The following is a 144,179-nucleotide window of genomic DNA, read 5'->3' on the forward strand; positions in this document are numbered from 1 at the left end:
AGGGGAAAAAACAAAAGTTTTTACTGAGATTGTGAGATTGCAAGAAACACACACAAAAGAATCTGTTTTTCTCCCCTGCCATAATTAATACATTTAGAGTTTGGGGTTACGTGTTCATGATGTCTTTTAGGATTTGCCCTGTTTTTTCTCCATCACTGCTTTTTTCTCCCTTATATTTTACTTGGTTTTTTGGGGGTTTGTGCAGGAAAAGAAGGTTAATAATAATAATACAGGTTATAATATAGTAACAATAATATTGTAACAGTAATGATATGGTAGTAAGAATATGGTTGGGCTCCATTAATGATTTTAAAGTGACCGAGAAATTTCAAACTGCTGAGGTAGTGCTGTCAACTTGAAACTTGAAGAAAATGTAGTTAAAGTTAAAATCTGAAAATATTTTTACAGTCACACCGAATGAAAGATTTAAAGGATACTACAGCACCACCACCAGGAAAGAGTTCCAACAGATTGGTGTGGATTGAAGGAGTTGGGATTGCCATTTCATTTTAATTTTATTTAATTTTATTTATTTATTTATTTATTTATTTATTTATTTATTGTCAAAAAAACAACAACAACAAAACAGATCCAAAAAGCCAAAATTACAAAATCGGCTTTGACTGTATATTTTTATACAGTTTGAACTGTGTAAATGTCAAAATTCAAGGCTCTTTCTTCTTTTGTCAATTAAAAACATTTCCAGAAAATACCTGAATTTAACATTTTTAGGAGTTAACATCTGTGCTGTTGAATGGGAAATGTTCAGCAATTTTGTTCCATATGAGTATTTAATAAAAGAGAATATTTGTCATGCTGTATGTAAATAAGTGCAAATAAGTATAAAATAAGTGTAAAAGTAGATGTGAAAGACCATGTGACACTAAATAATTTATTTTCTAAATCTAAAGCTCCAAACTAAAAATGTGGAAAGTTTTCATTTGTTTTAAATAATGTGACAGAATCAGAAGGGTGAACTTAAGATGCTCAATACACTATAGTGTTTAAAAGCATTCAACTGTATTTTATTCTTCTTGTTGTTTTAAGCCATATATAAGTGATAAATTGGGGGAAAAGAAAAAAAACAAAGGAAAGTTTAGAAAATTGTCTTATACTGACACAATGTTAAGGATAGATCCTTGAATTTTTAAGCTTTTGTCTCTTGTATTCGTAATAGTTTATATCTATTGTAATTTTCTTCCACATTTTATTTACCTCTTACCTGCTGCTGACCTTCTACCGCTCGTCCATTGAGAGCCTGCTAACCTACTGCATCACGGTATGGTATGGCAGCTGCACCAAGGTGGATAGAGTGAGGCTCCAGAGTGTGGTCAAGACAGCACAAAAGATCATCGGCTGCCCTCTCCCCTCCCTGATGGACATTTATTCCTCCCGCTGCCTCAGCAGAGCAGCAAACATTATCAAGGACAGCTCCCATCCTGGTTTCAACATGTTCAGCCTGCTTCCCTCAGGGAAGTGCTACAGGTGCATCAGCACAAAAACCCACAGACTCAAAAACAGTTTCTTCCCCAAAGCCATAACCACCCTGAACTCACACATGCACCGATAACACAGCCCCCCCCCCCCCCAATTTTTTACATATTACTTTTTTTTAAAAACCGTACATATTTGTACAAAATGTACAAATATATATATATATATATATATATATATATATATATATATATATATATATATATATATATATATATCTTTTTCCCTATGTTAATACTGTCTATATGTATATAGCGCTGCAGAACTGTACCCCCCGAGCATGTTTACACTGAGTACGAGATGCTCTGTATCTCATTGTACAACTGTATAGTGACAATAAAGGCATTCTATTCTATTCTTTTCTATTCTATTCTAAAAGTATTGGTGGCGTTGTAAACTGCTGGTTTGCTTTGACTAGAAAAATATTTGACATTACCAAATGATAACAGGTGCTGGAGATGGTCACTATTGTAAAAAGACATCAGTCCTGTACAAAATAAGCTTCAAATTAAGCACTTACGTATCAAAAACTACAAGATCAAGCGTGGTATCCTCACACCCAATCGGTGTTTAGTTTGTTCCATTGCTATCGTCCAATCCGCGGGACAAAAACCAATGACGTCGAGCCTTAGGGACTGAAACGAAAATCTTGTTAGTGTGGAATGGAAGGAGCTAAACTAGCTACAAGCTAATGGTCGGAACTAACGGACGTCTATATCTAGCGTCTTATATCTTCAGCGACTAAAGAGTTATTTGAAAGGTGTGTATAAATATCATAAGTCTTCCCCCTTTTAACGGTATTGTGGGTTAGCATTATATTTGGTGTAGCGATTTAACTCGTTAGCGGAGGTTAGCAGTTAGTCAGTCAGCAGGTAAGCTAACGACTGCAGTTAGTTGGAGAGTAAAGGGCTAACATGTTGATAAAACAAACAAAGGTTTGCGACAGTAAATGGTAGTCTTCACTCAACTCTATTCCCATGCAGACAGCGTTTAACATAAGTTATATGCAGATATTTACCGTACAGACAACTGGCTGGGCAGTTTGTGTTAGCATAGGCCTCTTAGCACATCTTTCGAAGTGATGGTCTCAAACAAACACTGAATTTGTTTGGAGTTATGGCAAGAAAACTATTTAGACACGGCTAACGTCTCTGCAATTAAAAAGCTATGCCGTCTTTTTGCGGCAAACATCCTGCTCCTTGTCTACCTGTGCCCCCGATAGTGAAGGGAGAGAGACACCTTTTCACTTCTGTTATATTTAGGCACATAGCCTAAATGAATGTGTTTATGTTCAACTACTGCGAACTGTAAACACTTTTTTTTTTTTAATTAAGATACTAAATTGCAAAACCTAATGTATGTTGCTTTCCTTTTTATATATATTGACACGGATTCTTGTGCTTTCAGGTCGGTATCATGGGTGAACCACAGCAGGTCAGCGCCCTGCCTCCTCCACCGATGCAGTACATCAAAGAGTACACAGATGAAAACATCCGCAAGGGTCTGGCCCCTAAGCCACCTCCACCCATCAGAGATAATTACATGATGTTTGGCAACCATTTCCAGTGTGATGACCTCATCATCCGGCCTCTGGAAAGCCAAGGCATTGAGAGGCTTCACCCTATGCAGTTTGACCACAAACGGGAGCTCAAGAAACTGAACATGTCCATTCTTGTGAACTTTTTAGACCTTCTGGACATCCTTATCAAGAGCCCTGGTAGTATAAAGCGTGAAGAGAAGCTAGAAGACATAAAGCTTCTGTTTGTCCATATGCACCATCTGATAAATGAGTACAGACCGCATCAAGCCAGGGAGACGCTACGGGTGATGATGGAGGTCCAGAAAAGACAGAGGCTAGAGACAGCAGAGAGGTTCCAGAAACATCTGGAGAGGGTGGTGGAGATGATCCAGGGGTGCCTTGCCTCCCTGCCTGATGACTTGCCTCAAGTGGAAGGTCAGGATGGTGCTTGTGATGGGACAAAGAGTGCGCCTCCTGCAGTTAGTGTTGGCTGTTCATCTGGGCAGGCCACCAGGCTGAAAACAGAACCTATGGATATAGAGGAAGCAGCTGCCAGCTGCATGGCAACGAATCAGCAGGAGAAGAGCATCCCTACTTCGAGAAGTGACAAATGGGACAAGGACGCTGCCATGTGCAGCATTATTGATGAACTAGCATAGTTTAATATTATGTTCTTTCTTTTTTGTCGTTTCTTTGCTGAACTCTGTGTAAATATGGCACTTTCGTACATGGTATACACAGAATATTTTTGTTCTTTTTATTTTATAACTGGTTATGTCACTGGTCTTTGCTCCACAAGTCTTTAACATGACTGCATTCTGCTATTGAGTTATACGTATATGGTTGTAATACATCTCTGTTCTCATGGTTTCATGCACAAGAGTGATTTAGAGAGTGAACATGTTATACCTGTGGTTTTTGCCATACACATAAAAATGTGTGCCTGGGGCCTCAAGAATTATCAGCATTAAATCAAGTGTAACCACACTGTACAACAGTGATGCTCGGTAACCTCTCTTCTGACTTGGGAACTTTCAAAACACATCATCGACGAATGTTTCTTACTGCTAGCTTGAAACAGCTGGTGAGATAAAATGTTGGGCGCAACATTTTATCTCATTTTATCTCATTTCATCTTTGCTGTTTATGGCTTTCTCAACTGCATCGGTTCTCAAAGTTTTTCTAGTACGTTTAATTTAAATCCCCAAACTCCACAGTTTTTATCCAACCACTAAGAAAAAAAGTTTTACTTAAAGGTCACATTAAGAAAAAATCCACTCAAGTTTCACTTCACCTTGTTGATTATACTGCACCAGTGTTTCCCGCCATGCAGGTAGTGTGAGAACTGCTGCTCTAATAAGATGAGCACTCCAGCAAGAGAAATGCACAGTCATGCTTTTGTCCATGTGTGTCAGTTAATGTGACTTTATCATTCACATTTGTGTTGTTTTACTAGGTACCACACAGTAAGGCTGATGCCTAAACCTTTATTTAGAAGTGACCAGTGTACTCGTTCACCCACGAAACTTTGAAACTATGACAATAAATGCTGTCACATTAACGGGAAACTGTGAATGTCAGAAATGGACATTTGAGGGTGCTAGCTGTGTTTTCAAGGGCCCCATTGAATGTTGTTTTTATTTAAAATGTAGAAATTCTGACTAATTCCGGAAAACATATTCCCAGAATAGAAATTTTTAACATAGATCAGGTGGGGGTGCTAAGTTTGCATAATTGTAATAAACCCAATAAACAAATTTGCAGTCAGAGTGCAGTCATCTCACAGAAACATAGAGGGCTTTATTAGACCCGTCAGAGCAGAGTCGCATGAAAACTCATGTAAATGCTGGACTGCCTTTATGTTTGCAATGCATGATTCTTGTCACTGATTTGCAGATTGTGTAATCCATGGAGAGTCGTCACACAAAAGTCGTCATGTATATTATGTAAAATGTCAAATAATTCTGACCCCCTTCCCTCTTTTATAGGTTTTCATAAGCATACCTAACAGTATAACCAATTTTGTGCTGCCTTGCAGCAGATTGCTCTTACACAACTGTTCAGGGAAAGAAATGTGAGCCTTTCAACTGGTTGCTTGTAAAGCAATTCAAGTGCACATGTTTGGTTGTTGAAACTGAAAATACACCTCAGGCTGGTGATTGCAGCGCAGATTTCACTACTTGCGTTTCTGTGATGTTAGCTAAGGCGTCTATGTAACTTGCATAAGTTCAATAAATCAGTGCGTGACACACAAGATGTGTTTTGGCCCAATTTTTCTTTTATTTGAAAAGACAACCCAAAGTTGTTTCTCTGAGAATTCATCAAGGATTTCTGTTCTAACGTCTGTGCAAAAAGTGTGCTGTTTTTGAAGCAGGCAGGAGTCATGATGTGTGTCGCTCTGAGACATAAAGAGTATGTGTATTTGGCCAGTTGCAAATTCCAGCTTTATTTCATTGACCTAGAGTAAATGCTCTGCAGCACACTGCATTTTATGTAATGATGTAATGGCACAAACTGTATGCACATTTTTAGCTGTGCATAGACGTTAAGCTGTGTTTGTGTTGACCTTTTGTTTTAAACGACAAACAGGATGGACAGAACCAGGTAATATGCACTGATCCTTTCACCGCACCCCCTCGGAAGTTATTACCCTTAGCTGGAATTCCCTGCTTTGAGGCAAGGTAGTTTCCATAATTTTCTCCACCCTTGGATTTATCATATCCACCATTTCCCCCCTACTCACACTATACCATCAACTCGTGCCCCGGGGTAGTTTAAATGTACAGATGAAAATAATAGGAAGCGTAGTCGAAGGAATTATGTTATGAAACTCGGCATCGTTGGGTTTCACAACAGGGTGGAAAGCCATTCACTTCACCCAATCGGATTGCTCGCTGCTGCGTCACGTGATCTTTATTTATGTAATGCAATGGTGTTACACAGTCACCTAGCTTCGTGGCCGCGGAGAAGTAGGCTACAGGGGTTAATAGCGGACTCGGATTACTAAAGAGAAATAACATTAATGTGCGGATTTACCGACCTCGGTCGTGCGGCGTGTTTGGACTTTTGGAGCGTCGAGGAAACCGGCGCATTGGACTGGGAGCCGAGAGTCTTTTTTTGAAAAGGGAACATGGCATTTGTCCCAATACAAAGACTAAGTTAGGGCTGAAAACGAACAATGTCACTGAATGTTTTGAACACGAAAAGAAAATTTGCCAGGTGAGCGTATGAGGACTCAGTTTTGCAGCCGGACGGAAAGCGGTGTGCTTTAGGCAGATGTGTGACACTATTATTAGTGCATCGCCAGCTGCCAGCATGTAATTTAAAGGGTCCTTGCAGTAACAATACCGCCAAACCGTCTATCTGCAGTGCTGAACAAAGCGACAGTTCTTCCCGTGGGACACTGTACTAGTGACATAACCAGTTAAAAAAAAATACAATGGAAATGCTGGAGTGCCCCCTTTGCCTCTGTCTGATGTGCGAGCCGGTGACCGTGTCGTGCGGCCACACGTTCTGCCGGAGGTGCGTCGGGGGCTACCTGCCTTCCAAATGTCCGCTGTGCAAAGAGAGGCTAAAACAAAAGGAGGTGAAAAACACGAAGAACAACGTCTTGCTCATCGGCGTCGTGGAAAAGTGCTGGCCCGAAGAGAAGGGGATGAAGTGCCAAATTCAGGAGAAACTCAAAGCCACCGAGTTCGCGGAAGCGTTACGCTTAGCGAACGAGGGGCTGAACTTAGGTAAGTGACACACGTGAGAGGTCTTGACAAGTGCAGGCACACATAAGTGTGCGTGTGTGTTTTCTTTCTTTCTTTTTAAGTGTTTGTTTGATTTATAAATACTATCATTATTTTCCGTGGAATCAAATTACTCTTTTTCCTCCTTTTCTTCCACTTTTACGCACTGCACATACTCTTTGCTGGTGTCCAGTGATGGTGCAGCCCCCCTAAAAGCCAAGTTCCCGGGTTATTAAGAAGGTTAATAGAGAATGAAAAATGATCAAACATATTAAACCATTTGATTGAAACAACAAAGTAATTTGTGATTTGTGCTGAATAAGCAAGATGCAGTGGAAGAAACATCTGTCTCATTCAGCTGTATTACGCAGTTAAGCATTATGACATAAGGTGAGATGTCGATTGGATAAACTTATCTGGCACAGACTCGGTCGGTGTGTGTTGCTTCTTTTATGCACCTCTGCAGGAGGAGGGAAATTTAAAGATGTTTTGTAATATTTTAAAAACTAAACAACTGCAGCCTTGCAAGCTGTTATCTGTGCAACTGCTTACCTTCGGCGTCTTTCGCATGTGCGGTTGTTTTTTTTTTTTTTTTTTTAATTTTCTTTTTTGGTTCATGCAGCCACAAGGAAGTAAAAGGGTCTGCTCCTGCCTTAGATGTGTCAATCAAGTCAGCAGGCGCCCAGGGGATCATGAGAGTGTTTGTGCTATGGGGAATCAGTTGAATTAACCTTCATGTTCGCCTCCTCTGCCAATCCAGTTAAATACTTCTACCTACCTTGCTCCAGCATTGCGGGCTCTTGTGTAACGAGCTCCCTGCAGATTTGTGAACTAGTTTTTTCCCCTTCTTCTTCTTTGTCTTTTCTTTTGATGATTTCTCATGGCACCTGTTCACTTTCACTTGTTGTTTCAGAGGATCATTACCAAGAACTGACTTTGTGTTTGCAAATGCTTATGTGCATAACCTTGCAGGTTCTTTTGTAATGACTAGTCAAGCAGCTTTAGGTAACAATGTCACCAGGAACCTAGAATGCACACTAGTGTGTCAGCTGAAGCTAGAAAGTCTTGAGTGGACTTGAATAGGAGATGACTGTGCACATATGTGAAGCAGAAGGTGCAGATGCTGTCGGCGCCAGGGGGGTGGAGGGGCTCGATCAAATATTAATTATCTTTATATAGCGTGCCCATGTGTGTGTTATGTCAGTGATTGAGGAGTGGCATTTAATTGCATTGTTTGTTTTATATGGTCAGTAGTGGTGCCAAAAGCAATTATTTCCTTAAGGCGGCGCATCATAAGTTCTTGGATCGATTTCCTCCATGCTCCAGAAAGCAGAATTACTTGTTATGTGGGCCTGTTACTACCTGATGCGTGTTTCCTCATTTGAATGTTAGGATTGTTTTAATTTTGGCCACTTCTCCTCAAAAGCTCCACACACCATCATCCCTCACGTATCTCACCTTTTCTCACTTCCTCTAGTCCCAGACGACCAGAGTTTGAAGGTGTTCAGGGCCGAAGCGAACTTGGGCCTGAGGCGTTTCTCCGACGCTCTGACGGACCTCGACTACCTCTGCTGCCTTCGCCCCAGCTGGACAGAGGTGAGAACGGAGCGGAGCCAGCCAGACACAGTGTGCCTTTGCTGTCTGTGTGGTTCTTTTGTCCGGACAACAAAAGCTGATCTGTTGTAGGGAACATTAACAGTGCCACATTTCTAGCATTTCACTGCACTCTGGTGTGGGAAAGCCGAATTTGAACCTGCACACCCTCCCACTGTCGGCTTGGTTTTGTAACATGCATGCTATGGCACAACCGTAACTGCAGGAAGAAGGTGTTACCTCATTTCATAATTTGTCTTACCATGTCGACCTGATACATTTGAAGCAATTCCCCTGCTTTTATTGATGTTATGTCATTCACAATGTTATGCAAACAGCTACTTATGTCATAATGTCATTTAATCACTCCATGCCAGTGGGTGACTCACTGCTAATGCAGAAAAACATACTGTACAGAGTCCATTATTGCATTGTTTCTGTTTTTATATCTAAATTTAGACAAAGCGGAGGTTATTGTACTCGGCCCTAGAAATCCTAGGAACATGGTTTCTAACAAGATGCTTACTCTGGGTGGCATTACCTTTGGCCTTTAGTAGCACCATGAGGAACCTTGGAATTGTTTATGACCAGGATATGTCCTTCAGCACACATACTAAACAAGGACTGTCTTCATTCATTTGCACGATATCTCTAAAATTAGAAACATCCTATCTCACCTCTGCTGAAAAACTAGTTCATGCATTTATTACTTCTAGGCTGCACTATTCATTATTAGTATCAGGTTGTTCTAAAAATTCCCTGAAAAGTTTTCAGTTGATTCAAAATTCTGAGTACTGACGGGGACTAGAAAGAGAGCATATTTCTCCCATATTAGGTTCTTTTCATTGCATCAATGTTAATTCATAATTAAATATAATTAATTAAATCCTTCTCCTCACTTACAAAACGTTGAATAATTAGGTCCCATCTTATCTTAACGACCTCATAGTACCATATCAACCCATTAGAGCTTTTTGCTCTCAGACTGCTGGCTTTCTTGTACTTCCTAGGATTACTGGGAGGCAGAGCCTTCAGCTTTTAGACCCATCTTCTGTAGAACCAGCTCCCAGTTTGGATTTGAGAGACATACATGGTCTCTGCTTTTCACATTAGGCATAGAACTTTCCTTTTTGATAAAGCATATAGTTAGGGCTGGATCAGCTGACCCTGAACGCTCCCTTAGTTAAACTGTAATAGGCCTAAGCTGGTGCTTGTCTTATTGCTGGCGTTTCTTTCTAATATTAGGGTCGTTACCTTACAATAGAAAGCACCTTGTCATTGTGATAGTTATATTTATATAGTTAAAACTGAATTGAACTGAATATCCAGAGATGTTATTTTACAGGAAATGTTCCGTAACACCATCATTTTACAGTTTGACTGACTCCGCCTCTAGTGCAGAAAAAAAAATCTGTAATTCTGCAACATACTTCATGTAGAGTTTTTGTTTAAATGCTCTGGAGGTGTTTGCTTAAACAGACACCAATGTGCTGATTGCATCATTCTGTTTGTGCAGGGCTCCTTTCATAAAGGGAATGTACTGTTGGAAATGGGTCAACAGAAAGAAGCCCTCATCCACTTCCACCGTTGCCTAAAACTTCAAGCTGATTTTGTTCCGGCAAAGAGCCAGATTAAGAAGGTCTGTTAAACCTCCCAAGAACTCATCAGTGAGAAATGTAATGTAATTCAAGTTGAAGAGCACATGTGATTCCTTATGTATAACAGGATGTAGCACAGACATAGACACTGCTAAATGAAAGGCTGGAGTCATAGAAGGTTAAAGCAGCACCTGCAATAGCATTCTGCGCAGAGTTGCGCAAATCATTTAAAGAACAGGTGATCTTAAGAGATGTTTTAGGATCTGACCTGAATTTTTGATATGTGTGAATGTATGATTTTTTTTTTTAATTATAGGTCACACCATGGGTCATATGTTCAGAAGGCAAACATACCTCTAATAACAGTTGCAATCAGTTATTAGAGAGCTAATTTTAAAGTTTGAACTTCTCTCTCTCTCTCTCTCTCTCTCTCTCTCCTCTCTCTCTCTCTCTCCCCCCCCCTCTCTCTCTGTGTGTGTGTTTAAATCAAACAACTGAAGAATGAATGAATAGATAAATAAATAAATATAAATATACATGATAGCACTGTATAATATAACCCATGATTACAGGCATAATTCCCTTGTAATTAAATGGAACTCTAATATTTTTTTATTTGAAATTACAATATGGTTGTATTTACCTACAAATACTTAAAGTTATGCACGATAGAATACATTTGTAGTCATTTTTTTACAAGAAAAAAAGAAATAATTATATTGTAAATACATGTTAAGCTGGGCATCATTTCATAGAAACTTTGTGAAATGTAAGGAATATGGCACTTGTACAGGCTGTATTATGGTGCAGGTGAAGTACTTAAATTTACTTAAAGAGTTATTATTTCTTTGAAAAAAAGCCTTTTTACCCCTTTATTCTAGTGTACCTACCATAAAATATTAAAATTAATACTTAAAATTAATGTTCACACCCTCATTTTAGCTTTATTTGCATTTCTTCACTTAGTTCAGTTTTACTGCAAGAAGTAAGAACTAACTTCACTGTGATGACAGTGAGGTATCATGGCACATTTTCTTTTTATATTGATTTTATTCTTACAATGGCAGATCCTGGAGGCAGAGGGAGTGGAAGTGCCAGAGGAGATGCCCTGCATTTTGCAGGCAGTGTCCGAGTACCTAAAAGAGCCCTGTCCCATCACAACCCTCGGCAGCTCGCAGGGGCCGGTTCATGCTGAAGGCTTCAAACATCCTCATGGAGATAAGGGAGAAGGAAAAGGGAGGAGAGATACACATCAGGTAAATATTTCATATGTAGTTAGAAAATTCATTTTAAAGATTAAGAAAAACAGAAAAAAAAAAAAAAACATGAGGAGTGTCAGAATTTGCAAATAGATGGCCGTAGTCCTGGAATTTCCTCTGTTTTAAGGTCCTCCCATGAGGTGAGTGTGGGGAAGCTTATGCACTTAAAAATAAATCCTAACAGATAAAACCTAATATCTGCTTTCTCCAAGGTGAAGCATGACACGGGTACTGAATGCTGCCTCAGCCTCTGCCAAGCGGTTTCCTTCCTCCCCGCTGCTGACGAGGATGAAGAGATGATGACGAGGAAAGAAGACTTGCACAGCAAGTGTAAGTCAATATATCGGTGCTCGCATTCATTATGATTTGACTCTCATCTTTAACATCGGCGTGCCCAGTAGGAGTCATTTTTGTCTTTTGCAACTGCAAACAGCTTTCTCCACCCCCGCCACCCAGCAGATGGTTTGAAACTACACGATGATCGGGACTTGTTTTCCGAAAGGTCAAACTCACTGCAAACGTTTCAAGGGAATCTGTTTTTGTGTCTTTTCTCTTTCAGTCTTAGGTGAAAGTTATCACGAGAGAGAGAACGGCATGGTTATTCTCACCGTGTCAGACTTTGAGTGCCCTCTCTGCATTAGGTGAGTGTGTTGGACTGCTCGCTGCAATCAATAATGCACCGCTGTTTGTAACGGGGTCATATATCTGGCTGGTCTCGCTTTCCTTGCTTTGTCTGGTTAGTGTTTAGCACACATGCCAGCACTCACCAGATTTAACAGCTAAATCATACATAGCATAAACAGCCTAATGTGTTATGTCTGTCCTCTAAAGGTTATTTTTTGAGCCAGTCACAACTCCTTGTGGGCACACATTCTGCAAAAACTGCATCGAGAGGAGCCTAGACCACAACCTCCGCTGTCCACTCTGCAAACAGCCGCTGCAAGAGGTAACTAGACTGAGTGCATTTAAACCCAATGGGCGAAGGCCAAACAGCTCCACTTTAAATAAAAAAGTACTTTTATTATTATAAAAGCTTTGTTAATGCTACCACATTGCGGTCTTCAGGCGCCAGATTTAGCTCAGGCACTCTGACATGAATCTTTTCAATGCTCTACTTTTGTGACAATGTGTGCAAAGATACTGGGCCTCATTTTCTAATAGAAATGTTACTAAGCACACTCAAAATCAATGTTGGATTTATGTTGGCCAATTTAATTCTTAATACTGTGTGTGTGTGTGTCAGTCAATCTGAATCATTTTAAACCAGTGGGCTCTGGCTTGCTACTTGCAATCTGCAACATACAACATGCTATCACACTCTTTTATCCCCATTTCACTGTTTATAAGGAAACACATTTAAATCTGTACCATTCAAACAAAGGAAAGAGAAGGTCTGGCTGAAGACACTGAAACAATAGTATCTGAAGAGGAAGGAAGAAAAGGCACACTTTCCAAAGTTTTTCCACAGGGGTGATCATGCTTTAAAAGTGGGCTGAAATAAATAGCAGCTTTGCTGAATATATTTTAACCTAATAAAGCTAACTGTGGCTGAAGAAAAAAAGGAAAGTTTTAGCATAAAAAATACTAACAGACCATAAGAAAAAGACACTTAGAGGATATGGCGCAGCTGGTCTGTTAGCCCAAGATGAAAAACTTCAGGGAATTTTTGAACAACACTCATATCAGTCGCTATATGCGGGACTACGGAGGAATAACACTGAAACTGAAGACATCCAGCACGGATTCAAGTTGATTTTAGTAAATGGGATGATGGGATGATACCTATAGGACATGTAAAATAGCCAAAATGAAGTAATCACACAGTTATATCAGCACAGTTATATTTTTCGACAGTAGCTGTATATACAGCCGAGACAAGACTTTAAAAATGTACTATATTTAAAAAAAAAAATCAATATTTTAAGGGTGGCTTCAGTAGAAATTACTTGTGCTGCTAATTTGCGTATTTGCATATTATATGCATACTTGCACCACTGCATTTCATGCTTCCATTGCTGGACTACTGCCACTGGAGTATCCTTAATCAAACACAGACAAATCAGTCACAGACAAATATATATCTATGAGCACCCTGACACTCACATTAATGATGGAGCACAACAGTGCAAAGTATAATTTTTTTTAATGGTTGCAGGGGGGGTTTTTTTGTTTATTTTTTGCAGTACTGTAGTATCTTTTCTTTCTTCTCATTTCCAGTACTTCAGAAACAGGAAGTACAACCCCACAGTTCTGCTCCAGGACATCATGACCCGACTTTTTGCCCCCCAGTTGGCTGAGAGGAAACAGGTCCACGATGCTGAGATGGCTGAACTGTCAAAGTAGGCGCTTCACCGACACAGTCTACACCTAATTATTGTCGCGACTTTAATAGATTGTTTTGTCACAAAATAGCCTGTTGTCCTTACAGTTGTGGTCTTTTCTCTTTCTTCTAGTCTCACTAAGGACATCCCTATATTTGTCTGCACCGTGGCCTACCCTGGAGTGCCCTGTCCACTGCATGTGTTTGAGCCTCGCTATCGGCTGATGATGCGCCGCTGCATGGAAACCGGCACCAAGAAGTTTGGCATGTGCAGCTACGAGCATGGCAGAGGGTATGCAACAGAATCTTCTACCTATTTCCACACGTAGCATACTGTACATCAAATTATGATGATGATGATGTTGGGATGAGAACAGTGGCCTATATGATTGCATGTGTATAGAAATTTAAAATTATTTTCTCTAGGCTGTCTGTGTGTGTAGAGAGATTTTGGGTTTGACATTTTCCCGACTGTGAAGCTCACAACAGGCTAGGTGGAACCTGATGGGAATGTCAGCAGGGCACCGCAAGTAGACAGCGCAGGGGCAAAGTTTAAATCACTGATCTGTGACCCTGAGGGGATGGGAAAATAACAACATGGTCACAGGTTTGCCATGAGATCTGCTGTGCATTTTCATCTGCTTCTGAATAGCGTGCCTTTAAAGATCACACTACAACCTCCGGGGCTGAAAAATAAAGCCAGCACAGACTGGAAAAAAAAATCTGTAGTTCCTTGAGTGGCCACTGGACTCTTGGCCCCAAAAAGCAAGTCAGTATCCAGAGACCATAGACACTAATGTTGACGCTCTAAAATGTGGTCCAGAAACTAATCTAATCTAACTAATCTCATCCATCCGATATGTGTATATATACAGTCTGTGCTGGGTATACCATGTTCTTGTAGGGAGACAGCAGTCATGGTGGGACTTTGATGACCTTAATCATTTTTAAGTTATCCTCATCTTTGTGTCACAGGTTGATATGGTTTCCAGTTACGTTCTTGTGTTCCTTCAAGCTAATAATGCCTTGAAAACGCACAGAACAAAACTAGTTTATGTACATTACTATCTCAAAATAAGCTTTACTGCAACCCCCTCATATTCTTCCTGCATAATTTTCTAATTATTGCATTAAGATGTATTTTAATATGTCGAACCTAAAGACTGCTTTTTATCTCTTGTGCGTCAGATTCGCAGACTATGGCTGTATGCTGGAGATTCTCGATCTGGAGCTCTTGCCTGATGGACGTTCTTATGTGGAAACAATTGGTGGGAGCAGATTCAAGGTACTGAAAAGAGGCCAAAGGGATGGTTACCACACCGCTGATATAGAGTACCTAGAGGACATCAAGGTGAGGGTTTCTGAGATTACAAACAGCAGCATTTCTCTCTCTGTCTCTCTCTTTGTGATTGTTAATATCGTTGCGTCCTCTTTCTCTTAGGTTGATGGCAGTGAGTTGGAGCTTCTGCAGCGTCTGCACGACAGCGTGTACCAGCAGGCCCAGGACTGGTACCAGCGACTCGGCAGCCGCATCCGCGAACAGATCAACAGACAGTATGGTGCCATGCCGGATAAGGAGGACAACATTCAGGTTTGTGCTTTAAGTGTGATGTTTGCTCTGTTAACCTTTGTAAAACTCATTTCCCTCACTCTGCTCAGAAGCCACTGCTTTTACCCTTTTAAATGTCAAATAGTGACCAGTGTTATCATGAGTGCAAAAAAAATCTAAAAGATTCATTTTTTTTCTTAAGTATTCTGATCGATGTTTTCATGCGCCGTATTAGTATGTAATAGTAATGTTTAAGTTATAATAGCAATAGCAAAAACACTGAGGTTTTGCCTCAGCACGTCATTGACCAGTGAGATTATGTAATTGCAGCTACGTCCAAATTTTATATTCAGATGTTGGTTTTGAGTAGTGTTTCTTTAAAGAATGGCTTTTCTTTTATCTTTCAGTCTCTTTAAATGATTTTATGGTAGTGGAACAGAGAATTATCCAGAGTATTATTCAGTTACACTTAGGTTTGGGCGATTGGACGAATATATCGCCGATCGCCGATAGGCTGAGCCCATCGGCGATCGTTTTTACAAGGGCGATTTATTCATTTATTTGCCAGTGGGTACGTTTGCTAATAATGATGCAGCTAATAGAAAAGTCAACAGAAAAAAAAGTAATAGCGTTGTTTTAACAGCACCTTGTTTCATCTGCGAGCAAATGCACCCTCCTCAGAGTGCGCCCAAATGCTTGTTGATGGAGCTGCAGAAGCTGGTGATAGCCTAGCCTAGCATACTCAGCCGGATGGCGAACACGTACAAGTCGTGTTTGAGTACTTTGCTCGTACTATACGTCTGCACAAGTCACACACCGCTTTGGTTACATCCTTAGGTTTACCCTTTTTCGTCCCAAATGGGCTGTCAGCGTTAACGCGCCGTCATCACGACTAACATGATTAACAATTAACCCATCTGGAGCACAGACTGACTCAAAATCCCTGAAATGTCTGGATTTCGGGCAGTTTGTCCAAAGTTTGTTCATTCTGCGCTCCAAATGAGTTAATTGTGATGACCGCATTAACGCCGACAGCCCTAATTTTTTGGGGAAATTAGTTCGTTCATGTTTGGACTTCTGAGTTGTAAACGCGCAAATCCGTCTGTGCCTGATTACATTGCTGCGCCTGTCAAAAAGTCTGCACAGGCGCGAATGTATCGCCCATCGTCAGTTATTGGATTGACGATTGTCGGTTGGTTGAGAGAATTTAAGTTTTCATTAGCATCACAGGGTTATTGGACTGGTTTGGCACTTAATGTATTTTCATGATTACAGAGGCTAAACTTTCTCTTTTAGGCTTCGCCTAATGGTCCAGGATGGTGCTGGTGGCTGCTGTCTGTCCTCCAGCTGGACCCCGCCTATCAGACCACCGTCCTGTCCCTGAACTCTCTCAAAGATCGCCTGGGACACCTCCGCCTTGTCCTTGAGTACTTCTCTCAGAGCTAAACCCTCCAGGACAGTGGTACTGAGACCACGGCTAACTGACACCAATATTATGCACAACACATTTAAAAAAGAAGTGAAATCAAACAAATGCGCACACAACACATTTTGAGTTTCAGGGTTGGGTTTGTAACTATCCTGTATCGTTTCTATGGACTGTGCTTGAGTCACAACTGAAAGCCAGATCACCTGGCTGCTAGCTAAAAGCTTGTGATTTTTATCACACAATCCAGTTGGTCAGAGTCAGGTTTTTGCTGTTTTGAGTGTTTTATATATTTCTTACACCAGAATATTCTTCTGCGCACACACACTGTACATGCTGTACCAGTGAGAACTACAGGGTTGACCAAAGATTGATCATGAATTGTGGGGAAATCGATAACATTGCAGAAAACTAACACTGGGTGTCACTGTTTTACTCCAGTTGTTACATTTAGAAAATCATGCAATAGCATCAGCCCAACTGTTAAACGTGCATATATGATCTACTTCAGCTGCACTTGTTGCATTCAGAAGGAAGAGAGCTGAAATAAGCATAAACAGCAATCCGCACTTAATTTGTAGAGATATTTTTGCAAGACTATGAACCTCCAGAGGGTGAAAGTTCATGTGCCAAAATATTTTTTGGGGAAAATTCACAGTGATTGTCTTGTGCTGCACAACACTATTTGTAATGCCTGCATGTTAACTGCATCTACGCTATTGACTATGACTAAGTTTGTACTATTAAAGAATATTCTAAGATCCCTATTTAGCACTGGCAAATAATCCAGTAATTTATACTATCACATGGCAGCAACTTGAGTATCACTTTTTAAAGAGTAAAAGCTGCTGATTTTTTTTCTTTTTCAGTGAAATGATGGCATTGAGATGGCAGCAGGTTTGCATTATGCTACAAACCTGCGATTATGCATGCTGATGGTCAAGTAGCAGCACAGCACTGCATGTACGTGTGTCAGGTGTAAAATAACAAGTCACTCTTGACACAAGCCATTTTTTTCCACTTCTTTCTTTTTTTTTTTCAAAAGTAGATATGGTGTGTTGTCTGCACTGATAACAGTTACTGTAAAGTTTGAGTCTGTGTAGGTGGTGACACCTAACTCTGGCCCATCTACCACCAAAGTCGTGGTGCCTTTGAGTGCCTGGGCTGACCCACCAGGAGACCTGCAAGTCTTAGTTTTTACATGGCGTTGATGATGAACTGGGTGATCTTTTGTGGATATAGTGCTACATTCCGTGGAATGTTGAAGCTGTAAAGTAACATAGAACTAATTTACTAAACACTATAGGCTTAACTGGGTGATTTTAAAAAAGAAAAATTGATACATGTGCCATTGATATTTCTATATTAATTGCTTTATATAAATAGCTGGCCAACTTGTCACTGTGTTTATGTCTGTCTATATCATGGATGCTGAAGCTAGCCTTGATTCCTTTTATGCCTTTTGTATGGTGGGCAGCAAACTTTTTTTTTTTTTTTTAACATTTCTTGGCCAACATATCACTTTAAATAATAAGAATTAGACCAGCAACACACTTAACAGATACAGTTTGTATGACAGCGAGTCAAAACCCCGCTACACAGACCGTTTAGATATAGCTTAGGCTCAAAAGAAAAAGGCTGTTCTTCAATTTCACATGCACGGTTGAGAGATTTGAGGTAATCTGAAGACGAGGGTAGAATCAGAGATGACAATGAATGTGCTACAAAAATAAAACACGAAAGTCAGTTGCCTGCTTCCAGACAATAAAGCTAACTCAAATCAGAAAAGGGATTTAATTCCATGTCCACAGAGGCGATTTTTTTTCACCTCTCTGACTCAATTTCTAAGACAAATACTTTTGCACAGTAAAATCATTTTGGTGGGGCTTTGTTTTCTCATGCTCACCTACAGTCCCTCACACCTCTTGCATGTTTCTGTTTGTCAGTGTTATTGTTTGAAGAGATTTCCATAAATAGAATAATGATCTGTGTCGATCATAGTCAGCTATGTCACGTTAGTTTACCCTGCGCCGCTGTGAGATTACAATTCACAATGCTTTTGTTTTTTTTACAGAACAACTCATCCCAGTCTAACGCTTTGTCATCTTAGTGTTTAGCTGGTGTCCATTCATTGTGTAGGTTCAAACGTCTGCTAATGCATGCCCCCCCCCCTTTACACCCTGGCAGCTGTTCATTGACATCGGTACTACCGGACTGTCAGAAAATGCCCACGAGCACAGTTAAACCAGTTTTCACTGAATCCACACCGTCTCCGATGCTGAACACGAGGCATAATCAGCGACCTGTTCTTGGCAGCGATTGCCCATGAGAATGAGCTGCACAGTTGTCTGCTCAGGAAAAAATAAAAAGGCTGTGAAAAGCACCATGGCGACTTGTTCCTGCTATGTGCTGCAGATCTTACAGGAAACGTTGGCCGCTGCGGTTGGACGGTCAGTGGTCTGTGGGCTGCGTGTGAACTGAAGACATGCCTGTTTTAGTACCACTCTGTCAGCAATGGGTGCATGCAAATCTGCCGAAAGCGAGAACAATGTGTGCCAGATGACGGATTTGCTTTTAAATCCCCCCCTTCAAGCCAAGAGCAGCGAATAATCTTGATCTGAATATTTCTTACCTGCTTGCCCACCCCACCCCTCCCTCCCAGATTGAACTTTTTAAATGTTGTTATAAATAAAAAAATTCTCACATTCTGCGTTATCTTCCTTTAATTTTGTGTCTGAGTGATTTGAATGTCACGCTGCCAGTTTTTCTGGCTACATTTCACGCCAAATGGGAGCGCCAGGGTCTATTACAATTCACAGCATGACAGAAACCGACACATAGGAAGAATTGATGGGAGCGAAACATGCCTCACATACTGATAATAACACACTTTGGCAGGGAAACTGTTATAATTACTGAGAGAACTGTGAAGTGCTGCAGCTGCGGCAGTGAGAAAGGAGTCCATGATTTCCTCTTGTGGATAGAAATTTAAATTAGAAGAGGTTGAATGGGTATTCCCTGTGAATGTCCAATTGGAAGCTATTTCTAGATTAACTACACCAGCTCTAAAGAAATTGCAGGGGTTATGATGACTCACAACCTTCAGGCATTTCTTTTATTAATGGTGCATAATTCAAAGTTGGTTATTTTTAATCCAACCCAGACCTTATGTGTTAAATTGGAGGAAGTGACTGCAGCAGCACAATCAAAAATATGTTAATACATGTTTTTGTTGTTGTTGTTTTACATAAACTCTAAACCTGCAATAGCCTACATATATGTAATGAATCAAGGTTCCACCAGGGGGCAGTCTATACCTGCTAAAGACTAAGGCATGGAGTCACACTTCATAAACGAGGAAGGCTTCACAAGACTGTTATTATATTTTATTTTTCTCATAATCTCAGTCCCAAACTGATCACGTCCACGAAAATAGGGTCAGCGTGAGATTCTCCAATACAGAGGCGTTAATACAAGAAGATGAATGTAGATGTCTTTGAACAATAATAAGGGGAAAAAAAGCATCTGTGCAGCAGAAGTGAGGTATATTTCCTGCCGACGTCCTCTGCATAGGAAACAGACAGATAAAAAGAGGTTTCACTGGCTTCAGTGAGGTTCTGTAATGCAGCTCAGCGTCGACATCAAAGCCCATTACATTTGAAGAATGCCACAGCTTTTCTCTACCAAATTGATCCATCGGCTTGCGCTGACTCCCCGCTTGTGTATGACTGAGTAAGGATGACAGGCGTTTTGTAGGAGTTATCGCAAAGGGGAGAACTCGCTGTGACTCTGTGCGTGCTAGTATTTCTGCTGTTAAGAGAACCAACATTTCTTGACGGGGAAAAGAGAATCCCCTGGATATTTTGGTTAAATTATAATATATAAAAGTTGGAATTTTCAGTTAGGTAAGGGTCTCGGTGCAACGCGACAGATAGAGGTAAAGTTAAGGCCCCGAGAAACAATATTGATACAAACAAGTTTGTATGCGCACGACTCCTTAATAATTATCCTCCATGATTGTGGAACAACCCGCAGGGGCTTCTACTAAAATAGACATAGCCAGACAATATGGAACAAGAGCAGAAAAAGAGCATCAGAGAACGCATGCATGCTTTTGTTGTCCTGGGAACAAAACCCAGCCTGGAAAACCAACATGTCAAGAGCAGGATTATCAATTAGGAAGTAAAGAAACTTTCTCTTTGAAGAGAAAAGCATTTTTGTGTACCTTACACAGCATGAAAGACAACACACAGGGAGCTAATTCCTTCAGATATAAGTGCAGTGAATTGAAGCAGCTTGAAGGGGAGTGGGAGATAGAGGGAAAAGAGCTCAAATTTGTGTGTGTTTGTGTTTTCTTGCTGTAAGATTAGTTTTTTAGTGTGTGTGTGTGTGTACTCATGCTCTCTTGTCGGGCTGAAGCTGATAAACCTAGCTTGTTTCTGTCTTTGTATAATCCTCTTGAGTGTCTACACGATGACAAACCCATGAGTACGCTGTTGTGTGTCAGTGGCTGCGAGAGCCAAGGTAAACATATTGGCTACCACCCTCCCCCAAGGCACATATTAAATACTTTGGTGGAGAGAAACACAAGATTTAAAAAATAAAAGGACAAGCGAGAGACAGCCTGGAAAGGAGCATCGCGTCGTAAGGTTAACCAGCCACACTCTGCTTTCTACGACACCTTATGAGTCAAGGCCTAAACTTGTGATTTGTGATAAGGACGAGAGAATTTGACTTTGGATGTTGTATGAGTGGATGCTAACATGTCAAAAAAAATAAAGATGGATTAGATACCCCTCGGTGCCACTACATCTCTAAGGAAACACTGGCTCAGATTGAGTTGGTTTTATTGTTATGTGTTCTTTACATACTGCACAGGGGAAAAAAAAAATACAATCCAAATGAAGCAGATTGGGATCACCTGCTGGCAGATGAAGGACAGGAGAAACAGGAAATGGTTGGGGCACCACAGGAGATGTGATGTCATGGAACTGGCTCACTGATTTGTAGAGCTAACCCCCACAGAGTCACACACCTGGCTGTGGGGCTGCTTTTGTATGGTCTGCATGCACGGCGCGTTGCTGGTGTACGAGAACAAAGAAAAGGGAGAGCTGAATATAATAACAAGAGGTTGTTCTAGGGGACGGGTGGAATTAGTAGGAATATGAATGTGTTCGTGGTTGATTTTCCACCGGCATTATGTGAATAGATGTTCAGAATTGTATTTGAGGGTCAAAGGCCAGCTGCTTGCTCCAAGGTAAGGTTAATGACTGTTTTTGTGGAAGCTACTGGGAAGCTGGGCTACACTGTGTTTTTACTATACCAGCATGAGCATGTCAGAGCAAGTTCAGCCCAGCTTGACTACTCTGCTGTGTGGATGTTTAAAATGCCTGGACTCTTTCTACATAAAGAATGCATTTGATGAACTGGCCACTAACATTTAAATATTAATTCTGACACCTAAGTATATATCAATAAACCTCTTTTTTTGATGCACATCCAGTCATTTTATTTAATAAGCAGGCCTGAAATATGACAAAAACCGCAGAGAAAAGAGCTGCAGTGGTGACTCTTGGTCAGCTTTCAAGGGGTAAAGAGTTGAACCTTGCCTGTACAAACTTTCGATGTATAGCCAGACACTGTTCAAACCCTCATTACTTTATATTATAGATTAGATTAAAGAATAATATAGGAACAGATTCAAGATTCATGTGTCACAAGAGAAAAAGGCATTTCTTTGTGCAATGAAATTCTTTCTTTGCTGTCCACCCACAGATGCCGATTTATATATACAATAGAATGGCAATTGGATTTAAAAATGATTCATAAGAAACATAATATTCCTATTTGATCGAAGGATGTTGCTATAAACTCCATGCTTATATTTTCTTCCATTATCTGGTTAACCTAAAATACACAAAACAGCCATGTGCATTATATCAAAATTATTTATTGTGAGGACTTTGAAGGAATGTAATAGATGGACATCCAAGTGTCACTAAATAAGTGTGTGCTGAACATGCAAAGTCTCAGCCACTTCAACGATGTCAGTCTGGCATGCACTCAAGGCTGTGTTCAGTTCAAACAGATTGAAGTTGGATATATCCCTACCTTGATTATAGTACAGTAAAGACATTTGTGTTTGGTCGATTATTTCTTTGTTGCAACAATGCTTCTTGGCAATAAATCTTACACAGTTGGAAATCCCTTTTATGTCCCCTTAAATGGTGTCAGATCTATAAGGAAAATACATTTGTGGGTTGAGCAGCAGAGTTTAGTGTGTGGGTTGTACCCATGAAAAACTTGCCAGATCTTCTCTGCCAGTGCCAAACAGCTTAGTCTGTTCTTGAATCTTATTTTGAGCTTCTGGTACACCAGGTGCTGATAATCAGGTGCCCAATTGGATTCTGATTAGCTGCACCTGTGAGCATGGACCCTGCTGCAGCGGTCAGTCGGTGTCTGCTCCAAGCATGACACGTTTGATTGATCTGGATAGTGCCCATGCCTTAGGGCAACTTCACTACTTATTTGGGGTGAGGCCTAGTACAGTCTCCAAGTTGGAGTGCCAAGTTCCATATAACGGTGCAAATCAGAAACAGGCTACGAAGTGGGCATCTCAAGAAGATGACACCAGCAAAAGACTGTTTCCTTACCCTACCAGCACTTGTAAAGCGTAGGTAGTCTTCTACAGATTTCTAAGTCAAGGTTTGCAGCATGATATGGCTGACAGCTCTCTACACAGACAATCCAGATTGACTGCACACAGCGAATCTCTGGTTTCATATGACTGCCAAGAGGCCTGCCATGACTTCCTTTATCATCAGGCCTGATTGTGCTTCATGCACACTGGAATCTGAATGTGTGGGGTAACTTTATGTTCATAAAGTAGTCCTGATTTTGCCTACGGCAATATGAGTGTAGGGTCAAAGTGTGGAGAAGACGCGGAGAACACTATGCTGATTGCTGTACTGATAGGGTAATAGCCTTTGTTGGAGGCAGTATGATGGTGTGGGATGGCATAGCTCTCACTGGAAAAACAAGACTTGTCATCACTGGAGGCAATCTCAGTGCTGGCAGATATTGAGCTGAGATTCTGCAACCAATCCCATATCTCCACAGTGAGGGGAAAAAACTCAGACACTACTTCCAGAATTTGGGACTTGAGAGGATAGAATGGCCTACCTGTAGTCCTGAACTAAACCCCACTGAACACTTGTGAGATCAGCTTGGTCGTGCTGTTCATTCCAGAGTGACCAACATAACCACACTGGCTGTCTTGCGACAAACGCTGGTTCAAGAATGGGATGCCATCGCCCGGCAGTGTGTGACCAAGGTGGTGACCAGCATGAGGAGGAGATGCCAGGCTGTTGTGAATGTGTATGATTCTTCCACATGTTACTGAGACCCCAGTTTGTTACATTAATAAACTGTTAAATTGCCAGTATATCTGTATATTGTTTCTTCAGACTTCAATGATTCAATCTAATACATGACAACAAACAAGAGTCAATAGCAAAACAAGCTGTTTGGCATTGGGAGAGAAGATTTGGCAAGTTTTTCATGGGTACAACTCGCATACTAAACTCTGCTGCCCAACTGATAAATGTATTTGCCTTTAAATGTGACATCATTTAAGGGGAAATAAACAGACTTTCCAACAGTATAAGATTTACTGAACCAAGAACAACAAAGAAAGAATCAACCAAACACAAATTTCTTTAATTTCTGTTCCAAATTTATTTGTGAAATTTCATTTCATTCTGTTTATATTTTATTCTATTTAACATTTGTGTGAGGTTTTTTTTCATAATTATGATATGTGCTCAGGTGACAGCTAAATATTAGTACTGGGTTTTAAGCTATTGGAAACTTAAGCTAAATTATCCAGTTTTCCAGCTTAGTTAAAGCAGTCCAGTCTGCTACACCGCTGCCTTTTATTCATATATCGGCTCTCATATTACATTACATTATAATTAACATTCAGCTGTCCTTCTTTGCTGCTAACCTAGTGCTAACAACTGAGCTAAAAGCTTTACGTAGCATCTCACATTCTGGTAAATGAGGGAGTTATTATTCATCTTTGATGGATTCAGCTTTATGTGGAGCGTTCACCGTTTGAATCCATATCCTCCATCTCATCTGTTTGGATTTTGACTTCAGAGAAGTGAAATATGACACCTACTATGAGGATATCTGCTGACAGACTTGCATGTTCCAGACAGCAATATTTTCTCCTGTCCTGAAAGCTCGACAGTGTTCTGGTTGCTAATGTAGGATTAGGAGAAGCTTAGGTTCATGGCTCTCCAGTCTCTGTTCCCGGAACCACGACCCATTGCCTGTTTATCTGTTCTTAGTTGCAAGCTCCGGATTCCAATCACGGCTTTCTTGTTATATTTAGTATCACTGAGTATTGAGTTCTGTGTAATAAAGTTTTCATGTCCAAGCCACGTTAACTCTGCATTTTGGGTCTACCCTCTCCCTCCGGCGTCTCCGCCATAACATCCCATGCATTAACAGCACTTAAACCGTATTTAAAAAACAATCCTCTGAGAAACAAGTTCCAAAGGCACTATGAAGCAGAACAAAAGTCAGACTGGGATCACAAGGCTTAGCTTTCAGTGAAGGCAAAAGACAGATATTTCTGCTTAAAGAAGTGTCAGGATGGTAGGAGACTTATGGGAGAGATAACGTTTGACTAACGACCATCTGAATAATGAAAAACAGTGTGACGGATCATATCTACAACAAGGTCCAAGACAATGGAGGGGATAATGATCACCATAAAGATGAGGAAAGGAAGAAAGAAGTTGCTATACTTCTGACTTAGAAAAGACAGACGTGGGGGAAAAAGTGATTTGGCGACCACTTTGATATAACAGATACAGACATTGGTTTATATTATCAAAAAATACACTCATGATCGATTTGATTATTCTATTTGATCCCATCACCTCGTGGTCATAATTTAACCAGCTACAAGACGCCATGACGTGATCACAGGAAAGCATTCCCAACCCCTGCAGAATTTGGAAGTTAAGCTTGTTGCAAAGGAGAGATGTCTCTGGGAGATAAAGGAACGTCTAAACAGGAATGGCAAAAGGCAAAGCCCTCAGTCGATGTGAACGTATTTACTGTTGAGCCTTCAGGTCTTATCTTATCATTGCAGTAAGTCCCGTAACAAGTCCTGTGACAATATGCAACAGCACAACGAGGTGAAACGTCCGATGTGATGAAATGGAAATGAAGGGGAAAAAACAGTAGTGTTTTAGTAAAGAGTTGGCACCTACAGGTTACCATGAAACAATGGCTAACTGCTCAGAGAGTTAGGCAGGGAGTTTCTGAGAATTTTATGTTTAGTTGCCATGGAGGTAAAGCTGTTAATCATGGTTTGTGTTACACTGATAATATTCTCAGTGAGTATTTCTTAATTAGAAATCACTGCTGGAAGCAGACATCCTGTGTATTCAGGCACAATATTTAAAGTGTGTTCATAAAAATATATTAGTGTCTCTAACTCTGCATCCTTCTATTAGTCTGTTTATTCAGCTGCTTATGTCATCTCTGAGGCTTCTGGCAAACATAGTGTAAGAACACAGAAGCAGTTTCTTTAATAGAATATGAAAGAAAAAGGTCCAATGTGACACCAAGACTGCTTTAAAAACCAAAGTGTCAACAGTCTAAGTAGTAATGCCTTAAAGATGAGACATGATCCATCTTAATGCTGAGTGACAGTAGCCTGGACCACTACGATCTACGGCCGCGTCTGTCTTGGTTTTAACAGTGTGGCCCACACTGTTAAAACCAAGACAGATTAAAAAAAACTGGCAACACGTTAAAGCTCTATTTCATTTGCTCACAAGATCATACAATTTAAAGAGAAAACTGCAGTGCAGTGTGAAAAATCATTCAAGGCTCATCATTGGTGCACCCTGCACCCTTTGTTTTTGATATTAAGACTTTTACCATGTTGGGGATGCTTGTGTTTCCACAATATACTCTTTGCAAGATCTGAGGGATGTTTGTCTTTTTTTCTTAGTTTCCCACAAAGAGATGTAAAGTGCTGCAGAGCTACTTCTCACCAAGATGGGAAAGAACAAAGGAGCTCCTTCTTCATATGTGTTTGTGACGCTTGCATGTGCACATTTGTGCCTGGATTCATATTCCACAGTGCGTTTTGCATCTGATATGCATAATGCATCATTACAAAGACATAAGGCAACATTCACAAAGAGCGCGAAGATGAAAAATGATTCTAAAGTTACTGAAATTCTCAAGAGGAGACACCCAAGCACACGTGTAGCCATATTTATCAGTACCAAGTGGGAGCCCACTAATATCTACATGTGCACATGCACCCTCATCAAAACACGCAGACGCACATACACACGAAAGCATGTGCTGAAGTTTTGCGAGTGTGGATGTCTACGGTGAGGGATTTGCAGAAGATAGCAGTGAACATAGCGCAGGATTTCTGTCATCATTGAACACATGGGGAGAGGAGTCTGCCTAGACAGCAGCATTGACAGATTGCATGAATAATTTAGGAGCAAAGTGAGAGGCCTCATAGACCTCTGAATCACTACCAATGACAGGTGCCTGCTCTGACTTTAGCTCCTCTCTCATCTTTTTTAATGCATATTATTTCCATAAATTCTTCCCCTTACATCTCTAAGCTGTGTCCAGATGCAAAGGACATAATGCCGAATCTGACATGCAAGCAGGGGATATGGCCTGAGGGACAAGTCAGCAAAGTACTTGGAATTCGACCGAAGCGGTGGCCTTAAGATTTCTTGAAGCACTTAAACTCCATAGCGGTTTACCTTTTGTCAAAATGTATCAGGAAGACGTGGGAGGGAGGTGGACTGGAAATAAATATCGTAGCAGTGTTTGTGTAGATGAAAGTGGAACATTACAGAAGAATCTGACTTAGATCACTAATACTCTGTTGAGAGTGGCAGACAGTCTCTTTCTGTTTTCCACTCAGATATAGCTAGTGGTGATCAGAATGTTTCAGAGGGAAGGTTTAGCGGAAAGGGTTGGAGGGGAGAAGGAAGGAAACAGAAACAAAAAGGTGGTGCATTGCAGAGGTCCAGGACGAGTCAGATAGGAGCAGCTGTGCATATAACCATTAATAGAGAAGATATTATCCCAGCTACTGTGGCGTCTTCCTTTTCACAGTCATTGAGAAAAAATATCTTTTTTTCTGTTCTCATCCTGGATCATTATTTCCATTTGCTTAATCATCACTAGTGGGAAACAATGCCCATTCTTTTCTTCATCCTGTCATCATTAAGCCAGCAGCAGTCCTTTACAAGGAGATGCTAAGCTAAGCAAAAGTTTTTCTATCCTTTCATGTGCCTCATTTTTTCCAGGGTTTACATTGTTGCAGTTACAACAGTGCACAGTAAAGATAAAATGAGACCACTTCTCAATATAGTGCCAAGAATTGGCCTTTGTTTGCCAGGTAATGCCTCCCTCCATGACGGCAATAGAGCCAAATATCTAAAGTTCCTGAAAGCTTTGCACAGTTTATAGAGTCACACAAATGAAATATGGCTTACTTTTGTTTATCTGAATGTGTTTGCTATATTGCCAGTTAAAAGCCTTTAGTTTTACTGAAAACTGTAAAAGTACATTTAGATCGGTTAGAGATTCTTATTGTCAGTAAATCTGATTTATTATCCAGTCCTACACACACATATTTATATATATATACTTAAATACTGAAGCTGTTAAGCAGCTGACAAAACTGGCCCACTTCACTGCATCATGTCTGAATTAAAGCCAAGCTGCAGAGGTTGATATATTCACTTGAGCTGATGATTAAAGAGGGTTTAAAACCCTGTCTGGAGTGTGTGTTTGTGCATGTGTGTTTGTCACAGAGAGAGAAAAAGAGAGAGAGAGAGTGAAAGGGGGGGATATGGTAGTCAAAATGGATTGTGGGCTGCAGCACCAATGCCTGGAAGTGTTTGGCTTGATTTTAACTTTGGACAACTCCAAGAGAACAGTGACTTGAAAAGTGTGCACCAAGTCACTTCTCTAAGGCAATCAAAAACAATCGAGGTACACGCCAGCCAAATCCCACTTGGCACTCCATAATCCTTATAGTCTTTATTAAAGAGTGACCTTTCTCATTGTGGATATAAAAAAAAAATCACCAAATCCAATGATTTTTTTTAAATAGCCTTTTTTGCACAAGAAGTGATTGGAAGCAGGATTCCTGTTCCACGTGTCACGTACAGAGGCGCTGGCAGACAGACCTACTGTAATCTGCACCCCCCACCACCCCACCCTTCCCTCTTTCAAAGAGGAAGTTGAAGGTTTATTAGAGTTGGTGGCCTGTGATTGTGTTTTAATGAGAGAATGACTGTGGAGGGCAGATAAGGCACCCAGTTCTGGCTGAGAGGTCCTCGGTGGGATTAGAATAATCATTAAAAAACCGCCATGTCTTTAAAAAACGCACAATAGAATGGGGCTGCTCCTGTCATCCTCCACTCCTCCGCCCATTCATCCAGCCGTCCCCCCACCACCGCTACCACCTCTTCCCTCCACCTCCAACACCACTTGGCCAATTGACATTCCAGTGTGACGGTCCGCTGCTTTGCGCTGGAATGTGACATTTCCTCTCATCGCTCTCTGTACCGAGCCAAATGTGCGGTTTTACAGATTACAGAGGGACAGTGAGAAAATGTGACGATGGGGTCAGAGTGGGGGGGGGACTGTGTGGAGAGACGATGTGATAGATGCCAGAGAGAGAGTGAGAGGGCACAGGGAAGAGATGGATGGAGAGAGGCAGAGGGAGCAATGGAGAGAGATAAAGAGGCATTCAAGTACTGAATTCATGCTAATGAATGATAATGAGGCATTCAGATACAAGCAACATCATTAGCTATCATGATTTCACAATCCCTTTCTTCCCGTGTACACTTTATTTGCATGCTCCCTATTTAACATCGACAATCAGCTACTGGCCTTGAGTTTCATTATAGAAAACAGCAGTGTGGGTGGGGTAAATATCATAAAACCTTTGATTTAGGTTTCCTAAAAATTGCTGTATGTTAATGCGACATTTAGGTTTGTACATCCACTTGCTGGATCGCATTAAGTGGTTTGTTTTTTCAGCCACTTGGGCTAGAAGTGGCTGGATCGATCCAAGTATCCAGTAACGATACTAACGCTGGTATTGGACCAATACTAGCCCGATAGAATCGATACTTTGTTTCTATTAACTTGAATATGTAGCCCACTGAATTGTGTTAAATATTGATTTAATTTCTTTGGAAATGAAAAAATAGACCACAGACATGCACTATAAATGTGTTGACTGTCATGTCTATTTTTTTTATTTAAAGCACATTTAACAAAATAAATTTGTCCTTTAAAGACAGGCACATTTACATTCCAGGTCGCCCAAACCCCCCAAACAAACAGCTTCAAAATACATGAAAAGTTGAAAGGTGTGCTTTTATGTATTAACTAATTATTGCACAATGTAAAAAAATGACACTGATTTATTGGTCATTAAAATTTGTTCAGAATTTCAAAATTGATGATGCTTCAACTCATAAAACATGACACACTGCTGTCCTCTACATAACCTGACTTTATAGGTTAAAAGTATCGGCATTGGATCGATACCAAAATTTACAGTATCGCACAGCACTAACTTGGGCCAGTGGAAAGGGAACTGGAAGCACATCATTATCCTATAGACTTCAAGTCAAGCACACTTAAGGAAATAGATGCTTATTTACACATCCAGCAGACAGAGCAGCATTATCATTCATTAGGCATTGTGTTTCTGGCCAGCTGATAAGCCTAAAGCCCTTTTCTTTTCTCTTAACTCGAGATCTTAATGAAAATCTGAGAAGCATTTCAAAGTATCAGCTACTGTATCAACAAGTGGTGATTTCACAGCAGAAAAGCCCCCGCAAACAGAATGGGTCACATGAGCTGGAAACAGAAAAGAAGCCATGCGGGGCACTGTGTAACTTTAATTCTAATGATCAAACAGAGAGAACCTGAGTGTGATAAGGTGACAGAACCCTGCGGGGATGGGGATATGTGAACTCTGGTGAACTGGAACTCTCCCCTTATTTGCTTCTCTTTAAATGCTGTTTAAATCACACCAGCTAATCTGAAAAGGCTTTACCAACGTTGGTGTGTGTGTGTGTGTGTGTGTGTGTGTGTGTGTGTGTGTGTGTGTGTGTGTGTGTGTGTGTGTGTGCGGTGTGTGACAGAAAGAGAGAGAGAGAGAGAGAGTAGGGAAGGGGATAGAAAGAGAGAGAGAGAGAGGTAGAGTTCGTTTGGGCCTCTCTCTACAGGGAGAGGGGATTATGTTTCTCTGCTGTCATGTGTTCTGACATTCAGAATGTTATTAAACTTCAATAGGCTGAGCTCAGGGTTCACTGATTACTCTTACCGTGGCTGAATCCATTATTCAGGCTTTACTTCACACCATGTGTTTACCAAAATTACAATCCCACCTGCTTCACACGCCAATGTGCGCTAACCTGCGCACGCACTCGCATATGTGGGCTATACGTGCATACACGCATGCTCTCTGCAGCTGTTTCATATAAGCAGTTATTTAAATAAGTGCATGAGAAGAAATTTGCCATTACCACAGTAATGCTTTTTAGATAATGTGACTGTTATGGTAAAATTTCATTTGTGCTCCTGCTAAATATGCATTGGGCTTGGAAGACGGGGGTGGGGGGGAGACTGTAATTTAGAGTTAGCAATGTTTATAAGAGTGTCTTTAGAGTGAACTTTAACATTGAGAATGAAAAGAGAAAGAGATTGCCCACTTGCAACTCGAAGCAAGCAGCTACACCATGCACTGACTGGGAGAATGAAAAATATCTGGTATTTCAGGAGAGCAGTTCTTTTGCAAATAATGGAAACAGCAATCGAAGTATTGCTTTGCAGTGCAGGGACTTAAGCAGGGAATTTTGCACTATGGAGTGAAATATTACATTGAAATGGGAGGGTTATTTCCTGCTTCTCTTCTTTTTTGACCCTATCCACCAAAGCGATTGGCTCGGACTATACCTGGTTGTAAAGGGAGGCCACCTAACTTTGATCACTGTGGAAAGTAGCCATGCTCCATAATCCTATCATCTGTCATTCTGTCTGAGGCGATGTGGGCTACCATACATCTCTCCCTCACTCCCTCCCCTTTGCACTCCTGTTCCTTCCATCTCCAGTGCCTGTTTACTACGGCCATCCATCTTCCCCACAAGGCCAGCGTCTACTTTTGTCCGTTAAAAATGGACAGTTGGGAAAGGCAGTACAAGAAACAAGGTCCAGGGTGTCAGTTTCCTCCTAACTTCAGTGGGTCCGGCAGCAGAGCAACTTTCCTGTTCCGACAACAATGAGAGACGACTCGAACAGGGACAGTTAATCTTAAGAGCATCAGACTAACAGGCTCTGTTGTGATTGACTGTCCCTTGCAGCCAGTCCCTGAGTGACCCTCAACACCACAGAGATGTGAGAGGACCAATAAAACTCCAACTGGATAATAACTCATCATAACCTCATACGTTTTCATTTGCAGAGCAATATAACCACATTACCAGTAATAAATCAAAGGCTAATGGGATAAGTGGAGCTTCAGACTGTTAGCCTTGATGTGCGTACTGACCACTGAAGTGCTTAAGTAATATTTAACGGTATCCTCCCTCAGGCCAGCACATTTGTTTGCTCATATGTTGCCATAAAAAAAACAAACACTCCCTTTGTTGTTGCTGTTTTCCTGGCTCTAAAGTTTTGGCCTTATTCTTTTACTTGGAGTCCTTTCTTTCTTTATTGTAGTTTTCTTATAAAGTAAGTGTGCACATCTTAAGTTAACACATCTTAAATATGTAAGACTCATATATACATCATTGCCTTAAATCAGGTCATTACAACCCCTCTACATTCTTTTTGGAGATAAGTGCTAAATTTGGTCTGAACGTTTTTCCAATAAAACTGATGTGGAAAACCTTAATAACCAATAATTCGATTACCGAGCAAAACGCTGGTAGGAAATTAGGGCATCCAATCATAGCTGCAGAACTTAAAGCAGCAGCTTGATCTCAACAGAGTGTAAAAAGTTTGGCACCGGTTTGTCTGTTATTGGCAGATGGATTTGTTCAAGCCTATGATTTTGGCCAAGATGTCAAATTCTTTGCTTTTGAAGAAAGGCAAAGATCCCCTGCTGTGTGGTTCATATCGTCCTATAATCCTCTCAAATGTTGATTTTAAATTATTGTTGAAGCTACTAGCCAAGAGTCCTGAAATCATCCTTCTATCTGTTATGTCCCTGGATCAAATGGGGTTTATTCATAGCAGGCACTTTTTTTTTTTTTAATCTCAGGCGAGTATTTAACATCATTTACAGCTCCCATCAACATTTCCTGAGGCTTTGATATCTTTAGACTCTGAGGAAGCATTTGATAGAGTGGAAAATCTTTTCTTCACTCTAGAGAAATTTGGCTTTGGGGAAAAATATTTCTTGGAATAAACGACTTTATTCCAAGAAATAATTAGCCTTTGTTAGGGCCAACAGCATACTTGTAGATCGTTTCCACTTTTATCATTCGGCTAGACAAGGATGTCCCGTGAGTCCAGGGTTATTTTATTCCGGCACAGTTGGTGCGGAGCACCTACATTTTCTTTGTATAACGACAATAACTATTCTATTTGCCACTCTGATGGAACACCCATCTTTTTCTTTTGACTTTTTTTTGCAGTCCTTTTGTATGTGATCCTTCTTATCTCCAGCTCATCTCTTTCACGGAGTCAGTTGAATATTTCTGCAAGATTTCTGGATATGACTTGAATCTTAATAAGAGTGAAATTATTGCTATCAGTAAGTCTGCCAAAGAATACCCACTGTATGATTTATCATCTTAAACTGCTGGTTCAGACTTTCTTCATCATATAGTAGTGTGTGTGAGAGTTTGTGTGTATAAGGTATGCTAGATAATTAAAAAAAAGACTTCTCTCTCTATATAAAATTATATATATGTATGTATATATATATATAGGCCTCTGCTAGAGGACCCGAGCTTGAAGGATAGACCACCCGCAGGGGTGAGAGGGAAATTTTTATACACATATACAGAGCTATCTATCTGTATCTATTTTTTCTTTTTTTCCTGCTTCCTTAAATTGAGATTGCTGACACCGTATCTAATGAATGCAGCAAGAATCTTACTGCGGACCCAAATCAACTATTTCCTTACTTAATGTTCCATGCTTTTTGATTAATCTGTCTTCTTCCACAGAAGATATAAAAACCTTCACCACTTTGGTGGCTGCAGAAATTGTAATGATCAATCAATCAATTACTGGCACAGTCTTTGATTTTGAGACATTATCTCAGGTAGGCATGCAGATAATGGTCTTCTAAATCTGTGCAGTAGCTGAAATCATTTAAATTTTGCAGCTTCTTCTGATGCAAGTGAAAAGTAAAGTGTACCTAACCACTGAAGGATTTAATCAGAAAAAGGATCCAAAATGGCTAAAATATTGCACGTGTGATTGCAACGATAAAAAGAAAGCATGCACGTTTTTATGCGTTATACGTTCGTGTTAATCAAGGGAGAACTAAGTCCGCCCAAGGGCTGTTTCTTTGTATTGTCAGCGTGTTATTAGATGTTTTCTTCAGATTTCCTTCAGATTCCGTCATGGTGTAAGTGTCAGTCACTCAAATGAAAGAAAGGGCCGGAGGGCTAGATGGATGAAAGACTAGAGGTGCTACATGCTATAACAGGGCTTCAGTCTTGCAGCATCTTTGTGGGTGTAGCGTGTGTGCATGTGCGCTTGCTCGGGTTTATATGCACCCGTGTCCATGTCTGTGTGTCTTTGCTCATGGATAAAAGCAGAGAGAGAGAACTCCCACACAGAAATGTGTGCAGTCACTGCCTGCAGCTGCTTGTGGGTGTAGAAACAGCACACACGAAGAAACAATGGACAGGTCCAAGAGGGGCAAATAGAGAAACAGGTGAATTACAAGTGACATGAAAGGTAAAGATAATGTGGAAGAGGCAACAGGCGTGAAGCTGTGTGTGACGGTGCCCTTTTATTAGAGACAGAGTCAGTTTATTCAAGCTGCGCCAATGAGGAACAAGCGTTGCCTCCTCGATGGCTGCGAGACTTTACTCTGTCCCTCCAACATGGGCTGACAGCATCGTCTTCACCGCTATTGATTTCCTTTCTTTTTCTATTTGGAAAAACATGGCTCACACGCCAGGAGAAGACGCCCGAACAAAACCCGATTTAAAAAAACAAAACACACACAGTATCAACGTTACACACAAATGCAACACATTCAACCAACATAAGTTATGATTGAATTAAAAATATTCTCATGAGCAGAAGAACAGGTAGCATCTACTAGGAGTATAGAGGGTGGTTATTGAAATGTTGATGCCTTTACAGTCATTGTAGCTGTACAGTCTATTATTTGTAGGCCATATACAAGACACAAGCCCACCTGTGTATTTTTAATCAAATCCCCCAAATGATTTTGACAAATAAAACAGAAAATATCTAAGCAATATATTATTATACAGCTATTTTGATGTGTCTATATCCTGGAAGAATGGAACGGCACAATTCCAAAAACCATAAATCTAAGAGCAAAAGTCAGTGGATTTGATATTTACTATCACAGGTATTGAACTCATGAACCCACCTATATTCCAATCTTCACTTTTAGTCTGAAGTCTGGATAATTAGCAAAAAAGTAAGGTCACAAATAGAAGCAGCTAAAAGGAGTTTTAGAGAGTTTTGGAGTTCTTAGACTAGACCTGCTGCTCTTTTATATCAAAAGGAGCCAATTGAGGTGTTTCAGGCATCTGGTTAGAATTCCTTCTGGGCACTTCTCTTTGGAGGTTTTCCAAGAACAAGTACTTGATAGTATTGATACCAACGCTGGTATTGGACTGATACTTTGCTTCTATCCTCCAAGTTTACTATGTAGACCACAGAACTGTGGTAAATACATTATTTATTTTAGAGATGAAAAAAATATGCCATGATTACGAGTGCTGGACTCAAACGCAGGAATCACACTGAATGAAGAGTCAAAAGGTGGTTTATTTACACAAGTGTCACAAGGTGACAAGGGAAGGTCCAAACTCCTCTTCACACAGTTTGTGACTCACAACAATCCGCACACTAATCCAGTCCAAACTCGCTCTCACACATGCTCATGCACTCGGGATTCTCGGGGAAGGGAAATAGGCCAGGGTCCAGGGAAATCTATACACAAGAAGAGAGGCTGACATTGGTGAGGAGCAATGTTTCCTCTAATTTTTTGTGTGTCTGAGCAAACACACAAACTCCCTGAGCGGTCCCTTGGACCCCTGTGAGCAACATTAGACATGTGCACTGTGGTCACGCCAGCATCGAATCCATCCAAGTTACATGGTTTATTAAAATAATCAAATTACAGCATTTATGTTAGACTACTTTTAATTAAGTGCTTTAGCCCACTTACAAGGGAAATTTAAAAAAATCTTGTAAAAGTAAAAATAACTTGAACTCCAATTTTGAAAACACAACTTCTTTTCTTTTTTTAAATAAAGCTCTGACTTGTATTATGAGTCTTTGGTCTGGGGGAGAGTCCTGTAACTCTCTGTCTGCAAAATATAGTATATAATGACCAGTGTTGGGCAATTAATTATATAGTTACTTCTTCAAAAAAGTAACTGAGTTTTGCAAACAACAAAGTTTTTTGCAGCTGTTTACCTAAAAATGCAGCTTAGGTGTTTTTTTTTTTAAATAAATATTTCAAACTATTAACAGAACAATCAGCTGTTCTGCATCAAATTTGATGCCACACAAATTATTTGTGCCACTCCAAAAAAATAATTTCTGTCCACTATGAGATAAAGGAGAGCAACAGCCTGATACCTGCAGGCCTGACAGGAGGAGATGTATCACTCCTGTAACACCTGTAACATTCAGTAGTCGCCTCACTGTTCTGACACACACAACAAAACTATTGACTACATTACACACTAACTACACAAGACAACACACTAACTTTAGACTCCAAACACGCTAAATGTTGCAAATCTCTCACATCTCAAAACACCGCTGTCACTGCTAAAACTTCCCCCCTTCCTAAACAACTAAATGCCATGTTGCCATATCATTTTTTGATTGGTCGACATGGTAGATTTTTCCACCAATAGGAAACAGTAGGGTTTTTTGGTTTTGGTTTTGCTCACAGGCGGAGAGTGCTTTCGAGCCCTTTCCTTATAAAACCCTGTTTTTTACCGTTTCTTTCAGCAGTAAATATAAACAACAATAGTATTCAGAAAACACAAACACTGCATATACACTGCGCAGAGACCGTGCCAGCAGTGCGCGATTGCGCTCGCGCGCAGCTTAGAGGGAACATTGGTGAGGAGCACTAGGAGAACACAAGGAAATCGCTAGGTGATTTCCTCCACTGAGGTCTTAAGTAGCATGGGAGCAGTCATTGATGATGGATGGCGGGTAAGTAGTAATTCGTGATAAGTGGCAGGTGAGTAGGGTGCACAGGTGAGGAGCGAAGGAGAAACAACCACAAACAATCCAGAAGAACCAGGAACCATGAGAATATACCTCAAACATACACCATGTGTTGTGCTGACTATGAGGTCTATTTTATTTATAGCCAATAGCACAATTACACAACAGAAGCGCCTTAGACACACGTGCAATTACATTCCAGGTCTCCAAAAACCTGGTCTCAAAATACAGAAGCTGAAATGTGTGCTTCGTTGTGTTCACTAATTATTGTGGAAATCAAAACCCACAGTGATTTAGTTGGTCATTAAAATGCATTTAGATTTTGCAAATTGATGATGATTCATCTCATAAATCATGACACACTGAAGAAGAAAGAAAAACCTGCTGGAGAGATTACAGTATATATCTCATCCTGCCTGGCAGCATCTCAGGATTCCCCAAAAGGAACTAGAAAGTGTTGTTGGGAAGAAGGACATTTGGAGTACACTGCTTAGTCTGCTGCCACCAAGACTGGACTTCAGGGAAGTGTAAGGTAAAGGACTGAAGGATGCAGTCCTAAAGCAGGGATGTCAAACTCATTTTACAACATGGGCCACATACAGGTTACTTTGAACTTAAGTTATAAAAAAATAAAATCCTTTTTCTGTAAACCCACAGTAAAAATCAAATGAATATAGTAGTGAAATTCTGACATTTAATTGTTTATTACTTCATTACTTTGATCTAGTCTGAACAGCTATTGAGGAGGGATTCTTTATCATCAGCTGTAAAACTAATGACTACATTGTTAAAAGTTCAAGACCTGGGCACTCTTTCACGTTTTCCAGAGCCGTCCAGAGGGCTGGATTGGAGTCTTTGCTGGCTCGATCCTGGCCTCCCAGGCCTTATGTTTAACACACGTGCATTTAAAAAGCAGTAATGTGCAGGCTTACTACTCCCTTAACAAACCAGAACATCAGGCTGTTACTGGTACCTAGGATCTTTGAAGCATCTGTTTCTCAAACTAGAGACTTTGTCCTCTGATCCCTTGTGAACTACTTCTTTGTGTTTTTCCAACCAGCTTGTGCCTTTTATTTGAGAGTTGTACACCCTGCTGTACTATATCCTCAGTTTTTTGGTCCTTTTTAACCTGGGACATTTCTTTAAAAAAGTAACCTCAGGCATTTTAGTGCTTCTGTAAATATTCTCTTACAAGGAAAAAAAATACTTTGAGTGACGTGTCAGACACATTCATCTACAAAGCTGAACTATTTCGCGAGCCTGTGTTTATGTGTCCACATCTGTGTTTGCCTTGGTCTCTTGGCAAATGGCCCCACTGCTAATCAACCATCCCTATTAGAAAATCTGTGAATATGCTTATTAGTGTGAGTATGCGTGCGTGTGTGTCCACTTGTGTAGGTTTGATTCAGCTGCTGCTCATCAACAGTTCTCTAATGAGGGATAGAAAGTGTGGGGAATCTGCACCTGGACACAATTAGCTAGCATTCACTTTCAATGACTCTCCAGGCTGGAACAAGATATTCTCCCTGCCCCCTACGTTCGAATGCCTACTTCTTTCTTATCAAACTTTTTTCTTTACCCGTACATAATACGACTGCTTTCTTTTATCTGCAAGTTTTCTCTGAGAACTTCATTAATTTGATGTTGAAGGGCATTTTTTTTATAGTGCACTCATGAAGAAAGTAAAGTGAAGCTTTACAGGACAGCCTAAATTATGTTATTTACCCGTCCTCCAATATCCAGGACAGGTGGCACCTCCAGATTTAATTTTAGATAAAGTCTGACTGTTTGGGCTCTTGAAACCTAGGGATATGATTTCATTCTCCTTAGATAAAGTTAATTTGAGCTGTCAGACTCTTTATGCCTATTAGACATTAACAGTCACATATCAGACCTAGTGAATACAGGTGGTTAGTTCAGGCCCGTGGCGCAGAAAATCATACTGAGATGTCAGACACGTTTCTTCAAACAGCCCTATTTCAAAGTCACAACAAGAATTTAGAAAGTTGCCAGGTCAGAGGAGGTAAACCCAACTGCAAAAATCCTGTGACTGCTGAAAACACCTCACTCAGAAAAAAAAGGAGACAGCGGCAGAAAGAGAGACAAAAGAGATGTTAATTATACAGTAGGCTGCTGGCTGTCAGAGTGAAAAAGAGTGGGGCCTCTCCGACGGTTGATGCCACTAATCATGGGGTGTGACACAGCATGACACCCTGCTATCTCTAATGTAACACACAAGTGCACACACACACACAAACTCAAACGCACACACACTCAAAGGCGCGTGTGCTCGGCGCAGCGCACGCTGGTACATTCTATATTTGTATCTTCATTATAATAATAATTTCTTCTTCCAGGCTGAACAGTGATATGAGAAGCGGGTGTTGCATGAAATGTTTACCCCAAGAAATGAAAACTATTTCTTCTTCTTTTTTTGTTTTCACCCCTTATGCATCAAAAGGATGATGCATCAAGTCTAAATATATGCAACATACCCGGGGAAATAGATTAATTAGTGCGCTAAAAAGAATTTGAATCGTCAAGGGGTAAGATTTGTACCAAACCATCAGCAGCTTCACTGACACAGCATGAGGTCTGGTGACTGTAGAGGCCATTGGGATACGGAGGACTCTCTGTGATGTTCAAGAAGCCCGTTTGAGATGATGGGAGTTTCGTGTCAATAAAATATAGGCAACACAGGATGTATTAGGGCGTTTTTCCTTTTGCACATTCAAAACTTTGCTAAAGTGTAGAAGTATTTGTTGTCAAGAGTACATAAACTTTCAAAAATGACACTTCTCAGTAAGAATTACGTGTTCTAATTGAAAGATAGTTCTAGTTGAACAATGAAATCATGCACAGGTTTTTAGAAGATTTCTGGGCATTCAATAAAGTTGGCCCCTGGTAAAAATGAACAGTTTCTGCTTTTTAGAACGACTACTGCTTTTTATTATAAGACAAGCTTAGTACCTCATTTAGCAGAAGTGAAGTAATAAAATCTCCCACAAGCTTGGTGACAGGGATCTATTGTATTGCAAAGCGTCCCTTGGGCATATCATTCGAAGGTTGTTCAAAGTTGTTGAGCTCTCATTGACAGATTTTGGGATGCATTTTGAAGAGAAAATTTCAGAAAATAGGTTAAGGCTTTAGGGGCTAATCACTGCGGAGTATTAAAGCCGTCAGTGCTGGATCTTTTACCGCAGTGCTGTCTCCTTCGAAAGCTATGGTAACACTTGTTATGACTGTTCATATAGAATTTCTCAAAAAGTGCTTCCAATCAGCATCCACCTGTACGCTCGGGTTTTCATTCACCATTGGGAAGGGGGAACGCTATTACCACGACTCCCCTGCTGTGCTGATCATGCTGTTTTTGTTGGGGAGTGATGAGGTGAGATGAGCCAAACATAGAACATAGATCGCTTTCACACAATAGCTTCGTTCTAAGCGAGCTTCCTGACTGAATTGAATTAATTCACATAACAACAGCTGAACAGGTTGGAGTACTACCGTGTGGGGCAGGAATGATAACAGCATAATGCAGGTACTTCATGTAAGAAAAATAACAAAGGTGCATGGAACAGAAAAAAAACCACTATCTGACTGCTGGCCTAATAAAGTGTGTTAATAAAAAAAGAGCTGTTATAGATTAAATATCTACAATGGGAAAAATGACTGCCATGTCAGTAGAATGAACAGCATGCCATCACCGTTTTACACTCCTCTTACTTCCCATTACATCCACTGATACACACACACACACACACACACACACACACACTGTGCTGTTTGGTAATGCATATGCACTTGCCTGTTTTTTGTACAGGAAATGATGCATATTACAAAATCCCAATTAATTCAAGTGAGTTGCACACTGAGTTGCTGCTTGATTAAGTGTCTGTACACACTAATCTCGATGACCCTGATTGTTTCTGTTCAGTTGTCTAGCAGCTTATGTAACACAGTCTTCCTTCGTCTGCTTTCAAATAAAACAGACTACCTCAGATTATTATTATTATTATTTTGGATCAGCGCACTCCTTTCAGACCCGGGCAACGCTTTATCCTTCTCTGCTTGTAATATCTAACATCATATACCATTTGCCTAAGGCACGGAGTGAGATTTATGACTCCAGTGGAAATAAAACTGAACAAATATCCATAGTTTATTCCTTTATTCAGTTACAAAAGCATGATGACTTCTTTCCAGGACACTTTGGTTAGAAAAAAAAGAAGATTTCTCAAAAGTCTGACTCCTAACAGTGTTCTGTATTCTTTTATATTTATTTAGTTTAAAACTTTGAACCCATTTATTGAACTTTGAATTTTAAAACTCAATTTTAACATTTGTAGAGTTAAAAAAAACATGACAGTGTTTCTGGTGATTAGATTCCAGTAGTAAAAGTACCATGAAAAAAAAAAGAAATATTCACATGGTGATAGATTTTAAGCACTTCAAAAAAAAAAAAAAAAAAAAAAAACCCAACAGGAGATTAAATTTAAATCAACTCTAAACTGGCTTTGAACAACAAAAAGCGTCTGCAGATTAATTAACATCAGTGTGTTGTTTACTTTTTTCATAGCCTTCAAAGTGCCACCTAATTCTCCTTTACAATACAAACACTGAATGTCCTTTTTTTTAAAAAAACAAAAAAACAAAAACTTTTTCATTTTGTTTAATTTTTTTTTTTTTTTTTTTTTACAAATCCTGTTATGCCATATAAAACATATTTCCCAAGATAAAGCCTCCACAGAAGAGTGCTGTGCTGTCGTAGTAATTAATACATCATCAGAAAAAAGAAGACGCATATGAAGGAGGAAAGAAAAAAGTATTCACACGGCAGGTAACTAATTCTGGTACACTGAGGCTTGATTTAAAGGAGAACAAACATTTTCACTGGGGAAGAGAAAAATCCTTTTATATACATAACAATGTGGAGATACGTATGATTTTTGCTTGCCCACTTATGGCGGAATGGCGGAAAGAGAGGTTCCACATTAGATTTGGTACCCTTGAAAAAGGAAAAAAAAAAAAGGATACAAACTCAGGAATAAAAATAAAAGCACATCCATTTGTGGAAGCAAAGGATGAGTGCTGCCTTTGTACAGGCGCTTGGCTGTAAAATAAGAGGTCAGCTAGATTCTGCAGTACATAATCCAAAGCTGACCTCTGGCATCCAACAGCAGTGAAAATCCCATTTCAAGCGCTTCGACCTTCCAGTCACCTTAGACTAAACTCACCCCCTTGGACACTGTTAAAGACACGCAGATATCAAGCCAGTGGTGATGGTTGATGCATTTTAGGACTTCTCTTTTCAAGGACTATAATTTTGAACCACTTTTTAAAAAAAAAACTTTAATTTTTACTCACATTTCCCTCAACTTGCTCCCTCTGCTTAAACTTCGGCATTTCCTATATTTACTTGAAAGCCTTTTAACGATTTGGGTATGTGAAATTGCTGTACTCTGCAGTGGAATATTTGTGGAGGTGGACTGAGGTGGAGTGATAGCTATGCAAGAGGAAAAGATGTTCATGCTGGCTGAAGGCACATAATGCATCCTTTACATAGCTCCAGGCTCTGATGTGTTATGAAAAAAAAAACTGTTAGTGATTTCTCTCCTGGCACATTTTTCAGCTGTACGACTACTCCATTTAAACAATCAGTTTGGCAATAGTCTATATATATATATATATATATATATATATATATATATCTATATATATATATATATATATACATATTTTTTTTTTTAATTATTGTTGACAAATCCAATGAAAAGAACAAAACCAGCTATGATTACCAATCTTTCAAAACAAAAATGAACTAGTCAAAGTCTGATACTGTAACTTATTGCTCTGATACTACCTAAAAAAATATCAGTGAGTCACCTGACCCTGCTGAAATTTCATTTCAATACAACAAACCAGAATACTGCATATTTCCTTCACTTTATCCTGCACCTTTTCTGCAATAATACCCAGAAACTGGGACTGAATGCTTCAGAGAGGCTGGCAAAACACAAAATTCCTAAGGATGATCAAGGCATGATGCATTTGTCGCAAAATGTGCAAGCCTGGGGAGGAAAAAAAGGAAAAAGCTAAAGCACTGGACCCTATCCACTTATATGCTTTTGTGCATTTATGATAAGAGCGCAACATCCAATACATTTCTTATCACCATGTGTATGTTCTCAGTTTTTCTAAAATAACAGGTCCTCCCGCTATTTGCAGTCAGCATAGTGCTACCAATTATTTCTATCTATTTCTATGTAAAGAAAATGCAGAGAGGGCTATCATAGAAAAAGTGTAGAAGTTGTTCAAAAAAATAAAATTGAAATATTACTGTCTGTGGTGAAAGCTTAAAAAAGGACACGTGATTCCCCGTAGTTACTGGATAAGTGGGAAAGCCACATTATTAATGAATGTACTGCTTTAAGGATTATTTCCTAATAAACCTTTAAAAAATACATATAAATTAGGTTTTAATATGTGATGCACTTTGTGAAAAAAATTACAGCTGACTGTCATTTGTTGGTACATGGTTGGAGGCAATTCATTGGTTTGCATATATGAAAACTATTTTCATACATGAAAACAAATGTGCGCTGTTATTATAATTGCTACTGTCATGAGAATATTCATGAATATCTTACTTGTGTGTAAAATGTTGGTTTGAGGTCAGACGGGATTTAAGCAAAAGCTGTTTCGGCCCGTTGTGATTTATTGATGATCAGAGCCTTGTGAGAGCGACGGGGGTCAACACTGTCATCGTGTTTTGATTAAAACATCTTCATACTGAAATATGTGACACATTTCTCCTGGCTATATCAAACAAGTAAACTAGTACAGACAGCAGCAAAACACTCAAATTGTTCTAATAAAAAAAAAAAACAAAAGTGAAAATTGTTGGTATCCTCGCATCTCTGGAATTATTGTCAATAAACGAAAAAAATAAAATTATAGAATCATGCCAGTGTTTCTCGTTTTCCCTCCTGTTACATCATCTTTCCGTTTTAAATCACAGAATTAGCTAAAGGTTTGTTTTCTGCCGTTGGCCACTTATGCATAAGAATATAAATTACCATGGTGTGTGACAAAATGGGCCCAAGAAATACAAAGTGCATCACCGACGGTCGTTTTATGTTAAATGTACTGAAATGCTCTAGTATGGAATCTTACTTTAGGGCCTAAATGCCAAACCTAGGATGTCTGCCCTTTGTCACATCTGCCCTCTAATGTCCCAGGCCTGTCACTCTGATTCCTTGATACTTGATGTGATCTGAAAGGGAGAACTCGGGAGAGCCAAGCAGCGCAGTGATCACCATAACCTTGACTTCCAATAGCAATACTAACTCCAAATCTGTCAGTCACATCGAGTGTATCAATCGCACCCCCTCCTTGCTGTGCTAGCTAGCAACAGCGAGGAAGCCGGCTTTCTGGCTTTTTCGCTCAGTACTGAACAAAACATATCAATGCTGCAACAACTGTAGATAAACTCTAAATTTGTCTTCAAAAAGACTGTCCAGTGTATCAGTGATTATGCTATAAATGTCACAACAGCAGAATACAGTTTAAGGTCACTCAGTATTGTACATACAGGATAATGTGTCATTGTGTCATCTCCATTCTCTTTTTCACGTAGGTTGAGGTGAGCATTTATGAATGTGCCCAATGACTGCTTTGATGATCGATGTAAGTACTCAAACTCAATCTGTGTACAATGTTCCACATTTGAATGGTCATGTGGCACTAAGACAAGGCATGATGTGCTCAATGACGTCTAGCAGCAATGCTTGTTTGTCGTAGCCTGGACAACTTCTGATTTGAACATCATTAACCGTCATCGAAACACAAGTCAAATCAAAAATACGTGAGACGAACTAATCTGTGCTATCAATCTAGCGTAAACCACTATCTCACAAAAATTGGCTATGCTACTCTGAGCACTTAGTCCTTCAAAAATGGAGTATAAATGTAAAAGTGAAGGAAGGTGGGGACATCCCAAAAACAACATCATATCATCGTAGCAGTCACAAGTGTTTGTCCTCCTCTGCCACATCTGTGCAAAGACATGATCCATCAGCCATCGGAAAGCATCTAGGTAGTACAAGGTCAGCAGTGGAGGTGAAGATATTGCACAAGCAGACTAACGTCAACAGCTCCATCGAAATGGCACATCGCAGGCGTCACACTGAAGAATAAAACTCTTTTTTTTTCCACATAAATGAACACGGTAAAAAAAAAAAAGAAGTCCAAAAACACGCCCAGTTGACGACTTCTTTATTGCAGCACGTTTCCCTTCTTTTTTTCGATATCTATTTTTCAAACACCCACTTACTAAAAAAAAGAAAAAAAAGTTGCGATTCTCTGTTCATCATTTGCGAGGAGCGGTTTTTAAGAGTCCGTTTTGGCAGTAAGTTTTTGTTCAAGTTGGGAAAGCCGGGAGAATAGATGGGTCAAACCGGACAGCCATGGGTTTTGTTATGCTTTTTTTGAGGTTATTAGAGTCCTGTGCTCTTCTTCTTCTGCCCCACCCTGCCTATCCCCTCGCCGCCAGCACAGTAATATGATGATCACATGCCGGAGGCACCCAGTCCCATGCTGGCGGTGTGGCTCATGCAGGGCAGTGTCTGAACGGTCTTGGGGAAGTCGTGGGTGAGGATTCGTCCGTTCTCTCCGCCGCTCCCGTTGCCACTCATCCTGGTCAGGGTGGAGCAGTGCATGGCGTCGTTGATGGATTGCTGTTGGAAGCAAAAACATCGCAATTAGCCCACAGATCAGATTTTGGTGTATTTGTGCACACATGCGATATCTTGTAATCAAAACGGTGAATGCAACAGTTTGAGCTAACAGCACACAGATAATGTCTGCAGAGAAGTTCAACTTTTTTCCAGTCTTTTTTTTTTACGTTAATACACGCACAAAAGAGTCTGCTGCATGTACCTATGTTACTTTTTGAATATGAGGCACGCCCAAAAAATCTGGAGCAAGTAAACTGTTAAACATTCCTTATCAGTTATATTTGCCGGTGTTAAAATTGGGGTACCAGACATTGTGCATCAAATGTCCCAATTTGTAGCAGGAGGAGCCGAGTGAAGGGAGGGCAGAGAGAAGGGAGCTGAGGCTTCACTTATTGGTTTACTAGCTTCATTCTCCAGTCTAGCGCAATAAAAGCCACTGGGCTCGAATGCTGACTTAATGATGTGTGATGCTTGTGTGTGTGCGTGCACGTGCCCATGCGTGCCACTTCGCTATCTGTCCGCATTCTATAGCTGATTAAATCGGGCAAAGCCAGTGCGATCTGGAGCAACCAGTAAGTGCTGCACGGGGATTGGAGAATTACACCGGCCTCTAATTGGAATGGTGTTGTTGTTTCTTTCAAGTCAAACAGCATAAAGGCACCGCTGGACTAATAGGCTCCTCGCCATTCTCTTCAGCATACTGATCAGGTGGCCCCTTTGTGGGCTGATTAAAACATAAGAGATTTCATGTAGACGATCACTCCTCGCATTCAGCCTGCCTTTTTTTTGTTTACATGAAAACGATATCAGTGCGCCCCCCTGGGGGGGCTTTGAAGCTGGAAGAATAAATCAGAGGCTGTTTGTTGTAAATTGATCCACGAAGCTGATAACTAACAGCTGCTGAAGACCAAACCTCACATCTACCAGTAAAGTATAAAGCAACAAGTCCTGCATTTTAGATCTGTGAACATAACAGCAGTTTGAGTTAAGACTTTTCGAGGTCAAAGCAGTGATGGAAGACATGCGAGCCGCACGACGTCTGCCTTATGGTATACATATAAACGATGTTCACCACAATGGGGCCTGCGTTAGCGAGACAGTCAGCAAAAAGAGAAGAAGGAGTAGGGCAGAGAAGTGCTCAGAGGGACAGAAGTAGATAGATGTACCACTGTGATTCAAATTGCCTTTATACCTGTGCTGTGGTAGATTATTGTAATGGGTTAAGTAATGGGTTTTAACAAAAGGCCTGTGAGGAACATTGTGCAGTGTGACATCGAAAAGCAACATGTGTACTTAACCACACAGTCAAGAAGGAAATATTAGTTAGAGAACAACATATAGTGACAAATAATCCATCTACATATAAATTCAAAGGCAAAAACTAACTACATAAAAAAAATGCTACATGCTAACAATCCTGCCACATTAACACATGAAACTCTAAGCAACTGCTCTGAAAACTTACTTCTCGAACGTGACGAAACAGGCATAAGGGCAATTTTGGAATCAAGTGATTGAACAACACTGCAGGAGATCAGTGACATAAAGACTGAGCGAGGGAGCGGCAGAGGTAGAGAGAAGTACAGGAGAGCGTTTGCACTGGAAGCCGTGGGAGGCCCTACTGTGATCACGGTTAGATGGGCGGGGAGGGGGTGTGGAGGCAGATGTCATCATCATCATCATCATCATCATCATCATGGCTTGATCACAGCGTTTCCTACCCCGTGGCTGTGCTCTGCCCTTATATCTTAACAGTGTTGTTGGCGTACAGGCCGTAGCTCTGCAGCTCTGTGTAGGGGGCGCTAGCACCACTGTCTAAGGCTGAGCAGTGAAAGGCCTGAGCGGCTGAGGCAGCAGCAGCTCGCGCGGTGGACACCTTCATTCGGCGCGACTCGGTCCTGGACTTGTAGCAGAACTCCACCAGTGCCACCAGCATGGCCAGGCCCAGGCCTCCAATCAGGATGTAGAAGACTCCCGCCACATTGCTGAGGCTCAGAGCGCTGGTCTTGTCCTGGGGGAAGGAGGGCGGAGAGAAGTCGTAAGGAGGCAATAGCGGCAGCAGTATATGACATATAATTGGACTCTTTCTCTCTCTCTCGCTCTCTCACACACACACAGACAAATTTAGCTATAAACTAGTTTCACAGACAGAAATCATAAGTGAAACGACTCAAATGGAGTACATGTACAGCAAAATGACAACTATAGACAAAAATATTGAGCCACCGCTGACTTCTTTACAATATTCTTAGTAAAACTGAACAAATTGTGCAATAATTTATTGAAACTTGTGGAACCACACGTTGAAATACTATATATATTACATTTGCAGTGTGTTTGGTATCATTATCATGCTAAAAGAAAAAAAAAAAAGATGACATTGCACAGTGGAATATAATCTACTTTTCTTTTCTGCATGTCAAGATATTCCAAGGTTTTGAGAATCACTTTTAAATTTTTTTGCCTGTCAAACTGTGTTATATTTGACATTTTTTGTAGATTCAGGTAAAGAATTGGAAACAAATTATGTGTTTTGGCTAAAGTAGTTCTTTGATAAGCTGACCGATATATGTAGACAAAACATTGGTTCAACCCTGGACTTTGGTGTCTTTTTATGCTTGAATCATTCATAGATCACTGTTCAGCAGCTTCAGGAACTAGGAATAGATTGAAAATGAGTGAAAGAAAGGAACAAAACAGCCTGTAGAACCATTGGCCAGGAAGTCTGAACAATAATCTTGTTTCTTGGAAATAAACTGTTAAGAAATGAGGGTGGCTCGAGATTTTTTTGCACAGTACTGTTTAACCCACACTAATCCAAACCAGTAGAAACCCACATTGTAAAGAAAATGCCCCAACTATTAAGGCACATGAAGACAAGTTAACATAAAAGTCGACAAGCTAAGACACACATAACCACACAACAAGAAAATAGCAGGGATAACAATATATTTCAGAGGCCTGGCTCACAAAGCAGTTTTTAACTTTGGATCTAACTTTGGCTTTCTTATCTTGGTGAACTTGGGGAGGAGACCTAAGAGGGGAGGGGGGGGGGACCTTCTTATAAGATACAAGCAGCAGCAGTAAATACTGCAAGTGTTAAAACGATAAGTGCAAAGGGCACAGAGTTATTCTGTGAAACTGGTTCAGTGACTTTGCTTTTCTGAGAAAGTTAACTCATAAATATTTGAAAGATCTTTGTGTGCGCGGTTACAAAACAGAAGCCCTTACAAACGGGAGGTACTACAAAAAAAAAAAAAAAATGTTCGGCATGCGAAGGTAGGACTCAAAAGGCAGTTTGAAGGTACGATGAGTCAAAGTTAGAGAATGGTGTTCCAGTCAAAAGGCCCGAGTGAATTTATGTTGGCACAGACTGATGCCCACTGCAGGCTCCAATGATTCATCAAAACATCCTTAAGCATGAATCGGGCTTAGGAACGCTCCCTCAACATTTGGCTCATTTTATCACCTGTCCCTATAAAAAGGATATCATGAATAATTTGTAGTGCAGCTAGTCTTCTCTCAAAGCCAGTACTTCCAAAAGCCACAAACAAAATCTGCCGTTGCAAGTTAACTACAATGATGAGCTTTTAGTGACTGCTTAGATTTACATAACTTACTTATTCTGTCGCTACAGGAACAGAACATTTGAGGCTAAACTGTAACATCTGATGACACTATCATATACAGCAGACAAACTGAAAAAAGCTTTAAGTTAAAAAAAAGAAATCAAACTTTACAGAGACATCATAATAAAACACTTTGAGATTATGCTCTGTCTTAGACTAAGTTGGGATTTATTGTTGTCTTCATGAGAGAGGAAGGCAAAATTATTATTTCCCAAAACAGACTTACATAGCACATTAAAATGTCAGCAGTGATATTGAACCCTGTTTAATAACCCTACACAAGTGTATATTCTTTTTATAGTATTTCATACTCTACCTGCCTTCAAGTGCCGTGTATCTCTAATTCACTTCCTGCCACTTTGTGCGAACGTCAAGTCAAATTTCACACTTTTATTAAATTGTAAGTGGCTGTTTGCGTGAAATCCCACCTCTTGCATGTGCTCTGTAACAAAACTTTGCTGTTTATCCACTGTTTACTGGACTGAATTTAACTTTTAATTAACGTTAACCATATTAGAGGCTTTCTTTATATGGAGGCTAATATTCTGATTCTATTAAGGAAAAATCCAAATAAAGAAAAAGCTCAGAATAAGCAGGTGGAACTGATTACGCCTCTTCACAAACCTCTCAGAAAGAAGAATTTCATCACGTAATGTTCACTTTCTCGTTTTCTTTTCCTGCACACGTTCTTTGTTATGACGTAAATGCATGAGAACCAAGAGTGGGGACGCAGCGGGTAGCTGATCAATCGTGTGCTACAATAAGATAGCCACTGAGGCATGTGTGACATTTTCATTTCTTCTGCATGTCACTCCGCTCTGATTAAGTGCACGTGCATCCTCGCGTAAACACCAGACCGTATTAAGTCATGTTCCAGCATCTGACCCCAAATTTTCAATCAGACTAAAGATAGTGCGTGCATGACTATGTGCGACTCGCTTTGTGTGGCAGGCCCCAGATAGCATTTAACACTGACTTACATTTTACACAATGTGAAGTCAAAAACATACAAATTACAGTTTTCTTTTTAAATGATAACTTTTTGTTGCGAGGAAATGGGTATAGATAAACACACAAACACGCCCCATAACACATGCATTCATGTGACAACAGCACAAACAAGTTTTTAGTTTGACATTATTTCATATTATGGTTTGTTTATCTCTGCTGCAAGTGCCCCTAACGTTACATCTGTTATCTGCTGATGATATACAGAGGACATTAATTATTAAGGCTTGAATCAGTGAACCTACCAAACTGATATTTTCTGTATATTAAATATTCTTTTTCATGAAATTATGTGGGGAATGTTTTTTATCACTCAAATAGACACATGGAAAGTTGAGTGGTTTTTAGCAACTAAATAAAACTGAGGCATTAATTTGTTTGCTCAGATAAACTGACTTTAAACCAAAGTGCAAAACTGAGTTTAAAGTCTGTCCAAATATGTAGATATACTCTATAACAGGTGACGTGTGCCAAACTATGTGCTACGGAGGACTGAATCTGCTGTTTTATTCCCCAAACACACTAGACTAAATCTTGAATTTGTGTTCAGTCAGCTGAATTTGAAAGTCTTCCAATTTATTAGTTTTGTTATATTAAAACTGGAAGAAAATTTTACCACTTACTCACTTACAGTAATACATACATACATACCCCCCCCCCCCCCAAAAAAACCCCCTAATGACTAGCTAAAGTGTTTTACCACTCCACAGTATAAATATGCTCGCAGAGGGTAGTTAAAGTCTGAGTTTTTCAAGAAGACGATTACAGTGTAGTGAAATAAAAAGCTGAATAAGTACTACAAGTATGCTGTATAGAGATAATGCTAAATAATTAACACTGGACCGTTCCAGGTTATTTTGTGGCCACAGAAAACAAATAAAGTGTGATGTGGTTAGTTTGAAATCCCTCTGGGTGCTACTAGGATTGTTAGCTTTGGAAAGAGAGTGCTAGCTTAACTGCTGTTAGCTCTTGCTACATTGTTAGCATACAGATCTGAGAGCAGCATCAAACTAATCACTGAATTCGATCAAGCAAAAAAACTTGATCACTTAATTTAAGTACATATGTGCATATATAACAATAAAGGCTTTTAATTAGTCTGTGGCAAGGTGGTTCAGTGGCTGTCATCTCACATCTGGGTTTGATTGTGTGTGGGGGGTTTTCAGGGTGCCTTGTTGTTAGAGTAATTGCAGTCTCTGTCTGTGAGACACCAGCAACCTGTTGAATCTTAACCCTGTCCCTGACCCAATGTCAAACTGGGATATAAAAATTGTATGTAGTCACTATGAATGCACCCAGTGCTTAGCAAAGTCCCACTGTGACTCTTTAAGCTTGCCACTTTTGCTATGTCTTTGAAACCAAATGTACAAGTGAGGTGGGGATTTGGCAGAGGAACTGGATGAACATAGGCTTGCAACAAAAATGTAGCATACCCTGATTGATCATTCACCTGGACGATGACCAGCATATAAGCATCTAAGAAAACGAATGGATCACAATGGTGTATTTAATATGACTTCAAATTATCGACTGAACCTATAATTCCATCGGAACAGTTTTTACTAAGGTCTGTTTTCAACCAGAGGAGACGTCTCCTGCTGGGGGGAATGCAGGTTTATGGCTTTTCTGCAATTACTTTACTTTTCTTGAACACACTATTGTTTATATACAGTTTATGGCTGGGATAGGCTTCAGCTCCACTCTGAACTCTACAGAAAGCCTAACCTCAAATGTAACTCCTTGTAACTACTGTGATTTTGTTTGTAACATGCTCCTTGTAGACTGAGCTCTTCATGGTACATAGTTTGACACTTCTGCATAAACTACCAATAGAACTGTCGGTACAAGCAATGGGAGAGTTCAGTGGGCCACACAGAGGTACATAAAGAGGTATCTGAAGTAATACGCTAAAGCTTTTCTGTCGGGAGAAACTCCTTTTTTTTTTTTACAGTAGATAACAAAATTCTAATGCATGCAAGTGCAGTGGGCAGACTTGATACAACTCCGGGTTAATATGAATTGACATGGCATCCATATATGCATACCTTAAATTAAAAGCGTTATGCCAGGATTATTATAAAGGCTAATATATAAAGGCAAGGGCCAATAGCTCATGTCTCATCTTTCTCACTTCATGCCCTTTTGTGTTTCTCATTCCTTTCGACAAAAAAGATTTATGTTCAAAAAGCCTGCTTGAGTAATTCATATTTGATCTACTGCACAAATATAATGTTATCCTAACACTTTGTGTGTGTACATTTGTTTGCAGGATTGGACAAACCGTTTTATAAGGATTCCTTCTACCCAGATCCAAATGTTTAACAATTAATTTTAACAGTCCTTGCTAATCCACCACACATTGTTTATTTACACACTGGGAACGAACAATAAATCTCTGACAACACAATCTCATCAGAAGGAAGAAATAAACAGCAGAGTACCACCAGAGTACTGGCCCAATTATAAGACAGTATTTCTGGTAAGTACATTTTTCAAAGTGGTGGTGGTGGTGGTGGAACTGTCGATGCACTTGCACAGTAAGCTGCATTGAGTTCATTTGCTTTGGTGTTGCTGAGAAAGCGAGATTGAAATTATCCCTCGGCATTTATCTGCTAGTATTGATCAACACCCCAGCCGGCCTGTTTCAAAGTGAAAATATGTACATTTTGAAACAAACAAAAATAAACTCATTTCTCCCTTGGTAATCAAATGTGTTTTATGCAATAAACAAAACTTTTGATCAATCCAGTAAACTTAGTAGCAAGACCACAAGGTGGTCTCTGATGGCAGTCTGGGGAGCTGTCAGTATAACTATCATAAATTGATGACTGTTGTAAAACTAGTCCAAACAGGAATTCATAAAATATTTACAAAAGTATTGGGCCACACCTCTTAATCTTTGAAATCACCTGTTCTCAGTACCTTTGCAACAGGTGTATAAAATCAAGTAGCCATGCAGTGTGGTACTGTAATAGGAGACCACTTTTGCAATAAGTCCATTCATGAAATCTTATCCCTCCTAGATCCATAACTGTAATGTAACTGTAATGCTGCAGTTATTTAACTGTGCTGATGTGCTGATGTTAATGCTGCAGTTATTTAACTGCAGCATTAACATCAGCACAAACGCTGTGTGCCAGGAGCTTCATGGTATGGGTTTCCAGCTCATGGTGGCCCAGTACTTTTGTCTGTATAGTGTAGCTAATGAATTTTCATATGGTCTAAAAAAGATCTGATCAGTTAATGCACATAAAATGAAGTCATCTTGTTGTCCTGGATACACCTTTACATTAACATTTACGTCATGTTTTTTTTTTAAGTGGAGCAAAAGTCTAATAGATAATGCTGTGAACTGATGTTAATGACTCACACTGCAGACTTTATGACCCTTTTGTGACATTAAAATTACCATGCCATTTCCTTGCCATTCATATATGTGCACAGGCTTAGTTTAAATAGTACAATCTTTCTTTGCTGGCAAAGGTTAATGTTAATGTTAGAGTAGAAGTGGATTGGACAGGCGGTCAAGTGGTGCCTCTTTTGATCACGGACAGCCCATAAAGACATTGTTAGATATTATTAAACTACAAATACACAGTTTAGCTGGAAGAAAATGAATGGATGGACAGATGTAACAATCTCTTCGCTGTGTACTTACATAGTAGCAAAGTGTTTAGAATTCATTCTCCAGAGTGAAAGCTGAAGTAGATAAACTTTAGAAGAAGTGGCTTTCATTCACTTTGATTTGTGCATTTTTATTGGTTTCCTATTAATTCAAAATTAAGGTAATTAAATCCAAATATTTTGTTTCTGTAGAGAGATTGCAATAACAATTCTTTCAGACGGAACTGAGATTTATTATATTCTTCTTTAAAGGTAATGATGCATGGAAAAACATTGATAAGAAAATTTTGTTTGTCTATTTTAATGCATTTTTCAACCATAAACAGGTGAGAGTTATCCTTAAACATCATCTTATATTTGGGCTGCCAGAGCCACATGGGGAGTGCTGCTAAGTGCAGCGCACTTTGGGCTGGTCTAGTATTAAAGGAGGGTTGTGCTGCGAGGTGCTGTGAGGTGCCAGGTTCGGGTTGGAGACTAACCTTTCTTCCGGAGTCCTTGCTGCCACACTCCCCTTTATCGTACCACCATTTGTTTTTCAGTTTGTCTAAGACGGCTTGCTCATTGAGCTTCAACACCGCTAGGTTTACTGGGATTCTTCCAACCATAAGGGAATAACATAAATAACATATTATACCATGTTATTTTATGTTATTAATTCAGAGACATAAAGAGCAACAAATAGATACACATGCCTGGATTTGCTTGTTGTCAAAAAAACAAAACAAAAGAAAAATGTCACACAAACCACACCCACGTGCACACAAATATATTGCAGAAACATCATTAGAAACATCAATCAAAGTGATATGAATTAATACTCCATCTAGCTCGGTTAGTTTGCTCCCTAAGGCAGTAGATGTGTATTACTATATCACTTTGGGTAACCGGCATACTGCTTGCACTCACTTATGCCACAAGGCTTTCTTAATTTGATCTTTTCCTATTCGAAATCAACCATGTTGTACAGCTAAACTTATAGTCCCAGAATGGATGCGTGGGAGCCACAACACAAAGAACTTTGCCGTTTTAATTAGCACTGATCAATTTTAAATCAGTGCTATTTTGTTTGAGCAGGGAGACATGATGCAAAAATTCCCCTCTCTATGGATTTCAAATTCATCCCCTGCCGGCCAAGCAATCACCCCCCTCAGTCCTTTCCCTTTGCTCTTCCCCACACCACACAGAGAGATTAAGTGTTGCTGGAGTGGTGGTGCAGCGCGGGCCTGCCGGTTACCCCTCTCTTCCCCTTCCCCCACTTCCCACCCCACCTCCCACTCTCAGTGGTGGTGGGTTTACCCGCAGGGTTTATCAAACTGGCTCTGACCTTGGAGTCCCCGCCCCCGCTGCCGCACTCTCCCTTGTCGTACCACCACTTGTTTTTCAATTTGTCCAAGAGGCCCTGCTCGTTCAGTTTTAACACTGCCAGGTTTACTGGGTTTCTTGAAAATAATATAAAACGATAACCATTAGGAGACACTCTATGGGACAGATATAAAGAGATTGGTCGTATGGTGGTGGTGGTGGTGATAATGAAATGCTGACTTAGAACTGGAAGCACTCCTGCGTTTGGCTACTGGTGTTAAGCAGGAGCGCTGGCTTTAGGATGCACGTGTTAGTCACATACCTGCAATGGGGCTTAAACACTGAGTGCCAATACAGTGGGTTTTACCAAGGAGGGGCTTGCCTCAGAGAGAGGCAGAGCAAACACTATAAATGGAGATGCTTTTGGATGCGGAAGTCTGACTACAGATGGTAATTTCCTTTCAGCTGCACCAGCATACAAATTGCTATGGTAACTAACCTATCAATATTCAAGCCATAACAGCATTCTTGTGAATAGAAGCTGATGCTGATTAATTTATAAATAACAGCAGAAACAAATTCCAGCAGAGGCTTCGACGGTTTTAACTGCTACGATCACTTTCACGATAGCTTTATTTCCTCTAACTGGCTGAAAAAGATGTTGCCTGACCGAATGCAGACACATCACCCAAAGCACCTCCCCATGGGTAGCTCTGTCTCTCTCTGGTCACTGTGTATTTCCTAAAGCTGCAAGGTTGAGGACAAAGACTATCCATCCACAAATCACAAGAATGCCAGAATCTGCAATCAGAATTTGCATATAAAAGTAAAGATTACAGCCTTTACGTGATTGCCTTTTTTTTTTTTTGCTCAAATCAGCACCAATTCTTCTGCACAGGAACAATTTAGTTTGTCGGCATCCTGCCTTTCTCATCACTGAACACAGAAGAGTCTCTACCCCCAACCTGGAGGACATCACACAGCTGTAGGGAAGACAGTTTTTTTGGAGCTGGTAAAACCTCTAAATTCTTTCTTAGCCTGGCAGACTCAGAGAAACAAGAAAGAAGTCACGAGAAGAATTAAAGTGGACATGGATGTTGTGGAGAGTGATGGTTTGGTTGGTTCAGCGTGAGCAGATGTCAGGGAGGTTACTGAATGTTAGCGGGATGGTGCAGACCCTGAAGATTGTATATGTCAGAAATGAAGATCAGAATTTACACAGAACGTCAGAGCAATCGACAAGAAAGTGATCTCTGAAGACATTCCTGCAAAATGAAGAGTTATTTTAGGGGTTTTTTTCCTCAAAAGTTCTGTTTTCAATCAGGCCTGCAATGCAATATTAGTGCTATCAGCGCTATTAGTCTCATTTACTGTGTAGAAAAGAAATCTCTACTTATGCAAAAATCTAAAAAGAATGACAGTATATAAATATCTAATTAGGAACTTCTATTGGAACGGGTATCAGTTCTGTAGTTCTGCACAGATACTCTATGAAATTTAAACACGATGAGAAAAAAAAGAGTCAGATTATTGCTTCTCTAATATCCAGTCGTCCGTGCAAACTGATTCATTATCAATGCATTGCAGGTGCGATTGGACTCAGCTCTTTAAATTCATGGGTAACTCATTCATGTCCCATTCCGGATGAGCTGAATACATTTGAAATTTCCTCCTTAAAACCAAAAAAATCCGTGAGTCATTCTAATTGCCATGCTTTAATACCACTCATGCAATCGCAAATATTTGTTATCTGTTAATGGAACTCCATATCAGACATCTGTGACCACAATGACAACTTGGGAATAAGGTACATCGCTAGGTAAATAATTAACACAAAGAGAGCGAGATCAAACGGGGGCCACCCTTAGCTGTTCACCACTCTGTCCCACTGCTATGTTGTGGTCTGGGCCAATCCCGACTACGTGACTCTGAAGCAGATTTATATCAACCTCTTGTCTTATCGTTCATGCAGCATTAAACTTCATTTGCGGAATCTAATTTGTATTAAATTTTAAAAAGGAGCTTCTGATCGAGGCTTTAGAAGCAGTTCTACTCAGCATTCTGACCTCTGGCTGTCAACCAAGGAGGAAACCCATATGAATCCGCAGCGAGTTTGAATAAAATCTTCCCATATGGCTCCTTTCATTAAAATGAATGAGGCCTATTAGAAATAGATTAAAAGCTTCAGATGCCACCAGCTTCTGCACTCTCTCTGTAGTTGCGGGAGAAATTTAAATGGGAAGTTGGTTAAGGTGTTAATGTAATGTGAAATGACAGCTGTTGCTCTTGGACATCGATGGCAGGAGTAAATCCGGGATGAATTATCCTTCATTATGTCAATTATCACATTAAATGTCGCAAAATACAAATTCCACTCTGCTGACTTCACATTCAAGGTGTGAGCTCTGGCTTAAGTGGTAAAGCAGCTATACGGGATTCTTTAAGTTGTAAAATTGCTTTAGGGGGTCGGATTTTTATGATTGGCACGTTTCTATTTTTTGCGTGTGTGTTTGTGTTTAAGGGGGATGATTTGAAGAATATAAAGAGAGTTTGAAATATAATTGGAAGGCAGCAAGGAAGCAAAGTGCTCCTTAAAGAGGATAAGAGATCTCATCGTCCTGCTTTATACTTCTGCTAGTGCTCACAAGTCAGCTGGGAATAATCTAGCTGCGTACGTAGATGTGCAGACACAAATAAAGATGATCAGAATTGAAAACGGGAGGGATCGAGCGGTAAATGCCAGTGCAATATGTGCAAAAAGTTGGAGGATGACCGTGACAATAATGAGATGCCTTCTATATCTGATCAGAGCATTTATACTTATAAGTTAATCTGGTAGTGCGTGCACAAAGCATTCAGAATGCATGAAATGGCACCAAAAAAAAAAAAAATCAACCTAAGCACATAAATATGTTCATAAATGAGCAAATGCAGACCTCCAAATAATCATGCACAGGCACCAATAAAAGCACACGAAGGCTTTTATCCAACCACTGCAGTGGCAAAGGTTTACCTGAGATGGGAGCCCTTTGGTGTGGCAATTCCATAACCTTTGGAGTCCAGGTTGCCTCCCACCTTCATAGTGTCACAGGGTTTCCTCTGCTCTATGTACTCATTCATAGTGGACTCCAGCAGGTAGGCATATTTGCCCTTGGACTTCCTGACTCTCATGACACCCTCGTCTGTCGTTTTGACAAACACAGACGGGTCGGCCGCCTTCATGTAAGACCACATCTTCTCAAACACGGCGATCTTAGACCTCTGACAGCCAGAAATGTTAATAAGAAAAGGGATAGAAGTACAGGGAAAGGGACTGTCAGTATATAAATACTTTATTATCTATCTGTAGAGTGTTAAAGGTAAATGTTAAAATCCTTAAAAATGTCAGGACTTTACTCCCAATTTAACTATTTATGCTCTTTTCATCCAACCCAATATCACTGCAAAATGTGTAACAGACGCAGGTCCACCGTGTCCATTTCACATTTTGCCTCTCCAAAACATGAAATGGACACACACGCAGACGTTGCTGCACTACCAGCACAAGGAGTGAAAATAATTCACGGGAAAGCGTTTAAACAGACATTAGTAACACATTTACATGTATGTACACATTAGCTGCCTAGCTTAATGGTTTCTGGTGATTAAGGACCCTGGAATGTCCAGAAAGTCACTACCGACTTTGTGCCTTTAAATATATTATCCCCCCCTGCTGGTAAGCGTGTACATTTCACGTTTTAGAGAGGCAAAGCGTGAAATGGACAAAGTGGACTGGCGTGTCTGTTACACGTTTTGCCGTGATACTGTGTTGCTTCGTCAGTAGTTACTCACCGTTAGATTGCTGGCAGAGTCAACGGCTGTGTTTTTGTGATTCTACATTTACTGTCCTCTTATAACACTTTAAAATAACTTATACTTCCCAAATGCCGCTAGCTCACAATGAAAATGTTTAAACCCCGGGTGTGCCAGGTTTTGTTCCTCACCCTGAAGAATTCTTTGGTGGAGCCAGCATCCAGCGTTCCATACGCAATCTCTGTCTGCTTGGCCAGATCCTCGGCACTCTCTATAGGAGACACCATCCTCTCCACAGTCAGGAAAGCAGCCAGATTCGCAGTATAGGATGAGATGATGATGAGAGTGAAGAACCACCAGACGCCTCCAACAATGCGGCCTGACAGAGAGCTAAAAAGAGAAGGACAGGATGTTGTTAGTCTGTCAAAAATAGGTATGCAAAGATGCTGTTCACACATATCTTTCACAGACAGAGCCAATTCTGCATTAAGGTGGGGGAGAAATAAATAGGTGGCATCCATCTTTCTCTTTATGGAAAATTCTGCACGCAATCAAGAAGAGCTATCTAAAAGAACCCGGTGATGTTTGCACCATTCAAATGATCCACATTACATCACACTCACTGTATCATTCCTCTTTTCACTAGGCTTGGAGATCATACCCCGGTCTGCTAAGGAAAGATAACCAGCTCCACAAAGGCCCACTCAGCTTTCTCCCTGCCAAATTAATCTCACTTTAAGAAAGTCGCCAATATGGTTTATGCCATACACATTAATTGTTGGGGATTAAGAGACAGACAAGAACACTTAGCCACTGCTCTAATTGCACTTCCAATAAAAAAAAAAGCCAAATTCAAATGCCTGCACTGTGCAGTTCGTTTCCTTGTATCTCTTCACCTCAAGAGAACCCAGTTTGAACAGCAGCAGCAAAAATCATGTTGCATTACATATCAGACCCCCTCCCAAAAAATCACTGAGGCACAGGGTGGCAGAGCTTATGCAGTGAAAATGACACAAATCTGAAACAAAAAATAAAAGGCTTTCGTGATTCACCTTTGTACCCACGACTCAAATGGAGCATGAACATGAAGGCAAGATTAAGTATGGAGGGAAAAAAAAGAGACAGGGAGAGAAGCCGAAACGTAATCATTTAAGATGCTTTTCAGATGACGGGCAGATGATGAAAGAGCAGCCATGGAGCGAGCCGAGAGCAAACACAGAACGGTTGCAGAGCCTTTGAAAAATCAGTCGGGAGGCTGTCTGTGTGTGTGTGGTGTGTGTGTGTTTTGACTTGCTCACTGCTCAAAGATCATATGGGTGTAGGTGAGGTTAAACTTTGACTGCACAGTGAAATCTTGTGCACGCAGCATGTGTGTTGTGTGATGCAGGGCTATATATGTATATATATATATATATATATACACACACACTTGTACCTAGGTGAGTTGGGGACAAGAATAACCCCCTCTCAACCTGAAGCAATGGTTCTCAGACAGAAAAGGGCAGATTGCTCGCTCAGGGTTGCTGCCTTCAAGTGAAGAGGTTCAAGTATGTCAGGGTCTCATTCATGAGGTGAAGAGTGGCGTGGAAGACTGACAGATTGCTGCAGTGTCTGCAGCGATGCAGATGTGATGCTATCCCGGTCTGTCCTGATCGGGAGAAAGCTGAGCATGAAGGCAAAGCTGTCCATTTACCGGCTGATCTATTTTCCTACCCTCACTTGTGGCCACAGCGTGTGGGTAGTGACCCAAAGAATTATGGATACAAGAAAGCAATGAGCTTCCTCTGAAGGGTATCTGGGCTTATCCTTCGAGAAAAGGTGAGGAATGTGGTCATTCATGAGGGGTTCAAAATAGAGAGCTGCAGTTCCTCCACATTGAAAGCAGCTGGCTGATGTGCTTGCTTGCATGGAGCTGTTTTAGGCATGTCCGACTGTGAGGGAATTTTGGGATATATCTAGGTACAGCTTACGGATGCCTCAGTGTCACCCTAGAAGAGCTAATGGAGGTGGAAGAGAGAGGTCTGGGTATTTATGCTCAAAGTGCTGCTACCAAATAAGCAGGAGAAAATGGAAGCGATGATGGATGCTTATTTTTATGATTTACAGATATGTCAACACACTCATATATTTAACATACACAATACACACAAATTTTGAGATACAGATATATAACTTTCTGCACATCTGCAAATAATCCTCCTACAATAATATGCTAAGGTTCTTCAGGTGATATTCATAGAAGTGAACAACCCTTTTGTCATTTATACATTAGTCAAGAAGCAAGCCAGCCAGCATCCATACATCACATTATGGTTACTGAAGTGTCTGTATGATTCCTATAAGATCTTTTTGAATTTTCACAAGAAAATGTTTACTTAAATTTTTTTATTAAGCCTTCCAGAAAGCTCAAATGTTGCCATTGTATGAAATATATTGCTTAGAAAAAAAAGAAGCAGGGGTGTCAAACAGAAGCCAGAATCAGTGGAAGTCTGTTTCTGATTTTTTGGTCAGAGACATTCACAGCAGTGGCCTACTGGAGGTCATTTTGTAGCTCCAGTAGTGCTCATCCTGTTCCTCCTTGCATGAAGGAGCAGATACCAGTTCTTGCTGATTTGTTAATGACCATCTACAGCCCAGTCCAGCTCTCATGGATTAACTCGATGTCTCCTGGAATCTGGCAATGCCATGTATTGATTGTGTGACTAACTATGCTACCTCTGCGGGCTTCAGGTATCACCTCAGTAGTGACACTGACACTAGCCAAATGCAAAACTAGTGAAAAAACAGTGAGAAAAGATGAGGAGGGGGGAAAAATGTCAGTGTCCTCCACCTGTAAATCATTCCTGTTTTGGGGGTTGTCTCATTGTTGCCCCTCTAGTGCACCTGTTGTTAATTTCATCAACGCCAAAGCAGCTTAAACTGATTAACAGCCCCCTCTGATACTTAACTGACCAGATCAATATCCCAGAAGTCTAACTAAATAGGTGTTATATCTCGAGCAATGTATTACTATTTCCTATTTGTATAGGTTAAAAAGGCAGATCAGTACGGTCTAAAAAATTAATTGATAAAACAAGAAAGTACAAATCTCAAATAAGGCCGCTAACAAATATATTCAAGATCTAATATTCCACCAATATGTTCCCAATCAGCCGTTTTCTTTAAAATAAATGAAAGCTCTAGATTATGCTTTGCCGGGATCCACCGTATACCTATATAACTGGCCATCTGCTATTATTCGTGACAACATAGAGATAAAGAGCAGAAATGATGAAAATAATGTTCAAGAATTTCAGAGTCCTTGTAGAAATAAGTTATTTTCAATCCTTTATGTTAGCGTTCAAACTACACGGCACACATTTTATTGTGAAAAGAAGAAGTTAAGTCTGTTATTCTAGGCTGAAACAAGTGAAACGAAGGAGGAATGTGTGTGTGTGTTGGGGGGGACAAATGGCATAGAAGATGAAAAGTAAACTGGATAGTACCACCAGAGGCAGACAAACTCTTTAGCTTTGACTGCTGCTGGCCTCCAGAGATGGCAGTAAACAGCTGTCTAATCCTTCCCCCTCAGTTGCTCTTTTTTTTCTCCTTTCGTTTTTCTTTCTCTCGCCTCCTCTCTTCCTCTCTTTTCCCTTTCCTCTCCGTTCACCCTCCATCTCCGCTGTGCACGCCTGCCTGTCTCTTCATGTGCTGAGAGGGATGCGATTGGGGGGGGGGGGGGAGGGGTGGTGACAGGGGTTTGGCCCGAGACAACAATACCCTACACCTTGGCATTGATGCTGACAAATTCAAGTATGCACGAAAACACACAGAAGTGCGTGCACACACAACACACATATGACCCACATGTGCATTTGCTGCCTTCCCGGGGATGGTTTACTGGCATGAGTGTGTGTGTGTGTCTGAGCAAGGGAACAAAGGGGTCACCATTTGGACGAAGAGAAAAGGGCTGTGTGTGTGCATGCGTGGATGTGAGGGTCGTTTGTGCACCTCAGTGTGTGTGTGTGAGAGTGTGAGTGGGTGTGTGTTGGGCCTCTTGCAGCAGTCCTCCCCATTTGAGCAAAGTGACTGGCAAACACAGACCTGTTTGTCTCTGTTTGTTTCCTTTTGAACTGCTTTCCTTTGAGCCTTCTTTCCGCCCCTCATACATTATTGCACAGCAGCCAACCTTGGCGCCTCAGTAAAAGATTAACTAAGCTGTCCTATTACAGTAAAGGAAATCTTCCGAGCAGCACTGTAATTTCATAGTCATGTTAAGGCAACGATTAATCAATTATTCACTCCGCCTTTAATTTTTTTTATTGTATTGAGAAGAAAATGAATGTTAATGGAAGCAGCAGCAGAAGCACAGGCTCAACCGCAGCGGCACAGGCAGAAATACAATACTTGTGTGTATGCACATCGTTAGTGCTGAAATGATTAAACGATCAATCAAAGTGTCCAGCCACTGACATGTGATCGAGCAAATATAGCGCACACTTACCTACCAAACTCTCTTAACCTTAAAGATCTATTTACCTTCTTTGGCTTCTCTCACCATTACCTTAAATATTAAATTTAAATAAATAAAAAAATACAGTAACCAAATAATATAATAAGTATTTTAGGAGCAGAAAAAGGAAACAGGTCTCATTGGTGTTGTTAAATTCAGTATCAAATCCAAATGAGCCTTTTGTTCTGTTTGTGTATTTTTCTAAAGTCTTTCCTGGAGCGTTTTGCTTCAGCTTCATAGTGATGGAGAGAAAACATGTCATGCAATCAAGAACTGCACCAGGTCTGCGGGAACACTGATTACACAGCTTCTTAAAGCCCCCTCGGCCACCAGGACTCACCACCCGACACCTACCCAAGTTTAGCATTCCCTAAATCAGCTTCTTGCTTACAGTGATGGGGTCCCTCAGGTTTGGCTTGCAGTGGTTGAAAGAGGACTGGGCTGTGACCTCACGTACAGTATTTACCTTTGGAAAGCAGATGTTAAACTCTCTTGTCAGAAAAAAAATCATCTTAAAAAGCTACACACGGCAGACCAGATCTCTGGCTTTGACGTTTCCTACGCGATCTCCACCCACAGTTCCCTGGGAATCTGCTATAGCGCTAAACTCTCATTAGAATTCCCCTGGCTGGCCTCCTCTTTTCGATATGGTAATTAGCAATGACTAATGACTTTAGCAAGTGTAAAAAATGAGCCAGTAATGGCCACATTACAATGGATTAGGAATTACAGAGGTTTAAATGAGAAAGAAAATGGTCTCTAATTATGGTGTGATTCTAAGACAAATCAGGGATGGTACAGGAGTTTTCTGATACGCAGCTTTTTTTTTCTTGTTTCCTTCTTATAAATTAGTAGCCGTATGTTCTCAATGACTGGGAACGGCCACTCCCAGTGTGTTTCCACAGGCGAGCCTTCTTACATGCAACGGCATGAAACAACAGAAACGGCAAAAAGGGAGTGAGAGAGTAGCAAAGTGGAACTGGTGAGGTTATTGCGCCACTAAGCAGAAATATATATATAGATACAATCCGAGATAGAGTGATTATATCTGAGCTAATCATCCCCTGCTCTGGTGAACTGCGAAAAACATCCTTAGCAAAAACAACTCATTAGACGTGGAAATGAAGAAAGCAGTATAAAGAAGAAAGGACCACTATTCAATCAACACAATGAGACTGCAGAAGATAAAGTGGCCGTGCGTATGTGTGTGGTGCAACAACCAAGTCAAGGGTTACTCCATTAGTTATTCTAGCATAATATAGCACACAGGGCTCTACAGTCATAATTCCGAGTTGTGTGTAAACATTATTTGTATTCTGTTTTGAAGGAGCTGAAGGTTTGAACAGGCCGTGAGAACTGAGGTGAATCATTTTTAATACCTTACTTGATGCGTTTGTCACACAGTGCTGGCACAGGATGATGGCCTGCATTACATTTGAATGAAATTAGAGAAGAAGAAGAAAAATAACAACTCCATAATTTAGTCTTTTATTTGGAAGATTAAATGATTCTACTTATATTTCCTCTAAGAGTCCTTCTACTCACTTACTGTATATCACAGGGCTTTTGTTAATGAGCCTTTTCCCCAACTATGCCTCCACTGCTTGTAAATGTTATGGGTTGATAAAATTTTATTTAAGCTTTCTCCACAGTCTCCTTAGCAAATTAAAAAAAACAAAAAACAGGCGGCTCAAATCATGCCTAATTGCACAGGTATGCTGGGATAATTAACCAGAATAGTATATTTATGAGTGCTGAACTTTTTTATGTGAAGCTGCCTCAATATAGGTCGCTGCAGTTGCAGAAAGCACATGCAGGACCCCGGTCACGGGTTCAGAGCTCAGAGCAGACATGGCAGCTTTGGCTTGATGTGCCACACACGATGCTTTTAGTGCACAGAAAGACAACAGACGCACACTTGTCTGACGCTTTTAGTGTGTTCTTGATATTGCCAAGGGAGCCTCGGGGGAACAGTAACACACTACGGCCGATATTGTTGCAAAGCCGCAGGTTTTGCTTTTGTGTGCTTGCGCTTTTGTCGCAAAGACCTCCCAGTTGTTAAGTCTATATTATTTGAGAGCACTTTCATCTCCAAGGCCAAACTACATGTGAGCTTTAAGCATGGAGCACAAAAAATAATGATTTATTAAAGCTTCTCTCTCCATCTAAAGGTCAGCATTACCATGCCATTGAGCTGAAAAGAGAATATTATGGTAATGTTACCAGCCTGAAGCAAACACACCACAAGCTTGTAATTATACTCATTCAAGTAGACTATGGGAAAAAAACAAAACAACACTGACAAAAGCATTATGATTTCAAACGCTTCGTAATTATTTAATGCATGTTTCTTTCAATAAGAAGCAGTGAAGTTAACAGGCTGCTTTGCAACATATGGCTCATTTTGGAGCGGTCGTGCGTGAACGCAAAACAAAACAAAACTTCAGCTTGCAGCCAACGCACGCTGCCGGTGCAAAAGGGAATCGATATAATTGAGATGCAACTCTAATCGTTATATCTGTGTCCGCACACTTGTTTGCTGAATGATGCTGCGGATTGCTGTCTTAGCCTCAAGTAACCTGAGAAAAGACAGTTCTGGCAATCTGTGAGAGTGCTCAGCTCCGCGCCCACACACATACGCAAAGCCTCTTAGTCACTCCAGCTAGAAAAACAGGCAAATACATCACAACTGTTTCCCGCAAATCAATGCCATCAACACGCGTGTAAGCGGACTGACAGTGCGTTCAGGCTTTCTGAGCATTAATGCAAAAAAGAAAAAAGAAAAGAAGATGCTGTATGTGTGCATTTGAGTGAAGTTCTGCACATCAGAGAGACTTGAAGGGAAACTGCTATGATCTTAAAAAAAAAAATCTCTTTACGGTTGCTATGGTGACACACTCTGCACTCTAAACAGTACAGCTGAGCTGAGAGAGATTTTAGTCATCTCACTCCTCCTCCTCTCACTCTTTTCCCTCTCACTACATATATAAGGGCATCCACCCCTATAGTAGAGTGGGCCTGCCATCACAAAGAGAAAACTCTCATTAGGGCTCTTTTCAACTCGCAGGCCCTCTCATAAGCCTCACAGCATCGCATCTTTCCAGTCAAATAACTGGCAGTGTTTACACTGGCCCAGGTAGATTTCCCATGTGGCCTCGAGCTCGGTGTATTATTCATGGTTGCAAGAAATATATCCGTATACTGTCACAGCTTGATTACAGCAAAAAGAAAAAAAAAAGCCCTCTCTGCATGTGGAAATGGTATGTGTGACTGATGTGACAGAGTAAAACGCCTCAGAGGCGATGGTGCCTTTGTCTGTGGTACAAAGTGTGACACGCCAGTGGGGAGTGTACATGGGCTCGTGCGTGCGTGTGCCTCGGTGGTTTCTGTTGGCGAGTGTGCATGCATGTAAGATCAAAAAGTTGCCTTCATGCGATCTCCGAATAAATAAAACATAAGTTGTGCCGTGAACTAAACCGAGCCGTATCTTTATGAATAAATCATCCCTTCCTGAACCCCCCCCCCCCCCCCCCCACTCTCTCCAAAAAAACTGCTTTATAGCAGCTAACTTATTCCACAATTATGTAACTCGGTGGCGTGTAACACAGTCTATTTTCTCAGTGCTCGCGACATTAATAACAACAATAAACACAGTGTGACATCCTGCTTGATCCCTGTGCAAGATCAATAATTCCCTTGATCACAAGAGTTCACCTGGTTCGTCACTGAGGGTTTGGTTAGCAGCCGAACAATAGCTTTTATGTCAGAAATAATGGGTGTGCCTGCATTATGTGGGAAACCTTTAATTTCAAGTCCAGTGTGCTGCGGGTGAGTCTGTGTTTGGGTTGAAAGGAAGAGGAAAGGAACACGTACAATATTCAGTTTGAAGCGTGAGCCATTTTGAAAGCTCTTCTCAAAATGGAATGAAGACAAACCTATAGGGTATCTATATCTAAACAAATAAAGTGATCACATCCTAAATGTTCTGGAAAAATGTGACCCAATGCAAAATAAATGTTGAGTCAATGTTACAACAATGTTAAAACCTGACGATGTAATCGTAATGACATTAAAAGAACACAATAATATAATTGATCGATGATGATCTTTCTATAGTTGATCAGGTGACAATGAGGTTGAAAAGTCATGGATTTATAGCTGACCGGGAAATTAGATTGAAATGTGGTGGATTTTATAGTTTAAATACCACAGAAGTTCAGTTGATTAGAAGTCATAAATTCAACAATGTGTCAGTATTAAACTGCAAAAATGATCAAGACTCAAAGGTAGAATTCAGGTTGACACTAAAACTTTGATTTAACATATTTTCAATTATTGTTTGCGATCTGGGTCGGGTTTCAATGAGACTCTGATAAAAGTTGTCTGTGCTTACATAAGTCAACAAATAAGTAATGGAGGCTTAAGTTGACACATTGACGGCAGAAAGTCAGCATCTCAACAGATGATCCAGATAATCCACGGAAAGCAGGGAAATAATGAACACTATGCTTGTGTTACACATAGTACTTGATCTGAAAATTTTACTGTTATGTTTTTGCTTCACGTAATGCTGGAGAAATGCAGAACAGAGAAATCAAAAATTCCCTGAGAAAACTGAGTGTTTAACCTCTCCTTTTTAGTGCAGTAGCAAAAAAAATAAATACTGACCCTGCTGGGGTTACATTATACGCCTCGTATACAATCCGTTATTGAATGATTCTGACCGCCAGCCTGAGACATTGCTGCTGGCAGGAAGGGTGTGAGTGACAGGGCTGATTTATTTCAGTCTACAGTCATATAACGGAGGGAACGCAGACACCTGAGGACCAGAGTGAACGCCACGGGGCCATGCATTTCAGACAAACGCGCACCTATGAGGAGACACGGACGACAGATGCCGACTTAAACATATCCAAACACATTCACCTGAAGGACACTACGCTCTTTTACTCAAATCCACTCAATATTTCCCTCATTGCATCTTCCCTGCTGCGCTTAAAATGTAGTACAAGGAAAAAACTAGCTCTTCACTGTAACACAAGTATAGTGCTCATTATTTCCGTGCCTTCCATGGATTATTTGGATCATCTGTTGAGATTTTGACTTCGCCTGCGATGCGTTAACTTAAGCCTCCATTACTTTGGCACGGTTCATATGAAGAGTGAGGGCCAAGCCTTGCAACAATACTACAGCTCAATGTTGATGCGATTAGCTAGTTTGATTCTGTTCGCAGAAGGCAGACAACTACAGGGTTAACCAAAGCCCTGTGTTTTATTCACATTTTATGGATGTGCGACTGTTTAGGATGAGAGAGGTGAGGGTTTTTCACCTCTGAAGAATGGAGAACAGAGTTGATTAGCGAATGCTAGGACTGAGAAGAAGTAAAGAACGAGGAAGTTAATGGAGAATATTTTGGGTGTTTATGTTTGTGTGTGTGTTTGTGTGTGGTGGGGGTGAGGGTCACTCTTGGAATCCACCTGTCTGCAGAGATAAACACAAGAAGGGCCCAACAGCACAGACTGGGGCTTATGGGAGGGCCTGACTGACAGTGCTGACATTTAGAAAGAGCACAGTAAACATGGCCTTGCACAGAATAAATAGCAGGGGGAGCAGTTTGGCCAATACACACACACAATCACGTACTGTACGCATTAATGCATCGCATCAGTTTGAAGCATAAATTAATACAAGTGAGTCTATGCATGTGCACAGAGAAACAGAGCTGCATGTACACCTTGATGCACAGGTACACCGTAGACTGTTCCAATCTGATAGCCTACTATTAGAGCGCTGACAAAGAAAATGGCAATAAGTCTTTGCTTTTAATAGAACCAGGCTACACACACACACACACACACACACACACACACACACACACACACAGAGATACAGGCTGACGAGAAAATTAAACATGCCTACTGATTAATCCAGGACAGAGTGGATCATCAGTGTTGTTCCTTGGCCTTTTGTCTCTGATTAAATGGAGAAGTATGAAGAGAGAAGTGCTTCAGGCTGCCTACCACAGAGCTGAATGCACCTCTAGAACAATCTGTTCTCACCTATTAGTAATAAAGGCACAGCGATGAGAGGTTTACAGGCACTGACTGGGAAATGTCAGCAAATTCAGAAACATAATGTCTTTTACGTAGTTTTATTCTGAAATGTATTAATTAACCATCTATCTATCTATCTATCTATCTATCTATCTATCTATCTATCTATCTATCTATCTATCTATCTATCTATCTATCTATCTATCTATCTATCTATCTATCTTCAACCCTACATTTAGGCATGTAGAAGTGGTCAAGACGACGGGCTCGTCTGAGTATTTCAAAAGCTACTGTAATTTTCTCATAACCACATCTAGGGTTTACAGAGCATGGTCTAAAAAAAGAGAAGATATGCAGTGAGCGGCAGTTCTCTGGGTGAAAATACCTTGTTGATGTCAGAGGTTAGAAGAGAATATCCAGACTGCTTTGAGCTGATAGAACGGGAACAGCAACTCTGTTATTAAACTTGTTAAAACCAAGCCATGCAGGAGAGGATCTAGGTACCCCTCCTGTCAGCTACGAACAGGAAACTGAGGCTACAGCCAAACTGAGTATCGTTGGTGACGATGCCCGTCGCTTTATGACCACAGCCCATCTTCTGATGGCTGCTTGCAGCAGGATAACGCACCGTGTCGAAAAGCTCAAATCATTGCTAACATTACAATGCGTTCCTTGTGCTCACAAGACCTCCATAGTCATACAAATCATATCCGTTCAACAGATTACCTTTGGAACGTGGTTAAACAGCACACTTATATCATGGATGTGCAACCAACACAGCTGCAGCAACTCTGTGATGTAATATGTCAATACGGACCATAATCTGCTTTATGTCAAATATTATTTCACATAGTCATATATATCCACATAGTCACTTTGTATATCAGCTGCTACCAAATTAACAAGTTCTTAATTAACTAGTTAGAGCTACAACATCAGACAAATCAATATTAGTTGATGCTTTAAAAAAAACTAACCTAAGATCAGCCAATCAGCAAGGATAATGCTGATTGGCTGTGCTGCTTACATATGTGCTTACATAATAACCAACAAGTGAGTATCTAGGATTTCATAAGCGGTATTTGCTAAGACATCAATAACATTGCTCCAAAAAATACAGTACACAATTCTGAGTGAGAAGTGTTATTTTGTACTTTAGCAAAGTTTTGAATATACAAAATGTTAAAAAAGTGACTTGTGCCTGCCAAGGCATCCTCGCTCTAAAGCACACTCTATTTTATTGTCTCTTTCTCTCTAAATGGGACCATAACATACAAAATGAACATAACGCCATATTGATAAAGACCTGAAGGTAGTGCCTTAGAATATAAACTGTTAAGAGAGTTTTTACTGAGGACGTCCCTGTAATACGCCTTCTTTTCGCAATCCGGAGAGAGAAGTATGGAGGTTTTAGGCACAGCCGCACTAGCTTCCCTTTTCACACCGACAGGACATATTCAGTCTATGAATAAAGTGGAAAAAGAAAGACAGGCTGCAGCTAGGCAAGAAAAAAAAATAAAGAAGATGGTCAAACACTACCTTACATACAAGAACAAAACCTTCTCAAGAAAGAATTTTTTTGATAAAAGTAAAACTGCGTACGCTGTGTAATTCTCTGTTCTTGTGAATTTGTGATGTTACAAGGACTGTTGCTTTCATCTGACAAACCGTAGCTGCAACAGTATGTCCTTTAACTCTAGCAGAAGAACTCATAATGCTTTAGGAGACACATCAGCATGCACCAGTGTGTGTGAATATGCGCTGTGCTAACTAGAGCAACTAGGTCACCCAAATTTTCAAGGGGAAGATGTTTCCTTCAGGCCAGTATTCAGCGGGGTGAAACATTCACTGTGTTGGTTTTTCAAGACACCAAGCAGGCCGTGCTGATCGCTACAGCATGTCCTGCTGCACACGCTGTGACATGTGCAGTTTTTTCTTTTTAGAAAAAAAAAAGTCTGTGAATTCCCCTGAAGCCCCCCCCCAAAAAATCTTTTACCAAGAACCAAAAATGAACACTCAGACTCACCTTGAAAGGACACTCCAAGACAAAGAGAGGTATTTGACTGAAGTCCTTAGAGGACAAGCGCCCTTAAAGCCCAACCTCACTAATAACACTAATGAAATTCGGTTCCACCTCAAACCTATTTTACAGAGAACATAAGAAAGTAGAGAGGAATGGCCTGTTTTGTCCTTTTAGCCAAAGTCAATGAAAGGTCTTGCATCGGCAGAGGTCGTCCCCCTCGCTCCTCGAGCAAAAGAAATGCAAATACTCTTAATTTTGTTTTGTTAAATTGCAAAGTACACACCATTCCACACACACAGCGCAAAGATGGCTGTGCATACAGAAGGAAGGGACAATTTTAAGGAAGCACCGTGACATTCCCTGGCCCTCTCTCTTTGTGTGGCATACAAGAAAATCAATAGTTATTCCAAATGCATTTTCTGCCTGTAAGAGAAGAGCATTTGGACAATAGGCTTCATCTCGCATGAAGCACAGCACAGTCTGCAGGCAGAAAACAGTAAATGTCAGATGAAGGCCTGTGGGAGGAGGAATTCACTACCTACATTATGTACTGCTGAGCACCTATGTGCCGCATGCAGGCCCGTGGGTTGCAAAGTTGTTTTGTTTTTTTCCCTTCTGTTATTTGTGCAGGGTGAGGCCAAAGTGAAAATACACCCTTTAATTTGCCACAAGAAGGAAGTCGAGATGGAACGCAACGATGCTTACGATTACACTTTCAAGACAGAGCGTTGGGATCTCCAACTTCACGGTAGCTGCTACATAATGTATATGCAGCTTAATGTTTAAAGAGACAAGAAGCTCTGTCTACGAGTGACCTAACCTGTCTCTGCTAGTTCAGAGCTTACAGTGATAACACTGACATTATCTTCTCATCTCCTCCTGTTAGCGCCTCTGGAGAGCTCAGAAAGTCGACCTCAGTGTCTCTAATTTCAGACACTTAATGAGATTTTTAATTGGTGACCTTTTGAGAACGGTTTCATACCACAGCTCATGAGAGCACTTGAGGGAAGCCAACATATACCACTCAATACTCACACCAGGATCCTTCATAGCAGCTTCTTAAGGCTCTGATATTCGCACAACCGACTGGCTAATCACTTGTGAGATGCAGAATGGCAGGCCGGGAGACTGACAGTTGGATTTGAATTTTTAATTTTATAAAATACTAAAGCTTTCTACTGACTACCAGTTTTGACTGTCCTAGATTTGTGCCATGTTTTTAGCAGTATGGGAATTATCTGGAAACTGAATGAGACCACAACAGTCTGCAACATGACCACATCATAAGCTGGCTCTTCTGCCCTTCATCAAAGTTTTATCACTTCTTTGTATGACAAACGGCTAAGAAAAACACAACAAAATCACAATAAACAAAACTCAAGTGAGCTGAAAAAGAAAGCAAGTCAGCATGCTGAGGCGTTGGTGTGGCAGCTAGATATGTACTACACGTAGGTGGTACTGAATGTCTCTTTGTGTACCAACAAATAAAAGCAGAGACTCAGAGGAGTATAAAGCTTCAAAATTTGTGGCCTCAGCTTCTTACCGTGGTGAAATATCACAGCCTTGCTGCATGAAGGCGCCAAGTGAAAACCAAAGGGAATTGAAGATGCCAAATTCATTGGTTTGCTCTGGACTCTGCTGGGTGGTGTTCTGCTGCGTCGGTGTCTGGCCCTGCTGCACCCCGTTGGAAGCCGCCGCTTGGGTGGGAGTCTGCGGCTCGGCTCCCTCCTCGTAGTCTTCGGCGTGCCACTCGTACGGGCTGAATCGACTGACCAGGAAGAGGACGACGCTGACGCCAATGTAGGCGAACACAATGCACATCCAGATCTCGTAAGCCAGCGGGTCCAGGAAGGAAAACACGCCAGGCTTGGATTTGGTTGGTTTCTTGATCATTATAGAGATACCCAGAGACATGAAGGGCTTGGAGAAGTCAATCACCTCTTCACGGACCAGGGTGATAGTGAGCGGAGCCACAGCCACGTCTGCTTTCTGAGGAAAGAGCACAAAGGCAGGTGTAAACAGTGCTGGATAAAGTAGCATTTCATTGAAATTCTGAGGTGGAATGATACTTGTGTTTCCTTGTTTGCAGCAAAGGTCTGAGAGGATCACCGCAACCGCTCAAAGTGCACTACACAGTGTCTAGATATAAATGTATTCTTGATCATTATCCAAGTGTATTGCACAACGAGAAAACAAAAGAAAGACCAGTTCTTTCAGTTTTGAGATGGTGTCTTTATCTTCCTCCCCCTCATCACAGCACAGTTGGTACACACAGCAAAAGTTAGTCGGTAACGATCCAGGTCAAATTAAAAACACAGCACAATTTCAGACTTCTGAAGAACAAAGTGGTTAGACTGTCGAAATTGCAATTCAGAGGAACCTTTAGTAATCATATAATCACAAATTATTCTAGCAGCAAACTGTAAGGATTTGTTTCTTGCAAAGTGAACCTTGCCCAAAGTCTAACATATTAAAATTATAATTAAATAAGCAGCGCAGAATACTAATAAAAAGAAAGCAAAATAGGTAATCATCCTTAACAGGCTTGGGGCCAGTGCGGTTTTCAATGTGTTAAGACCTTCAATAATCAGTATTCACAAAAGACATTTAAAAGTTAATTTTCCAGCTTTGACTGTGGGGAAAACAAAAAGAAAATCTTAGAAGAAGCTCCACCGACTCACCCCATACACCAGCTCTCCGACCATGCCATTCCACATCTTGGTTTCGGGATCTCGGGCTCCGTACTTGCCATCTGAGACGATCTTCAGTTTGTACTGGTAGCCCACATGCTTTGCTATCTCTGCAGCCAGCTCCACGATGTAGCCCTCATACCTATCATTCCCCACAAGCTGTTCGTGGTTCTTCTTCAGCATCACGTATGGAGACTCCTGTTGGATGTGGGGCAGCCATGAGTAAAAACGGATTTTTTATTTGTTTCTTTTTATTTTCCTAATGTTTTAAAAATCATTTACAGGAACTCACTCAACAGCTTCTGAAATGATTTCCCTGAAATTAGTGTGTGTTTTGAAAATGAAGTGCTATCTCTTGTTCTAAACCGAGGCTTAGGGCAAAAAAAAGGAAAAAAAAGCACTGGCCCCCGGATATAATTGTAGGTTTAAAGGTTGAGAAGAAAAGAAAATTAAATGGAACTACAAGGCATTATTTTAGCTTTGTTCCCTGAAGGTAGGTATGCAATTCATCCACAAAGACCCTCTAAGTAGGATGAGTGCGACTGGATCGTGCACTGAAAAGCACATAGCATGCAGCAAGAAAACAGGAATTGGGCAGCATTGTTAGAGCCGAAGAGACATGAGGTATGATTCAAACGAGCACCTGTGTAAGTGCCTGCATGAAGACAATGAAGCTGACAGCTCTCTGAAACCAGGATAACCTCTGCTCCAGGGCCACATTGTTCTTCTTGTTACATCGACTACTGCACATCTCACACTGATTGACTTGCCTGAGAAACTGCAGCTGACACGACACCTGGGGCTCCACTTTCAGAAATATGTATTTCATACAGAATTAAAGTCGCCTCAGTATAAATTGTCCAGCAGCACTAAGAAGGCCTCAATTCCCACAAGTTGTTATGTGTTCCTGTTTTAAGCGAGAGTTTTCTGCTGAGCTTAGAAAATCCTTCCATCGTGTTCACCAGTGTCTGGATAAGGAGGTGGGGTGTAGGGAGGAGAGGGTTTCCTATATGTGTTACAGCTATCTGTGTTCTCCCGCTCTTTATGATCCAGGTGAAGGTAATCATTGTTGCACATAACTTGAGGCTGGTAGACAAATGGCACCCTGGGGAGGCAGTGAAGAGAAAGGACCGGCGTGCAGCGCTTTCACAGTGTACGCACTGGCGCACGCAGTCATAGACAAAGACAGGGCACACGCAACTGTGACCATGCCCACTATACACACACACACACACACACACACACACACAGAAATACACACACACATGTACAAATGTGCACATGGAGATGTGGCAAGGCATACAAAAGGTCCTCCAGGACTGAATCACATTGACCTCGAACAGCTCCACTGAGATCTGCTGTCACTCAACCACATTAAATACAATACTCAGACACATTCGCTGCACATTTATACACACAAGAGCACTTGTGCACCTGAACAAATGCAACTACACATGTAGAAGTTCATATTTTTAATACGTTTTAAAAATTCAATCATTTTCTCTTGTGTGCTGACATTACCCAATATATTTTAAGAGTTATACACACTAAAGGCGACAATAACACAAAAATCAGGCATGCTAAGATTAGACACATTTCACTCTTTGTCTGGTTTCAGTGCAAAGCCGCAGTCATCAGCAAAGGAAGCTTTGATGCCCCATTAAACCAGTTGTGCCTCATTTCTCCACATCTCCAGGCCTAGTCTGTGGGCACAGGCTTGGACAGCAGGGACTACAGTGAAGAACTATGTGATATCAACACAGCAGCAAAACAACACCCACCCGTAGGCAACGAATCAGAGAGCACAGAAGTTAGAAGGTGTAAAAACTCCTGCGCCTGTGCTCCTCACACCTTATCTCTTCTCTTAGCTTCCAAGACAGAAAACTAATTTATCTTCCCGGAGAAAAGGACACTGATAGGAGATTATGTCAGAGAGAGTTATTTTGGGGGCTTACTCCGGAGACTCCAACTCTTGGGTTTAAATAAGGATTTTAGGCATACTTTCGAAAGTAGATGTCAATAGACTACATGTCAGGATTTGCCTTTGCAGCTACATTAGTGGCTACTTTCTTATATTTAACTCAGTAATCTTATTATAGTAATACTACAAGAACCACTTGATTGGCTTTTCAGTGAAAATGATTCTAACAGGATTTCTGGTCTTCCAGTTGTACTGCAGACAGCTGAAGTGGCAGAAGCTACATGCATGCAGAATGTATTCCCGGCACTTCACATGTTCCACGTTGTGTTATGTTACGGTCTCATTCCACAAAGGATTCAATTCATTTTTACCTCAAATTATAAACATATTACCCCATAAAGACAACATTTTCTTGAAATTCTTGTAAATGTAGTAAAATTTTAAAACTAAAATATAACAACTACATAAGTATTGAAAGCCCTGGCTCAATATTTCAATCTTCTCTCAAGCTATGTCAGGTTGGATGGGGAGCGTCTGTGCACAGCCATTTTCAGATCTCAAGTTTGGGCTCTGGCTGTGACACTCTAGGACATTCACAGAGTGGTCCTGATGCCACTCCTTTGTTACTTTGGCTGTGTGCATAGGGTCGTTGTCCTGTTGGAAAACTGGGGCTAAACCAGAACATTCTGGAGCTTGTTATAATCAAGGATACGTTGCTGCATTCATCTTTCCCTTGACCCTGACTAGACTCCCTATTCTTACTGCCAAAAAACATCTCCAGAGCATGATGTTGCCGATGACGCACTGCATTCAGGCCACAGAATTCAATCTTTATTTCATCAGAACAGAGAATTATTTCTCGATATTTGAGAGCCCTTTAGGTGCCTTTTGGCAAACTCCAAGTGGCTGCCCTCTGGCCTCTCTCTCCTGGAGTGTTGGAGAGTTACTTTCAAACAAAGAATGTGTTTAGTTAACTATGTCTAATCTCTGAGATTATGCACTCTGTTTTTCTGAAAAATAGCCTAAAGGCTTGAAAACTGGGTACAAAAAAACCACGTAAGCTATCAATCTCCTTTTCTCGCAGCTGAATGGATTGCATTAGGGTTCACTTTGGGCTTCATTTAAGCTGGACTGACTACTGCAGCCATTTTGCACTAGTTTGTTTAAACATAATTATATCTGCTAAGTGGCAGAGATAGTTGGCTTCTGAAAATTTCTTTATCTTAATTACAACTTGGAGGCTGACTGGAAGAGTTTTTCTCCTCTCACTGGCAATGATGTCTATATATGCAGCCAATGGCTCTAAAAAAAGTGCACAAGTTGATGTGTACTCATGTCTTTTCTGTTATTCTACATTGTTTCTTGCCTTCATCAGCTCCACTAAGAATCTTTTATCTGGTGAGCACTGAAGTCATCTGAAGGAAGGCGTGTCCCACAAAAATCCCACAGTCATGCAGTCTTTCTATACCAGAACTCTGTAAAGGCAGCTAAAGCAGCTTTCCTATCAGATATTATTGAGACTAACAGCCACAACCCGCGAATGATATTCAAAAATTTTTAATTCAGTGATAAATTCCTGTCCGGACTCTTCGAGCTCGGCCTCTCAGGCTCTCTGTGAGCAATTTCTTATTCATTTTAGTGGAAAAGTTTTATTACTGAAGGCTTCACACTCTCACTCTCTTATGCTGAATCCTGTTCCGGTTTTACGATGCATGTCCACCTTTTCTCACTTTGAACTGTTATCACTCCCCACTCTTAAGGGAATAATTGAACAATTGAGAAACTCAAATTCTGTGCATGATATCCTTCCATCCCGAATTATCAAGGAAAGTTTTGAGGAATTTGGGCCTTGCATCTTATTTTTAATGAATTTATCATTGTTAGTGGGCTGTGTCCCGACTGCTTTTAAACATGCGGTAGTGCACCCTGTTCTTAAAAAAAGTAATTTCGATCAGAAAGACCCTGCCAATTATAGGCCAATCTCAAAACTTCAGTTTTTATCAAAAGTTTTAGAGAAAGCCGTCTTTCTCCAAATACAGGCTTACTTAGTTGCAAATAATATCACTGACAAATACCAGTCTGGCTTTAAGCCACACCATAGCACTGAAACGGCCCTGCTAAGAGTCTATAATGATCCTCTTGTATTTGCTGACTCTGGTCGCCCTGCTGTTTTAGTTTTATTGGATCTGTCTTCAGCCTCTGACATGGTTGATCATAATATACTCTTGAGGAGGCTAGAGCATGTTGTAGGCATCAAGGGTTCTGCCCTTAACTGGTTTAATTCTTACCTCACAGATAGATCCTTCTCTGTTGTGATGGGAGGATACTCTTCCTCTGTTGCCCCTCTCTGTTGTGGTGTGCCCCAGGGGTCTGTATTGGGCCCTTTATTATTCTTTTTGTATATGCTACCCTTGGGCTCCATATTTGAAAATATACAATATTTCTTATCACTTTTACGCTGATGACATTCAAATCTATTGTCAACTGACTGATGATTTGTCAGCATCACTGAACTCCCTGTACGATTGCCTGAGAGAGGTTAAAGATTGGCTGTCAGATAATTCTCTCATTTTAAATGAGAAAAAAGCTGAAGTTATGGTGTTCGACAGCCATATTCCTCGAGACCAGCTTGTTGCCCTGCTGGGGCCCCTAGCTAACTCTCTCTCTGATTCTATGCGTAACCTGGGTGTCTATTTGGATAGCTCCTTTAAGCTTGATAAACAAGTATCATCAGTAGTTAAATCTGTTTTTTTTTTCAACTGCGCCAGATTTCTAAAGCTAAGCATTATACCACACAGGGACCTGGAAAAACTTATCCACGCTTTTGTGACCTCCAGGTTAGATTATTGTAATTCTCTCTACTGTGGTGTCCAAGCCTTCTCTCTTCGAAGGCTGCAACTCGTTCACAATGCTGCGGCTCGCCTTCTTACTGGAACTAGAAAAGTTTGACCCTATTACTCCGGCTCTTGTTGATCTACACTGGTTACCAATCAAATATCGCATTGAGTTTAAAATCTTGCTACTCACTTTTAAAATCCTGGATAACATTGCGCCCAGCTACCTCACTGACCTCCTCAATCTGTACATTAAGATCATCAGGTCAATTACTCCTGACCCAACCTAAGTTTAGACTGAAGACCAGAGGCGATCGTGCCTTTGCTTCAGCTGCACCCAACCTTTGGAACAAGCCTCCCTGCTTCTATTCGAGCCTTGGACTCAAGATTGAAAGCATATCTATTTGACTTGGCTTTCCTCACCAGTTAATACCCTTTTAAATCTTTTAAATTTTAAACTTTTAAATCTTTTATAAAATGTTATTAAAATTATTATTTTATTATTAATTTTACTGCTGTTTTTGTCTTAGCAGATTTTGTATTTATCTAACTCTTCTGGTCTGTTAGTGCCTCTATCCTGTCTATGCTAGTGCCCGATTTGTACCCTGTTATTAACTTATGTTGACTCTCCATATTACCGTGAAGCACTTTGGTGTGCCTTCGGGTTTTTAAATGTGCTATATAAATAAAACTGTATTGTATTGTATTGTATGCAAAAAAGAAAGCTTTCACAGGATTCTATACAGTCCTGTGAAAAATGAGGCTCATCTCATGATTCAGTAGCTGGTAGCACCACCATAATTTTAAATTACTATTTTTCTCTATGACTTTATCAGTCTCTCACATCATTGTGAAGGAATCTTCACCCACTCTTATTTATGAATTTGCTTTAGTTCATAAAGACTTGTGAGCATTTGTTTAAGCACATCTCTCTTAGGTCTCCCCACAATATTTAAATCAGGTTGGCGTGTGGACTTTGACTGGGTCATTGGAACTACTTGATTCTTCTTCTGTTGTACATTTGCTGCTGTGCATGGGAACAATGTCCTGCTGAATGACCCAATTTCGCCGAAGCTTTAACTGTCAGAGAGATGACCTCACATTTGACTCTAGAATGCTTTGCTATAAAGAGCATGCAAGACTTCTAGGTCCTGTCTCTGTGAAACAGGCACAAATCATCACTCCTTTCACCACACTGGTTGACTGTAGGTATGATGTGTTTGTGCCTATATGCTGTGTTCAGTTTGTAACAAACATAGTGCTGTGCATTATGGTCAAACATCTCCACTTTAGTCACATCTGTCCAAAGGAAATCATTGCAGAAACCTTGTGGTTTGTTCAAATGGATCTTTACCAATCTAAGACATGCTGCCATGTTCCTTTTAGAGAGAAGAGTCTCTCCTGTCAACTCTTCAAAACAAGCCATACTTGTTCAGCCTTCCTCTAGTTGTACTGTCACGAACTGCAACATTTAACATGCTAACTGAGGCCTGCAGAGTCTGAGATGTCGCTCTGGAAATTTTTGCAGTTTCTCAGTTTCGCGTCGCACTGTCTGATCTTGAGGTGAGTTTGTTGCGACTTCTACTCCTGGGAGGATTGGTAATCTGTCCCGAATGCCAACTTGTCAATATTTTTTTTCACTGTTGAATGATTGACTTCAAACTGTGTGCAAATGGTCTTATAAACCTCCACAGATTGATAGGCAGCAACAATTGTTTCTAGATATTGCTGGTGTCTTCCTTCCTCAGAATTGTGTTAACATACACCTGAAAGCTCCAGAGCAGCAAACTGCCAAAATGTCTTCCTTCATAGAGATGCTCATACTTGCTGATGTAGGTTGTATTTTTTCACAAGACTGCAGAAAGTCATGTGAAAACTTTTTTTTTTTCACATGACATATAAGTTAAGCTGCTTAATTTCTAATTCCGGTGTGCATATACCTTTCACATATACACTAGAGCCATTAAAGCCACTTTTCACTGCAAAAAAAAACATTTTCACTTTAAAAATATACCACTAGTAAAAATTAGGGAACCAGTTCATAGACATAGACAAGCTACTGAGAACATCCTGTACCTCCAGGGATATATTGTACTAACTTTAATATCCTCTACTGTACTATAGTCAGATATTATCAGCTATGATTACAAAATATAATGATACGTGTCACAAGAATGGATCAGGTCGATATCTGACCTCACTTGCAGACCATTTGTGTTACTGCCAATAAATACAACCCAAGACATGTTGGATGACCTAATGATGACATTTATGGTAAAAAAAATAAAAAAAAAAATTAAAAGGATGCACTGACATACCACAGCCTCATATATAACAGTTACTTTGTCTATTTCATGAGAAGTTCTAATGCTGCACAGACACTTCTGCTGGTTCTTTCTAGTCTGCCTGTTTTTTTTTTATGTGTGTTGACATTACCACAGAGATTATGTTGACCTTTTGTGAGCTTTTAAAAGTGCAATAAATGTGTACTATACCAACTCTAACAGTCATCAACACTGTATGTCAGGCATAAGATTCTGCACTTCAGATGTACACGGAGCAATAAAGTTATACTGATACTCATTGTTATTCTGAGCAGGCTTCAGTCAGAATGAGAGCAGTTAGAAAATGTAGCTGGGAAAAGAAACAAGAGAGCAAGATACAATTGCGGACGCCTGCTGAATTCTTTCAGGGTCGTGAAATTTAAGGAACTCTACCATGATAGAAAATATGTTACTATTACTTTATCTGTTTCAGTCTCTCAAATTAAACACCCTCGTCCCCTAAAAAAAGCCCTTAACCTCTGTTTGTTTGAGTTTTTTTGTTTTTAACTCATACTTACCAAGATAGTGGTGACTATGTAAGTTCTGTTCAGCAGTGGGTAAGTCTCGTTGCTCCCTCTCAGGCTGGCTGTGGTCACGTACTTCTCATCTTCATTCCAGTAGCCGACCTAAGGCAAGGAGAATGTGTCACAAAGTAGGGCCCGTGTTTAATTAACTGCCTAAAGTGAAACTCTAACTATATGAGAGAAAAATAACTTTTACTCCCACTCAAAGACTCGAGCTTAAAGGCAGTTTATCATATTTCAGCTTATATTTAAGTCCAGCTCAATGACCTATCAAGCTGATTTAGCAGCTCTTACTGTGAATGACTGAAATCCCAAAAGAGACATGTATGTGGAGTGCACAAAATGTAATTGAAATGATGAGCTGTATTTAATAAAAATGTATAATTTATCAGACATTTCAGATAAATTCAAGTACTTAAGTCTCCTCACTGGATAGCTTCTCCAGCGTAAGAGGAAAATATGAATTTCCTGCTATTTCAAATAAACATTCAGTTGCATTTGCAAGACTGAAAACATACCAAGAAGTAAGGTAAATCCATGTCTCTAATTTACCTTTCACCCTTAAGGTATTTGCAGCAGTAATGATGTACTCATTTGGGAGCTGCTCAGTGAGGTGTGAGAGTAAAAAGCTACTCATACACTTCACTGAAGGTAGTAGGAGATTCCTTGTTAAATGTGAATCTTAACTTTTTAAATTAGAAACTGGCTCTTTGGAGCATTCACTCGTTTGACTACAGTACAAGGTTTTAAAATAAGCTACAGGGTTAGTCAGACACATGTAATAAGACTGCATACATATTTTCTTTTTAGAAAGGGGGCCCTTGGGCAAGAATGAATATCTTAAATCGGACCCTCAGGCTCACCTTCTTGGGTCCAGAGGGGGCCAGTTCCATGACACTAACAGTGTAGTTGGTTCTGCGGCCTTTCTCATTAAACTGAATGTGACCAGTCAATCCATCTATACGGACCTGTAATGGAGTCAAAGATATCGAATAAGTAATTCAGATCCTCTCAGTTGCCTGGCTGGTACGGCTGCCACGTAGCGTGATATTCAACCAGCGTTTCAGTGCTAGGAGCAAGCACTCGCACATCATGCTAACATGACATGCATTCTAAGCGCAACTCGCATGTTTTGTGTCGTTTTCATTTGTGAGTGTCCGCGCGTCACTGTGGACATAAATGACAGACGGTGTGCACGTATGTGTGCAGAGTGCACCGTGTTTGTCTTGGCTGTGTGATGGAATTAATTGAGCGAACACGAACGGCTTCAATCTCCAGTCTATCTGCAGGCAGATGGCGAGACTGATTCGGAACAGGCCTCTGCGCAGCCACTCTGCAGACAGCGCCTTGGGCAGCACACTCACACACGCACTTGTACTGTACGTAAATCCTCATGAACACAAAAGCAGTTTTTATATTTCCATACTTTGCGTGAATGGTGTTGAATGGCTTGAACTTAAATTTTCTTTTTTTTTTATTAGCGTTCTAAATTTAATCCAAATAACTGTCCGTGTTCCTCGATGCACATGCGGGTCGGCGTTCGTGTGTCTCTGTGACATTAAGGAGTCTCACAGCCAGTCCAGCATTTTCATCGCCAAATATTACATTTCTAAACTCAATTGCTGATGTCATATTTCATGATAATCACAGTCGAGTGTTATTGCCTGCAGGTTGTGTTTACTAGCTATGATGTCACATTTGATACTGGAGAGCTCTCCAACGACTTAATGTGAACTTTACACGACAGAATGAGACCTAATTTGTTCAGCCAGCCCAAACTCAGGAGCTGTTAGCCAATGTGCCACTCAAGAAATTGTGTGAGTGTGCACGAGGATCTATGTATTTATGCGTGTGTGCATTAGCGTGTTCCTCTCCACGTGTGCAGACCTGCTGCAGGGCTCTCTGGATGTCTATGCCCTGTCCCCAGGGAGCTGGTGGGTTGGCTAGGCATTCTCCAGCGTTGCCCCTGCGAGATATGTCTATCCTCTGTCTCCTTAAATTCTGAAAGGCTGTGGACATGACTTTCACCCCGTCATATGTTAGAGCACCTGTGTACTGCAGAGAGCAAGTTTAATTCAATTACATTTCATGTCACAAACACTAGAAGCGCTTTGCTTAAACATCAGAGACTTCATTTCTATAACTTAAACTTTAGGTTACTTTCTTATGCCTGTAAATACACAAATACCTTGATATGGTATCACTCTCAGCTTGGTATAGATAAATAATTGCTATAGCAGAAATCCAAAATCCAAAAAGCATATTCAGATAAGAGTTACCTATTATATAGACACTAGGCTTAGAGACTTATGGAAGAAGAAGAAAGTAACTCAGAAATTTAAGGGGTAGTACTTTGAGTCCAGGCTTGGGCACTTTGGAGTCCTTATTATCAAACTCCATCCACTGCTGGACGATGCGGCTCACACTCGGCTCTGAGTTGTTGACGAGCTGAAAGCCGGTTATGTTTGCCCCGCCTTTCCTCAGATCTGTCAGATCGATGTCCAGAAAACCCTGAGAGGAAACCAGACAGAAACAGATTACACACACATACTCACACAGGTACAGAGGATATGTTAACCCCCTGTGAAATCCAGCTGATATGTTCTTCTACAGCAGTGGATTGCAAACAGGGGTTCTGGTTATCCAGGGGTCACAAGAAAAAAACCCCACATGTAAAATGGTTCTCGCCTCTACTTTTGAGCTTCATAAGCAGTTTAGCTTATAAGCAGATGAATGAATGGATCAATTATCATAACTTGTTAAAAACTGCATCAAAGGGTTTCAAGCAGGTGAGCATTTTGTAAGAACACTGTCCAAAAAGGTTTTGGAACCAGCAGCAGGGCACCTAACATTAGGTGCCGCTGGTTGGGTAATTTAGCCAACTTTATTACATTTTAAGTACTGCTTTAACTGTGCCATCACAAGTTCAGGTTTTAATTTCTTAATAAAGAAAAAAAATCTTTCATTTTTACATAGGGTGATCATCCCATTGAGCAGACTTCATTTAGGTCTTTCCTGAGGGACAGAAGTAGTGAGAAAGAAAATAGAAAACCTCATTACATGGAAGGAGCAGTCCGGCACTAATCTGTGATAGACGGAGTCCTCATAGGCTACTGTTAACAACAGCAGGATCAAAACCTTATAGGCTACTGTGAACAATGCAAGGCGAGCCTCAGGCAAAGAAGAATGGAGGAAGAAGCGATTTACTGTAATGGTATTTCCTTCTTGTATCCCCCCCCCCCCCCCAAAACTATTATGTGGAGAGGGCTGTTTTTCAGAGGTAGAAAGTAGGAAAGACAGTTTCAGTCTCTCAGCAGGCTTCCTGTCAGCGTGGGGAGAGGAGGAGGTAGACAAGAGAGACCGGGTGGGAGTGGAGACAGAGGAGGAAAAAAGATTTGTCTGTGATTTGTCTGAGGTTTAAAAGCAAAGTTTTGATTGATGAGGAGAAAAGGTGCCTCTCTCTGGATTGTCTCCAGCGTACCATCCGTTTTCTTTCTTCTCTGCTCTGATGTTGTTGTTGTTTTTTATCGTGCCATTTGAAGCCTTGGCTCTTTTTATCACATCCGTTCCGAATTCGCGCTTGTTTACTGTGTTTTGATTTTCATACAGTCAAAAGAACTGAAGAAAAACAAAGAGGACTTGCTGTTCCCTAGCCTAAAGTTATCTAGAATTGGTTTTTTTTTTTTGCCTTTTTTTATTTAAGAGAAGAAGAAAAATACCCCAAACATATGCGGGCAACCAAGAGGGGCAGCATTCAGTCTGCTTTAACAGCCGCATTTCCCTTAATGTACCTGTATGTGTTGCCAGGTGTCCATATTTCTCAGCTCAACAGACAGACTTATGTCTTTTTTCTGCTCCATGAATGAGCTAATGCTGTGCAGTCAGCTGAGGAGGTTACTATAGAAACTAGCCTTTGCTAACACAGGACGTAGATGGGGGGTGTTCCCGGCAGAATTGTAACCACAATTTAAGTACTTACTGAAATTCAGTCTGTGCTCAGAATCAACGCACACAAGCACACATGTGCACTGAGGTAAGTAAATTAACTAAAAGGTCCAAGGACGTATAAAGTCATTTTCTTTCTTTTTTTTTCCCGTTTTTTTGGTCCAACATTTTAACGGACCCATTATAAATGACTGTGGCCACTTTGTATATCATCTGTTATTACCGTCTAAGCTTTATCATTTAAAATTAAATCTGGCAAACCGGTCGGACAAGGGAGATTGAGTCAATCTAAAACGCCAGCAGTGAGAAACTGTTCAAGCCAGCATCTGCATATTAATGTTGTTATTACCACAGCTTCTGTTGATGCCAGTTTTCTTTTCATTTGGCCACATTTATCGAGTGTTGTCGGGGTCTAACATGTGTGTGGCGAGGAAAAGGCCGCAGACAAAGAGAGCTAATGGATGTATGCTTTCATACACTGGCTGCCTGACCTTTTTCTGTTGCTGTGAGTCTGCACAGCTTTCTGTCACTGTCGCAAGTCTCCCACTTGTGTTGCTGTGATTTCTATAGCTGTGGCAGTGAAAGGATATTTGACTTAGCTGAGCTGCAGATGGAATGAGGGTAAAACCAGATAATTCTATTGGGTAAACACAACTACTGAATTGGCAATAAACTACTGGAAGTTTGGAATCCAGTTATGAAATGAAATATAAGACAAAAGATACAATTTACATAAATTTATATAAATTCAAATAAAGTGTGAATGCAGAGAAGAATAGTGCCGTGCAAAAAGTCCTGAGCCACCCCTGATTTCTCTGTTTCTCTTAGAAAATGAGAAATAGGCACAGTGAGTTACTGAAATCTGCCAACATATATGAACATTTATTCTTCAACAGAACCTGAACTCTTTAACACAAGCTTTCTTTTAACTTTATTTTAAGTGGTCTTCATGCCTGATTGTATTCCATTCTGTATTTTTCTATCCAAGTATGATTTACTGCATTGGCAGCGTGTTTGCGATCATTGTTGTGCTGAAATGTTACGTTGTTTCCAGTCAGATGCTTTCCAAATAATATTACATCAAAATCTGACGGTACTTTTCTGCATTTATAATGGAGCCCCAAATCATGACAGAGCTTCCACTGTGTTTTACGGATGGTTGTTAACCCGTCTACTTAAATAATTTCCAATCAATCTCCACTGAACAGTAAATGGACCAACTAAGGCATCTCTCAGGTCTTGTGTCAGGTCTTTGTTGGTTTTGTTCCCCTGTTTTTTAAGGACATGGATACCGCTCATTTGCTATAGATAGATTCTGTTGTCCTCAACTTTTTAAAGTAAACAGTGTCAAGATAGTTTTCAGTTAGTAAGTCTTTAAGAATCAACATGTTGGAGGAAAAATACTATTTTATGCTTGTCAAAGTGTTTTATCTTTGGCATTTTTGTAGATTCAACTAAAGAAATGGAAACAAATGACATGTTTTTGTGACAGACTGCTAGTAATAAACTGTTGAAAGACTTGATTTAAAATAGATTCTTTGCTAAAGTGTCTGTTATGTGTCGGCACATATGATTAGATGATTCATAGGTAAGCGCTAACTGTGGCTTAAAAAAAAATATTTGGAAATGGTCAGGTACAGGAAGTGGACTGAAAATGGGTGAAAAAGCAACCAAAGAACTTCGGAAATGCTAGAGAACTATTGCTCAAGACGTCTTAAAAAATTACGAGAACATCTGGCTTCTTGGAAGCAAAATATAATTGGTTATTGGTGGTTATTAACCCTTTACAGCCGATCGGAGCGGGCACGCTCTGTTTTGCGTAACTATTTTTAAATCCCAGTAGCACTGCAACCACATAAGCTAGCGCAAAAATTTTTTTTGCATATGAAACCGGAGGAGTTGTACTTACATCTTATGCCATCAGCTTGTCCTAGGTCACGGTTTCCTTCCACATAAAGCTTTGCAAAAACTGCATAAAAAGCGCTTGCAGGAACAAAAACATAATATTCCAGAAACACGCTGTGCCGGTCCGATCAGCTGTTCATAACACTTCCTACGTTGGAATAGACGTCAGCGCGAACTTTTGCATTTTCGCCATTACCTGCCCGAAACCGGAAGTGACGTCATTTTCGCGGAAATGTAGTCTTTTTTACTATCAGGCCCTCAGAGCCTATACTGGTCTTTTTAAAAGTTATCTTTGACTTTATGACTTTCTGTGTCGTTTCTGGGATGCTTAGGACTCATATTGCACTGCTGGAAATAGTTTATTTTGATGCATATGCTGCTTTTTTGCAAATTTGCAGTATAATATTTATTTTCGTTTTCCTGGCAGTGTATAAAAAATTGGTGTATTTTCAACAATAAAACTGTGAAGACACTCACATAAATTTCTCTGGTGGAAACTCTTTTGTGCAAATCTTTTGTATTTACAGTTTTGGGGATAAGCCTCTTTAAATTTCCCCTAACTACAACTATAGTAAAAAGCAAAAAACGATTTTCAATGTTTTGTAGTTTTATTGCCTTTTTGCAATTTAGTAATTCCTCTGCACTTACTGAACTACATATTATTAATCTGGCTATCCTGGTTGATTGATGATCGCAACTTGAAATGCTCCCAAAATGGCTCCCAGCATTGTAAAAACTAGAATATAAGCTTCTGGCGACTTGGGGTTCTATGGTAGGTCTTAAAGGGTTAAGAAATTTTAAAAAAATGAAAATAGTCTTTCTTACCAGATTAGCCAGAATATAGTGGTAGCTCTTTGCATTCTTTCCTTGATCTACAATCTGAAAGATAAGAACAAAAGAGACATAAAATAAAATGCGTGCCACACACACGAGCACACAAGGTTGTTTCGAATATATTCATGTGTGAGAAAGTGCGGGGAAGGATATGACACTCTCTCGGCATCACACCACAGACAGGACAGTGTAAAGCATTTGATCTTGTGCAGGACAGGCAGAAAGTAGGTTAACAGGAAATCAGAGCAAAGGGACTGGCCTTTGAACATGTTGGCTTTGAGAAAATGACAGTTCTGGAGTCAAAGAATGTCCTTTCCTCCCTTTCCTGCCAGTGATGAATGGTTCTGCTATGGAAGAAGTGTTCTTACAGCACTGCTGTCTTTATGCAGATATTTGTTCCAAAGAAAATGGCACAATATCTACCAAGCAAAATGTATCAACAGAAAATTTTGATACATAACCCGAAGAGGGAACAACTTAAAAATTAAATATTAAAAAAGAAGAAGCAAAGACTGAGAAATATACACAGTTTAAGACATGAGGCAGACTCTTCCTAATCCTACTAGTCTTCTCTCTGCTCTCAGTATTGTTCCCTTGTGAGCTCTGGTTTGATCTTTGATCTGATATTTAAATATTTTACAGAGTTCTACTTCCCTGGAGCTCCATCAAGGTCTAACAATACCATGAAATAACGCAGGCTGTTAGTGATGAACTGTGCCAGCCCTTCTCCCACGCTTACACTCTGCATCTCTGTCCTGCCTGCGCTGTCATAATTCTTTCACTGCAGGCGTCGCAGGTCGGCCAATCACAAAGGGCCAGGACACTTTAAGAGATGGTTTATTTATATTATGAGTGGAGCAGGTAAACCGAGCGTCACTTTTACTTAAATCTAAATGTAGATTAAGTATATGATTAAAAAGAAAAAAATGTCATGCTTAGCTGGTGGCTAAATTCTTTTTTTTTTCTTGGCTAAATAACGAGTCTGCTGTTGTGTATAGCTACAGCAAATTTGGTTGTGTGTGTGTGTGTCCTGACAACAGTCGCATAAAATAAGGTCAAGTGAGCAGCATTAATTTAAAGCTTAATAACAGCCTTAACCCGGTGAATATAAAGTTTGCTTCATGCTCTCCATGCAGGCAGTGTGGTAAACATGGTTTTTCCTTTCTCTTTCTCTTTGCAATCATTTTGCTTTGTGTATACAGTGCAAAGTGCACTCATTTGTTTGTGTGGTGTTCGCGTGTGCGTCTAATGATGCCGTAGGTCATGACAGAAGGTGGCATTTGTTATTAATGATGACCTCAACACGAGGGGAGCCCTGCGGCCAAGCCTCAGGCAAGGAAAAACAAGAAGGAGGGAGGAGAGACACGAACCAGTACTGACACCAATACACCGTACAACAGGGGGAAACACACAGCCACACTGGACTGTCAAATGGAAAAGTTTTGGCTTTGAGTAGCTTTTTTTAAATTATGCATGCAGATTTTAAGAGTCATTCAGAGTTCAGCCCAAAAAGAGCAGGTCACCCTTTTTGTCTCTCTGTTGGCAAACCCACTGAAACATCTCTGCGGTGGCTTTTCTATGAAACTGCCTCTACACTCGGTTTGTGTGATATACTGTCAGTGGCTGTATTGTAAGACAATATCTGTACAGTATGAGATGAATTAGATGTGATCAGTTGTGAGTTTAAAGGGCAAACCAAGCAGAGGTGTTGTGTATATATGTGTTTCTCGCTGGATGGGTGCACAGGCAGGGCAGCGTGGAGGCAGGGAGCAGATGTCGGTGATTGATGGTGGCTGTCTGAATGGAGAACTTCTCGGGCTCAGCTTCTATAAACTGGTGAGAACTGATGCAATAACCTTAACTGTAGACACCAGGCCATCAATAACATTCACACAGAGCAGTGATAGCCTACAAATACAGATGGGGATGTGTGTGCACTTTTTTTTTTCTTCTCTGGAACAAACATAAAGAACTATGACAGTCAGACTGATAACATGCGTGGAATCAACAAGCAAAACAAATTACACCTTGGTGCCTTCATATTATGCCAGAATGCCTGCTTGTAAGAGGCAGTAACCCCCCCCCCCCCCCCCCCCACACACACACACAAAAAACAACAAAGTGAACAAAAGTTTTTGAAATAATGGGTTCTTGGTTTCAGACAGCGGTTGAATAAAAGCAGCTCATTTTGAGTCAGCAACCACTGATTTTGTTGATTGAAAGACAGCTTTTCTTAGCAGCCCGGTAATTAAACTCGGGTACTGTATATGAGTTAGATGAAAAATATATTTTAATGTTTCCAGTTTGCTCATTTTAAACTGAGAACCCTGTGAAAAGGGTCTCTTGAACCTAAGTACTTCATTCATGATAATGTGCATGATAAAAGACTGTCCATGGCAAGGCATCCACAGAGGTGATGTTTAATGTGGATGACTAATAAATAGAAGAAATGTAACAGTTTAGTAATAAAGTGTATATGTTGTATCCTAAATTATTGGTTTAATGTATCTACTGCTTCTTATTAACAACACTTAATAATCTGCCCTTACAACCTCAAGAGTTAAACTGTCACCTGAGGCTGTCTCCAAAAGCAACTAATCCCCTTCAGTATTAAAATTTGAAACTTTACAGCATAAAAATGTTCTGTTCTGGTCTTTTTAGCAGATTTTAACAATGCTGAATGTAAAACACTGTACACCATAACAGCACCTTCACAGCACCACTGATTTAGCGTTATAAAGCTAAAACTACATTGAGTTGAATTAATATTGTTATGGAAGCCTGTTCACAGTCTGCTAGGCTGCATTTGAGCTAATTCCAATAACCAAATGAGGGATGAGCCTGACTAGTCAGCTAGACGTTTGAATGTTTGCCAAATTTGCTAGTCTGTTAAATAATAGTCCGTTAAATGGATTATTTTTCTTTAATTAATGCAGAAAGGCAGTTACTCGCTCAAAGATGGTTCAAAGATGACACCACTGGCGACTACCTGGGGCTACAGCCCTGACACACAGCCAGCACCCTACTCACGTTCTTTCTACCAGTGGAAACAAGCTGGGGAAAAATAAACTGATGACAGCTGTCCTAACTAGCACTGATGTATAAAACCTGGAGAATAACAGGAACATAACCAAGCATCCATAGCCAGGTGTAATCATGTTCTGGATGTGAATGCTAGCAAGCGTAAACCAAGGCGGATGCTGTTAGTATCACAAAGGTTAGACATACTCTGCCATCTAATCTGATGCTGTGTGTTTGTAACTTTATAAAGGACAAAAAATGGCCCACATTTCAGCGGCTTCCAAATAATATTGAACAAGGAACACGATTGACAATTTCATATTGCTCCTGTAACACACATAACATATTTGCTGTAATGTGGACTCAGTTTAAATGTTTTCTTAGGATCTTTTACACTAGTCTAACTTTTTTCTCTTGGTTACACGACTAACAAATTAGTGATTTAAACAAGAGAAAAACAAACTGTAGCTACTATCGGTGAAATGCACCCATACAGCTGTCTGTGGACTTTGCTAATAAAGCTAGCTAGCATTAGCCCATAATGTAGCGCTGTTCCCTCTCATCCAGCTATATTCATTTATGGCTCCAAACAACCTAATTGTCAAAAACGCCATTTCAAAAACCAGTGGGTGATGACACAGTGTGTGTGTCCATCACAATATTCTTACAAGCGTATAAACATTCACTTTTCATATTTTTAAACACTATTTTTAGCAGTTGCTAAGGAAACTGCCAACATAACATCCTAGTACTGGATCATGTGTAAACTGCGGTGGTTACTGTGATATCTTCCTTTAGCCAAACTACTGTTTTTGTGAATAATTAGTCAGAACCATTTTCTTCATATTATCTCCCTGTTGTGTTTTTAATAATCCTTTATAAAGGTAACAACAAAGAGACACCGCCTTCATGATATAATCTGGAGTTCAAGGGACCTGCTCTGCCTAGTTACAGTTGCTAAGCTATGGTTGGACAGTCTGTGTTTGATGGAAGGGGCTGTGAACAGTCAATTGCAATGATAGGATCCTTTTCCTTTTAACAATGCGGAGGTGAGAAAGTGATGATCCTATCATGGGAGAACTGCTGGCTTCAAATGCCAAAGCTGTGTTATTTATCTTTTACTGTCCTTGATGCTCCAGCAGACGAGACATCACAATAGACCAACAGCCAACCACCACATTAAATTTATATCCCCTCCTTTCTTTATCTGATAAAAATGTGTATAAATTTGTCCTGAAATGTTTGTGCCTTTTTTTGTATGTCCGACGAATTCTTTTAAACTTAAGTCACATACATAACTAATACTTAGCTTGACATCTGTCTAAAAGAACAGCTGTATGCTTTTGTTGTGCTATGAGGCCACGTTTTTATGCTAAAATTAGATTATATATTGTGAAAACATAAAAAAGAGTGAATGTTTTTACCATTTGCAGTATGTTGTTGAGTCTCTCAGTCTCACAGTCAATGATAATCTGGCCCTCCTTTCGCTTGTCCAAATCCTGGAACACCTTCGCAAAGGCATTACTTGATATGGTCTCCACATTGACTGAGGTCACCAGCCAATTCCTCTCTGCTGCCGTGTCAAGAACCTTCTGCAGCACAGACAGACCTGGAAGACAAGGAAATGAGAACATGTGTTTTTGCCAAGTGTACGGAATAACTGAAATGCGCAAAGAAAGCTCTGGAGGTAACTGTGTGGGCACCTGTAACAGAACTTCTGCAAAGATGATGAATGACTAGTTGGTATTCATCTACTGGGAGCAATCCAACAGTGTCTACATCTTATTAGACAGCATGCGAAATAAATTACATGCGGGGTAACCTCATGCTTTGTGTAGTTATATTATGAACTGCAAGATAAATTAAGACAACTTGTGAGCCAAACAGAAGCTGCACAGAAACCCAAACTGCCCCTGATAAGCTTATCCATCAGAATCTCCCCTGTAGCTCTGGTGATAAAGTGTAACGAATGCGATAGTCCATTAAGCACACTGACATATACAGGTGCACATTTCCAACTCGCACACCGCCGGGCTAAATAATCACCATTTTCATGGTAACAAATAATCAGCTAGACGACACACTCACAGTAAGCTTTAAGTCCTCCAAGCCCCAATTACAGGTGGCTCTACTCAATTACACTGTCACCAATACCCTGCTGACTCATTCGAGCATCACAGAGAAGCAGGTAGAGCAGCCAAAAAGCTAAAGGCTCATGCTAAGACAGGATATAAAAGGTGATTATGGAACACATTGATCTTGAGCTCTGATTTACAACCTGAGTCACTGTTGTACTTCTTTGCTGCTGGCAGCAGACCAATCAGATTCCTCTCAAGCTGGCAGCCGCAGTTGTTCCACAGAGTAAATAAAGTAATTTCACCCACGGCAGACTGGCAGCCATTACCCAAATGAATTATAGCAATCACAAAATTTAGAATTGCAAACTGATACACGACGTAGTTGTGTTTGCTTCTATGTTACTTAGCTGGCAAGCGCTGTTAAAAGACTCCTTCGTTCCGCACATCACGCGGTTCACATATATTCTACGATAAATGCACGCAAATACTGGCTTTCCCACAACAACAGCAACAGCAGCAACAACACAGACCCTGTCAAAAGAAGAATGAGAAATGAAGTCACAGCGTCTGAAAGATGATTGCTTGGTCTTATTAGAATGCACACCAGCTGCTCTCCAGGCAATTCACGCTGCTTTTTTTGACAACAGGTCATTAAGAAATAAAAAGATGGATGGTGTTTCACCTCTATATATGACCACAATATAGCACATGTAAATAAATTAGGGAACCAGACAAATGTGAGAATGCTGAATGGAACTGATACAGAGGGGTTGGTACATGGCTATTCCTTTTTACCTCATGGTGCCGACGCATTTAACAGAAAGATGAACGATAGAGTGATGAGCACGGGGAGACAGGAGATAGTGAGCTGTGAATAAAGTCACGAGGCCGGCTGTACTTTAATGGAGTCGAGCTGTGGCGCTAGTAAGTGTTTCAGCACCATGGACAGCACCACTCTTTGTAACCAGGACCCGTGTTCCCAAATATGATAATCCTCCCAGAGAGCTCATCAAAAACTATAAAGAAAACTGTAAATAAAACTATAAGCAAAGAGTTCCAGCTTAAGGCTGAGTCAGCTCAAAAGACAGAAAGGTGGTGACCCTGTCGCCAGGTATAACTCATTCTCTCAAAAGTTGTGCTTGGTTCAGTGAAAATGATGGGCAAAATCGGCAGACCTAATCATATAATTTACTCTGGAAATGGTTTAAACATGAATATAAAATTGTAATAAATAAGTTAGCTGCATAAATCTGAAGCCATACTTTAGTCTACGAAATATTTGAAAACACGGACCTACCAGTTTATTATGTTGGCATACTTTGCGCTTAATTATTAACAGTGAAAATTATTCAGCTTTTACAAATTACACCTACAACGCCGGGAAGTTCGCCATGTCTGCGAATGCTTTTGCAAGTCTGAGATGTGAAAAATAAAATGAACTGAATCATAATACGAGACCGTGGAAGAGCTGTAATTGTTTGTGTGATCACTCGGCTGATGAAAGCTGGACCGACCAAACTCATCACTGCTGCACTGCTGCACTGCTGCGCTCTTTTTCTTTTTTTTTCAGTTCAGTGTTATTGCGTTGGCTGGAAGATGTGAGTGAATTTTAAATGAGATCGACCACAAACATTATCTTAGCTCAGCATTTGGAGTTGACACACATGCAAATGCACAATTTATTATTATTATTATGCAGTCACTGTTATTATGGTGGGAAATTTAAATACTTAGTTACACTAACTCCAAAAGTCACACCATTTCTAGCTTTACCTATTTCCATCAGCCACTGTGTAAAATCTTTGTATAATCCTGACTTTAAGAGAAACTCTGTGAATTTACTCATTATTTTCATTAGCAGCTACTTTTAGTGCTGGGACACATTGAACCCGGAAGTTAATTGATTTTCATCTTTTCATTCTTTTGCTATTTATTTTAAATTCTTCTATTTCTTTTAAAAACCTAATATACTTATTTAGTTCTTAATCTGATTTTACATTGAAATACAAGTTAAGGTGTGCTAAAATTAGTATTTGAATCTCATTAATGGATTCTAAAGTTTTCTTTATTTTTCATTTGTTTTGTTACAGAAGTATTGATTGCTTGCCTCACTGACCGACTGATTTACCTCAAATATCCTCTCGCATTTTTAAATGTGCTTGATGCACTCCTCTAAATCAAAGTCAGTCTGACAGGAGAACTCACAAAAATGTTCCCTCAAAGGCATACTGAGAGAGAATGATATCATAATGGAATCTGGCTGTCGTAAGCACCCTTTTGGCCAGAGGCAGTACATGGGCGACCAGGGCAACAGACAATCAAGAACAGAGAAAATAACACTTTAGCAAACTATTTCCTGAATATTGTTTATGATAGGTTTAATGGGCTATCAAATTTGTTTTCCCATTCTTGGCTTCTGAAAATAAAAATGATAGGCACATTTATTAGGGGATGCTGTAAGAGAGCAAGACAAATGGTAATAGAAAAGGGGGGAAATACTAAAGCCTCTGAGGTGGCAGGAGAGTGATAATGCATGTGATATATTTGTATGTCCTTGACTGCTTTGGATAATGGATTAAACACTGGAAAAATTCTAACATAGATAGACATTGAATATGAATGTATTAGACTAGAAATTAGAGAGCTTTTGGTTTTTTAAATCAGAAAAATGCAGGTTTACACAGTAACAGTCTGGTCTGAAAGTACATCTACTAAGTGAGCAACACACCAATTTTACAGTAAAATACTGTATTTTTTAAAAAAATTCTCAATTTAATAGTGTTAAAATGTTAATGTTTAGCTATGCTGTGTTTAAACTTTGATTCCTGGCCAATAACTGAACTTTTTCAAACCAGGAAGTGAAACTTCACAAAATTTGTTTTTGTGTCCTGGGTCATTGTAGGCAACAATAATCTAGCATTTTTGTTTGTTTGTTTGTTTGTTGGCATAAGAGAAAATCACAGAAATAAATACACTATGGCTCCTCCTCACAGAAAGTTCACACACAGTGCTCACCGCTACAGCCTATGCTATGATGGCTAGCCCTGTTAAGCTATGTTAATCTTTAGCTAGAAGTGGCCAAAGCTCCTGAAACAAAGTAAAGGTTCTGGCCAGTGTTCATACTCAGTGTTGTTTCATGTAGAGGACATTCCTACAAAAGCTGAGATCTTGTTATAGTTCCAAAAAAAAGGACACAGAGTTTAGGGTTCATAGACTATCGACATATGGTTGCACTTTGTTCCTCATAATGAATTTTAAGACAGAGTACAGACAAATGATGACAAATAGTTTTGTATGGTTATGGTAAACCTTATAATATAATATGTTGTTGTAACTTACAAGAGATACACTGTAGAGTGTACGAGAGTTTCATGCTAGAAAATTCAATTCAGTTCAATTCAATTTAATATAGTTTTATTTATATAGTGCCAATTTACAACAGTCTCCTGAAGGCACTGTCAACTTAACTGATGCAGTGTACCTAATAAAAGATAGTTTGATGAAACATTTAGAAGAGGCAAACACAGCCGCTCTATACCATACTACACAAAATGATCAAACTAAATATGATTTCTTTTAAAGGCTTTAAATAACCATGTAGGAAGAGTGACTGCAGTATAGTATCCAAGCAACAGAGACGACTGATATGGATTCTGCTGGCTCCATCCCACTACTCACAGGGGTGACCCTCTCAGACACAAATATACACACACACACAGGCATACGCAGAATTCGTGAGTAGTTAATAAATGGATCACAGAAGATAAAAAAAATAAATCTGAGGGGCATGTGTGGCCGCTACGGTCATCATGCATTGACAGGCCAAAGACTGCTGTGAAATCTCTACTGTCACTGCTTGATTGTGTGCTGTGTGGAATGACATAATGGCATCTGTCTTTTAAAGCTGACTTAAATCTGCTATTTGTCACACACAAGTCAAACACATAAGCAGATACAAGCTGCAATAAGCTGTCATACAGCCTAAATGTATTGAAGTGCGCCTGCTTTTGGGCATACACAAAAAATACACAAATCATGGTCATGCTCCAAAACCCACAACACCTGGGACAGATGGCCTGGCATTATGGGGAAAGCTATAGCTGTTTGGCTCTGGGGGAGATGGAGAGGAAGAAGCAGGAGGCTGACAGGTGTGCTACTTTATTTTTGTCTGACTATGCAGGAGTGTCATTAAAATGTTCAATTTAAATGCTACAGCACTCGTTTTTTTCTTTCATCGGACGGACAAAGGAACTGCAGCAACCCTGGTCTCTGTTGAGGAGCGCTCAATAAAAAGCTTAATCTTTCGTACCATTGTGCGATTTATCTGATAGTCAGTGCAGGTCAATATTTCTTTTCGGTGTTCCCTGTCTGTAAAAAAGTGGTGGTCTAAAATAAGCGTTCTGATGACTGCTTGTTGCTGCACAATGGCTAAAATTGACCCTGCTGCTGTCGCCATGGCAATATAAAGATGACAACTGGTGGCTGGTCTAACGACTGGTACTGGCTGTCTTCGTCTGCACGCATGCTCGTTTTCATGAGAGAAATTCCACCGTCAGATTCTGACATCCTTCTTTTTTGTAACGATTGAGGCAAGCCTAAACATTAAGTCAAACAGAGAGCCAGCAGCTTTCCTACCTGAGTTGGAACTGTACATGTAGACAAACTTGGACCATCCATAGTGTTCGATAACTCCCACCAGCGCATCCTGGAGCTCGGGCCTGAGCTGGATCACAAATTGGTTGGCTGTTTCAATGGGGAAGGATGGTGTCACAAAGCAGACGTGCAGTGCTCCACAGAAGGACATGAGCATGTTGACTGTCTTCCTGTCATACAGGCCAATGATGGCATACACACCTTTGGAGAACTGGGAGCAAACTGCAAGGGACAGAACAGAAAAACAAGCAGATATACAGGGTGTTAGTCTTTAAACCTTTGAACAATGAAATCAGCAAAAACATCAATCTAATTATCTTTTCATTGCTGTTACACAGCGTCTATTAAGCGTCAAATTAAACTTTGTCGCCATCCTGCCTACATCCGCTAGTAGGATAAGAGTGATATGGTCCAATAGGCAATTATTGTAATTAGCCTGTAGAGCTATCGTGTGCAGGTCTGAAGCTTTTCTGAGTCTAAGGTTATAGTAAGATGAATATCCAGGAAATTGAGAAACGATCAGGCTAATCGAAAAAATAATAATTTCACTGGATGTGGTTAGTCAAACTGAACTAACCACATCCCACAACAGAATTTTGTCTGAATTAAAATCAATTTAATCCATGGTTTGGATTTAATTTTGGTTTTTAAAGTGGGAGGATAGAGAGAAAGAGGAAATAAATATCTGTGGCATGCCGGGTGCTGTGAAGTCTTTAGAGCCTGAGCTATTAACTAGTACTCAATAGCATGTTTATGCAGGGCTCATCTGCTGGTCCAGCTGCATAGCATTAATCTGTGTGTTTTGCCTTCAGTGAAAGGTGGAGGTGGTGGAGGCAGATTAGGTGTAGAGAGGTTAATCAATGCATCCCCAGGGTTCCACTGACATTTTACTAGCAGCAGGAGGCGGTTTCCAGCTCTCATTTGCCTTTCTCCCTCAGTCCCTTCATTTTTCTCTCTCTCATTGTCTGTCTGTCACTCTGATTTCTTTCACACCCCCTAAATTCTTAAAATAGCTAATTTATGTTCGTGATCTTCTCTCGGCACTTTATATCCTCACCGTGCTCTCAGTAGAGCATGGTATCTTTGCACTTCCAGGTCTGGTCTGGGCTATTTTCTGCTATGGCGATGGGTGGGCCTTACTTATCTCAGTATTTACCAAACAGATTGAAGACGGTGCCTGTACCCACACGAAGGCCAGCTTGCAGCTAGGAGCTGAGGGAAAGACAGAGAGCGAGGATGGCCCATACCCAAAATGCCTAACCTGTCACAGACCTGCACCCTCCGGTCAGGCACGTGTGTGTGACGGAGATAGAGGGAGAGTGAGGAACCGAGAGTGGGAGAAAAAACAGGGATATCACAGAAAAATACACGCGCGTACACGCCATGAACACGCACACACATATGCAGCCTCTAGTGCTCCAAAGCCTGGTGAGTCACCGTACTTAAAGCAAGCCCTGAAATAGACATTTTGCGCCTCGCCACACTGACTCAGTAACAGAACTATCTTTTCTTCATGCTCTTGCTAATAAATGGACACTCTCTCAGCTACTGCTTTCCACTAGCACACATTATATATATCCCCTTACAATTTTCTAGGACCAATTTGATGCGGTATCCTCCATGTTCTGCTTGAATAAAAGGTAACGGGAGCTTGTTTGACTTTTTGTGCAGTGCCCCATTACTCTGCCCTACAGCAGGTTACAATGTTTCACAGAATATGAGTCATTTCTCATCACTTCAGTGTGTGCGTTTGGAAAAAAACCCCAAAAACCATGCGACAGAGACCTCCTGCTCCGAGTTGGCAAGACAACCATGCGCCTGTCTAATTCGACATAAGCATTAGCGTAGCTCAGCAGTCCGAGTCTTGATAGCAGTACACACCGGTAGCATGTTGAGTCTGTTTGTGTGTGAGCAGCTTGTTAGTGTTGCTCCACATGTGTAACGGCACTGGACGCAGGGCTGAGAGACCTAAACTGATCTCAAAGACCCCGGCAACACCTGTCCACTCTGGCACTGCGTATCTCCTCGCCACAGTTACAGCTGCCATGGTGGCAGGACTGGGGTTGCCCTGGCAACAGTCTGTTTCTCTGGCAGGGATTACAGTAGCTCAGAGCTGCTAAAGGACTTTCGTAAGATGGAGTGGGAATTGTGGAGTGTTTGGACATTTTGTCATAATTAGGGTTTTCACCTCGAGGAATTAGCAAATTTGCAAAAGTGACTTGGTTTTGCAAAATCCTTAGATAATTTCTGAAATAATGAAAGACAGTAGGGCTTCGCTGCATCCCATTTTTATTATCACTTAAAACGAGAAAGGGATAATGCCCAACAAATTCTGACTTGCTATAACTGCGAGGCAAAGCTCTGCTGATTCTCATTTAGAAGCTATTTATCCTTTTTTAAGGTTGTTATTATTGGTTATATAAATAACCCCAGTTCCAACATCTCCAGCTTAGCTCAACTCAGGCTCTCTATACATACAAATTAATGCCGGGGGGAGCAATTTAGAAACACCAGCACCCAGAATTCAGGTTCTACTTGTTACACTTCCTTATAATAATGTTACTTTTAGAAGTGTTTTGTGACATTATAACATTAAAAAACATCCAAAATTGCAAAATTACTGCCATTAAAAGGAAATTTGTAACATTAAAACATTTATGCCATTAAAAATAAACATGAAACAAGAAGAGTTTACTGTTATTGAAATAGATCTTGTTACATTATGAGGTCCATTAGAAATGAACTTGTAATAACAGAAAATTATTGTCATTAAAATGGAACTTGTTAATTTACAAGTTTACTGCCATTAAAAATCAACTGCAAATGATAATAAACATTACAGCCTTACCTACAGAGAATTACTCATTAACATATTTTTGCCTTATCAAAAATGAACACTGTTTACATCAGGTTTTGCAGTTTCAGTCAGAGTATTGAATATCCTATCATCTATGCCATGTATTAACTTTAACTTGTTTCATATCAAGCTGACACTGGTAGCATTTCCTCCACCACATCACCAATAAGAGACTGAACTCTTTAGCCACAATAAAAGCTAGCCATTGCTTTTTCTGAGCTTTCAGTGGCCACCAGAGTGTGAGTTTAGCTAGCAGATATCACAATGATTTGTGTTTACTCATAACTTTGTCAGTGCCCATTTTAAAAAACTAGTCTCTTTGAATCTCCCTGGCTGAGCTACACAGTCATCTTCACTGGGGCTGATATGGTAAAAAATTTTACTGTGAGGGATGGTACATCTGGAAAAAGTAACTAAACTACAAAAAACAAAAACACTAAAGGATACTTTTCTCTCTGCTTCATCTTTCCTTTTCATCCATTTTGGCCTTGTCTGCATAAAAGCAGTTAGACAGTGAGCTCCTGTGTGCCAGGGATCATACTATGCGAGTGAGAAATATCTGTGACTTTTTGCTCGTGAAGTTAACTGTTTAAAAGAATTTAAAGCTCTGTGCTCCTGATCGGCTGCCCACCACTACTAACACTAAAATTATAATATTTCAACAGCCGTGTATAAGCCGAGCATCCATGTAACAAATGATTTAACTGTAAAACTGTGACAAATTACCTGTGGTGTATGATAGCAGCCTTTGTGATTTCTTTATACTTTCTCTTTTTGTGGGATAAATAATTATGAATAACCAATAAAGCCCCGATTGATTTTGCAGCTGTAGCTGAGTTAGCAGATATTTGATAAACTCATACACACAGCGGATTGCAATCAGTCTCTGAGAGTTTCATTACTAACCTCTTAACTCTTACAGTTAGGCCTGTGTGTGTTTACTATTGAAATCTTAACATTGTCTAATGGTGCCTATCTGTAACTGTGCTTCATTTTAAATGAATGTAATTCATCAACCTGATTATTATGAGTGACTATCATTTGCCTGTTTTGGTGGCTCCTCCCTAAGATGGCAGCACTGTAAAAAAATATGTGAGAACCCCACAAAGTTAAGTTTAAATGCATTACCACCAATTACCCATAACAATGTCCAAAAAGTCAGCAACTAATTGTTTACTGCATACAGCTGCAGGAAAGCTCATTGGAACCGAGCTGACATTTTTATCCATACCAGGCTTTTCTTATGAATGAACAAGATGTTGATTTGCATTTGTTGTGGCCACAGAGCTTTGGGCGGCAGAAAAAAGGAGAGAAAGAAAGAGAGAAAGAGAGTGAGAGAAACTCAATTCCTAAAGGGGCTGATACTCACGCAACAGGAGGAACTGTCAGAAACAACTCACGCACTCACGTCTTCACTGTTCTCTGTTTCCTATGCCCTGCAGCTGTTCTTCTGCTTAGCATGAGCCAAATTTTAAATGACAGATGTGTCTGTGCTGGCTGCATGAAAGAGGGATGTTTGTGACAGTTGCTCCTGCATCTGACGGGCTATTGGGCCGGTGTTTGGAAAAGGTGCCTCCTTAATAGTGACCATAACGGTTTACGATAGAAATATGGATAGACAACTTGATGGCTAAAAAAAGTACACTTTAAGTATTAAAACAGCATCCTGTTAGTTTTGATGGATAGGAAAAAAATATATTCGACAGATTTTTGGGAAAACAAAAGAAATTCATTTAAGGATATGTCAGTATTCGCCAGAAAAAAAAAAAAAAATACATATATATATATATATATCTGATATATAAGTCAGAGGTGTCAAGGTGCCCTTGCACATGCCTGCCTCCCAGCAGCTCCACATCAGCAGTTCCCTAACCTGTGTACAGAAACGCGGTATTAAAAAATTGCTTCTTTCTGTGGGTGTATGTGATTCTTTTTTTCAATAGTCCGGGTTTGCTTGACATGCCAAAAAGAAATAAATAAGAAAAAAAAAATCAATGCAGCTGAATTGAATTGTACCAAGAGCCCTCACAAATGTATTTTTAGGGCTTCACACAAACAGGTTTGAAAGAATCAATACTGTATAACAAATGTCATTTGAGTGCTGTGCCTAATGCTAAATCAGTAATTGATGTAATCTGGACTCACAGGTTTACGGAGACCATAGACAAACCACAAATTCTGATATGTGTATCAGAATCACAAACACACGCAGACACACACAGGAGGGACACACGTAGCTACTATTTTCCTCCCTTGGGTTATACATGCTATTATAATGTGCAACATTAAGGTCAGCGGTAGACAGGAAATTTCACAGCAACAGGAAGCTGGGTTTAGCTGGAGGGAGCATACTGATTGGAGAGTTCTTGTTCAGTCATCCATAAAGATCTTTTTTTTTGATAGAGCCTCACTACTGAGGAATGACATGCCAGATGACTCCATAAAATAGGACATCCGATTTGGTTGCTCATCTTATCCTCTGGTCGACCGTATACCGTTCTCAGTTCGGTGTATTATTTACTGTGAAACTTCAAAGAAATCTGTTTCAAATGCTATGAAATCATGAATTTTTCCTGCGGGCATCACTAGACTAAGACTGAGCGCTGCAAGCTGCTAAATCCAGCTTTCTTCTAGCTCAGCATACTGTTGCTAGACTGATTCATAAAGTCATTTCACCCAATCCTACACCTTTACATCATCACGATTTTCCAACTAGTCCCTTTTCAGCCTATAGAAAGAGGAAAACCAAACACATTATTCAATTATTCATGCATTCTTGAAAAAGGAAATTAAAAAAATAAGAAATTAGGAAACAAAAAATGCCCAGTGTGAGAAATTTAAAGGTCCTGTCTAATTTTTTTCCCTCACAACCCTGGAGCAACATCATAAAATCAAGGGATGAACATCGAGATCTGTTACAAAAGAGCTCCGGAACTACTGCACGGATATAAAACTGCAGATTTCCTGTAGTTCCAATGAAGCTATTATGGTTTGATTGATTAATCAGCACAGTTACATTTTATAAAGGAATGAATGCACAGTGACCAGCGGCTGTGAACCTGTAGCACCATTTTATAGAAACGGTACGCAAAATTCAAGGTAAGTCAAGTTTCTTGTGGATCTTATGCTTCCAATCCTGCCCCCTAAAATGACAACTACGGGTAAGATTCCTACATGTATCATTCATATTAACACAAAATCAAATCCTCAGATCATTTATATTTAAATATATTTTCATTTAAAATGTCTTTATACATAAAATCCTGATGATGATAATGAGACGCTTTTATAATTAGCCCTGGGACACACTGCTTATTTGGCCTATTTTTCCAAGTGATACAAAGTGGTTCTCAACGCTCGAGACAGTGGAATGATCTGTCAATAGTCCTATTTATGTCAGGTAAAAACAACATCACATAACTGAAAACCTCAAGTATAGTTTCAGTGTCTACAATAGGTTCTAATCCTGCTAAGCACCTGCACAATTTATCACTGTCCTGTGGACTTTTTGTTTAGTACGAAATACCAAATATCCCAGTTCTATCATTTCTAACATGAGGTGTTAGTCTGCGGTAAAACTAGTGTTGAGATATGTACAGCATGGCACAGTCACTACCCAAATGATTCTAGCAGGTTGATGTCTTTCTTATCTTTCTTACACTGTTTATTACTGGAAGCGAAGATACTTTATTGATTCTTGAACTGTCATGTAATAGATTTTATAGGCCTTCATCTAAAATTTAGGGGAGACAAAATCAGCAGCAATCCACTAGGCTGTCAAACATTTCTTTTTAGAAGTGAATGTATTGGTTGCAGTGTAGGTATGAACCTAGTAGCTAAAGCAACAGAGAGGCTAGTTGGATACCATTTCCTGTCATTTTTCTGCTCCTGGTTCTGTAATGAAAGCCTTAAATTCCTCACAAAATAACGAAAAATCTATATAAAAAACATTTTACATTTTTTGTTTTCAGAAAAGTAAACTTCCTTTTCTTGGCTGGCTTACACTGATAATCCTAAGGTTTGGTACTTTTCTGCACTTAGTTTAAAGTATCCTTTGGAAACATGAGTGGAATGACACCAGCAGGAAGGCAGCTGTCACATGAGGCAGCAAAATACACCACCTTCACAAGGGTGAAGGGTCACTCAATCAACCACAGAGCACTTTGAGGGGAGATAAACACATCTGACACCAGACACTGCTCGGCGCACAGTTATCCTCCACTCAGCCACCCATGGCTAATAACTGCCAGATAATGTATGTAATAAAAACAGAGAGCATGTTGTGGTCCCTCTGGTCTCATCCATCTTCAGGAGAGCTAATCAGCTATGTTAATGAAAGGACGAGCAAAAGAAGTCAATAACCGATTCAATCAGACCGCACATTTGTATGCAAGCATTCAGACCTGATTTTTCTTTTAAGGGTAAAAAACAATACCCCTTCATAAACGTTAAGCGCTAGCTCAAAAATATTTCAATAAAAAAAATAAAAAATAACAATAATGTCTCACTGGGTTTGACAAGACAGCGTATCACACACAGATCGTGCTTGTAAAGAACCCCCCAGGTGATGGGGTGGAGGTGGCCTACTCTGCGAGCCCTCCAACACAGCATGACTCACACAGTGCAATCAATCTCCTTCTGCGCAGAGGACAGGGACCCAGGGGACCAAAACACAGCACCAACCCAGATCTGCATGAAAGTCTCCAGACATGACTGCGTAGGAGGGTTTTGCTGTCAAAGCAGTTTTCAGTTGCATCGCCTTAAAAATCCTGAAAAATCTGCCAACGAGTATTTTTAGTCATAGCGCATTGTAGTGGTAATTCTTTGATCCATGTATGTTCCAGAAAATCGATACTTAAGAGTTAAGGGAGTCAAAACTGGTTCAAGAGGTTTTAAAAAGGGCGTTGGTTTTTTGACAGACGGCAATTTGTTGCTCCAGCGATTTGTTGTTTCCCAGGTTAAACAGTGTTACCTTCCCAAGCTCAAAAGAGATGTACTTCATCAACAAAAGCAATAAAATTGTGTTTTGCAACAAAGAAAAAGGGAAAATTGAGATAGAGGATAAAAAAAGAGTGGCTGAAGGAGTAAGAAAGGGGGCAAAATAAGGAAAATATCGACTAAATCCAGAGAGGAAGACACTGAACTCTGGGGGAGATGTGGGACCAACAGCTGAACAACCAAACAGGACTTAGACTGTAAGTCAGGGCGCACTGGATACTCATGAGAGTTTATATTAGTTGAAAACGGGGCCACGGAAGGTTAATAAGGATGAGCAAAAAATGAAGTGAGTCTTGAAAATGTAGGTGACAGCAGACAGAAGGCAAAGAAAGAGAAGCACGGGTGTCTGTGAGAGGAAATGATAAGGAGAATGCTGCGAACAAAGAGAACAGATGCCAGCCTAGCAGTGGGAAATAAAGGGACCACACAGTGAAATCTAGATCTCTCCTATTTCCTCTAAGTAATAAAACAATGGCACCGCATCGCCTCATTAAATGGGTAATCGAGGGTGTGAAAGCACTCCCCTCTGCTCCGAACATCTCTCTCTCTTCTGGTGTCTCACTCTCTAACCCTTTCACGCCAAGCTATTGTCTCTCCTTCTTACTGTTTCTCACCACGTCTCCAATCTGGTTTGCTGCGGAGCCCTGCCGCCTGCTGAACAAATGCTTACCTGGGCAATGGGTCAGAAACATAGCCCAGACCAGCTCCTGTCAGGGGGTATGGAAACTCCAATTATCTCCTTAACAATTATCCCTTCGCAATTATCTCCCCATCTGCGTATCAGTGTCGACAGGTGCAGAGGGACAGTCCTGCTCACACGCTTTCATTTCTCTGACAGGGGAAGTGATGGAAGTGGATATGAGGGGCAAGAAGAGCCAAACTCACAACCAGCAAGCTAATTCACTAGGAACCTCTGTATGAATTAAAAACCTTCTTCAACAGATTCCAGCCGAGCTCGTGGGAAATGATTGTGGTCACTGAGCAGAATTTATGAGCGCTGCAAAAAATCATTTCTATCTAGAGCTGCAAAAGTAGAAAATGTATTTATTTGAAAAAAAAAAAAAAAACACACCTAGCAAACATTTGACTGTTAGTGCTTGATAAATGAATAATGTTATAGCCAGTTTTTTCTCAGCTAACTACAGTGGGGCAAAAAAGTATTTAGTCAGCCACCGATTGTGCAAGTTCCCCCACCTAAAATGATGACAGAGGTCAGTAATTTGCACCAGAGGTACACTTCAACTGTGAGAGACAGAATGTGAAAAAAAAATCCATGAATCCACATGGTAGGATTTGTAAAGAATTTATTCGTAAATCAGGGTGGAAAATAAGTATTTGGTCAATAACAAAAATACAACTCAATACTTTGTAACATAACCTTTGTTGGCAATAACAGAGGTCATACGTTTACTATAGGTCTTTACCAGGTTTGCACACACAGTAGCTGGTATTTTGGCCCATTCCTCCATGCAGATCTTCTCGAGAGCAGTGATGTTTTGGGGCTGTCGCCGAGCAACACGGACTTTCAACTCCCGCCACAGATTTTCTATGGGGTTGAGGTCTGGAGACTGGCTAGGCCACTCCAGGACTTTCAAATGCTTCTTAAGGAGCCACTCCTTTGTTGCCCGGGCGGTGTGTTTTGGATCATTGTCATGTTGGAAGACCCAGCCTCGTTTCATCTTCAAAGTTCTCACTGATGGAAGGAGGTTTTGGCTCAAAATCTCACGATACATGGCCCCATTCATTCTGTCCTTAACACGGATCAGTCGTCCTGTCCCCTTGGCAGAAAAACAGCCCCATAGCATGATGTTTCCACCCCCATGCTTCACATTAGGTATGGTGTTCTTGGGATGCAACTCAGTATTCTTCTTCCTCCAAACACGACGAGTTGAGTTTATACCAAAAAGTGCTACTTTGGTTTCATCTGACCACATGACATTCTCCCAACCCTCTGCTGTATCATCCATGTGCTCTCTGGCAAACTTCAGACGGGCCTGGACATGCACTGGCTTCAGCAGCGGAACACGTCTGGCACTGCGGGATTTGATTCCCTGCCGTTGTAGTGTGTTACTGATGGTGACCTTTGTTACTTTGGTCCCAGCTCTCTGCAGGTCATTCACCAGGTCCCCCCGTGTGGTTCTGGGATCTTTGCTCACCGTTCTCATGATCATTTTGACCCCACGGGATGAGATCTTGCGTGGAGCCCCAGATCGAGGGAGATTATCAGTGGTCTTGTATGTCTTCCATTTTCTGATGATTGCTCCCACAGTTGATTTTTTCACACCAAGCTGCTTGCCTATTGTAGATTCACTCTTCCCAGTCTGGTGCAGGTCTACAATACTTTTCCTGGTGTTCTTCGAAAGCTCTTTGGTCTTGGCCATGGCGGAGTTTGGAGTCTGACTGTTTGAGGCTGTGGACAGGTGTCTTTTATACAGATGATGAGTTCAAACAGGTGCCATTCATACAGGTAACGAGTGGGGGACAGAAAAGCTTCTTACAGAAGACGTTACAGGTCTGTGAGAGCCAGAGATTTTCCTTGTTTGAGGTGACCAAATACTTATTTTCCACCCTAATTTACGAATAAATTCTCTACAAATCCTACCATGTGAATTCATGGATTTTTTTTTCACATTCTGTCTCTCACAGTTGAAGTGTACCTCTGGTGCAAATTACTGACCTCTGTCATCATTTTAAGTGGGGGAACTTGCACAATCGGTGGCTGACTAAATACTTTTTTGCCCCACTGTAGCTCTGCGAGAGTACATCCTGAACGGATCTTTGGAGAACAAGGCATTTATTTTCTTGGCCTCTGTTTCTCTTGCTATATCTCTTCAGCCTACTGGCTTGAGCTGTGAGCCTTTGTTTGGCAGTTTCTAGAGGCTCGTTTATATCAATATTAATAGTGGTATCATGTTGTTGTTCTTATTCATCAAGGACCTATCTCTCATGATGCTCTTCTACACATCTATCTATCTATGTTTTCTGAGATGGTGCTGCAGATGTTTCTATTTAATTGCTGGTAGTCTTTTCTCAGAATTAAATCTCAGACTTTAACAGAAACATACACTCAACAAAAATATAAACGCAACACCTTTGTTACTGCTCCCATTCCCCATGGGATGGACGTAGAGACTTAAAATTCATTCCAGATACACAATATAACCATCCCTCCCAAATAGTGGTCACAAATCAGTCCAAATGTGTGGTAGTGGGCACATCTGCCATATTGAGATAATCCATCCCACCTCACAGGTGTGCCACATCAGGATGCTGATCTGACATCATGAGTAGTGCACAGGTGTACCTCAGACTGCCCACAACAAAAGGCCACCCTGGAATGTGCAGTTTTTTGCGCTATTGGGGGTCTGGGGACCCAGAACCGGTCAGTATCTGGTGTGACCACCATTTGCCTCATGCAGTGCAACACATCGTCGCATGGAGTCTATCAGATTGTCAATTGTGGCCTGTGGAATGTTGGTCCACTCCACTTCAATGGCTGTGCGAGGTTGTTGGATATTCGTGGGAACTGGTACACGCTGTCGTATACGCCGGTCAAGCACATCCCGAACATGCTCAATGGGTGACATGTCCGGTGAGTATGCTGGCCATGCAAGAACTGGGACATTCTCAGCTGCCATCTGTCCCTGAACAATGTGAACCATGATTCATCCGTGAAGCGCACACCTCTCCAACGTGCCAGACGCCATCGAATGTGAGCATTTGCCCACACAAGTCTGTTACGGCGACGAGCTGGAGTCAGGTCAAGACCCCGATGAGGACGACGGGCATGCAGTTGAGCGTCCCTGAGACGGTTTCTGACAGTTTGTGCAGAAATTGTTTGGTTGTGCAAACCAATTGTTCCAGCAGCTGTCTGGGTGGCTGGTCTCAGACGATCTTGGAGGTGAACCTGCTGGATGTGGAGGTCCTGGGCTGGTGTGGTTACACGAGGTCTGCGGTTGTGAGGCCGGCTGGATGTGCTGCCATATTCTCTGAAACGCCTGTGGAGACGGCTTATGGTTGAGAAATGAACATTCAATGCACGGGCGACAGATCTGGTTGACATTCCTGCTGTCAGCATGCCAATTGCACGCTCCCTCATTGCTTGTGGCATCTGTGGCATTTTGCTGTGAGACAAAACTGCACATTCCAGGGTGGCCTTTTGTTGTGGGCAGTCTGAGGTACACCTGTGCACTACTCATGATGTCAGATCAGCATCCTGATGTGGCACACCTGTGAGGTGGGATGGATTATCTCAATATGGCAGATGTGCCCACTACCACACATTTGGACTGATTTGTGACCACTGTTTGGGAGGGATGGTTATATTGTGTATCTGGAATGAATTTTAGGTCTCTACGTCCATCCCATGGGGAATGGGAGCAGTAACAAAGGTGTTGCGTTTATATTTTTGTTGAGTGTAGATAGATGCACAAATTTTTTTATCCTTTTAAATTAACACTGTAATGTTACAGACGTGCAGGACATACAACGCTAGCTCCAGCATTACCGTTACAATCTTATTATTGGTCACAGCTGCTAGCTGCTACATAATGATAACAGATGGTTATTTGTATCGGATAATTGCTAATAGTTAATAGCGTTGTGAATATCAACCACATTTCATGTGTTTAGCTGCTAGTGAGGGGAGGGGCTATGTGCCTGCCCGTCTGCTGTGTAAAGCTGTGTGTCAACTGGAAGAGACAAAGACAGCGTGGATATCAATACTTGCATCAATAATGCTGCAAATGCATATCCATTCCAACAGTAATTTTCAGTAGCAATTATTAGAGTCATTTGTTTATTTAGATACTTATTTTAGTATCAAGTTTGACATCCATAGTATCAAAATTAGTAATGTTAATACGTAATTATAATTACATTATCTTGTGGGTTTTTCACGCTTGGCTAAGTTTGACAGCCAAGACTGACAGGCATGATGACCATCCAGGTATCATTTATAATGCTAATTTATGCTAGCAAAAAGTTAAATCTAGTATTGCAATGCATTTATCTGTCTGATTTGTAACACTTCAGCCACACAAGTTAATGCGACTACACATAAGGAAATATACACAACAGTCTAAGCTGTAAGGCAAAATATGTGATGATGCATGATTTTCTGTTTCATTTCTTGCCTTTTCTGCTTCTGCGACTTTTAACAACTGTTGCAGTTCTTGTGTCACTTTTGTGTAATCTGCGCAACTGTGCCAACGACAACAGCAGTTGTATTGTGTGACACTGCTTAATATGCTTGTAGGCTTTGTTCCTCATTACAGTACACAGAGGCTCCTATAATGCACTGTATGACAAAAGAGGGACTCCGCTTCTGTCTTTGCTGCAAAAACATGACAGCTGCCATCATCAGGCGCTCGTCCCTCCACCCTGCAACACAAATCCTGGTCCTCATCCGCGAACACATTGTTTTCTAATTGCCAGCCCCAGATGTCTCAGCTCAGACCTCCACGTCCCAGCTCCCATTACCTCCAGAGGCGACAGATTTGTTTTAAATACTTGGTGAGCTTGCATGAATACAGAGGAGGATTTGGAGTTGGTTTTGAAAGACAATGAGGGGGACAAACTGAAACAGAGTGGACACAATCATCAGTAACGTGTGTGCGTTTCTGGGCTAAATAAGATGTGTGATAAAGGCTGTGGTCTTGTCTTCACAACAGAATTTGGATTGCCACAACTGGCTGGTCAGTTCACTTTCATGTGGCAAGTCTTTCTTAGAAAAAGTCACATGAGGGCGAAGATATTAAATGACAGGTTGCTTATTTTCTGTTTCGCAGCCATTACTCTCTTCTTGCCTCCCTGCCCCATGTGTACATTCCCTCTGTCTTCCTTGTACAAAGCAATACAAGCGCACACACACATGCACAGAACATGGGGAAAAAAATCTACCCCCCTCCTGCTCTGCATCCTATCAGTCTGCTGCTCTGGGAGAGGTTTTGGCTGATCTGCATTGATTGCTATGGGCCTTTCTCTATCCCTGGTGCTCTGTAGCAAGAAAAAAAACCAAAAAACGGAGTCTTCTCATTCATCAAACCAGCACCTGCCAGACTCTAGCCCAAGAGAACTGCCACAAGTTTTTTTTTCTCGTTTTTTTTCCTTTTGTTTTCTTCTTGACAAATAACTGTGATGTCCCAAACAGTCAGAAGGGAGCAGTGATCTGCTTTTTGTCTGCCATTTTCAATAGCAAATTGAATACTCTGTAATCCCTCTGAACATGCATGCACTGTGGAAGTCACTCACCACAGATGGACCTCAACGACTGATACAATTGCTACAACAGGAAAAAAAAAAACCCAAATACAACATGCCAGAGCTTCACTGACACCAGCCACCGGGCTTGAAATTGCAGCTTAACTCCCTACACCCCCACCACCACCCTCTTCCACTCATTGCTTTCACCCCAACTGAAACATGTCGGTTTGCACCTAGAAATGGAAAAGAGTGAAGGATGACATCTTTTTCTTTTTTGAAGTTTCTCCTATGGAAAGCTGAACATTTCTAAGCATTATAGTGTTTAACAGAGTTGGTTGAATTCTCTTTTTTCTGTCGGCTTATTATTACATATTTATGCTTATAACTCCACGGAGTGATAGCTTTGGATGTGCTGCATTGAATAATACATTAAATGCATCTGCTCAAGCTCTGTCTCTTGTTAGCTATTGTGTGTGCGCGCAAGGGTGTGAACAGAGGATTTCACAAAGCAGTCTCACATGCTCGCACACATTTCTTTTTTATAGTCAGACCATGGTACTACACTGATGGGGAAAACTTGAGCCATGTAAATGTGGCAGCGCATACACATGAGAAAACACAACATGATGGCAAAAGTTATCTCAAGGTAAAGGATTATGTCCACCAGTTTGGTTACTGGAACGTAACTCCTATTGATATAAGCGGTTTGACATGGGATTGTAGCCCCAGTGTTCTGGATCACACGTTAGACTTTAATTCTTTTAATTTGCTTTTTTAGTTTAGGGGTCACAAGCCAAAATGTTTGGGAGATATTGATCTACATTTCCATATTTTGCATTTTGCACTGAGGCAAAAAATGTTTACCCGCACAACGGTGAAACCACACACTAAATTTCAATCAGTGACTAGAAGTGGTTACTACACTCAGAGTTTTCCTTTTTGTTTTCCTTGACGTGCTTTCTTTATGGCTGACAGACACCCTATATTTCCTCCCATGCCAGACCTCTCAGCCTCACTTCCATTAAAGCTCCTATAGTGACAAATTTCACAAGCTTTCACTTCTTATGGCATATGAAAAGAAATTATCCAGACGAAGTCAAAAACAGCCCTCCTTTTTGTTTTAGTCCACTTTAGTTCAATTTTATTGATATAGTGCCAAGTCACAGCAACAGCTATAAACAGTTGTGCGACTATATCGTAAGGCAACAATACAGAGAAACCCTAACAATCAGATGACCCCCTCTAAGCCAGCAAATGGTAAAAGTGGAAAGGAAAAACTCCCTTTTAACAGGAAGAAACATCCAGCAAACCATGCTCAGGGAGGTGCAGTCACCTGCCATGACCAGTTCGGGGTGATAGGAGAAAGACAGGGCAAAGAAATGGTGTGGAAGAGCCAGTGATTATGGATAAACTAATAATAGTCAATAAAAGAAATAATAAATCACCAATTTTTGATGTTTTTTTTCTGAGGAGTGGTTGCTACAGTTAATTAAAACGTGCTTGTTTGGTAAGTCCTTATTATGTACGTCAGACTGTTACTCCACGACTCATGTAGGTATAGTACCTGTTTAGTTTCTTCCCATAATTCATATCCTCACTGATACTGTCTATGTGATACTATTTGATTTACAAGCAGGACACGACCAGTCCCCCCCCCCCCCCCCCCCCCCCCCCGCCCCCCCAACCACCACCACCACCCCAAACCCACACCCCCATCTACGCTCTATTGATCAGCTAGGCAGGCTTCCACAGAGCGCTCACTTCATTGATCATTGCTGCCTCACACTCACCCTCTTTAGGTTTTTAACTGACCCTTAGAGAGCTGGGGAAAATACTGCTATCTACATCACACTGTCAACGCATATCGTGTTTTCCATGAACACTAATTAGTCCTAAAGAAAGGTTTATTGTCAAGATGGCTGAACGTGACACAAAATCAAATGTAAGTTAGGTGCTGCTGAAGCAAAACATATATTATTGGAAATTCCACAGTCTAGCTTTGCTGCTAAGTGCAATGTTTTTAATTCATTTATTTTTTATTTGATTTTTTGCCCTCTTTTTTCTTTTTACATTTTTAACCAAAAATAGCCAAAGATTAGTTGTAAGTCTTACCGCACATCAAAGTGAGAAACAGAGCATACAGGCGGGAGCCTGCAGAGACTTTGACATGAAGCTAGTGAATCAGAGACATCTGCATTATAAACCAGTAGCAGATTATGGTAATGTGATATCTAACTGATGGGTGACTAACATTCTCTATCTATGCTGAGCATCCCTGGCAGCTATTTTAAACGATGCAAACGTATACAAGGAAACAGTCCAGCAAGCACTTTTACTGGAAATGTGAAAACACTGCAGTAAAAAGGCAATATTGCTAATTCTGTTACTTTTTGACTCGCTTTTGCCTGTCAACGTAAGATGGAGAGGAGAGAAATGCAAATTAGCCTCACATTATGCAGACAGAGATGCCATCGTTATTATTACTACCCCGATGACTCCACATGCAGGAAATAAAATGAACCACTTTGCCCATAACATTCAGCGTTTTATGGCTTTCTTTATCTCTTCTCATTTTCTCTGTCACCTTTGCCCTACTTCCAGCCACCCACCCCTATTCCTTTGCTCTTTAGGCAGGTGCCAGCGAGTGTGTGTGTGTGTGTGCGTGTGTGTGTGTGTGTGTGTGTGAGAGAGAGAGCATGTGTTTGTGGATGCTGTGTAGACTTGCTTCTGGAGGAAGTGGCTGGTCATAAGAGCCAGCTGATGAGCATCACCCTCATCCGGAGCTCCATTCATCCCCGTGCACAAGGGCCCATTCACCCTTCTGCTTTTCACACTCACGGACCCCAAGAGCCCCGGGCACATTCCCACAGTCGCACGCTTACAGAGGTGAACTGTCAGTCACCCGAGACATCCTAAATAGAAAGGGCACCCAGATGTAGATTCACGCAAACCAAAATTCCTCCACGTTACCACACAAAATGGAAATCCAGGAATAGGCTGCGTTTCTCATCTGACTCATTATAAACAAGCCCCGGAGCCTTTCCTTTTTCTTCTCAAACATGTCTCTATAGCCTTCACATCCAAACACTTTTGAGAGCAAGTGACACACAGCAGGAAGAGGTGTCATTTTCATTTTTGTCATCTCCTTCCACGGCGAATCTTTCTGACACGCTTGTACCGTAGCCCATCATCATACCCATGGACTGCAATGATGTGCATGACATGGGATGTGGGAGGGGGGTCAAATTTAAACATCAAAGACAGGAAAGGATGGGTAGATAGAAAAGAAAAGGAAAGTCTGTGTGCATCATCTGCAGCTAAAAGAGAATAGATCTAATCAACCTCTGGGAAAAGTTGGATAATAGCAATGACCCTTGACTGAATTATTAGCACCAAATTACCAAAAACGTTAAGCTCTGGGTATGTGTGTTGCTTGGTAGGATGTCTGTGGATATCTAAGATATATATATTTTTAAGAAAATATGTACAATCAAATAGTTTCTGGAAGCAATTCTGGCAAAAATAGTCAAAAAAAAGACTGAGAAAATCTAAGAAAAAAGGCAGACGAGAGCCATCTGAGTTGTTCTTTGTGCTGATGTCTCGCCACTGGCTGCACGCGGTGACAAAGACATTAATGTACCACACCACCACCACCACCAGCAGCAGCCTCCCTACTGCGATAGGATCCATGTTTGATCCACTGGAGAAATCTGCAAACATTCAACAGCAGCCTGCCTCCTATATTTTACATCACGCTCCCTTCTGAGCAGAGGACAGTCTCTTTAATGAGGGCATCTTGGGTGTGTTTACATTTCATTACACAGCGCTCCCTGGCTCTGTGGCCTAAATGGCTGAAGGGTGGGGGAAGTTCAGGGGGATGATGGTTGAAATATCTGCTGTGGACTTTGCAGGTTTTGCAGTATTTCCCACAGGACACGCTGCAGATGGATGTCTCTGTATAGGTTGTGATTCATAAAGCGTGTGGTCTTGAGAACAAGTCACAGCATGAAGCTTAATGATATATTTTGTTAGACTCTGACAGATGAGGGTAAATGTCCTTTCAGTGGTTGTGTTCAGCTTTCAGCAGCAGCCAGCACCTGATGTCTATAAATCTACATGAGTGCCGCTGCAAGTAATGCTTTATTTCCAATCCAATTTTAAGCTCATAACCGAATCTCATAAGAACGACTACAACCACATTACATTAAAACTCTGAGTCAGAATACCATTACACTTGCATTTCGTGTCTTTATAAATCAACATTAATTTCTCTTCATTTATATCATTGCTGCATACATTCCGGCAGGGAAGTCATAAAGACCGGTTTTTGAATCGCGGGGAGGGTTCAGAGTGAAAACGCAATGACTCAAAGTGGGAGTAGGAGTAAATGTCTGTGGATGAAGCAGTATCACACACCTGCCAGACAGACAGACAGGGTTGTCAAAGGGTATCTCCTGGAAGTGTGCGACTTCACTACAGAGAGTGCGAGTGAGCCACGGGCAAATTCAGAGGAGTCGAGGATGAAATGAGAAAAACACAGCTGAAGAGCCTCAAGGGCGACAAAATCTTGTCAGAATACAAAGGAAGGATGAGAGCAGGGCTAACAAAGATGAAACAATTTAGACTGACATTTCTTTTGCACAGCTCAGACACGGAGCAATTGTTGGTGCTGGCATAATGACACACATTATCACCAACAGGAGAATAGCATTCACACTGCTCTGACTATTGGGTTTCACCAGCAGGACTTTTAAACTTCCTTGATGACCATAAATCCTGCTTCCCATTGTCAGAGAATCTGGCACAGTTTCTCACTTGAGTTAGCCGAGGATACGTCTGCCTGTTCCAGATCCATATTAATACAAAGAAGGAGGAGGGTGAAGTCCCAAAAGTTAAAACGTTTATTTTGTGTGCTGGTGTTTGTGAAGCTTTCAGGGTGGGAGGGTTTAATACTCTGTGTTCTGCCAGGAAAAGATAATCGGATTGTGATCCGTGGCTAATTAGAAATGCATTTGGAGTATTTTTTTTTTTTTACCCTCCTCATTGTTTGGAGAGCCATGATCTGCGCTGACTCCTTGTTTTCTTTATAAAAGAAGCATAAGGCGCTCTGGGATCATTGGCAGCCGTTTTAAAAATCATATACGAGGAGCCATAAAAACAAAAAACCTGTTGTTACATGACTGAAGGAAAGCTGTCGCTGTCGCATAGGTTGCTTTCAAATCCCCGCGGCTTCCCCAGAGCGCAAACCACGCTGCAATCATGTAGAGGAAACAAGTCCTTCGCGGTCCCACGCAACAGTTAATAAGATAACCTACGAACACACGCTTTGCAGTAGGCCTGTATTAAAAGCAATTACAGCCTACACAGGCTTTTTTCCTCCTCCTTCTTCTCTTCTCTTACAAATGGAGTTGCAAGCGCTCTTTACAAAGTCAATAAACGGATTTAAAGATTTAGGTTCAATAGGTGGACTACATGGACTAGTATCTAATCAGTTTCCACTGAGATACTTACAGGCATATGTCATGGAGAAGCTGTTCCCCATCATGACCATATCCACCTGCGGCACCAGTTTGGGGATGTCCTGGTGGTGAGAGAGGGCGAACCGAAAAACCTCATATTCGTGGGATCCGCTTGGGAACAATCCTCCTGTTGAGAAGCAAAGAATGAGGAGTTAATGTAGTACACAGTGGACACGAAAAGGAAAAAAATTAAAAAAGAGACACCGACTTAAGTTGAATCAGAGGTTGTTTTTTTCTCTCAGACAAAAGGTGACGATATGTGTGCGCCATTCTCACCTATATTGATGTTACTTGGAAAACTTGAGCTTGAACCCAAGCACATCCCCAGTAAACTGGTGTAGAGGATGGTGAAGCTTCGCTGCATATTTCCTTTTGCATTGGCGAAGGGAAAAAGAGCCGAAATCCAAGCATAGGTTTTGTCCGTGTGTGAAGTTAAATCCCCCCGCTTCTCCTCCACTCCTATTGCCTCCCCTTAGAGCAGCATTTGCACCGACATCGATTCAACAGCGAGACAATTATCGCAATGGCGAGAGGAGGCACCTTTCTCTCTCTTCTTTTCCCTCTCACTGCTGATGCTCTCTTGTCCTTGGTTGCTGCTGTATGAGACGGAGAATGACTTCAGCATTAGCCGCACTGCAAAAAATAAACCCGTTTTGGAAAAAAAACAACAACCTAAAAAACTGTTGAACCTAAAGACAATTTTAATGTATTGCCTTTTACCCTAAACAAGGATTCCCCCCCTCCACGATATAGCGAGATAACTTCAGTTATTTGATATATAGAGCAAATTTTGGCTTTTCAAAGAAATATTTCGAGAGCAAGTGTCACTGCAACAAGTCTGGGCAGCGCGCAATAGTAAAGGAAATGACACAAGGACAGAAGCGAGCATTACTTAAAAAAGGTTGCTTTGGACAGGAAACAAGTAGCAATGTGTCACTCGATAGGAGGATGTTACAGCTGGAAAAGAAAATGGAAATTTTCACACTCATTATTTGACTAATGACCTGCGGGTAAATATTTTTTGCAGTGTGCGCCTTTGGAGCGCACACACAGGTCCCCCAAGACGCGCACGGGGTTTAGATATTCGTTCGTTTCGTTGTGGAGCAAATATATCAACACTGAAAAGACAGTGTTTTTGTAATGTCACTTTTATTTTGTAATAATTTTTGTGCCTGTAGATTTGCATTAAAAAGTAAATGTATAACCCATATACGTCTAAAAACAAGCGTATTTCAAAGATTTAAGAAATGAAGTTTAAATTGGGTGAATGCGAATAAGAATTAAGTTTATTTGATATCTGTCTGCTTTTTAAAGAATACAGTCTAACAAGGAAAGGAAGCCCAAAATAACATGACTGGTTATTCCTTAAGTCCCTAAATTTAAAAGATATTTCAGCATGTAACATCGTAAAACAGTGTTAAGTCCTTGCACTGATCAAGCTCATGTGGCATGGTAAAGAAGTCCTGCTGCTAATGAACACTTTGGTGAGGCTGTTTTCTCATCTTCTTCGCCATATAGTAACTCTATAAGATACTCTGTAAATGATATTCCGTAAAACCACAAAGGACATTTTCAGCATTGTTTGCACTTCATTTTATTTTGACAGCCTTACTTTGTTAAAGAAGTCGTGTTAAATCACTTCATGCCTGCTCTACAGTATGTACAGTTATAAATACAAGATGACACTGTATTAGTGTATAATATGTGTTTTGATGGGGTACTAAGACAATGCAGCTAACAAGTGTTTTTTCAGCTGGAGCAATGTTGTCTGTAGGCTATAGTTAGAATTACAGAAGCATATTACAGTCTCTGACGTTTGCTGTCATTGATTACCATGTTGCTGTAAACCATTATAATAAAATGCTGACATTTGGAGGAGGAACAATTAGAGGTTTGAAAGTGAGGTGAGTCAACTTTGCTTGGTTGGTAATTTAGGATTAATTAACTTTTCACATATACAATACACACTCTTTTTTTTTTTTAGCATCACTTACTTCCCTATCCAGGACCATACAATAGACAATGACAACTCGCAAAAGAACCAGCTGAGAGATAAGTGAATCATTAGGTAACCTAATGGTTAGTTCATAATTATCCATAAATTATTCATACTGCAACTTTCTTTGTGAGTCATTCCTAGTTAAGGTGATCCAAACACAGAGCAGCACAAAGCAGTAATTACACATTCATTATTGATTATTTCAACATTAGTTCTTTTTTGTGTGTTTGTGTGTGTAATAAAACCCAGTTTAGTTCATGTATGAATAGTTAATATTATAATATGTTACATTATATTATAACCAAAATATAATACTTTTAAACAATAAAATCCAAATTCAAACAATATTATGATAGAACGATCAAACATCAAATCTTTTAGCTTAAGATACGCGCATTGCATCACAAGTCACCTGCATCCCAAATGTTAAACAATGAATGCAAACATTTATGGGTAGTACTTTCTATTACAGCCAGGTAATACTGTGATAATAGTGGGGTAATAAGCTGGAGACAAGGGGGGAATGATAATATAATTATATGCAAAGTTATATGGCTAGCTATTATTACTTAATTACCAAGATAATGTACAAGTAATCATATTGTGTTAACATTAGTTATAGTTGAGTAATATTACACTAAAAGTCATGTAACTGGGTAAAATCAGACTACAGACTAGGGGTATAAATGTGTAAACAAACATATACCTATGAGGCAAAACAATTAGTAACAGCAGAGTAATATTTTGGTCACAATGTGATGACCTGCTAGATGGTATTAGAATTTTTATACACTGACTGGCTGATGTTTTAGTATATTAGGATATTATTACTGTATTGCAATGTTAATGTTTTTATGTATATTATGGATATTTTATTGATGATTATCCATTCTCCAGTCTCCAATCTAGCTTCTTAACCACTAGATTCTTTGCTAGCTGCCATAGCATAGCTGTCAATGCTTCTCACATTTATGGTAATGCAAATGTTTGTGACAATTATGAAGAATAATTGTCTCACTTTACTTCAGGACATAAAGAACAAAAATAAAAGGTAAAGTATTCCAGAAGAAATGAAGAATTACATATTGGGCACTTTGTATGATACTTTCTTTACTACACGGAGCAAAAAAGTGAAACTAATGTTCAAGTATTCGATAATGAATGAGTAGTTAGTAGGATGTGCTGCTTATTATTAATAACAAATAAATGATAAAGAATGTGGGAGTGTGAAATATTCATTAGTACACTTACACACACAGTGCAGGACTGGTACAACAGTGGTTATGACTTTGACCATGCATTGTTAAAGTCAGGTATTGTTTTGTACACACTGAAATATTAACCAACACTGGGAATGTTCTCATGAGATGGATTGTAAATCATATTATGCTGTGATGCCCTGGCAGTAGTTTAGAAAATGAAGTGTTTTTTCTTGGCTTTGACACCATGCAAATTAGGTATCCATTTATCACACTAAGTACAGCTACTTTCTTAAGTTAAACTCAATTTTGCTACTTATTGTTTCCATAACAATAGCAGGCATATCGCTCCCAGAAAATTATATTTAGAAGATTAGAAGCTTGCTTGAATTAGATTTCCAGTGTTTCCATTTGAGGAGAAACATTTTCTATTTAAAAGACTGTGGCTGACTACCTCTGGCTGTGCTTGAAACACTTGAGAAATAGAACTGCAGGAAGTGAAAGGTTATCTAATTTCTGAGTGATGGATTGTATATAGATACAGGCAGAATGGCTGATTTTCCTTGTCTTTGATCAAAATGATAAGGGGTTACCTCAAACATAGATGGTTGTGCAGGCATTCATTCCATTACTTTTTTTTTTTTTAACTCTGGGTATGACCAAGAAGATGCCTGATTTATGCACAATATCCATCTTGCATCACAGTGTTCATGTCAGTGTTTCTGTTCTCTTTGTGTGAATGTGTTTGCCTGCGGTGCCCCGAGTGTGATCAGTGCCAGGCAGTCTTTTTTTAAGTAATGCAAAGAGATCTTAGAAAAGCATTATAAGCAATGGTTAAATATTCTATGGTGCTAAGTAGAGGAGTAACTATCGCAGATGGAATCGCTTGTTGTTCGAGGTTAAAAATATTACCATCCGAGTCTGTGTAACAGAACAAAGGACATACACTGTCTTTTTTGTTCCTAAGGATGTCTTCACCATAGATCATAATGTGAGCGTCTGTCTGGAGGGTTTTAATCGAAATCTATGTGAAGAGTATAATGGGCCTAATCTGTCAAAATCTGCTGGTTCCACTCCAGTTTGAGTGTGGAGGGAGAGAGAGGAAAAAGGAAAAATTCCCTGCATGTTATTCCTATAATTGAGCTACCACTCTTGTGCTGTTGAGAACTTGTGTGCGTCACACTGCTGGCAAAACTATAAAACGTAATGTTGCAGAAAAGATAAGGGAACAAATATATCAAATGAGCTGAAGAGTAGTTGTTAGCAATCAAAATGCCAACCTCCTGCTTCTCTCCTGGTACCACAGAACCCAATGATAGTGAGGGCAAAAACACCGGTAAGGTATGAGAAAGTAAATGGCCAGACTATTACATTCCTATAACAATTTTATCACTAGCTGTATAAATGCCAGTGTATAAATGCCTACTCAACTCAAATCAATATTTGTGTTTTTCTAAGTCTTGTTAAAGTGCTTGAAAAAACTTTTTTTCTATTTTGGGTGACTTTTTTTGGCCAAAGCTTTTTCACATTTTCACGATGATTAAAGTTTTCACTGCTCTCCAAAGGCAGTTCTCATCAGCAGACCCAAGGTAAAGCATTGCATGCTACCTACCTTCAGATTAGTGTTAGCAGTTATTAGCACATTGGTTAGTCTGCTCAGCCTAGATTCCTGAGATCCTCTAACTTTGTTTTTTTAAAAAAAATATTAAATAAAGAGTAGAACGAAGACATTTAGAGATACTGACTCTGTATTATTGGCATCTCTAACAGCTATCCAAATGAGATTATTACACTAGATACAATAAATAACTTTAAATGAAATCTCAAAACCTATTAAGCTATTATGTGCAAAAATCTTGAGTTACCTCTCATTTCTTTATATTGCATTAGGAAAATGGAGAAATGACTGCAGTGATTTACTAAAATATGCAACCATAAATGGTAATGCAGTACAAAAAGGCAAAAACGGAGTCTTTACAATTCTAACACCACCGTTATTCTTCAACACAGCCTGAACTTTCTAATGCAAGCTTGTCATTTGTTTAAGTAGACTTCGGGAATAGTTCTCCAGGCTTCTTGAAGGTAATTCAAAGCTCTTCTTTGGATGTCGGCTGCCCTTTGCTCTGGATTTTGTCAAGATGATTTCACACTGCTTTAATAATTTTGAATTCTGGTGATATTATATGTTTGATTTTTCTGCACTGGCAGTGTGTTTGGGATCATTGTCATGGTGAAATCAAGAGGTTTCCAGATGATGTTGTGTGATGGATTAATAATAAAGTTCATAAGTTCATCAGTTTTGACAGGATCCACAAGACCACTGGCTGCAATGCAGCAGCTATAGTCACCTCTCTCCTGACATCCTCTCTACACTTTGACAATTTGAAGTAAAAATTTCAAAATTGGACTCATCACTCCATAAGACCTGTTGCAGCTGACTTTCAGTCCAGTTCTTGTGTAATGTGGCATACCTCATCCTTTTCTCCCTGTTTTTCTTCCTTAACAATGGCTTCTTGACAGCCACTCTTCCACTGAGGCCCTCCTTGGCTTCAGGGAGGAGTATGTGGATCACCTTAAGGGCCACATGCATCTCTCAAGTCATATGTCAGGTCTTTGCTGGATTTTTTTTTTCCATTTCTTAAGGGCATGACTTTCAGATGCTGTTCATTTGCTGTAGTTAGTTTGTGTGTGTGTTTGTATAAATACTGTTTTATTCCTGTCAAACTCTGTGATCTTCAAAAAAGAATTTGTAGATTCCACTAAAGAAGGAATAAATGATGGATTTTGGCAACAGGCTGCTAGTAACCAAGTGTCTAAAATATCATTTAAAATGACTTCTTTGCTAAGTTGTCTGTTGGGTTAGGTACCAATTTTATGTTTGAATGATTCATAGGTCAGTTCTAAGTGGCTTAAAGAAAGAAAGAAAGAAAGAAAGAAAGAAAGAAAGAAATAAAGCTCTTGGATGCAAAATACAAAGAAAGCCTGGGACGATTGTGCTGCATGGGACTTTGTTGATATCAAACCTATTTATTACTTTATCTTATTATTTATAAACAAATGACATCATCCTCATTTGATTCTTGATTCATGCCCACATTTTTGATGTTTCTTCAATCATTCTTAAGCACTTTGAGTTGCTATTGTTATTTGAACTAAACAAAACTTTTCTTTTCTTAATCAAAAGAAAAAATATCTAATATATAAAAACAGTTGTGCTGTGTTTCTGTATCACAGCATTTGTCTTGCTGACAAATGATGAAACACATGGGGTTTTCAATTTCTTCATTTTTATTGGTCTAACAATTAATGTTGAAAAACAGTATTTTTTAAACATTGTGGGATTTTATAAGTAACATAACATATTTTACATTTCCATGAGGCAAAAACTGTAGAATATTTTCTTTTTGTAAATAAACAAAATAAAGATTTAACAGTTAATCCAGTCGTCTGGTCTCATCTGTATGCAAAGACAGGAAGATGAATTTAGGCACATCTAGATTATCACAAGACATTTATGAATCCCACAAGATTTTTCATCCTATTTGCCTTTGAAAACATTAAACAGATCCGTAATAGGCAAACAAATAAAGCGTGTGATTGTTTCCTTTTAAAAAAATCACAGTAGAACAGAATTCACAAAGTGCTAATGTGAAAATTGTCTCTCCCAATGAATTCTACCAGTTGTGAAACACTGATTGGACCTCATGTCACACGCAGAACACAGTAATGCATTCCAATGGTTTTTGCTTGGCACTTGTTGACTGACAGACACTGTGGAACTACACCAGCCTTGGACGACTGCCTGGCATTAGTACAGAATCAATAGGAAGAAAACTGTCCTGGACTCAATGCATACCTGATTTCTGCTCTGTACTTTAATTGGAATGAGTTATTGACATGTAGCTTAATTACTTGCCCTGGTAATTTATTTACCAGGGATGCCAAAGACGAAGTGTACCTTTTCTAACAGGAGAAGATTGGTGAAAATGTTCACACTCCATACATTGGGGCACATTTTCTCATAACTTACACATTTTACCTAAGATCAAGGTTACCTGTCATATTTAAAGACACACCTTTTCATTCATTTTCATGATATTAACGTTTTTAAGACACATTCTCATAACAGCTGACATCATTAAACAGCAATTAAGGAAATAAAATAAAAGCATTAGGTATCACACTGATACCTAATGGCTGCACTAAGACAACATAAACACACAGGAACAAGGTGTATTGTGGTCAGTGAGCTGCACCACGGAGAAAGTAGTGTGCTGCTTTAATACCTTCCCCAGTGCAGTTTTCAGTTACCAAACTATGGAAAGGAACTGCAGATGGCCACGCTTAATACTGGAAACATTCAGCCTCGTATACCCAGAGAGGCTGTTTATGCAAAAAGAACACAGTCAATCAGATAATGCCAATTATCAATCAGGCATACAGTGCAAAGAGAAAAAAACATTAAGTGGTATGGGAAATAAACATGCGCTCCTGTTTTGCTGTTTATTGCTATTCAGGTGCTCTCTTGCTCTCTCTCACTAACTTTGTCTCTAGCTCCCTCGCTCTCATATGGTACCTGCATAATTGCCTTTCCCCTCCACTGGCCGCAGGGGAAGTGGAGCTCTCACAACGTTACCGTGGTAATACTGATTGATGGAGTCGATACTTGTGCGGTTCCAGAACATCGAGCATCGCCACACACAGACATGACAAATTTCGAGGAACAAATTATAATAGCCCGCATCATGATTAATCCCCTCTGGGGAAATGGAAATATTGTGAATACCTACGAACTCATAGAGGACATAGAGCTCTACAATAAGACCAGACTCTGGGTGCTTTTGTAACCATTGTCTAGCTGTACAGACGGGAGGAAGGATGACGACGAGGAAATTCATGGTTGGGGCTGCCGAACAATGCTCGAAGGAGTATCAGATGATTAATCAGACAGATTTTAAATTCAGATTTTTTGCATTATGATTAGCTAAGAAATCATTTTCACTCTCTGCGTTCTCTTCTTGATTTACAGGAGCTCAGTGTGAGCTTTGAGGAAAAAGAATAGTTACGGATTGTTATCACGGTCACAGAAGTAATTCAGCATAAAAATGGTGTGTCCATGTTATCTCTACTACATCCATTTACAGCTTGCTCACTTACATCACACAACCCAGAAAGTAGATTAAAGAGAGTAATGTGTAGTAAATAAAGAACACTGCAGAATCACCTAAATACAAGTTTACATGTTTACATGTGAAGAAACTTAAATAAGATATTAAAGCATGACTAATGTTGGATTGTTGCATAAGATGCCAATATCAAGTTATTAATATTATAGGGCAATGGTGGATAACGGGAATTATGGGACTGTCTTGTGGTTTCTGGCAACAGGATGTTGGAATCACATCAGTTTTGGGTTTTGTGAGTGGTGGCAAAGTTCATGATGATGAGCAACCATCTTGATAACTTCTATGGCTAGTTATTTACCAAGGAGGATTAGCAGAATCTTGAAAGGTTGGTCACTTTGTCTCTGAGTAAGGCTTACAAAGAATTGCACGGCATTACTTCTGTTTGTCTGTGAAGGTTCTCAGTCATCCAGGTCTGGACTTCTTTAAGTTGCTCGAAAACGTTTCACCTCTCATCCGAGATGCTTCTTCTGTTTGTTTTTAATGTGGTTTTTTTGTACAGCTCATTCAACAGAGTACTGAACAAGAACTGTGCTAACTCAAATTATGAATAAGAAAAACAAGAAATAAATAAATTCACTTCCCACTCCCAACTTGAGGAGCTTACAGACATGTTTCAAAAGAAGATCAGGACAATATAAAAAAATCAACCAGTATTTACCTGGTTCTAAAATGAGGTAAATTCACACTCACACGTGGCACATTAAACAGTGTCATAATTTATTTAACAAAAACTAAACAAAAATGCAGAAGCTGTGTGTGAAAAACTGAGTGCACCCCATGATTCAGTAGCTTATAGAACCAGTTTTAGCAGCAATAAGTTGAACGAATCATTTTCCATATGATTTAATAGTTTTTGTTGCTTGAGTTCATTGATGCTTGTGAGTCTCAATGTCCTGCCACAGTGCTGATGTTTGGACTTGCATCAGTTAAAAACCTGCCAAGGGCAGAGACAGAGCTTAGAAATGAGTGAGAACCAGAATGTTTTCTCTTAAGATATGATATTTAATATGCAGCAAGTGTGTTGAGTGGCCACTAAAAAGGTTCTCGACAAACTGTTCTAGAGTTGAAAAACCATCAAAGCCAAAAATCTGTTGTTTTTTTTTTACAGCTTTCTTCTTTTGCAGAAGAAACTCTATATAAAGAAATATGGATGATGAGTGCTGTGTGTACAAAACAAGGAAATGAAGCGAAATAACAAACACAGATTTTTTCATTAATTTAACTGGAGACCAAACAGATTTTGGATTTTAAATTTTAAACCCTGACACACCGGCCGGTATCTTTTTTTCTTTTAGACATTTGATGCATAAACAGATTTTTTAAATGTCTATTATTAGTTATTTATGAGTACTTGATGAGATCAAATGACAATACATTTTAAATAGTAATTTATTTTACTTAACAAGTTGTGGATTACTGGTTTATGCTATGCTTGTATCGGCTGACTGTGTGTTGCCAACACAACAGAGTGCTGTCTGGTAGACAAACTAAATAACACTGACACTCATAACATGGTTAATGGGTGTTTCTCCTGTCATTCTAAATGCAGATATCAATATATCAGCAAACAGCTAATATTGACTAATATATCTGCCGTGCTGGTATATCAGTCACACTAGTCTAAACCAGCTATTTATCATTCCTCATGAGGCGTACATTAACCTCACTGCCAAAACACATACTTTATATTCCACATGACTGTATATGTTTCCTGGTTCAGTTGTTGACTGGCTTTTTGTTTGGAGACACAGAACAACAGCTCTATGTTTGATTCCATGTTTCCCTCTTATAATGTCTCCAGTTGGGATTAAGCCTGAGTAGATTGGGCACAATATCAGGAACATGAATGTCGGGTTTACACATTGTATGTGCAGCGTATGTCAGAGTTATACTGACAAGAAAGAAAGACGGCTCGTTATTTATTCTCCAAACATGTATATCACAGACTAGTTAGGAACTTTACACAAAGACACTGCTTAACTGCACACTACCTGAAGAAGCTAATACCTTTTACTCCACCATCTGCTGGTACACTAATTAGTAAACAAATCAATAAACAGAGCTGTTTACTGCACATTATTTTAATGACGGCAGATATGTTTCAGGTGAATGTCTACGAACAGCAGTAAATTTGTACAGCGCAAATTGATATGTTACGTAACTACCTCAATACCTAATAATTTAGAATATCAAGGCTGCTGTCTCTGTGTGAATATTCTGCCTTTGCTAATAAGCATTTAGGATCCATCAAAACAAATTAATGTTCTGAGCAGCTACCAGGGTCAGCTCAAATGAGATTGGACACACTCAAAGGCACAGTTAGAGAAGAATGAATGCTTAACGGGCCTTGAGTCAATCCTAAGCTTAGTAGCTTGTGTTTCATAGTGAACTCCTTTAATAGGATAGCCATTTCAGGCTAAAACGAGTGCATGTGTTAATTTTAGTGGTCACTTAGCCGGTGGGAGAATACAGTCTTGAAAATGTTATATTATTTTTTTTGACAGTTGACCGTTATTATTACATGCTGCCGAATCAGTGGTCTGAATGTTAAGTAGTTGCATTCACCAAGGTCCTCAAAAATCTTAAAAAAATGGGAAGAATTTGAATGCAGTTAAATTAATTTTCTAATCATGAAATCCCCTTGAAACCTTTGAGGTTCATTTGAATAAGCACTCTGCTCCCTTCTTTCTCTCTGTCTCATACGCACATGGATACAGACACAAAGTTTAATATCATGACTCACGTGTTTCAGTATACATTGCAGGCAACAGAGATGGCATCGCCTTCCTGTGAAAGTAATCATGCATTGCATATTTGTCCAGGGAAATCAGTGCCAGTCTAATCAGTGTGAACATTTGTTAGTGTGTGTAGGTTAGTAACGTAACCTTTAATGGTACCTCTGCATAAGTTGCTGCGAGATGTTAAATCAGCAGCTCTAATGATCTCCAAGGCAACCTGATGCAGTCTGACTGACATTATTATCGCAGAGGAAACTGGAAAGAGGAGCAAAGGTGGAAAGGGCAGATCTGATGTTGTGGATGAGACTAAAGGAGATTTAACACAGTAAATAAAACAGAAGAACTAAAGGAATTTCATGAAGTCTGAACTCTGGCGCATACCTTTAGCACTCCTATTCTCAGCTGAAAACTTTGTGAAGCAACATTCTCCACAACCTGACTCTTAGTGAAATCACATAGAAAAAAAAATCACATTTGCTTGTTGCCTGTGAAACACTGAAACCACTCTCCGGCAGTGCGCATCGCTCTGCTTTGATCACATTGCAGAACTGTTGACAGCAATAGTCAAAGAGCATTTGCTCCCAGGTGTCCTGCAGCTTGGATGCAGAGTTATGATTCAGTAGTGAGCCCGATAGATAGCCGCCTGGTGTTGGGCAGCGCGAGACGTAGAAATCAGAGAAGTGTGAGTAATACAGGTGAATGTGCCCACAGTTACTGGGTCAGCAAACCAGGTCACACACATTGACGCACCTAGTGCATTTACAAACACAAGCGGACTGGGATGTCCTCTTTCTTGTGACTGCCACAGCTAAGAATAACCTGTACTGTAGCTCACTGATCATTTCCTTTATTATAAACTCAGGCAAGCTATTTGTCGTCCCTAGATTAAACGTTAGATTGAAAGATCTGGGTAAAACAGCGTTAATAATGAAGGTTGTAGGTACGCTTAGCGAGTATATTTACCTTTTCTTGACCTGCCCCAGCCAGTCATGGCAAACGACTGCCTTTCTCTGAGCCTGGTTCTGCTGGAGGATTCTTCCTGTTAAAAATGAGTTTTTCCTTTCCACTGTTGCCAATTGCTTGCTCACACAATATTCAACTTCATCTTTGAGATCACAAGACATTGCCCCTCTAAGCTAATCTGCATTTAATTTGGGTGTATGAGATATGTAGAGTGTACTTGATGTGACTATGGATGCTCTACATAGTTAAACATATCATGATTAACTATGTAGGGTCTTAGTCTTTGCATAAATATTACAGATATGCAATATGGTTCGTTTTCTGTGAAGGTCATGCTACAGGTAACATAACATAGGTAACATAACAAATTTTTAACATGGTGTAATGCACTTACATGGTGTAAATGCTTATATTCCACAACAGAATGAAAAATACTTTATTTTTTTAAATATTCTACTGTAAATTAAAAGTTTCCAAAACTGATTAATGTCTTGCAAAGCAAAAAAAACAAAAGAAACACTGCAACATGACTTTTTGAGTGCCAACTAAGGTGACAGCACTGGATATGATGTAAACATAGTATAAAATATAGCAATTATAATAATTTAGAGTATTTGTTGACTATAAGGCTGAAAAAAAAAGATTTTAGGAGCCATGTTCAAATCTTTATTTTCCAAACGTCATATTTTAATTAAAACTAACACCATCGCAACAAACACTGTGACCAACGGTACACAGCTGGCATAGTATCGGGCATCCCCCAGGCCAAGGGTGAATGCACAACAAGAAGGGTGTCACTGTAAGACAGCATGTGAGCTTAGCCCACGAGCACGGCACAAATTACAAAGCTTTACAGTGATTATTATAGAGCATATTTCCTGATGTCACACAGTAAACTATGAGTAACATAAAAAATCTGCTTACTGTCCAGCCTATGTGTTCCCACCTCAGCGGATGTCTGCTTGTGCCTGACTATTTTCACCTGTTCTTGACCATGCTTCCATTGTTAATTCACATTGTTTCCACTTGTGTCTTTTCAGTTCACCTTTCTTGCTTGTATCATGCTTCCAGTGTTCTCAGTTTGCTTAGATCTGTTCCTATATTTTTGTTCTATCATTTGGATATCGTGCAACCTGCCTCCTGTGTCCTGCGTTAAGCTGTTGAAACATAACATTCATTTCAAATCATGAATATATTTTCCACATAAAAATTCTAACTGAAATCTTTTGAATTATTAATGATCATGGGTTTCTTACTAGTTGGTTACTGTAAGTAAATCAAGTCCATGATTATCTGGCTACGCATACAAATGCCATGTTTTTAACTTCAGTCGAAACAATTTTAGCTCCTCAATAAGGTTATGAGTCTAGAATATTGATGTAATGTACTCTGAAATGCTGATGGAGCCACGGCTGCAGCAGTCAGACCTGTTTGAAACAAACAAGGACAAAATGAAGCTCAGTCCTCATAAAGTCATGAGAAAAAGGTTTGTGAAGGTCACAGCACATTCTGGCTGCTGAGAAATCAATTTCCTTTTCAGCTAAAATGTCCCTTGTGTTTTATTGACCCATATCTTTCAAGTCGCCAACCCTATTCTCTGGTCACCCCCAAGTGTCTGAGGGCCAGAAATGGACCACTGAATGGCAGTATGCAGCTCCACATCCATACCTATCCATAAGAGTGGAATTCGATCATTTTCTCTTACTATTTGCATCTCTGTAAATTTTGCATCCACACATTCACAGCATGAGCTGCATGCTTGAGTGTTCACCATGTGGAGTTCTTTCCTTTTGTGCGTGGTTTTCCATGAGTGTGTATTTGTGTGTATGCACGCGCACGTGTGTATGTGTGTATATCAGACTGCAGAATTTGTGCTTTGCTTTGAAGGACAAGGAAGGAGGCACGGGAAGCCAATCTGTTCCTCTGCAGATTAACTCTCTCATTCCAGGCTCCGTCTTTTCACCAAAACACCCACTATCTCCAGCGTCTGCCTCTCTCTCCCTCCTCTCCGCGGCTTCATCACTCTCTCCAGTTCCGGCCTTATTGCTTCTGTATACTCTCGGTCTTTCTCTTGCTCTCTGTCAATCAGAGACCTACATGGGCTGCTGTGGATTTGTGTGGGAGAGTGATGGATCTGTAGCTGGAGGCGGTGTAGAGATGCACCCCCATTTTGAGTCAATAGCCTTGGTCTTTAAAGCTTCTTTATTCAGGTAAGGCCTATGCAAGGAACACACTGAGGAGACAGACCAAGACTGAGACCAGAGGCTGAGAAAAGACAAAGCCAGGAGCTGGTTTTGGCCCTGAGAAAAAGGCGCCCACTTTTCACTTCATTCAGTGAGTGGGAGGGAATGGATAAGGAGAATATTGCTCTCATTTATTAATATGTGTGTGGAAATGTTTTACCCTATACAGAAAAACAAGTTTAAACATAAAATTACCATCAGATTTATGCAACACCGGCCTATTTTGCTCTTGCCACTGTAAATTAGAATCATTCTGAGCCAGAAGGCTTGTGCAATCTGTATACAATCTGCATGATGACATGCCTTTATTTTTCTATATAAGGAAACATGTTTGCTTCATGGTGCATGGAAAAAGTAGTGCCAGTGTTCCAAAAGAGAAGCTTGAACCTCTGAGACAAGAAACCAGGAGAAATGCAATTATTTCCAAAGAGGAAGCCAGGAAAGGGGTGCAGCTTTGTAAAAATCTAACTGTAGTAAAACAACAATCAAAGCTGATACAAAAGAAAAAAACAGACTACAAGAAAAAGAAAAAAAAAGAAAAAAACGACAGGTGGAGACGTGTGCATGTGATCTGTCAGATGAGACGAGAAACTCACTGCAATGACAAAAAGAACCCAGATTCTCCAACAGCTGTGCTGATGCTAAGAAATTAAACTGTAAGTGATATCCATCCAACAATAAGTCATTTTTAGAGAAAGATGACATAATCTAAGACATAAGGAATAAATTTAAGGAACAATTTTCATTTATATTTTGTTTTCTTTAAATGTAGTTTTTTTTAATAATTTAATTGTGATTCTGATCATTTTGTGTCATATGATTTTGTGCCATATTGTGTTTGGGGAAACTGTAAATAATAATACAAATAATAATTAGTAGCAGTAGTAATCATTTTAAAGACTCGTGTTTACATTTGAGACAGCCAGGCGTTCATTTCTTTATACGGATGATCAGCTGTAATATACAAATTTGTTGCAAATATGTTTTGGGACAAAAATATTGATAAATTGCTTATTTGAGAATGTTGTGCATGCGCGATTTACATGGATAGGGCCACTGTTTTTTCTTTTTTTGTCCAATTAGCCAAGTGACTTTTCACTTGCTGTCTTTTTTGTGAAAGTGTAGCAAGAGGATAAAAGAGAAAGAAAGAATTAGAAAAGAGACTGTGAGAATGAGGACATGTGAAAGAACACACATTCCTGACCCTTGGGAACTCCTTGCATCTCCTCCTCCCTCCACATCAGGCCAGACAAGCACCAAAAGGAAAGAGGAGAGAAAGAGAAGGGTGAAATATGAATAGAGCAATGCTGAGTGGAAGTAGTGGTAGTGGGTGATGAAGGAAGAAAAACCCTGTGGGATTTTTCTACCTCTCCCACATCTTCCTGTTTAAACTTTTTAAGTCTGCCCCTTCTGTAATAGAATTTTGTGTTGAAAACAATGAAAAAGAGAGACACAGGGAGACAGAGGGGTCTTAGAAAGGTGCTGTGGGAAGGTGGCAATATGCAGAGGGTGGTGTATGGTTGGATGAAGAGAGCTGAGAATAAGTGCAGGGAAACAGCGAGGGTACTAGCACTCTGCACGCTTTCATTAGCACTTTAAATGCTAATGAATAAGTTCATAGCTTTGAAGATGCAGCTATGTTAAATATGCATGGATAATCCAACACCATACATAGAGTGGGGGAAAAGGGGTAGAAGAGGAAAGGAGTGACAGTGGGGAAAAAGGAGGAGGAGAGAACAAAGGAACGTAAGGAAGGGAGACGATTGAAAAATCCTGTCTTTTCCTTTTCTCCCCTCTCATCGCCTTTCTGCTCTTCACCTCTCCTCTCATCTGGTTGGTCTGTTAAAGTTCTACAGCTGAAATTCCCACTTCCATTCCCCTACTTCCTTGTTCCTTTAATCCCTTCTCCCTTTTGTTTCCTTCACTTTCTTCTCCTCAGGTCTTCTCTCTTCCCCTCTAATGGGGCATAATTTTTTTTCATTATGAAAACCAAACTATCATCATGGAAGCACTTTAAGAAAACTGATGAAATGTGAATTACTGCCTTAATTGTCGCAAATAAGAGTTAGCATGACTTTTCATAGCATTCCCGTCTCCCCTCCTACCCGCAGGGACAGATGCGGAGCCAGTCATTAGCGTTAAGTCAAAAGACATTAAGGCAAGCTGCTTGTGGTGCAGTAATGACCCGGCAGTTTGAAGTGATGACAACAGCAACTAGGGCCAAATCTCCGAGGAGAACAGCTTCGTTTTTTTCCTCCCTGCTAGAAAGAAAAGTGTAGGGTTTTGTCAAGACACACATCCCACACCCACATACAGATGCATTCTCAGATTATACTTGTAACTCACAATAAATTACAAATAACAATATCTGCATTTTTGCAAATGAAAAGTCTCCCTTTTCATTTAAAAAAATGGTAATGCACCAACTCTCAAACACAATTTGGGAAAAAAAATGCAAATGATGAATACAGTGTGCTGGTCGTTAACAGGTTAACGGCTTCCATTAATACCTCTGCAAAAGTGACAGGGGGATCAGAGGAGCTTCTTCAATTTGATTTCCAATTAATATGTATGAGTCGACCTGAGATGATATGAAGACACATTAAAGGAGCTGAGCAGAGATGACAAAGTTATCAGATGACTCGGTTTAAATGGGAAGTGACCATACTATTAATGGTTTCACCAGTGATACTGAAGATCAAGGAAAAAGGTGAGGTAAGTCAAGTTTATTTCTACAGTGCTCTTGAACAACATGATTTGGGTTGGGAATGACATAGAAAGTTGTATGTCCATTTAACTGTTATTTTATATGACAAAAGGGTTTTATGTCTCTGGCAGCTGGGTGGAAGAGCGCCATGTGAAAGGAGAGACGTTCTCATGGATGAACATTTAGCGACCAAGACACTAAGCAGTTTGTCAAATTAAAACCTGATGCCTGTTAGAGTAGTCATTACTGCTGTCAGTGTAACGTTAATGGATTAAACATGAACTTCAAGTAAAGTTCAGAACTTAAACGCAGCATTTATAAGAATATTTAATATATTAATGATATACTTAAAAAAGTTATAAGATGCAGTATTCTAGGTTTCATGTTTTTCTCTTCAGACACAGGTGATGCAATGAAACGCAACAATACAAATGGTTTAATGCATCAGAATTAAATCCCCATTCCACTTATTCGGCCTGCTGTGCCGTTTCACTTCACACCACTTTCTCACTACCAAAGCATAACATTTTATGCTAGATGACAAATCATCAGTATATTACGCTTTCGGCCACCCAACACGTCCCTATATTACGAGTTCGGAAAAATGAAGAAACATGAGAATCTTGCTTTGATTGTCCTATACAATCCTATACCGTCTGCCTGAGGGCAGCAGTTTCAACAGGGAATGGCCGAGGTGAGAAGTATCTTTAGTGATGTTCTGAATTTTTTTCAAGCAACGGCTTTCATGTAAATCCTTCAGCATTGGAAGAGGGCAGCCAGTGATCTTTTGGTCGGTGTTAATAACCCCTTGGAGTGCTTTCCTCTGAGCTGCCGTAACAAATGCCTATGCCATAAGTTAGTACACTCTCAATGGTAGCTCTGTAGAAGGACACCATCAGTCTTTGTGTGATATTACTCTTCCTGAGAATTCTCAGGAAGTACAGTCGCTTTTGGGCCTTCTTCAGTAACTCAGAGGTATTTATGCTCCAGGACAAGTTCTCCTCCATGTGGACTCCCAAAAAATGAAAGTCTGCCACCCTCTCCACACAGTCTCCCTTTATAGTTAGGGGTATATTGCATCATCTGTATATTGCAGGAGTGAGAATGGGCTGAACTTCAATAGAATAAGAAACTGCTGAGACTTTAGTGCAGCGGTCCCCAACTGTTTTTGCACCAAGGACCGGTTTATGCCAGACAATATTTTCACGGACCAGCCTTTAAGGTGTCGCGGATAAATACAACAAAATAAAAGTAGTACCGGTACCGAAAAAAGAAGATTTATTCATAACACACATGAAAAGACCCAGGAAAACCGAGTTAACGATAAAAACGATAACAAAATAACGCTGAAAACCGATAAAACCCCTGAAAACCATACATTTCACACCTGAGCCTCTACTCTCGCGGCCCGGTACCAAACGACTCACGGACCGGTACCGGTCCGAGGCCCGGGGTTTAGGGACTGCTGCTTTAGTGTCACTGTCATGTGGTAGTTAGTACTGTGAGTAATAAGTTCATGGTTTGAAATGCAGACTGGGGCTTTTGTGTGGAGTTTAGATGTTCTCCCTGTATCTACACGGGCTCTTTCTAGGTACTCCATTTCATGGCCTCCAGGTCCTCCCACAGTCCAGGGACATGCATGGGGTTCAGTTAATTGGTGATTATAAATGGGCCATAGGTATGAATATGAGCTTGAGTGATTCTTTGTCTCTATGTGTTTTCCCTGGGACAGATTGGTGATCCGTCCAAGCTGTACACTGCCCTCACCCTATAGGCCCCAGTGTCCCCATGACCCTGAATTGCATAAGCAGAGAAAATGGATGAAAGGATACCTACATCAGCCCTACAGCAGACATTTGGAGTTGACAGTTGATAAATCATTGCGAAAATGACTAAATATGACAGTGTTAGAACCTCTAGGACCAAGTTCTAACTTGTGAATGATGCAGTGAATAATTGCCAGGTTAGGAAATACTGTTTTACACACAAGTGTGGCTGCTTCTTTCTATCGTCCCAAAACAGCAGCTGCATCATTGCTTGCAAAGCCAACAAACCGTGCGTGTAATTTTTCAGAGACATCCTTCATAGGAAGAGTTTCTAAAAGCAGCACGCCACAGACAGCCCTGGTGCATAACTGCAGTTCAACAACTTGAAAGAAAGAGCTGCATAACTCACCTTTGTATGGAGTTTTCAACAATGAGGCAACTTGCTGAAACATTTGTATTATGGGTCTGCTATGAAAAAACTGTGATTTCTCCTTTATTTCGATAACAGTAGTTTTCAGTCTGGCACGGTGGCTTAATGAAAGTTGGAGTAGAACAGATCCTGATCAACCCCCCCTACATGGTGTCATCTCTATTGTCATAGGATTGCAGCATTGAAAGTAAAAGCCATTTTATGATTTGATTGTTTTTGCACTGTAGACTCTTTCAAGATGCAGCACTAAAAATCAGAAGGGGTTTGGGGATCAAATGTTATCCCTACTGGGGATAAAAACAACAGAATAAGATAAAGGAGGGAAATACAAATAACAGCTTACTCATGAAATGTGTGAAGGCATGAATGAATACTATTGATTTGATTTTTTTTTTTACTGATTTGACTACAGTTAATCATAAAATGTGTTATTTGTTTCATCTTTGTTTAACTACGGATGCTGGTGATAAATATAGTAAAATATTTAGCGGCTATACCCAATCTAAGTCACTCAGAACATGCAAATGTTAAACAGAAGATGCCCAAAAACTGAGCCTTGGGAAATTCTGCATGCAACTTTTAAACACTTGATTGCCATGAAAAAGTTCCTCTCCATCTAACACGATCACTGGGGTATGTAGTCTCACCCACTTTCCTTGTCTCGCTTTTAATATGGTGGAAGAAAGAACAAAAGGGAGGAGAAGGTGGAGAAATAATGGGGGTGAGTCTAGAAACAGGCATGCAGATTTCAGGACATATGGTGCACAAAGCTGGATAGGTGATTTGAGAAATATGCTGACAGCATGCATGAGAGCCAGAGAATCCAGGGAAGTTGGATAAAAGGTTTAAAAGTTGAGTAAAATTTGCATATGTAGGCAGTAGGTGCAAAATAAGACCCAACATTTCAGCACAAATCCAGTGAAATGTGTCATTTTGCTGGGGAAACACTTTGATGTCAGAAACACAGCGCTTACTGTAAAACATTATATGCAAATGATAACAATACTGAAGCATCTACTTTCCCCCCCCCCCCCCATGCACTGATATGGATGTTAACGACCAGCTATTTGTCGACTCACAGTAGACAGCATTAAAGCACATTACTCCTCCATCTGTACCACTGTTCTCTGTGTTATGAATTATGCTGTTTAAATGGGTTCCCCCCCTTTAGAAGAGCTCTGGGCAGGGAGGCATCTAATGGCAGCTAAATGAATTCATGCCCAGATAAGGCGTAGGCTGCAAACACAGCAAAGCAACAACAGCTGTCACAGATAGAGAGGGAAGCAGAGAAAGAAGGGGAGGGGGCAACATAATTGGAGACAGCAAAAAAAGGACCAGAGATGGGGAGAAGTACAAAGATGTAAAAACAAATGGAGTGTGTGAGCGGAAAATGAGAAAAAAATCTGTGCTGCGCTTTCCAGCCTCAACAAGTGAGGAGGTGTGTGGGAGAGAACAGAACAGAGAGTGACATTAGTTGTGAGGAAATCTATTGATTGCCACAGCAGCCATTATTCTCTAAGTCAAGAGACTAAAGGAAATAAAGGAGAGGAGCGTGATGGTTGGTGTTTGATGCGATACAGATTTTCGCCGACTGGAGGCTGTTGGATGGTGTCCACAATTTTTTTTGTTAATAATGATTTTTTAATTGAATTTTTTTTCAACTTGCTATCCATTTAGCGATGGCCTTTAAGGCTGGTGCCAGAGCTGTTGTCGCTCTGCGTTAAGCCAATCAGGAAGAGCAATTGACATAGGCAAAAAATAGAGATGCAATCCATTTATTTCTTCCTGAAAAGATGTGTAGTATTTTAAACTGTGGATGACATGCAGTCATGCTTTAGCCCAAAGCAGGCAGAGATATGCTGAAGGGGAGAGAAAGGGAGGCAGAACATGTACTAACAAATGAGGAGGGGGTGGCAGCTCGGTGGTGGAAAGGAGGGGAGGGAAGCATTTATGTATGATGGATGAGAGGTGCAGAGGACTGCAGACTGTCAGATGTTTCCTTTCTCTCTCTTATGCGTTTTTGATACGCAGATTGGAGGGAGGTTGGAGGGTGGGAGAGCCGAGAAGCGAAGATAGAAGGCAGCGGTGGAATAAGGTGAGAGGGTGAAGGAAAGGAGGAGGAGATTGTATCGCTTGTATTGCCTGGCAGAATGTTGCCAGCACCTCTACTCATCTTTAATGAGGCCAGGAGGAACATTATGGAGATGAGCTGCAATGGGCCCAGGACTACAGCCCTAATAGGGTCACCGATCAACACATCTCCCCTCTTTCTCCTTTTTCCTCTTCCAGCGATCCCACTCTTTCTCTGTCCGCCTCATTGTCCAATTTGCTTGTGACCTTCCCTTCCCACTATCTCTTTCAATTTTCTCCTTTGCTTCCTAACCTCCACCTAAACACATCCTTGTGTTTGCCTCTCCAGCCCATCCTAATCTTCCCATTCTCCTTTTCGGAAAGCGAGATTGTGTCATCGATCTCTACTTCAGGCAAACTGGCTGATCAAAAGATGAATAGGGCCTCTTATGATGTAAAGATGAGATTCATTGCAGAAAGCGTGCTTTAAACTATCATCTGTTGAAGAGAGGAAAGGAGACACGAATAGTGAAGAGGGGGAAATTAAAGGTGGGGAGTGATGCGTAGGATTTGGTGCATCTCAGATGGAATTTTGAGGGCCATTCCTAAATGATGGCTCATCAAGCTCTTTTTTTGCACATCACATTTAATTGCTTTTATAGCTGTTCCTATGGAAACTACAGTTCTCTTTTAAGCTGCAGAGGGGGGTTGTTTCATCGCCTTTTCTCTTGGGGGTTGGTGCTACCATTACATGTATAGTTTGGATAAAGAACACTATTGATGGATAATATCACTGGGCCTCAGAGGAAAAGAATCACAAACCAGGGGAGGACGTATAAGCAGAATATGGGATAAAAAACACAGCATTTCATACATAAGGAAATGCTGAATGTGTCCATACGTGTATATAAGATGAATCCACACATGCAGAAATTGTCAATTAAGGTATGTCCCCATCAGATGACATAAAGATAACTTAGTGTGCAACAACCATTTTCATCTAGAAATCTTTCATGGTTTGTGTCTTGAAGCTACAAAACACTGTTGCTTGAATAAAACTGATGGTCTCACAGTTATATGATAATAGTCAAGAGATGTTATCAGCGGGTTTGTAAGAGCAAATGTTGTAGATTCCTGTGCCACTGTCTCTCAGCAAACTCATCATTTACACTTTTATTTCATTTGCCAACCACAAGCATTCTGTTGATACGCAACCACCTCCTAGAGTGATGGATGAATGTTTTGTGGTAATGTGGACATGATTTTAAGGGAAAGCAACAAGAAATGCGCATTTATTCTTAATTTAACTTCACAGTACATCAGTTTAGTTTCTTGCTTTACTCCATGACTGTCAAATATTTTACACACTTGCACAAGCTGTATACTGGTTACTTTTAGCCATGTGCATGTTCAGAACCTACACAGTCTCACAGAGTATTGGAGGTTTAATTCAAATTACCTACCAAAGCCCTGACGTATTTAGCAGATGAGGGAAATTGGAGTAATAGTTAAAAATTGATTTCCAATTCATTTTATTTGGTGTAGGATAACCTTTTAGTTTATTATGATATGGCAGTCATAGATTATTGCATTTTTTTATAAGAGCTTATGATATTTGGTCAGTTTAGTCTCAGCAGAGGTAAAGTGTTTAATATGATTGTATTGGTGTCCTGTTTGTGGAATGCTCCTGGCTTATGATGCCTACTAATATTGCACAATTCTCTAAATCATTGGTTGTAGAGTAATGATGCTGATACTTAGCTGTATGAAGGATTTCTTTATTCCCTATTTATACTGCTAAGTTTAGTATACAGGGTGGGCCATTTATATGGATACACCATAATAACATGGGAATGGTTGGTGATATTAAAGTCCTGTTTGTGGCACATTAGTATATGTGAGGGGGCAAACTCCTCAAGATGGGTGGTGACCATGGTGGCCATTTAGAAGTCGGCCATCTTGGATACCACTTTTGTTTTTTCAATAGGAAGAGGGCCATGTGACACATCAAACTTATTGGTAATGTCAGAAGAAAAACAATGGTGTGCTTGGTTTCAATATAACTTTATTCTTTCATGAATTATTTACAAGTTTCTGACCACTTATAAAATGTGTTCAATGTGCTGCTCATTGTGTTGGATTGTCAATGCAACCCTCTTCTCCCACTCTTCACACACTGATAGCAACACCGCAGGAGAAATGCCAGCACAGGCATCCAGTATCCGTAGTTTCAGGTGATGCACATCTCGTATCTTCACACCATAGACAATTGCCTTCAGATGACCCCAAAGATAAAAGTCCAAGCGGGTCAGATCGGGAGACCTTGGGGGCCATTCAACTGGCCCACGACGACCAATCCACTTTCCAGGAAACTGTTCATCTAGGACTGCTCGGACCTGGCACCCATAATGTGGTGGTGCACCATCTTGCTGGAAAATTCAGGGAATGTGCCAGCTTCAGTGCATAAAGAGGGAAACACATCATCATGTAGCAATTTTAAATATCCAGTGGCTTTGAGGTTTCCATTGATGAAGAATGGACCCACTATCGTTGTACCCCATATACCACACCAAACCATCAGTTTTGTTGTTCCAACAATCTTGGAGGGATCCATCCAATGTGGGTTAGTGTCAGACCAATAGCGGTGGTTTTGTTTGTTAACTTCACCATTCACATAAAAGTTTGCCTCATCACTGAACAAAATCTTCTGCGTGAACTGAGGGTCCTGTTCTAGTTTTTGTTTTGCCCATTCTGCAAATTCTGTGCGCCAATCTGGGTCATCCTCGTTGAGATGCTGCAGTAGCTGGAGTTTGTAAGGGTGCCATTTGTGAGTAGCTAATATCCGCCGAAGGGATGTTCGACTAATGCCACTCCCCAGTGACATGCGGCGAGTGCTACGCTGTGGGCTCTTGCTGAATGAAGCTAGGACAGCCACTGATGTTTCTTCATTAGTGACAGTTTTGTTGCGTCCACATTTTGGCATATCCAACACTGAACCAGTTTCACGAAACTTAGCAAGCAGTTTGCTAACTGTAGCATGGGAGATGGGTGGTCTCGTAGGGTGTCTTGCACTGAAATCTGCTGCAATGACCCGGTTACTGCATTCACCAGATATCAACACAATTTCGATCCGCTCCTCACGTGTTAACCTCTTCGACATGTCAATGGCTGTGAACAAAGAGAAACTTGTAAATAACTCATGAAAGAATAAAGTTACATTGAAACCAAGCACACCATTGTTTTTCTTCTGACATTACCAATAAGTTTGGTGTGTCACATGGCCCTCTTCCTATTGAAAAAACAAAAGTTGTATCCAAGATGGCCGACTTCTAAATGGCCACCACGGTCACCACCCATCTTGAGGAGTTTGCCCCCTCACATATACTAATGTGCCATAAACAGGACTTTAATATCACCAACCATTCCCATTTTATAAAGGTGTATCCATATAAATGGCCCACCCTGTAGTTTAACTATAAACCACCAGAAAGTGCCAGTACATTTAAATAATTCTCAGTACATCTATTTCTTTTAAATCTGAAGGTTCTTATGTCGAGTGTTCAGCCCTTGAGCAGATAAACAGTCCTGATATTCTGAACATTTAATTTACAGCTTGAATGAAAAAAAGCTACAGCTACAGCTTCTCTCCCTCCTATAGAGATCAATTTGTCCGCCAACAGCCCTCAGTCCACTCCTTTTTCTACAGTGCTACTAAAGCAGAAGGCCATTCAAGCTTGAAAGGGTCATTGGTCGCTTGTATAGGTGTATTACACTTCATTTAATTCTAGTCTCTTTTGTGCTTTCAGTGTCTAAGCCACTGGGATTGGTAATAAAGAAGGATATATAAGAGTTTTCAGTTCTAGATTCCTAGTCTTCTTGTATTCCCAGAAATTCTTATGTTGATAAATTAGGTGCCATTTTACTGGAAATTCAACTACTATACACTGATGCTAATTAACATAATCCATCCATCCATCCATCCATCCTTTTCAGCTCTTCTGCTTATCATTTTCAGGGTCGCAGGGGGCGCTGGAGCCTATCCCAGCTGTCATAGGGCGAGAGGCGGAGTACATCCTGGACAGGTCACCAGTCTGTCACAGGGCTAACACGCAGAGACATTCACACCTATGGGCAATTTGGATTAATCAATTAACCTATCCCCACAAACTGCATGTCTTTGGACGGTGGGAGGAAGCCAGAGTACCCGGAAGGAACCCACGCAAACACGGGGTGAACATGCAAACTCCACACAGAAAGATTGCGGCCTGATGGTGGAATTGAACTCAGGACCTTCTTGCATAATAATACATAATAACACAATCCAATAAATATATATTTTTCATACCTAAGAAAAAGAGCCATGAAAAGGTTTTAGACTTCAACCCAGAAAATGCCCATGCTGAATGTCTTAGGAAGACACTCCTGAAAATCACTTTCACACATACAATGCTGTGCAATAGCCTTGAGCACCCCTCATTTTTATACTCTGCTAGAAAAATGAGATATACTTGCAGAAATTTATTGAAACGTGCAAACATATACAAACAAAAAACAAAATAAATAACTTCAAATGAACTCTTAAAAACGATTATGTATTAATGCTATTACACAGAGTAGTGTGCAAACATGTTGAGTTACCCCACGTTTCTTTATACTGTGCTAAGAAAATGGGGAAAGGAGTGCATTAATTTATTGAAATGTGCAAACATAAATGGAAAAACAGTAAATAAGGCATGAGGTGTAGTCTATGGCTCCACTGCAGGGGAGGGGTGGTGCAGCAGGCTTGAGGGGCAGTGCCAGGGAGGGTGGTAGGACAGCTGCATTGCATCCAGTAATCACACTCTTACCCCTTCAGTGACACCGGGGCCTGGAGCAAGAGATGTGTGTGGAGTCTGCTGGAAAGC

At 40.3% G+C, this 144,179-nt stretch overlaps 3 protein-coding genes and 1 long non-coding RNA gene across 8 annotated transcripts; 3 read left to right on the top strand and 1 right to left on the bottom strand.

Annotated features, from left to right (window-relative positions):
- The first annotated feature begins 2,061 nt into the window (after window positions 1-2,061).
- med7 (mediator complex subunit 7) lies at window positions 2,062-5,267 on the top strand. Its single transcript, XM_040015839.1, has 2 exons — window positions 2,062-2,254; window positions 2,902-5,267. Exon 2 carries the CDS (start codon window positions 2,911-2,913, stop codon window positions 3,670-3,672), a length of 762 nt encoding a protein of 253 aa, XP_039871773.1. The 5' UTR covers window positions 2,062-2,254; window positions 2,902-2,910; the 3' UTR covers window positions 3,673-5,267.
- A 303-nt stretch (window positions 5,268-5,570) lies between these two features.
- On the top strand, window positions 5,571-17,888 carry lonrf1 (LON peptidase N-terminal domain and ring finger 1). The gene is made up of 12 exons (XM_040015838.1): window positions 5,571-6,750; window positions 8,225-8,343; window positions 9,857-9,979; window positions 11,006-11,194; window positions 11,410-11,527; window positions 11,757-11,838; window positions 12,029-12,143; window positions 13,415-13,536; window positions 13,651-13,809; window positions 14,706-14,868; window positions 14,959-15,108; window positions 16,363-17,888. The coding sequence occupies exons 1-12, from the start codon at window positions 6,453-6,455 to the stop codon at window positions 16,510-16,512; spliced, it is 1,788 nt and encodes a 595-aa protein (XP_039871772.1). The 5' UTR covers window positions 5,571-6,452; the 3' UTR covers window positions 16,513-17,888.
- A 4,380-nt stretch (window positions 17,889-22,268) lies between these two features.
- On the top strand, window positions 22,269-23,076 carry LOC120723967. Its single transcript, XR_005693842.1, has 2 exons — window positions 22,269-22,870; window positions 22,921-23,076. It is a non-coding gene; the product is annotated as an uncharacterized LOC120723967 (long non-coding RNA).
- A 22,422-nt stretch (window positions 23,077-45,498) lies between these two features.
- gria1a (glutamate receptor, ionotropic, AMPA 1a) lies at window positions 45,499-118,858 on the bottom strand. 5 transcript variants are annotated; one of them, XM_040015704.1, is made up of 16 exons: window positions 118,251-118,856; window positions 117,967-118,101; window positions 98,379-98,618; window positions 93,090-93,274; window positions 88,636-88,689; window positions 84,313-84,471; window positions 83,848-84,015; window positions 82,824-82,928; window positions 81,955-82,062; window positions 74,349-74,555; window positions 73,211-73,656; window positions 59,291-59,489; window positions 58,321-58,568; window positions 54,485-54,599; window positions 47,621-47,755; window positions 45,499-45,744 (listed from the first exon to the last, which is right to left on the bottom strand). In XM_040015704.1, the coding sequence occupies exons 1-16, from the start codon at window positions 118,336-118,338 to the stop codon at window positions 45,577-45,579; spliced, it is 2,760 nt and encodes a 919-aa protein (XP_039871638.1). In that variant the 5' UTR covers window positions 118,339-118,856; the 3' UTR covers window positions 45,499-45,576. The 5 variants fall into 5 exon arrangements, with proteins under 5 accessions (XP_039871638.1, XP_039871635.1, XP_039871636.1 ...); XM_040015701.1 differs by lacking the exon at window positions 54,485-54,599 and adding an exon at window positions 55,330-55,444 and having other exon boundaries at window positions 118,251-118,853; XM_040015702.1 differs by lacking the exon at window positions 54,485-54,599 and adding an exon at window positions 55,330-55,444 and having other exon boundaries at window positions 45,632-45,744; window positions 47,466-47,755; window positions 118,251-118,853.
- Window positions 118,859-144,179: the final 25,321 nt, after the last annotated feature.

This window comes from Simochromis diagramma, unplaced genomic scaffold (assembly GCF_900408965.1).
Source record: "Simochromis diagramma unplaced genomic scaffold, fSimDia1.1 OVJJ01000685.1, whole genome shotgun sequence".
Classification (NCBI taxonomy): domain Eukaryota; kingdom Metazoa; phylum Chordata; class Actinopteri; order Cichliformes; family Cichlidae; genus Simochromis; species Simochromis diagramma.

Excerpts from the sequence above, each read along its gene's own strand:
- med7 (XM_040015839.1), top strand. The coding sequence starts at position 2,911 with ATGGGTGAACCACAGCAGGTCAGCGCCCTGCCTCCTCCACCGATGCAG.
- lonrf1 (XM_040015838.1), top strand. The coding sequence starts at position 6,453 with ATGGAAATGCTGGAGTGCCCCCTTTGCCTCTGTCTGATGTGCGAGCCG. Across the intron at positions 9,980-11,005 it reads CAAAGAGCCAGATTAAGAAG|ATCCTGGAGGCAGAGGGAGT; the intron begins GTCTGTTAAACC and ends TTACAATGGCAG. Across the intron at positions 15,109-16,362 it reads ATAAGGAGGACAACATTCAG|GCTTCGCCTAATGGTCCAGG; the intron begins GTTTGTGCTTTA and ends TTTCTCTTTTAG.
- gria1a (XM_040015700.1), bottom strand. The coding sequence starts at position 118,338 with ATGCAGCGAAGCTTCACCATCCTCTACACCAGTTTACTGGGGATGTGC. Across the intron at positions 118,102-118,250 it reads TCCAAGTAACATCAATATAG|GAGGATTGTTCCCAAGCGGA; the intron begins GTGAGAATGGCG and ends GCTTCTCAACAG. Across the intron at positions 93,275-98,378 it reads CATGTACAGTTCCAACTCAG|GTCTGTCTGTGCTGCAGAAG; the intron begins GTAGGAAAGCTG and ends CTTGTCTTCCAG.